This window comes from Uloborus diversus, chromosome 4 (assembly GCF_026930045.1).
Source record: "Uloborus diversus isolate 005 chromosome 4, Udiv.v.3.1, whole genome shotgun sequence".
Taxonomy (NCBI): domain Eukaryota; kingdom Metazoa; phylum Arthropoda; class Arachnida; order Araneae; family Uloboridae; genus Uloborus; species Uloborus diversus.
Window position 1 is genome coordinate 8,763,297 of NC_072734.1, and position 144,179 is coordinate 8,907,475.

The 144,179-nt window shown below is 34.8% G+C and overlaps 2 protein-coding genes and 1 non-coding gene across 3 annotated transcripts; all 3 read left to right on the forward strand.

The window, feature by feature from the left end:
* The first annotated feature begins 38,056 nt into the window (after window positions 1–38,056).
* Window positions 38,057–70,020, forward strand: LOC129221518 (dolichyl-diphosphooligosaccharide--protein glycosyltransferase subunit STT3A). Its single transcript, XM_054856010.1, has 15 exons — window positions 38,057–38,187; window positions 40,214–40,328; window positions 42,255–42,437; window positions 42,534–42,679; window positions 44,159–44,356; window positions 47,712–47,822; window positions 47,904–47,984; window positions 48,241–48,397; window positions 51,156–51,308; window positions 55,099–55,181; window positions 57,722–57,883; window positions 58,420–58,608; window positions 62,640–62,859; window positions 67,440–67,628; window positions 68,496–70,020. The coding sequence occupies exons 2-15, from the start codon at window positions 40,217–40,219 to the stop codon at window positions 68,639–68,641; spliced, it is 2,130 nt and encodes a 709-aa protein (XP_054711985.1). The 5' UTR covers window positions 38,057–38,187; window positions 40,214–40,216; the 3' UTR covers window positions 68,642–70,020.
* Window positions 70,021–84,533: 14,513 nt separating this feature from the next.
* Window positions 84,534–101,793, forward strand: LOC129221287 (ERI1 exoribonuclease 3-like). Its single transcript, XM_054855745.1, has 7 exons — window positions 84,534–84,846; window positions 85,710–85,826; window positions 88,093–88,152; window positions 94,903–94,994; window positions 99,828–99,900; window positions 100,430–100,526; window positions 101,635–101,793. Exons 1-7 carry the CDS (start codon window positions 84,595–84,597, stop codon window positions 101,715–101,717), a joined length of 774 nt encoding a protein of 257 aa, XP_054711720.1. The 5' UTR covers window positions 84,534–84,594; the 3' UTR covers window positions 101,718–101,793.
* A 15,882-nt stretch (window positions 101,794–117,675) lies between these two features.
* LOC129221681 (U6 spliceosomal RNA) lies at window positions 117,676–117,782 on the forward strand. Its single transcript, XR_008580549.1, has one exon. It is a non-coding gene; the product is annotated as a U6 spliceosomal RNA (small nuclear RNA).
* Window positions 117,783–144,179: the final 26,397 nt, after the last annotated feature.

Here is a 144,179-nt window from a genome sequence, read left to right on the forward strand (position 1 = left end):
TTTAAACGAAAACATTTCCACTTATTCATGTTATTTACATAATTATGAACTGCGTTAGTTACAGGGTAAGAAAAGTAGCACATAATACTTTGGTGCACAGGAAAATTAAATTAACTTATAGCTTGAATTATAAAAGTTAGTGTTTTCAAGTGAGGAGCTGAAAATAAAAAATATATTTCAACAAAAAAAAATGGTATGTAAATATTAGAAATTTTGGAATACATTATTACATGCAAGCAATTTCAAAATTTTCAGCTTTTCTAGGATAGAAATAAACCTGTAAAATAGGAAAGACTTACCCCGAAAATTCCGGGATTTTCCAAGCTCTAAGTCTAGGTGAAGCTTTTGATCAGTATTTTCCGAATGAGCAACAGAGAAAATATCAAAGCTGATTTACAGTGAATTTGTGCTCTTTGTCAGTACAAGAATACAAAACTTTTAATAGTAACAACATCCGATTCATTCGAGCAACAAAAACTTGAAATTAGTGCCATGAATGGAATTCTAGAGCAATTTAAAAGAGCATGTTGCCACAAACTGCGGCGTTGGTACTTTTATCATTTTGGCAACTACCTTTTTATATGTGTTCTCCACTTGTATGGCAACAAAAAATAAATTTAGTTTTACAGACTTGCTAAATTTGACGAGAGAACTCACACACAAAACTTACATCCATACACCGTAACATAGGTACCACTCATCTAGTTAAAATTTGAATTTTAAAAAATTTGATTTGTGACAACTCTTTTAAGATATTTTAACAAATAGTGAGTTAATTTTTGAAGTTACTTTTTGTAGATAACGTTAAACCAAAGTTTTGCTTTTATTGCAAGATAACTATATTTTCAGAATGTTAGCAGGCAAACTTACTATTGAAGAATACAAGGTGGTTCTGTGAAAAAAGTGGACATTCAAAAGGCTTGCATTTATTAAAGAAATTAAGAAACACTGCTCCAAAAGAATAGTAGAGGTAAGATTGGTAATACTATCATCTACTTTGAGAATTTTAACGATGTTTTGTTTCAAATCGAACATATACAATGTTCATTAATGCCCCTGTGTTTAGGTTCACCCTAAACATAGCATGTCAATGTCATTTTTTTTTTTAAAGTTTACTCTTAATTGACATGAACTTGTGTTTCTTTAAAAAAAAAAAAAAAGTGTTTGAAGTCAGGCTTTTTTAATTTTATATTTTTATTTCAAACTTACAAAAAGTAGAATTAACAATGAAATTATCTAATAAAAGAAATGGGAAAAAAAAGCATTACACTGCAGATATATATTCAAATTTAATGTTAACATATATTTGAATCACAAAGCTTCAAATTTAAAATAACTAATTTTGTGAAAATTGAAAAATAAAAAGTAAAATAAAAAATCATAATAATAATGCACACCTTGCTTGAGTATAGACATTATACTATCATATCAATGGAATTATCTGGACAAGATAAAAAAGTAAAAATATTTTTTTCTGCATATTATAATCATATTCAAGGTTAATTAAGCTTCATATTAAAATATTTTTGAATCAAATTGAAAAAATAATAATAATAATAATATATCTTGCAATGAGTATAAATGTTTACACATTACCATGAGTGTTGACATATACTATCAACAGTGGAATTATATGATAAAATGAAAAATTAAAATATCTTTTGTTGCAAATATATCATCAAATTCAATGTTAATAAATCTTCTCATTGAAAATATTTTAGGATCACATTGAAAATTAAAAGTAATAATAATGCACAAGTTACCATGAGTATAGATATATGCTATCAACACATTATCTGATAAAGTGAAAAGTAGAAATAACATTTTTTACAACAGATATGTAATATCAAAATCAATGTTTAAAAAGCTTCACATTAAAATTTTTTTTGGATCAAATTTTTTAAAAAATGTTCACACCTGGCCTATTGTACACAAATATATATATATATATATTCATACATTTCTAACAAAGAATTGTTTAATAAAAATTAATACAAAATAATAAACAAAATTTAGAATTATGTTTCCAAATGAATAAAAAGATAATTTTTTTTTTTTTCCACCATTGTAGAATTAAACAATTACACTTAAAGTCGCATTTTCATGCCACTAAGATTATTTTTTTTAAAACATCCTTTAAAAGACAAATTATGCATTTTTTAATGGCACTACTTTATACAGTGCAGCAGAATCATTCATTTCCTCAATACTTGGCTTAGAAGAAATTTTTTTGCAAAAAATACAATAAATACAGTACTTATCCTTATATTCCGCCGATTCTGCAGCTACTTTATTATTCGCAATAAACTGAGAATGGCCTACAACAAATGTACCATCTAGGGCCACAGGGGGTTTTACTTCAATAAGCCATTTAACCTTGCCCTCTTTTTTCAGCACGAAATCATAGGCTTGCAATTTCTCTCCATTTGCGTTTACCCAAACAATCTCCACCTGGTGAGACTGCAACATGAATGTTCCGTTTGACACATTCGATTGTGAATTTGGATGCTTATTTTTATAGTGGTCTTGAAGATAAGTGAACACAAACTTTTCACTTAGCCACTGTATAGAACCTTCCTTACTATTTGTCTTTTCAAAAAACTCGGATCCAATATTAATGCTCTCCGTAGAAGAATAATAACCATCAGGTATTTCCGGTTGTACTTGGTTTGTACCATCAATTTGTAGCTCACTGGGACCTGGACATCTGGGATCAGGTTCAATAATATCCTCGCGTACCATAGAACTGATTTTAGCTTTGTGGTGTTTCATACCTTTTGATTCATCCCCAAAAGAATTACGATTTCTTTCCCTTTTAACAGCATGTGGTTTCGGCAAATGCAACTCATTGGAAAAATTATCTACTGAATCATTTTCAAGCGAAGAGGGTTCCACAATAATATTTTCTTTTAACTTGTCATCTTTGAAATTGTTTTCTTCTCCCTCGTAAAAATGAAGCGGAGCAGTACTAATATTTTCTACAGAAGATGAACCATCGGATTTCATTTCTTCATTAAACAGTAGTCTTTTAAGCTCCTCTTTTAGTGCATCAAAAAAGTTACCTAAAATATGATTGATAAAACTTCCATCTGAAACAGAAGATTGGGCAATATATATTTCTTCTTTCTTCACCAACGTCTTGCCAGTTACGAAATTATTTCCCTCACACTTGGGAGGATTAAAATGACCAACACTGACCTTTTCAATTGAAGGTAATTCATCTAATTTTGCTTTATCACCCCCAGACAGCAAACTAGATTCATCAGAAGAAGATTGGACATTGCTACTTTCTGCTGAAGATAATACGTTTAATTCCCCTTCATTGCAAAATAGATGTTTCTTCAGCTCCTCTTTAAGTGAATAAATCTTCTGTGAAAATAATTCATCTAAAATACAGTCGATTGAATTTACATTTGAAAAAGAGTATTCAACAACATTCTTTTGTTTTTTCTTTACTAACATCTTGCCAACTTTGAAACTTTTCTCATTTCTTTTGGAACAATGAAACTGAGCTATATTGTCATTTCCAGTAAAGGTTAACACATTTGACTTTGCTTTTGCCCCTCTGTACAAATGTTTTGTATCCAATTTGATTTCGTGTGGTCTCTTTAAGTCGGGCTGATCTAAGTTGTGATCTAACAAACTTTCATCTGCAGAATCCATGTCAGTATCCTCACTAGGTGTTTCTTCAGATTCAAAACAATGAGGTTCGGTAATATTAGTGCTTTCAGCGTGAAATAGCGTACCTAAATTTCCTGTTGCTTCACCGGACAAAAGCTTTTTCAATTGTTCTTCTACAAAATAAAATTTTTCTGGTTCTATTTTTTCATTAGAAAGCCACTTTTGCTTAGAACCTGGCCTGTTAGGAGAACCCATATCAATGATGTCCCGTATATCTGCCTTAAGATTTAGTTTTTTCTTAAGGTAATCGTGAATTTTGGACCTTTTCTCAATCCACTCGTCAACAACATAAATTGTTAGATCCTCCATGTGAAGCGGTATGTTAATTAGATCACCAAAGGGATATTTCACATACATGTTCTGACATTGGTATAGTTTTATAGTGCATATTACATCATACAAACGTTTTAAAGTAGTGATTTCTTCTTCGTTCAGCACTTTTGATTCCTTAAACACAATGAAGACCAATCTTTCTAGGTAAAACTGCAGTAAAGTATTGTCGCACTTTTCGTTTTCTTTAACAATCTCTTCATTAAACTGTAAAACATTTACTCCACACAACTCTGCCAGCTCTAAAGTATCTTGATGCGTCATACCACAAATTCTTTTCAAGTAATGTGAATCTGAAAAGCAGCTTTTATCCTCTTCAGAAAAGTAATACAGATCTTTTGCAGGTGTTAATATATTATTGTTAGCTAATAAGCTAAGTTGGTTCGCTCTAATTTCATTTTTATCTTTTGTTCTTAACTGTTCTAACAACACAGTGAAAAATAAGAGGGTTTTATCTTTACCAAGTTTACTCCTTTCCCCCAGAGCTTTAAGTAAACGCTTGATGCATTCAAAATCAAGATCAGTTTTAAACCCAAGGAAACTTTCCAAGTCTTCTTGTGGTTTTCCATGTTTCAAAAGAAGTATAGAATTTGGGCTTATATCATATATGTTATCAAACCGCAAGGAATACAGTTCCGTTGATGGATACATTTCACCATTTCTTGCTAGTAAACACCGTGAATTGCTAAATTTTTGCTGCAGATAGTGTAATAACTGGTCTTCAGGCAGAGCCCTGGTATATGATGTTACTTTAGGCTTGTTTTTATTCCAATATTTATTTAATTGGGAGAAAAACCATTTCACATTTTCAGAGTGTGTTAAATGGTCACTGTACTTTTCATAAATGTTAGTAAATGTAAGGTTTTGAACGCCAAGACGTTTCAGAAGAAGTTTAACATCATCCGATTTATAACTCGATGAAACTAATTCATCGGAAGTAATGATGGATTTTAATCCAGGTATTTCTTTAGAATCTCCCAAGGCAATTGACCCAAAACAGGTATTGGCTGCTCTAAATGCACTACTTTCTGTTAAAATAGGCAATTTTCCCAAAGCCCTTCGTTCTTCTTCTTTAAGATAATGTTCAATACTAAACCACTCCTTACTAATATATTCAAGAATCTCATTGTGATTATTTAAAGTTATCTTATTTTTTATCTCACCATCTTGAATCCACTTGAGAATAGTTCTTCTCATTACATTTGCTGGATCTATTCTCTCAGAAACTCCAATTTTTTTCAGGAATGAATATACTTTCTCAGAAATGTTTTCCTTAGACACAAGTTCATTTTTTGCAATTGCTGTTTCCAAACCATTAACTTTTGGAATAGCAGAGTCAAAATAGCAAACTTTAGCTTTTTGAAATACTTGATCATAAGTTAAAACAGGCATATTGGCAAGTTGTAGTTTTTCATTATTAGTTAGATTGTATTCATATGCAGGATAGTGCAACGCAATAAACTCTATGATGGGTTTGTAGTTCTTTTTGGTTAAATTATAATTTATTTCACCATTGTTAATCCATACCAGGATACTCCTATGCAATACATCAATTGGTTGCATTTCTTTCCAAACCCCTACAGCAATAAAAAACTCTCTTAAGTTATTCATATCATAGCAAGAAGAAATTTTTTCATTGTTCGAGATAGCAGTCCACAATTCTTTAATGGAAGTTGCATCAGGAAGATAACATGAACTAGCTAGATTAAATGTATTAGCCTCTGTGAGGACTAATAAACTTCTCCTTAATTTACACATTTCTTGATTTGTTAACTGCTTAAAGCCTTTAACGAGATAGTTTATAATTCCGACATGATTCTTCATAGTTATTTTACGACCAAAGTCTCCAGAATCTATCCATTTTAATGTACTTTCTCGAATTACATCAATAGGTTTTGTTAATAGCTTAGCTCCTAAACGAAATAGCCAATCCATTATTAAATCAACATTTCGTACAGGCAAATATTCATTATCAATAGGATTTAGCATCAGGAAATCTGGTATAGGATTTTGAGTAGATGCTAGTAAAGCATCCTTAGGAGACACCAGATACCCATCTTTTGTTGGCAGAAAAGGTACTTTGTTCAACTTATATTGGAGTGCAGTATTACAACTTGATTTTTCATAAAGATAATGGATAAATCTTCTATAAGAACGCACATTTAACTTAGGATAATATTCATGCGGAAATTTTCTAAATAATTCATCATAGGTAAAATGATTTACTTCAGAAGAAGACAAGCAGTTTTGTTGTTTCACATCATAACTAATTAGATAGGGACATATTTGATAATCATAAATACCCTCAAATTTCTGTTTGAAAAATTCTGTCTCATCAGTCCAGGCCTCGCCTAATTTGAGTAAACGTGATCCTTCATTTGGTGGTAACCAACAAATTTTTAATTTTGCTTCCTTGAACCCTTCGGAAAAGGCCCTACAAAAGTTCTTGTAAAGATGGTTGATTTCACGAACAAAAATCATAGCCACATAGTTCTTTAAATAGTTCACCTCCCCTAAATCTTTAAGCAAACTGAACTGCAGAGAGCCTATTTGATAGATCAAAAACTCATTCCATTCATTTTCATGTAATTGAGTTCTATCCAAATTCAGTATAAAAAGACTATTAATATGATATGGTAGCCTTAAGTGCAATTGCGTGTGTAATGTGCTGTAGCAAAGGCCTGTAATCACTGAAATTTCTTGAAGGGTTGCATTACTTTTCAAAGCAAAAGTAAATTGAACTTCTGTGGCTCTTTTAATTTTATCAGGATAAATAAATCGACTCGCTCCCTGTATTTTGCTTTGCACCTCAGGAAGGACAGATCGTTTATAACTTTTCAAAAGCCAAGTACTTTCTACATAATGATTTTTATAGAAAGTAATTTTGTTAAATGCTCCAAATCCCTCCACTCTTTTCTCTAGAAAATAATTTTCAAGATTCAAATGTAGAGTTAACTCGCTGATACGATACAGATATAAAAGAAGCTGAGGTTGGTCAACAATCTCGCGAAGTTGTTTCTCGAGTTGACTTGCATTATTAACTTTCAAGATAAAGTTAACAGGTTGATCGTAGGAGTGTTTTTCTTTCAGAGGCAATTCATCATAGCTACACCATATGGGAACAATTTGCCATGGTACGCTGTCACAGTTGGGCCAGTATGTTTTATCAAAACGAAATGAATACCCGTTGGAATAAATATAGATGCAATCAGATACATTAAATAAAGTCTTAAAGCCAAGTCCTTTGTAACCAGTTTTTCTCAAATCCGTTGCTTTCACTTCTTCAATCTGTGAAGCATAGTCACAAATTCTTTCAACATCATTATAGTCAAATCCCTTACCATTATGATGAACTATAAGGTAATTATCTTGCAAAATAAACTTTACCTCAATTGATTTGGGTTGGTCATCAAAAGCATCATCCGCGTTTTGTAGAATCTCCAATACAAACTTATTTTGACCACTCAAGGCAGTTTGAATAACGGTATCCGAAAGATTGGTGAATGAACGAAGTACACGGGAAGGCGTAGTATATTCCTTAAAAATAGAAGCTATATGCTCCTTAGGTGATTTAGTTCTTTCAACAGAATAAGCCATATTATATTTTCCTTCAAACTTGTTTAGCACAGATTAAAGAAGTCCAGCGTTACTGCTAAAAATGAAGATAACTAGTCGTTACTTTCGTTTTATTTTAGCATAAACACGTTTAATTTAAATCGTGCCGATAAATTACTTGAAGTTTTTCACGAAAATACATATTTAAGAAGCAAGGATTTGGAGTCAAAAATGGAAAAGCACAACACACATCTTCATATCCTGCTTTTTGATAGCAAACTGCGAAAGGCGGGATTTTCCCGGCAGAAAACTATTGACGCAGCATAAGCAAATCGAAACTCAAACTAAAACTAAAACCTGTAGCGTGTAGCGTCCGAAACGGTTTCGTGGCGTCCTCTAGTGCAGGGATTCTCAACCACTCGGGGGCGCGAAGTACAGTCGATCCTCCATATATCGAACTTCCACATATCGAAATTTTCTATAAATCGAAATTTCAGCAAATTTCTGTGTTCATTACATAGAAAAATTGTTCCTATATATCGAAAAAATCTCTATATATCGAATTTTTTTTGGAGACATTCGTAGATTCAGGGGTGCCCACAAGGGGGGATTTTGGCGCAAGTTGCGCCATCAAAATTTTTGGGGGGGATTTTTAAAATTGCTTTTTATTTATTTATTTTTTGATTTATTTTTAATTTAAATTAGTATTTATTTTATTTTTATTATTTTTTATTTCATTTATTTAGATTGTGTGTCATTGGCGTAGCACATTAATTTTCCAATAAAATAATAATTAAAAATAATCAAATACATAAATAAATGAAAAATATTTAAAAGAATAAATAAATAAAAAATATTAAAAAGAATAAATAAATAAAAAATATTAAAAAGAAAAAAAATAATAAAAATTATTTTTAAAAAACAAGTAAATAAAATAAAAAAAGAGCTAAAAACGAAAAGGGGGGAGAGAGTTAAGAAAAATGGGGGGGGGTTGCGCCATTGAATTTGGGGGGGATGGGCACCCCTGCGTAGATTTTTTTTCCACTTCAGACTGTTTGTCTCATGAAAAATGAAAATTAAGGGAGAAAATTATGTCCACTAAATGTTGCTACGAAACTCATAAGGAATCTGGGGTTGAGGGCTGTGTAGATAGGTCGTTGCTCTGTTCTGGAGCTCTTAAATTCCCTCAATTTTATTTCAAATCTAAGTTGTAACCAATAACACTGTAAAATCAGTTTCAAGTTATCCCTTTTGATTTCATCCAACTTTTGATTTGATCCCAGTTGATTATCATTCCTAGTTTTTTAGCTTCAGTAAAAATCATTCAAGTGAAGTAGATTGATTTTTTACTCTTTTCTCTCGATTACACTGTCAAAACGAAACCCCTCTATAATGTTGCGAATCAAGTTAATTGCAGAAGAATGAAGATGTATGATGGCGCAAAAATATAATTTCTGTTAAATTTTTAATCATTAACTTTCATTTAATCCGGTCAGTGGCGGATCCACAGGGGGGGGGGGGCGATTGGGGCGATCGCCCCCCCCCCCCCCCCCCAACAGACTTCGTGGTTTTTTTTTTTTTTTTACTATTAGGTTTCATACCAAAATAAATCGTTTTTGTTTGAACACTTTCTGAAGAATAATCTATTTTTTTTTCAAATTCAAAATTTATACACTAAATTTTTTTCATTTATGCTCAAAATTTAAATGATAAATGTTAAAAATTGAAAGCGTATTTTCTTCTCAGCGTTTGTTTTATATCGTTCGAAGGTGTAATCATTCCTGCATATTTATAACTGGTGCCATACATACGTTTTATTTTTGCTCCAGGGGGGGGGGTATTACATATTCCCTTAATTTGCGGTTTTTTAGTTGATTGATATGAAAATACGGTTTTTTTTTCTCCTTTATCTATTTGATAAATTTAATTATTTTATATATAAATGTGAGTTGATGAAGTCAGTAGCATTGCTACGGTGGGCGGATGGGTTTGCCCCAGGTGGCACCCGAAATTGATCTTCAATTTTTTTGAAAAATTTAAATGCTTCAATTCTAAAAAAAATTCCCCAACATTTCAATTTATATTAAAAATTATTTTGCAGGGCGGGGCTAAGCCGGGTGACACCCCCTAGAGTGTGACACTAAAATGAATATGAGAAATTTCGATGTTTTAATTCTGAATTTTATTTCCAACATGAAAAAAAAATATTTTTTTTCTATCAAACATATTGGTCTCACTAGAAGGGCATTTGAGGCGGCTGGTACTCATATGGAGTGGGGCGGGGGGGGGGGCGGAGACACCCAAAACGCATGTAAGAGTTCCGGAAAAATGTAAATACCAACAGAAATTCGCATATGTTTTATAATCTCTTAAATGCATTGGTATCAATACGAGGGAAACGTTTATTTCGGATGATATCCCTCTCGGGGGGGAACACAATTTCGTTTTGTTTATGAATATTGTATGAACTTCGTTTCTTTCATCGAACATTGAATAAGGTTTTTTTTCGCCTTCGGTTGATGGGGAGGGGTGAGGGGTGATAGCCCAGATTACCACCCCGGTTGACATCCAAGTTTGCTACGCCACTGATTAAGTGTAATTTAACAATGCTGTAACAGAATATGGTTTTTTAACAGATCAATTTTTTTTTAATTGTTAAAAGATCTTTTCTGTCTCTTGTATTTCGCATTTCCTAGTAAAATCTTATTCAAACAAAAGTAAACTACACTTAAAACGTTTTATTTTGATCCTAAATTTATTTTAATACTGGTTAAATAGTGGAAAATTATGTTTTGTATAACGAAAATTAACCGCTTTATTTGCTTCTGGTTCTATCATAAAAGCAATTTTTGTTACAAGATTTGTTTCGATATATCTTTATTTAAACTTTTGTTTCGCGTTTTTTACTGCCGCTATTTGTAGTTATAGTGAACTTTGGTAGTTGCTTGTTTTCATTTTTTCTGCAATCATTAGACATTATTTTTATTCAAAAATGTATTACCGAGGAGATTCATAGAAATGCCTCATAAATCCATGTCATATCGATCTCTGAAAATCCCACGTTACATTAGAATGGTATTTTTTTTCATTCCATAATAGGATGAGAGAAAATATATAAAAAATGGCGATATAAGGGAATGTATTTCCTTTATTTGTAAGACTCAATTTAAAAGCTCATGAATGATCTTCGCAACGAAATAGCTTTTGTGCGTCCGATACTTTTGAGCGCATGTGAGAACGGATGGGATGGAATCATAGGCGGCTCGTGGGGGCAACTGCCCCTCCTTTTCAAAAACAAAGGGGCACTGCCCCTCCGTTTTTCTAACTTCAAAGTTATAGATCGACTGGAAAATGCTGGTGCTGATCGATTCACGTGTTTAAGGAAAGAAGAATTGACTTAATAAGGGTACTTTAAATGTTTGTCACGTTTTTTGATGAAGATTAAATTGGAGCTTTGAATCGAAAGAAGGAAGTCTACTGTTGATATTTGTCTCGAGATTTCAGGTCGTGTCCCTAGGTTTTTTTTTGAGACGATCATTTAACCAACAACAAAAATACCATAGCCCAATTTTATAAAATTTAAAATAAAATAATAAATAAATAAATAAGGGCGCTGCCCACATCCCCCCTCCCGTGACTTCTCTGACCCCCCCCCCCCAAATTTTTCGTGGACCAATCGCCCATGGATAAAATCGCCCCCCCCCCAAAACAGGCCTCTGGATCCGCCACTGAATCCGGTGCTCGTATAAATTAGAAATTGGGTTTTATACACGAAAATTAGCTTTGATTTTAGTGATTTAGGAGATTTGAACGATAAAATAAGATCGTTTCTATATATCAAAATTTCTATATATCGAATTTTTTCCGGAAATTTGCTACTTCGATATATGGAGGTCCGACTGTATTTATTTGACCGTAGCGTAGCAACTTGGCCCGATTAAAGTTTTTGAAGACACTAGGCACAAAATTTATTTGGTGCCTACACCCCTCCCCCCGCCCCACCCTGAGCTTATTTTGCAAAAGCTTTAAAATATCCTGATAGTTGAATATTAACATATCTGTACGAAATTTGGTAGTACCTTATTATATTACAAAAAATAGAAGTGACATAGTATTGCGATAACTAAACATGATAATAGAAGATGTCGTCAAACTTTGCCCGTTTTAAAAAGCTATTAATATCAAAATTATTTATGGTATAACTTCAAAAAGTTTGGTAAATATAGAACAAACTCGTAGTGGTTCTGGGATTCGCGAAAAAAAATTAAATTTTTACAGGGAATTTTTTTTTTTTTTTTTTTCATCTTGCTATAGGGCGATATGAAATGAGTCCAAAATTAAAAATTTACTTACAGATTTGATGCCCTCCAAATGTTGGTGCCCTGGGCAGAGCCGTGTCCAAGGGGAGGGTTTTAGGGGTTAAACCCCTCCCATTGAAAAACAACAACAACAACAATGAATTATTAAATGATTTTTCAAAATGTATTTTAAGTTTTAATTAGTTTTTAAGTTAATGCAATGATACAGTGTTCACCCTCTGCAATATTTCCCCATCTTTAAAAATTAACACTTTCCTTGTAGGATTCCCAAGCACCTTGATTGCTAAATGTTTGAAAAAAGAAATGGCTGAAGAATCCGGCAATGCCGAGCATGCAGGGGATACTTATTTAAAAGGAGTATTAGACAATGATATAGCCAAAAAAAAAAAAAAAAAACAGAGGAACAGGGGAAATGGTTACTTTGCTTATTACCATTGGGTTTTTTCATGGCCAAAATAGGAAAGTTTATTGAGTTTCGGAAAAGAATGTATCCCCTAATCCCTTCCCTTGGATACGTCTTTGGTGTTGGGTGAATTTGTCGTTTCATGTATTATAAGTATGCTTTCATTAAATGCCTGTTTTAATACTTTCATTAAATTCCTGTTTAATAATATTTGATGAAAAAGAAAAGAAAGTAACCAGCATTTGGTGGCATAAAATTGACAATCTAAGTTATAAAGGGAAAAATTTTAAACCCCTCCCTTTTTGAAATCCTGGACACGGGCCTGGCCCTGGGCCTGTGCCCCCCATGTGCCCATGCCTTAATCTGGCCCTGGATAGCAACGATTTGACTGAAAATCCTGGAATTTTTTTTCACTCTTCTCTGTGTGTTTGTGCTCTGTACCAGCAAAGCTATCCCACTTATGGACACGAAACTTGGTATCGGGCCATATACCACGAAAAAGTCAACCCTTTCTCCGCGTCACCGGTTCATATATTTCATTAAAAAGCAATAATTTTAAAGAGTAATGACGAAATTTTTTGCTTCGTTGCTTTCACTTCTTCAAGCTGTGGGGAGGGGGGGGGGGCAGCGTAAACACCCCACGGAGGTTTTCTTTATGCAAATCCAGTTTACGTCGGATTTTTGCAAAAATTTTGCCGACAGGTCCTTTGATGCTCAAGAATTTACTTAGTGTAGTTTTCGTTCGCAATGGTGGCCCTCGTTCGCAATGGGTGACCCCGTTCGCAATGGTGGTTCGCTATGGGTCCCTCCCACAAGGGATTTCTTTATACAAATCCATAGTTTTCGTCGGATCTTTGCCAAATTTTGCACAGTGGTTCTTTTTGATGGTCAGGAATTGTCATAGGGGTTTTCGCCTACTTATGAGGAGAGGGGGAAGGGTGCGAATACACCCCACGAGGGGTTTTCCTTATGCAAATCCAGTTTTCGTCGGATTTTTTTCCAAAAGTGGCGCAGCGGTCCTTTGATGCTCAGGAATTCATATAAGTTTTTTTTCCCATCAAAATGGGGTGCACGGGGATCACCTTGGGGGGTTTCGCCAGAAAATCCAGAGCGATTACGAAAAAATCCAATGATGTCTAAATTTAAATTTTCAGTCATAAAATTGCGCTTTCTACAAATTGACGGGAAATGTTTGTGCTATTTTTTTTCCTTCTTTTTTAAACCTGATTGTTGAACATGTGTCACTAGACGAAACTTTTACTTTCGAAGTAGACCATGCAACGTCGGGTAATGCAGCTAGTGACATATAAATTAAAGGTATATTTCATAGTTCTGTGGGCTTAATGGGTGTATGGTGTGATAGTTTCCAAAATTTGCATTCTTTAAAGATTTATTATTAATATTTTACTTAATGTTACTCAACTAAGTAAAAAGTCTTAAAGCAAGAGCTATTAAATGACTAAAAATAAACTATTTAAGACTTCAATAAGAAATACAGTTCAAAGTACATTCAAATTATTGAGACTGCTCAAATTGAAAGATTTAAACAAAATATTGAATTGAACATTTAAAACTTTTTCGTAGCGAAGCATTTTTGTCATGCATTGAGCTAAACCATTTGCACGTCCGCACTCCCCCCCCCCACCTCCTCCAGGAAAGTTTTGAATTAGAGAAGTAATTGTATTTATTAAATTTGGAAATGTTTTTTTGTTGTTTTTCGATATAATATACTCTGAACTATAACCTTCGCACCCCTTTCCCCCAAGAATGTATCGATATATCGAAAATCTCGATATTTGGATAGCGATATATCGCGGTATTAAAATTCTGATATCGCCCAGTCCTAATACTCTGAAGAAAAAAAGAAATTAAATTACACAACTTTTTCACAATTACACAAAATAAAACCTAATTGTCTTGCCAGTCCTGTTGCAATAGGAAGTGTAGAATGGCTCGTCACTGTGGTAATTTGCTGAACGGACAAATTATTGGCCTTGTCTCCATCGGGCAAAAGCGCTCGAAAAATAGCCGACTGTGTGAAATTTCTTCTTATATTCACGGTCAGTATATTGCTAAAAAAAGCTCTGCACTTAGTGTTACAGTTGTTGTGTTATAGTGTGTTATACAGAACTGGTTTTTGTGAGCTGTAATGAATATCTTAATATATAATAAAATAATAGTTTAAAAAACTAAAAAAACACGCTTTCGTATCAAAATGAACTAAAAAATGAAAAATAATGTTTGGATGATAGTAGTTGACCAATCACTTAATTTTAATGTAATACAAAAAAGCATGGGGTGCTGTCTATTTACATTTTTGTTTGGACAACAAATGGAAGAAATTCATGACATCTGATAAGAAGCCCCCCACGCTTTTTCGTATTACATAAAAATTAAGTGATTGGTCAACTACTATCATCCAAACATTATTTTTCATTTTTTAGTTCATTTTGATACGAAAGCGTGTTTTTTTAGTTTTTTAAACTATTATTTTATTTTTCTGTTTTTTAGTCTTATGTTGGAGAATTATCAGGCGACGAAATTATTTATCGAGTGCGAGGGAATATCTTAAAGTTAAGACAAGGGCACCCTGATGGGAAGCTACTGTGAGTCATCGATGTATGTTTGTGGAAATCATATTTATATTACTTTGAAAATTTGAGATGCATTTGAATAAAAGTTTTGTTCAACAATGGTCTGATCAGCAAGGAATTTCCAATTGAAGGCTCACCTAAATTTTGGCATGAAATTAGTTAAAAACAATTATATTTCATGTTCTAATTACCTTGTAACATTGGAACAAATTTTGTCTGATGCAGAAAAATTAAAGGTTTTTGTAGATATTTTTAAATAATTTTTGCGAGCATTTATTAATGTATCTTTTTAGATTTTTCCTTTTTCACATTGTTGGATTATTGATTAAAATTGGAGGAAACTAACAATTAAAAGAGTTAATTAATTAATTTGATTATAGAATATTGCATTGTCATCGGATCTGAGGTCGCGTGTCAAATTTCAAAAGAATCCGATCGCAGGAAGTGGGCGAAATTTGAGCTGCAAGATTCCGTTACAAGATACATACATACAGGTGAAGCTAATAAAAGCGTGTTAAAAATCTTCTGTGCGGACGTTTGTCACAATAAGGCTTTTAAACGGCTGGACCGATTATGATCAAATTTTTGTGTGTAATTAAATTGTGGAAAGCATGGTTTCGAAGCGCGATGGATCGAATCGGAACCTTTTTTGTTAATTAATAAATTAATTTAAACATTGGATGGTTATATCTCCCAAATGATTAATATTTATTTTAACCTATTGTTGAGCGAGAATTGAAATAAATATTTAACCTGTTGCCAAAGGACAATAAGAAAGCCAGTTCTGCTTTTTGGAATGAAATTTCCTACTGTGATATGTCAATTGAGAATAGATAAAACGTAGAGAGAGAATGAAGCTTTCCATTTCTTAAAAGCAACGATTTTAGGTCCCGTGATATATTTTAAAGTAAAGTACTGGATGGTTCACGCAAAACGTGTGTTCTGTCGTCGTAGTTGAGCCATGTGAACGGATCGGTGCTTTAGGTTTTCGTAACGAAATGATCAGAAAGTACCGTACCTAGCAACATTTCTCGGCTCAAATCCATCTGAGTTTCGGCATCAACGGTAAGAACACATTAAGGGTTATCAAACTAATCAGTACATTATTAAAGGAAAAGATGATGGAATTTAAATACGAAACAAATTTTATTTCCGTCCAGATAAATTACAACAGGGTAGTTCTGTACACAAAAGATCAGTGAAGTGTAAGATCTTTATTTTTGATGGAAAGAACAGAACAAATTAGGCAATATATATGAAGTTTTAAAAGTTTTCGTTAAAAAGATCGGACCGCTTATCAGTCGGAGTTGGCTTCGCTCACTGATCGGCTGGATTACAGTAACGTGGTGGCTTGGCGACTTTGGCTATAAACAATACAGCTGCGTGATCATTTGTTTACATTTTAAAGCGATTGTTATTGTAATTTATTGTATTACTAGCAAAAATACCCGGCGTTGCCTGGGTCATCTGTTTCATCAGAGAAAAGTTCTTTAAGAGGATCAACTGGTTCGTCTATTGAAGGAAGGGCTACTTTTCCTCCCGAACAACATACCTATAGCTTCCTCACTCCATTTAAGAGCACCGCAAAATCTGCATTCTTTATTCATCGCTTCTATTTTTATAAGCTTGTGGTTTTCGTAATCAAGAGTCTCGTCGTACTCAAATGCAGCTTTATCGAATGCGCCCCACGTGTTTCTCGTGAATATTAGACGTCGCTGTAGTGCCCTTTCGGCAACAGCGCGTCTGCGAGATTCAGCTGCTTCAACGGTTTCTGTAGCTCTTTGAGACGTCCTGTAAATCGCCTGCTGAAGACGCCGAGCTTGCGATTGTTCGGGTGTCTCAGAAGCCCGTAAGGATGCCAGATGTTCAGCACGCTGTCGACGCCGATCTTGAGACTGCTCTGGTGTCTCATCAGCCCGTTGGGATGCCAGATATTCAGCATGCTGTCGACGCCGATCTTGGGACTGCTCTGGTGTCTCAGAAGCCCGTAGGAATGCCAGATGCTCAGCACGCTGTCGATGCCGATCTTGGGACTGCTCTGGTGTTTCAGCAGCCCGTTGGGATGCCAGATATTCAGCATGCTGTCGACGCCGATCTTGGGACTGCTCCGGTGTCTCAGAAGCCCGTAGGGATGCCAGATGCTCAGCATGCTGTCGACGCCGATCTTGGGAGTGCTCTGGTGTTTCAGCAGCCCGTTGAGAAGCCAAATATACAGCATGCTGTCTACACCGAGCTTGAGACTCTTTCAGTGTCTCAGCAGCTCTGTGAGCTTCTTGACGCTCCGCTTGTTCAAGTCTTCGTAGCTCGGCTTCTGGATTCGTCTCGATAATCCTAGCTACTTTCATAGCCCGAGCTTTATTAGAGCTTTGCGAAAGATTAGAGTTACGCTTTCGCGGCATAATTCTCAGCGCTTTTATAATTAAAAACTGCAATACCTGCCTATTTAATTAAAATTACAGCTGCATACTAATAGGACAAAAATAAAACGGTCTTATTCTCCTGAGAAGTGTTACGTTGTATCTGGCTATTAAAAATCAATTTTAAATTTGGAGTTTGCCAATCCAATTATAATTTGGCCATCTCGTGGTAAAACGTTCATTTATAATTTGACTTGAGAAAAGCCTTGAACAATCAGACAAAAACAAAATTTTTTTTTTTTTTTTTTTATTTCCAATGGCTGGCAGGAAGAAAAGGTTACAAAGAACAAAATAGCAAAAACAAACACAATACACAGAACAAGGAAAAATACAGAAACAATAGGGTGAAATATTTAGCTGCCGATACGCTCTCTTGCTTCCCAATAACGGTCACACAGGCTACGTCTGGAAAGCTGGGTGCAAGTGTGCAGGTGACGAATGTCCATTTCTTCGTTTGAATTGCAAAGGGGACAATTGGGACTCTTCACAATCCTTAAGCGGTAAAGATGTTTTGGTAAACAGTCATGACCAGTTAAAAGTCGAAACAAAGCCACTGACTCTGCTCTTGGTGCTGAAGGGACAAAATCACGGTTTATAAACCAAGCTTTGTGGTTGCTTCTAGCTTTTAGGTCTTGCCAAAAAAAAACTCTTGATTTTTTCCTCATATATAACTTTATTGCATTGAATGAGACTGGCTCATTTGGTAGTTGAATAATAGCAGACCCCCTCTTGGCCAGAGCATCAGCAAGCTCATTTCCTCTAATCCCACAGTGTGCAGGGATCCACTGCAACACCACTTTTATATTCTGCTGCACCAGATCGTTAATGAAACTGCGACATTCAGAAATTTCCTGCGATTTGCAGCTCTTTATCGATGCTATCGCCTCAATAGCCGCTTGAGAATCCGATAAGACAACGCATCCCTTAAGTTTAAAATCACGGTATTTCAACTGATCTAGAGCCAGGTGTATAGCTTTTACCTCTCCATCGAATGCAGAGGCATATTTTCCAACAGGAATAGAAAAAGAAAAGTGCTCACTGTAGACGCCTGCACCTGCATTTATATGGTCTGCTACTCTTGACCCATCGGTATATATATGTATCCATTCACTTTCGGGGTATTTGGTGTAAATCGTCTCCAGAGCAATGGCCCTAAGAACTACTTGGTCAGTCTCACTCTTTAAAACAGGCTGTATCAAATTTAAATCATAATTCACTGGTTCGTATTCGCATGGGTTTGTTGACAAAAACAAAAATGGTATACGCAATTCGGAACTCCAGCGCTCGAATACGCTACCTTGCGGTGATTTACAAAACTGCAAATGAAGCGTTCCACGTGTGTCTGTTGACGTAAACACAGGCAGTTTATTCTGAGTATTTATTAACGCAATCGATGTGTCTTAGTTTGCTTTCAGCTACAGAAATTAATTCGTCACTTAGTAGTATTCTCGAGCTTCTCAAAATAATGTTAGTTTTCATTATTTCCTTAATAATTGGTAAAAGCGAAAATACTGGATTAACAAACTTGGATAACGTTATACAAGGTAAAAAATTTTATTGTTTTGTATGAATTTGTAAGAATATGAGGGTTTTTTTAATCTTAAATTAATTAAACTTACCATATTTTACACCAACATTTAGTTGGAATAGACAGTATGCAAAATATTTTCTTGAATATATTATCGTAGAACAAAATGAATAACCGAGAAAGAATTTACTTTATTCCTTTTATTCTCAGCTGAAAGGTTTCGCCAAATTTGTTTAGGGTTATAATTTTGGTATTGTGCGAGCAAAGTAGCCTTGGCGAGATATCGCGTTTTTAGTTAAACCATTTTCAATTTTTATCATGAGTGGAATAAAATGGTAGTAAGATTACAGAATTCGATAAGTAAAAAGAAATAATTGTCAATCAACTGAAAAGAAAACTACCACCATATATCCGTGAGAATTTTGTTGATGATTTGCATAACATGACACAATTAAATCGTAACTCAGAAATTAGAAAAATCGAAACAGAAAATTTTTAAATTAACCGATTCGGGAATTCAAGAGAAATAACTCAGCTACAAATGGAAAACAAGTGCTAGCCAAAGCAAAGCAAAGAAGTATCATCTTCTTTCGATAATAATTTGTAATGTCATATTGAATTTTCTAGCATTAATTGTTGTTCTTGTCAGGCCACAATTATTATTTAGTTTTATCAAGAATTGATAAATATCGAATTCAACATCATGGAAATAGCTGCTTAGAACTACGAACTACGTAGTTTGCATTAATCTTTGACGTTTAGTAATGCTTCTTGAATTCTCATTTCTTTCTACGTGGGCCAGAATATCCACAAGACTTTGAAAATTAATTTAAAAAGAATAAAGCGAAAAAATCATACGTACGAACAAAAATCACAACACTTTTAGCATTTTCTTCGTTACCATGTGCGTTTGTTTTAGTTTTCAATTCCGCCATTAGACAGTGACTTCAGTGCCCCCTATAGTTCGTTGGAGTTGCGAATAAGCTATAGAATGGGAGTTGAGATGATACACTAAACACTGAATTGGATTGATGAAAGCCTTCGAACACGGAACTAAAAAGCTTATAACTGGTTTTTTATCATCTTTTCTTTGCTAATAATAATGCTGAATGTCTGGATCTCTGTTCAGATATCTGTCCGGATATCTGTCGGGCTGTTTGTGACGCGCATAGCGCCTAGACCGTTAGCTCGATTTTCATGAAATTCGGCAAAAAGTTAGTTTTTAGCATGGGGGTGTGAACTTTGAAGCGATTTTTCGAAAATTCGATTTTGTTCTTTTTTCTATTCCAATTTTAAGAACATTTTCGTAGAAATCGTCCCAAAATAGGGTCAACAATGATGCTACCCGAAATGTTTCCAATAAACAGTAAAAATTTGGCAATTGTTTGAAATTGTGTGCAAAGACAAAGTAATGGAAGTTTTTGCGCTGATTATGAATTTGCGAATTAGTTGGCGAATTATTTTACGTGTTAACAAATTTAAAAAAAGAAATATTAAAGAAATGGCGACATTTGGTTACATGGTGAAAACCGAGAAACACAGTATTGCGTAATCTTTAGCTTCAAAATCAGCGACAGTTGAAAAAAATGCCAAATGCCTTAGCTATTGAAATGATTCCACAAAAAACGTTTGGCTAGATTCCAGCTGATTGATTAAATACCCAGTCAATACAAATAAATAAATAAATAAAACATTAATTGCCTCAAAGTTGCATTAAAATGGAAAAAAAAATCAGCCAAATCCTTGTGTTATTTGCCAATCTTGTGCAAAAATCTTACTTCAAGATTTGACTTGAGAAAAGCCTTGAACAGTCACGAAAAGCAAAAATAGTCAACAATACAATAGTCGCTATCGACAGGGAGTTGAGATGATACACTAAATATTGTATTGAGTTAAGGAAAGCCATCGAACATGGAACTAAAAAGCTCATAACTCGTTTTTTATTCTACTTAGAAATTTCGAACAGGTGCCATCTTCAGTAGAAAAATCAGAGCTTTCGATGGACATATAATATTAATATGTGCAAGTATTTTTTCATCCCCATATTAGAGAATTTATACGAAAATTGTGTTTTATTGCCCCCCTAAGCGGGTTTTGCCCCTCCATAATGGGACGAAAACTACCCTATGTGTTATTCTGATGCATAAGCTATATTATTGTAAAGTTTCATCAAAATCCATTCAGTAGTTTTTGCGTGAAAGAGTAACAAACATCCATACATACATCCATACATCCATACATCCAAACAGACAAACTTTCGATTATATAATAGTAGTAAGATTGGTTTATTTGGCGAAATATTTCAAATTGCAAAGAATTTTTTTTGTTTTTAATGAGTTTTTAGTCATTTTAGTTGAAGAATATGTTTATTTTACATCGGGAGGGAGGATTCGCTTATTCAAAAAATTGTTTTTACCTTTATCATTTTTTCAAACAATATCCTTTCGATTGTTTTGTTCTTTTTCATATGGCGGACGTTGCAGAGGGATTTCCCGTTTGTTCTAGATGGGTAGTTAGTTTTTTACACTTAATATCTGAGGACGCTTTTTATCTTTGAGTATGGCTGAAGGAACAAACCATCAAGTACGGGAGAAAAAATAGTTAATAAAACAACTGCTCAGTGGGCATTAGATAAATAAAGTTGTAATAAATACTATACGCATTCCGACACCAAGCAGCTTAAAACATTTTCTTTTTACTTATTTTTCCAACAAAACGGTTCAAACACTTGATAGTTTATTGATTTTTTTTTTAACTTTTCAATTTACAAAGTTTGAACAGAACAACGTCTGACGAGTCCTCTAGTCTTAATATATAAAAATCTTCTGTGCGGACCGGACGTTTGTCACCATAAGTCTTTTAAACGGCTGGACCGATTTTGACCAAATTTTTTGTGTGTAATTAAGTTGTGACAAGCATGGTTTCGAACGCGATGGATCGAATCGGAAACGTTTTTGTTAATTAATTAATTAATTTAAACATTGGACGGTTAAGTCTCCTAAATGATTAATATTTATTTTAATCAATTGTTGAGCGAGAGCTGAAATAAATATTTAACCTGTTGCCAAATTACAATAAGAAAGCCAGCTCTGCTTTTTGTAGTGAAATTTCTTTCCAACTGTGATATGTCAATTGAGAATAGATAAAACGTAGAGAGAGAGTGAAGCCTTCATTTCTTGAAAGCAACTATTTTAGGTCCAGTGATATATTTCAAAGTAAAGAACTGGAAGAAATCGGGTTTCTTTCACTACGTTTAGCTTATTTATTTTCGATTAAAAAAAAATTGAGAAAACTTCTTAAAGTTCTTCTTTGTTACTCTTCATTACAACCCTTTAAATCCCTCTCTTTCTCTTTTATCTTTTCTTCTGTTTGAAAAATATTTCTGCGGCCCATGTATTTTTCTCGACTTTGCTGTGATTTTCCATATAACATTTTTAATGAAAAAATAAGTAATATAAATGTGTCAGAGGCCTTTGCTATCAAATTTACTTATACATTCGTTTTTCTAAAATGTGACTTACAATCGGTTTCTACAATGTAGCAAATATTTGAAGTAACTTAAAATTACAAAGCGGAAATCACACTAAATGAAAATGGAATTGACTTTGATTTTAATTTGTTTCTAAATATTGCACATTACACTTAACAAAAAGTAAGCAAAATAAACATAAAATGATGGCAATAAGCGACCCGCTTGCGTGTCGCGACAAGGATTATATGGGTCATTCTCCAAAAAGTGTAACTTTTAAATCACACCCACTTTACAGTAAAAGCTTACATTCCCCATAAATGTTTCCATTTAAATCTGTCAACATTTTTTGAAAAAAAAAAATTTTTTTTTAAATATTTTTTTAATTTTGTTTTTTTTTTTATTTTTTATTTTTTTTTTTTTGAGCAATCACGATTGCTTATTGTTCTCATTTGACCGTCTTTGATGTTCCGTGCCTTTTTCAACCACCACCGCCACCTGCAGGCGCGGCTGCGTCCTCCAGTAGCCGCTCCTGGTCGGTGGCGTCCATGTCCTCGACACACGCACGCTCATACACATACGCACTCACGCACATACACACACACACGCCAACGTGCATACACACAGGTCTACGCACACACAAAAGCCTACACATACACAACTTATAAACACGTCTCCGTTCAACAGGATGGTAGACTTGGAGGGATAAGAGCCGTGTCTAGAAAAAAGTGAGTAGAGTAGTAACCAATGAGTAGGGTCCTGTCGCAATTCGTGATTGCGAAAAACATAATTTGAATTGAAAATTTAAGAATTCAAATTAATTTTTTATTTTTATTTATTTATTTTTTTTTTTTTTTTTGCTTCACAACATGTGATTTCTCACCTCCGTGGCATGTCCCAAACCTGGTGTAGCTCATATTGATGCTTAATAATTTGTTTAAATAAAACAATGAACTTATTTTTTATAACTTTTTCCTCACAAATGTCTCAAATACTAAATGCTCAAGTCTATTTAACTTTTTTTTCTATTGTGATTTAATTCGCTTTAGTTTTTGATCACAGTTTTCAGTAACTTTTACTTCATTCGGAACTGCTACGTCAGCGTTGGAGTAAACGTTTCGCGTTAACACAAAAATGTACTAATCGGTGTCTTAAATTGAAATTGTAGGTAAAAATCTTACCGTTTGCCGATTCTTTTTGGGAGCTTGCATCTTTAATTGCTTAGAGAGTTATTGAAATTGACTAAAGAAAAGGCACAATACTATCTAAACGAAAAACTCGCTATATTAAAAAAAAATATTTACAACTTAGAATAACAAATTTATGAATCGGACTCCATAACAGATCATTCTTCCGTGTTCCATCAATTCTATTTATTTTATTTCTCGCTCGCGTTGATCGTCTGCTACGATCAAAGCCCGCTGTTGCTAGGATATTCGCAACTCCAACGAACTATAGGGGGCACTGCAGTCACTGTCTAATGGCGGACGAAAAAACTAAAACAAACGCATGTGGTAACGAAGAAAATGCTAAAAGTGTTGTTATTTTTTTTCGTATGTATGATTTTTTCGCTTTATTCTTTTTAAATTAATTTTCAAAGTCTTGTGGATATTCTGGCCCACGTAGAAAGAAATGAGAATTCAAGAAGCATTACTAAACGTCAAAGATTAATGCAAACTACGTAGTTCGTAGTTCTAAGCAGCTATTTCCACGATGTTGAATTCGATATTTATCAATTCTTGATAAAACTAAATAATAATTGTGGCCTGACAAGAATAACAATTAATGCTAGAAAATTCAATATGACATTACAAATTATTATCGAAAGAAGATGATACTTTTTTGCCTTGCTTGGCTAGCATTTATTGTTTTGCATTTGTAGCTGAGTTATTTCTCTCGAATTCCCGAATCGGTTAATTTAAAAATTTTCTGTTTCGATTTTTCTAATTTCTGAGTTATGATTTAATTATGTCATGTTATGCAAATCATCAACAAAATTCTCACGGATATATGGTGGTAGTTTTCTTTTCAGTTGATTGACCATTATTTCTTTTTACTTATCGAATTCTGTAATCTTACTACGATTTTATTCCACTCATGATAAAAATAAAAAATGGTTTAACTAAAAACGCGAAATCTCGCCAAGGCTACTTTGCTCGCACAATGCTAAAACTATAACCCTAAACAAATTTGACGAAACCTTTCAGCTGAGAATAAAAGGAATAAAGTAAATTCTTTCTCGGTTAAACATTTTTCATTTTGTTCTACGACAATATATTCAAGAAAATATTTTGCATACTGTCCATTCCAACTAAATGCTGCTGTAAAATATGGTTAGTTTAATTAATTTAAGATTTAAAAAAACCCATATTCTTACAAATTCATACAAAACAATAAAAATTTTTACCTTGTATAACGTTATCCAAGTTTGTTAATCCAGAATTTTCGCTTTCACCATTTCTCAATCAGTTCATATTTTAGAAGGAAATAATGAAAACTAACATTATTCTGAGAAGCTCGAGAATACTACTAAGAGACGAATTGGGTGATTCCTGGAATCGCCCACTTATTCACCAAATGGCGATAGTGCGCCAAATTTTTTTGAATTCTGCCGTCTGAGGCGTGTGATTGGTTGAAATCGCGCCAACTCGTCACACGCCAGCGTGAAGAGTTGGCGATTTTTGGAAATTGCGCCAAGCAGGGGGTGATTCCAGACTCGCACTGGACGAATTAATTTCTGTAGCTGAAAGCAAACTAAGACACATCGATTGCGTTAATAAATACTCAGAACAAACTGCCTGTGTTTACGTCAGCAGACATACGTGGAACGCAACGTGGCAATGTTTTAGTTTTCCCGGCAGTTTTATAAATCACCGCAAGGTAGCGTATTCGAGCGCTGGAGTTGCGAATTGAGAATAGATAAAATGTAGAGAGAGAGTGAAGCTTTCATTTCTTGAAAGCAACTATTTTAGGTCCAGTGATATATTTCAAAGTAAAGTACTGGAAGAAATCGGATTTCTTTCACTACGTTTAGCTTATTTATTTTCGATTAAAAAAAAATTGAGAAAACTTCTTAAAGTTTTTCTTTTACAAAAACAGTTAAAAGTTATGTTTTTCGATAGTAGTATTTTAGATTTTCATTCTTACAGTATTTTAATTTATTGAAATACAATAAATCTCTAGTTAAAGTTTTGTTTTACTTCCGTTTTTACCTTTGAGCTTTTAACTACTGGTGTAATGTTGTTACTCTTCATTACAACCCTTTAAATCCCTCTCTTTCTCTTTTATCTTTTCTTCTGTTTGAAAAATATTTCTGCGGCCCATGTATTTTTCTCGACTTTGCTGTGATTTTCCCTATAACATTTTTAATGAAAAAATAAGTAATATAAATGTGTCAGAGGCCTTCGCTATCAAATTTACTTATACATTCGTTTTTCTAAAATGTGACTTACAATCGGTTTCTACAATGTAGCAAATATTTGAAGTAACTTAAAATTACAAAGCGGAAATCACACTAAATGAAAATGGAATTGACTTTGATTTTAATTTGTTTCTAAATATTGCACATTACACTTAACAAAAAGTAAGCAAAGTAAACATAAAATGATGGCAATAAGCGACCCGCTTGCGTGTCGCGACAAGGATTATATGGGTCATTCTCCAAAAAGTGTAACTTTTAAATCACACCCACTTTACAGTAAAAGCTTACATTCCCCATAAATGTTTCCATTTAAATCTGTCAACATTTTATGAAAAAAAAAATTTTTTTTTTTTTTAATTTTTTTTTTATTTTATTTTTTATTTATTATTATTATTATTATTTTTTTTTTTTTTTGCTTCACAACATGTGAATTCTCATCTCCGTGGCATGTCCCAAACCTGGTGTAGCTCATAATTATGCTTAATAATTTGTTTAAATAAAACAATGAACTTATTTTTTATAACTTTTTCCTCACAAATGTCTCAAATACTAAATGCTCAAGTGTATTTAACTTTTTTTCTATTGTGATTTAATTCGCTTTAGTAGGATAATGAATTCTGTTACACAAAAAATTCTCACCTCCGTTACCTAAACTCAAAATGCCATTCCTCATTAACACGTGGCAGTAATGACATCGATTTTTATTTTCCATGATACAAGGTTCCCCCCCCCCTCCCCTTGTTTATTTTCAGCCATAGTTGAAGTTGTGAGATTTTTGTCGAAAAACAAGAAGATAGATTTTGCTTTAGAAATTTAGTGTGGTTATTCTGACTTCTCACCTCCGTGAACTTAAATTTCAGGAATTTAAATTAATGTAGAAAAAGAAGTGAACATGTTTTCATATGCTTAACATGTGCAGATTGTGTCAACGAAGAAAAAAAAAAATTCCCTGAAAAATGTATCTATTAGACCTATATTAATGGCAAATTCATCACCTCCGTGACATACCTTATCAATGTCATTATTTCTGAGGTGAAAATAAATGATGGAGGGGAAATACATTAATAATAGGCATTCTACTAAAATTATAAATTGCCAGTATATCCTGAAATTTACTAAATACTATTTTTAACATGTATTTGAAACTACTAATTAAGCCGTATTTTAATTAAGAGAGCTTAATATTATATTCCCACTAATCATTAAAATAGCTGATTGTATGCACAATTAACAAAATTACTACTTTGATATTAAAATGCCTCACTTTTTAAATATTAAAAATTACACTTAACAAAAAGTCAGCAAAATAAACTTTAAATGATGGCAAGTGACTCGCTTGCGGGTCGCGACAAGGATTATATAATTTTACGTGATCACGGGACGCGGGAGCGTCCCGCCCCGCCAAGGAAACCAAACGTCAGCAGCCAACAGAAGCAAATCCACCGCCAAAGACGAAAGAAAATAAAAGCGATCAAGATTACACGACAGAACAAGTTGGGGTTTTTTGGGTTTTTCACCCCTTTCTACAATGTACCTTTCTGTATCTCAGCACCATGAAGACCCCCGGAGTTGATTTTTGGTACACTTAATCTCTAGTGGCCCCTGACGCCATAAACCAAAATACAATCCCCTGGACCATCAGGGGGAGGAAGTATTAAAGTTATAAAATCGCTGTTCAAAAAAGTTTTCGCTTTCTTTGACAGGGCTACAGCCCAGACGAAAAAAGGAATCAAGCTGAAATTTCGCACACACATTCCTTGTGCCCTACTGATGTGCCTTTTGTGCCATTTGACCCCTCTTCCCTTCCCCCCTCGTTTTTACCCCCCAAATTGTACCTTCCTGGGATTCTATCACAGCCCCCGGGGGGCTACGGTAATGATTTTTTGTATACATATTTTTGGGGGGCCATTGAGTTTATATACAAAAATTCAACCTCCAGGGACATCAAGGGCCGGAGTAATTGAAGTTTGAAAATCACTAATTTTCCCTAAATTCTTATGTACTTACTCTCAGCTCATAGGGTTTGTTTATCTCGGACTGCAATTGCAAGGTTAGAACAGATCTAACAGTTATTCCAAAGTTGGCTTAGGAAATGAAATTCAATCAAGACTAAAACATATCCAACAGTCGCAACTAAACGTTAAATCGCGGATATCACAAATTTGCCACAGCGACTGCTCATGCGCGCAGACTTAGCTCATTGGGCTTTCTGTTTTCAGATTCTATGTTTGTTTATATTTAAGCAGAGAAACAATTAATGAATGAGATTAGAATGCTGTCCCCCCCCCCCTAAAGTTTTGCCGATACGAAATGTCCTTCCCCCTGTTTTTCAGTTTTGATATATTTATGGAGGGAAGAAATTTTAAATGTCGGCGCGAAACTGGGGTTAAACCATTACAATATTTTACGTGACAAATTATATGAAACTGTACGCATATGAATACGGCACATATAACTTTTTAATTGAAAGCGAAAATAGCACTATTTTATTGGTTTGCTTATTTTCTAAATTAATGGATTTTTCACAATCAACACATAATGAATTGAAAATATATGAAATACGTGTGTGGATATCCGTGCTTTGCAGTAATTTGTTAGCTGAAAAATTTTTTGCAATTAATTTAAGCAAGACTTTTAATGAGCTTAGTCCGCGCGCAACATGCGCATTCGCTATGGCAAATTTGGGATATCCACGATTTGACATCGATTAAAGTTGTATAGATCGTCTGACACATTCAAATTTGAAATATTTAACGGCTTAGTTTTTTTTTTTTTTTTTTTGCTTGGTAATAACATGCGTTATTTCGTTTTTTAAATGAACTTTTAAACAAAACTAGGTATTAAACAAGACAAAGACTTCTATCAAGGAAAAGATAAATCACCAAACAATTAAAATTATCCCATAAAACGTAAAATAATCCACGATTTAAGAAAAAATGTAATTAAATAAAAAGTGAAAAGCTAGATTAAAATATCCCTCAAGCTGTAAAACATTTAAAGAAACTTTCATGAAAATGTTGAATAATCTGTCAAATAAGGAAACTGTAATAGAATTTATTGCGAAGTTGTAAAATACTCGAAAACAATATAATTTAAAATATAGTATTTTATTATCCAAGAAGTTTTCTTTGCAACAGAGAGGATACAAGGACTGCAATGAAATTTAAACCGCCCAATTCTCGCAAAATGAACATAGAATCTTAATAGTCAGAAAATAACTTGACGTAAAATTAGGCTAGCCATTATTGTTCCTTAAAAACACAAAACAGCGTTGTTTCAATTGAAAATTTTCTGACTTGAAGTTCTCAATTCTAAAAATACGGACAAAGGAATAATATCAATGCAAAAAGATGTGATATCTCATCAAAAACAACCCTGTTGTAAAAATTTCCCCGCCAAGAAAACCTTTTACTTTTCCGCACAAAAAAGAAAACCTGCATCCTAAACCCAAAAACCCTCAGCCATAAAAAGTTATGATATCTAGTTTGCCCGCTAAGTATCTGCCAAACTATCATCCTCCCTCTTCTCCTTTTTCATCACAGCTACTTCCATTAGAACCTCCTCCCACCTTCAACTCCTCAGAAATATGGATAGATCTTTTAAATTGTTTATCTTGTTTGGCGGGAAGCTTTTCAAAGTGAAGTGGTTGCTTGGTGAGCAAAAAGCTTCTTGCTCACCAAGCTCCCCTCCCCCCCCCCCCCCAGAAAAGGACAGTCGCTATTCTCTTCATTTTCGCTTCTGAACTATTCAAAAAAGAAAGAAAACATGATTTTTTTCTTTTAAGATTTTGGAAGGTTTATTGTTCCTATGTATAAAGTCCTCCCAAGACTGGGGGACATTGCCCCCCTTCGCCCCCCATAAATCCGCCCATGTATGATAGTTAGAATTCGTCGAATAGGGATGTGCTTATGTTATATTGACATCGTTGTTGTTTCGTACCATTGGACATAGTAACTGAAGAAATTTGGGTGAGTTATTTGTTTTCAATTTGTATGTCAATTAGTATGGATGCTGAAAAGATAAAAAATAAGCGTAAAGCGCCTAAATGCAGTGCCACTAAGTTCGTTAAAAGTTTAGACGTCACTTTAGAAAATGAAACTAATGTTCGTAATTTAGAAGTATTACACAATCAATTAATTGATAAAATTGACTGTCTTAAAGTGGCTGATAATGAGCTTCTTAATGTTATCGAAGCAAAAGATATCGAAAAAGAAGTACAACAATGTGAAGATTTCATGGAAAATTTAATTTTTTATAAATGTCAAATTGCTCAAAGAATAGCAGCTCTAACACCTCTGGATGTCTCTCGTACTATTAACCCCGCTAATTTATCCAATTCAACATTGGAAACTAGTGATCTAGTACATCAAGAAGCTAGGTCGTCGATTAAATTGCCAAAACTAACTGTTAATAAATTATACGGTGACCGCAGATATTGGCTAGAATTCATTAGTCAGTTTGAAAATGCAATCGATAAAAATAGCGGCTTATCTAAAATTGAGAAGCTTATTTACCTTAAGAATTTAGTAGGTGGTGCTGCAGCTAAAGCAATTTCCTGATTCGCATTAACAGAAAGTAATTATGATGCAGCCTTGGAAATTTTAAAATCTAGATTCGGACAAAAGAATTTGCTCATCAATGCGCGTTTAGGATCGCTTTTGAACATGACTCCCATAAAAAATATAAGTGATACGAACAGTTTGAGAAAATTATACGATAGAGCTGAAACTGAAATCAAGAATTTAGAAAGCTTGGGAATAAATTTAGAATCGTGCGGTAATCTCTTAACACCGATAATTTAGAAAGTATTGCCCTCTGAATTAACTCTTGAATTTAGTAGAAAGAATAAAAGTGATAATTGGGATTTGAAAGCTCTTCTCGAGTTCTTAGGTGAAGAAATACTAAGTCGCGAAAGAGCTCAATCTTTTCATTCTCCCATAAAAGAAAAACAAAATTCGGCCCATCCGCTCCAAGAACACAATCGAGGCGCTTCCGGGTCAAAATCTTTGACCAGAGATACTTTTCGAAAACAGAAAAGTTATAATTCTTCAGCGGCTGAGCTCTTGACTTTTTGCAATATGGAAGGAAAAATCACGACTATCCATTTCATTTTGCTGAGTTAGTTAATAGAGTGTCAACTAGAGATTCCTTAATAAAAAGAAAGCAATATCAAACTACACTTTTGAAACATTTTTGGATTAAATGGAAAGAACAATATCTACTTAATTTGAAAACAGTTCACCATTTCAAATCGCCTAACATTCGCAAAGAAGTAAAGATGAATGATGTAGTGCTCGTCGAAGGAACTTCAAAATCTAAACTACTATGGGACTTGGGAATAGTTCAAGAAACTTTTCAAGGTAGAGATGGACATATCAGAGCTTGTGTCGTCAAAACCAAAAAGGGACTTTTCCGAAAACCAGTGCAGCTGATATATCCCCTTGAACTTTGTGAATGAATTGGTTTCACATATCCTTTTCATGATTAATCAATCGGAAAGTTTATTGAAAATAATTTGATGTAAACTCTTTTTTTTCCTTCAAATTTTTGAAGTATTTGTAATGTTGGTTTTTAATTAACTTCTTAAAATAATTTGCTTTTAAGTATTTCATTTCATCAATTAAAAAAAAAAAACTCCTGTTTAGAGTAAAATTTTGTTAACTTAAGTTTGAAATTGTAAAATTGTTTGAACATAAAATTCAAAAATAGGAATTATATTTTGTATAAGTTTGTACCCATACAGTTATGGTATTTTAATCTTTATATTTAGCGACCAATAGTTGTTGCATTTGTTATTGTTTACTGAAGAGAAGAATTTCCTTATGTATTTGCCTTTGTTATAGTTCTTTTTATAGGTTCTATTGATAAACTCTTAGAGTTCATGGTGGGGAGCTGTGGAAAATCTCCATAAAATCCTAAAGTATACCTGTGCGCAAGAGGGCGCTTTTCGATATGAAAATTTCCCACCTGTCGGCTCAATTTAGTTAGATGTCTTTCTGTTCATGTATCGTGGATTCGTGGCATTCGATAGCTTGATTTTTGTTGATGTCGGTCTTCTCGTGGCAGTTCGAATAGCAAGGGTAATTTGGAAGCCCTTTCGTGTGCAGAATCCAAATAAAGTTAATTTATGTTTTTAGACAGTTGCCTTAGCATTTTCTTTAGCCTCATACTATTAAAAATCAATTACAAGTATTTTATTTGCTATTAAATAGAAGCTGGCAACAGATAAAAATTTTAAATCATTGCGTTTTATTTCCTTGTCGGCCAGCAATGAATTCGGTTATCAATCGCGTTATTAAAATCTGCTTTTAAAAAACGTTATAATTCGAATTCTATGAAACATGGAAGTTCCAAACGCATTCTATCAGACGCGGAAAAAAAATCTCTTTATTTTGGTATTAAATTTTAAAATGTTTATCTATGTTTTCAATGCAAAAATCGCGAAAAACCCTTTAGAGGTTTTTTAATTAATATCTTCGTTAATTAATGTCATTCAAAGATGCAACCTAGCTAAGAACACTCTCGATCAACGCTCCTTTCGATTTTTTTTTTTTTTTTCAAATTCCATCCGTTTAGGCGCTAGAGTGCCACAGACAGACACACAGATACACAAACACGTCAAACTTATAACCCCCTTCCTTTGTGTGTCGGGGGTTAATTAAAGCGTTGCAAAGATTCTATTATGACTAGAATGTCGGCCGTCAAGGTATGACGGGTGAAAAATTGCTTGCCTTCTTTTGCATTTCAACGAAGCAATTGCTCGTTTGGTGATATTTTGATGGTTGAAATTTTAACCTTAACTCCAGATGATTAACCCTGACCTCCAGTTGATAGCGTTCATAGTTGACCGCGTTTTCGTTTCTTCATTCCCCTGAAATGACACAGTCTTTATCAGTAAAACAGTTAAGTGACTGGATCGAGTTAGCCTTGTCACAACAAAGCCTTTCACTACACGTTAAACATTACCAAAACATATTTTCAAATTATCATGCCCTGGCGCGAGTTTCATTGTTGAAACACGCGGGTTGCTCGATCATCGGCTATTATTTATGTGAGGATAAGAAAATTTAAAAAGTGAAACTCTACTTGGCGCCCTATTTCAGGCAAAGCCGTGTGCGAGGGAAGGGCAGAAACTAGTGCGAGTGTGTGCGTACAGGGAGGGAGAGGGGTGAGCTCGTCGCCCCCTTAATTTTCTCAAGCGCATAAATTATAACAAAACCCTCAATAATTCAAAGGCCTAGGGAGCTGACCGAAACCGTTCATTTATGGTAGTTCTGGACTTAGACCGTTAAGAGATAGACGAGCCATTCCATTCAGTCGCTATTGTATGCGTTGATGCAGGAGCAGGAGTAAGGGCGACAAGTTTTATGACCCGGGGAGAAGATCAAACAGTTTCGCCGCTCTCTACCACGTGATTCGGTCATTTGGATTTCAGCGTTTTCTTCCCATGTCTCTATTCTAGTAGGAGAGAGTCCAACTGAATAGCATGCCGTATTGCTGTGCACACAATTGCAATGAAAAAGCAAGAAAAGACGGACTATCGTTTCACAGGTAGTGGAAATTGAGAAGTATTTCGATAAAAAATAGCGTCTAACTTAGCAAAGAAAAAAAGAACGAAAGAAAAAGATATATATAAATGGATGTATGTTTGCGTGTGGGTAGGTGTTTGTTCTTTATACAAATACAAAATTTGCGTGGGAGTTTTACCAAATTTGGCGCACAGGTTTTACTTTTAAATGCATTTTGGGTATCACCTCCCAAAAGAGCGTCCCCCCACGCAAACGCTTCCCCCGTAGTGATGTCAGTGCATTTTAGACATGAAATATGATTTTAAACATATCTGAATTTCAGTATTAACATTTTTCAGTGACTCTTAATGGCATTTCGTGTATAAATATCCACCCCTCCCCCAGAAGGGTATCAAGGGGGGGGAGGGCGGTTCAAACAATTGTTTTATAAAAACCTTTTTTTCCCCTGTCCTATAAAACAAAATTAACACTTTTTTCATCTCACTAACCACTTTTACACGCAATAAAACAATTTACGCTATGAATGCACTTCTCTATAAAATCAGCCAATCTCTAATTTGTAAACTGCATGGGAAATTGCATTTCGAATTTCGTAAATATACCTTTTTTAATTCCGAACCCAAAATATTAAAAATATGTTTAGAGTAGCTAAAATTTTCGCGATTAACGAGCGATCCATATTTTTTGAAAGAAAAGAAAAAAAAAAAAAACTTTGCTGAATAAGGAAAATACAAACAAGATTCAAACACAAAGTTAGAGGGAGGAAATTGCAAATTTTTTTTAGCCTTTCCTTAATTTATTTTTGAAAATTTTCTTCCTGTTTTAGCGATGTTTTTTGATTAGATTAAGCCTTTATTTATTTCATTAATTTTCCTTTAAAAAAAACTTTTGCGGGGACACACAGTGGAGTGTTTCGCATAACTGCGTAAATTCTCGTAGGGATTTGAGTAGCGTTGATTTTAATTTTTTATCTTCGGCCAGAAATGTTTTGGAACATTTTTTTTCTGTGACCCGCAAGCGCATAGTTTACTGATTAATGGATTTTTTTTCTATTTTATTTCTACTGTAAATTGTTGAGTTACGCCGATTTAAAAATGGTTCTAAAAGTTCGCTCATTGAAAAATAGAGTTACTAATTCACCCACGTTTTCGAAAGAGGGTAAATTGCAGAGGAGTTCTATACGATGACTGAAATTGCTTTTATTTCCCCTCGCTCTCTCTCTTTTTCCGTTTGTAATGCAAGATAGCTTTTTTACTATTAACTTACTATTTCATGCTTTCAAGAAATGAATAAAATATTAATTTTGTGAAAATGATGGTAAAAGTTTCAAATGGTAATGTATTTCAAACTATTTTTAGCCTATCTTCCCCGCAAAAGTTTTTTTTAAAGGAAAATTAATGAAATAAATAAAGGCCTAATCTAATCAAAAAACATCGCTAAAACAGGAAGAAAATTTTCAAAAATAAATTAAGGAAAGGCTAAAAAAAATTTGCAATTTCCTCCCTCTAACTTTGTGTTTGAATCTTGTTTGTATTTTCCTTATTCAGCAAAGTTTTTTTTTTTTTTCTTTTCTTTCAAAAAATATGGATCGCTCGTTAATCGCGAAAATTTTAGCTACTCTAAACATATTTTTAATATTTTGGGTTCGGAATTAAAAAAGGTATATTTACGAAATTCGAAATGCAATTTCCCATGCAGTTTACAAATTAGAGATTGGCTGATTTTATAGAGAAGTGCATTCATAGCGTAAATTGTTTTATTGCGTGTAAAAGTGGTTAGTGAGATGAAAAAAGTGTTAATTTTGTTTTATAGGACAGGGGAAAAAAGGTTTTTATAAAACAATTGTTTGAACCGCCCTCCCCCCCCCCTTGATACCCTTCTGGGGGAGGGGTGGATATTTATACACGAAATGCCATTAAGAGTCACTGAAAAATGTAAATACTGAAATTCAGATATGTTTAAAATCATATTTCATGTCTAAAATGCACTGACATCACTACGGGGGAAGCGTTTGCGTGGGGGGATGCTCTTTTGGGAGGTGATACCCAAAATGCATTTAAAAGTAAAACCTGTGCGCCAAATTTGGTAAAACTCCCACGCAAATTTTGTATTTGTATAAAGAACAAACACCTACCCACAGGCAAACATACATCCATTTATATATATCTTTTTCTTTCGTTCTTTTTTTTTTTGCTAAGTTAGACGCTATTTTTTATCGAAATACTTCTCAATTTCCACTACCTGTGAAACGATAGTCCGTCTTTTCTTGTTTTTTCATTGCAATTGTGTGCACAGCAATACGGCATGCTATTCAGTTGGACTCTCTCCTACTAGAATAGAGACATGGGAAGAAAACGCTGAAATCCAAATGACCGAATCACGTGGTAGAGAGCGGCGAAACTGTTTGATCTTCTCCCCGGGTCATAAAACTTGTCGCCCTTACTCCTGCATCAACGCATACAATAGCGACTGAATGGAATGGCTCGTCTATCTCTTAATGGTCTAAGTTATATCCGGCTCTGAGTGAGGAGAAGGTCGTGGACCCTCCCCATGCCCGTCATTTGGGCTATCAGGGGGTGTCAATTTAGCTTCCGCCCCGCCCCGGGGGTTTTAGAAACAATAAAGTTAGGCATACTTATACGTATTTTGTTACTCGCCGTTTCCCTATGAAATAATGTATTGACCCCCCCCCCTCCTCCTGCTGGAAAATTTTCAAAAATGACGGGTCTGGCTTTTTCCTCGCAATTGTTCGAAATTGAAACTTTAAATATGCAGTTGTAGATTGTCTTCGACGCATTTTAGGGAGAGAGGGCAGCGGGAAGTTCTCTACTAAATATTTCGAAATTATAGTTCGAAATGTGCAGTTACAGATTATTTTAGGTGATGGGGAGGAGGCTCTTTCTTGACACTTTTCGAAATTGAAGCTTGAAAAACGTAATTTTAGGTTACTCTCGATGATGTTTAAGGAGTCGGACTTGATGTGACCGGAGGGTCCCTGGTTTCATCCTAGCCGATCGAAGATTAACTTTCTTCATAAAAAGGATGACTGGGATACTTTAAATATGCTCCTGGTCACAAAGTCCTCCAAGTAAAACGACGATACCTCTGAAGGTGCTAAGCCAGGAGTTATTCGTCTTCCGGTTTAGTTCTAAATTATCGAACTGTCCATAGATTGTGCTGCCATCTATCATGTTTTTTAAGGCAAATCGAACCTCCACCTAATTAGTTTCCCGATTAAACGGAAGCAGTACCTCTCTGCCTTAAATCGAGTAGCCTCGTCACTCGGGCACGGGTTTCCGAGTGTCATTAGTAACAACAATAGAGAAAAGACAAATTTCGTGGACTCTAGTTGGAAAATGCTTGAAATTGAAGCCAAAATTTAAGACTGTCTTTGGTTTTGTTCGGGAGAGAGGGAAAGACATCCTCCCCGGAAAATATTTTAAAGTTGTCGCTTTAAAAAGTTATAAACGACCTTTAGTATTGTTTGGGAGAGGAGTTTTCTCCTATTTTAAATTGTTTTTAGATAATATATTGTATTTTATTTGAAAAATAATTGAAAATATTTTTGCCCCATTGAGAGTTGAAATTATGTCCCCTTTCCGAAAAAGATGGATCACTCAGGGCGGAAAGCTGTCCTTCACCTTTCCCAAGATCTTACAATCCGAAATTACACTAGTAATTTCATTTTGCTGAAAGCGTACAAAAGCTTAGCTCATACTGAAACGGTATTTAAAATACCTCAAATTTATATCACATGGAAGCTGTCAATTCTCAGTATCTTTAAAATCCACCCACGCTGGAGCGAACTTTGAACCTGCGACTTTGGGTATAAGAGTCCAACGCCCGACCTATATCACACTATTGTCCGCACAAATGGGAATATGGGAGCTATTGAAGTTAAAACGATATAAAAATGAAAAAAATGGGAACCTTTGAGTTTTAGGAAAAAGGGGAGAATTTCCCAACCCCGCCTAGACACTGCTAGACACCCCTAAATCACTCTGGCACTTATACGAATCTGCTTTCATCTTTGAAGAACACCCTGAAAAAAACGTTCACTCTGATATTCAGACACACACGCACGCAAAATGATGGAAAACTCATGAACTGCTCATCCATTCGAAAATTGAGAGAAATTTGACTGCACAGCCAGGGCCTGATTAAGATATCAAGGGACCCTAGGCCAAATACTTTTTTGGGGCCCCCTGTATTCAACCTTTATATCTTTACCCATTGGCTGAAACAATTTTAACCATTGACTAAAGTTAATTTCAGCCATTTAGGGGCCCCTAAATATAAGGGGCCCTAGGCCTGGGCCTAGTTGGCCTATTCAGTAATCAGGCCCTGTGCACAGCCGTTTTCAGATTTCAAATCGGATCGTTTGCTCATTCGCTACGCGCTTTTCCTCCCTTTTTTTATACATAACAAAATTTTTAATGTCTGTATTTTATTATGTAGTGAGGGTTTGTACCACACAGGCAAGCACGACCGCACGGCTGCGAAGTCGTTATTACTCCAACTTTCCGTTTGCTCTTCATCTGCTCCGAAAAAAAAAAAGCCACGAGGCAGTTTTTGATTGGTTAGGCAGGTTAAAAGTTCTTGCCTTACTATTTCACCAAAGTGCTGATTTTGCTATTAATTTAGCATTTGCTTGATGCTCAAAAAGTTTTGATGGCTCTTAATTACAGATAAAAAAGCATTAAACTGAGATTTTAATGTTAAAAAATTTGAAGCTTTAATAATAAAATATTTAAAAATTCTTTTTTTCAGTGGCATCAGCCGGCAGTTGGACAGCAGACGATTTGTAAACAGTTCACGTGGAAACTATGCTATAAATACTTAAAAAATTGGTTCAACAAATCGAACAACGCAATATTCATGCTTTTTTTGCTTTTATTATGAATATATATTGATTGGACTTCAAGTGTTTCATTAGAATTGGTGTGTATATGTTCTAAATGTAAAAGTATGAATGTGGACCATTATTCGTTTATCAGTCATTTTGCATTTAAATATTGTATTTTGTCATCTAATTTGAGAACTAAATCATAATCTAATTATCTTTTATCATGTTCTATCGTGTTCTTACTTTAGTTCTTAAAGTTTCTTGGGTTAAGTTTTATCTTACTACTATTATATATGCGAAAGTTTGTCTGTTTGGATGTATGGATGTATGGATGTTTGTTACTCTTTCACGCAAAAACTACTGAACGGATTTTGATGAAACTTTACAATAATATAGCTTATGCATCAGAATAACACATAGGGTAGTTTTCGTCCCGTTATGGGGGGCAAAACCCCCTTAGGGGGGCAATAAAACACAATTTTCGTATAAATTCTCTAATATAGGGATGAAAAAATGCTTGCACATATTTACATTATATGTCCATCGAAAGCTCTGATTTTTCTGCTGAAGATGGCACCTATTCGAAATTTTTAAGTAGAATAAAAAACGAGTTATGAGCTTTTTAGTTCCATGTTCGAAGGCTTTCCTAAACTCAATACAGTATTTAGTGTATCATCTCAACTCCCTGTCGATAGCGACAATTGTTGTATTGTTGACTATCTTTGCTTTTCGTGACTGTTCAAGGCTTTTCTCAAGTCAAATTTTGAAGTAAGATTTTTGCACATTATTAGCAAATAATATATGATTTGGCTGATCATTTTCCATTTAAACGGAACTTTAATGTAATTAATGATTTTTATTATTATTTATGCTGATTGAACACTTACTCATTATTCATTCAACCAGCAGATCGCCAAAATTTTTGCAGAAAGATTTCCGTAGCTGATGCATTTGGCAGTTTTTTCAAACGTCGCTGTTTTTGAAGCCGAAGACTACGTCATAATGTTTCTCAGCTTTCACCATGTAAACAAAATATCGCCAATCAAAGAATCTTTAAAAAACTTTCTTTACTGTGTTAAAAAATCCAGCAGCTAAATTAGGCAAATCCATAAACAGCACAAAAACTTCTATTAATTTTCCTTTTTGCACAATTCCAAACAATCGCCAAATTTTACTACTTATTTTGGAAACATTTCGAATGAAACTCTTTAGCACCATTTTATGGTGACCAAAAGTATCTCAGCAACTGGCGATAATATCTTTGTAACGAAAATTAATATCATATCGTTTTACAAAGTAAGGAAAGAAGGAGGGAGCATCATCGAAGGTATCCCAAAACGATTCCCGCAAATTCAGTAAAATCGCACCAAGGACCCACAGTGATTGAAATTTCCCAAAATAATTAAAGCAAGTATAAGGGGATTACGCGCAACTTCAATAGCAATACAGAAAAGGTTTTAGACTCCATGTAAAAAAAAAAAAAAATATCAACAGATTAATCTTTTTAAACATGAGAAGAATAATTTCATGTTTTGGAAATTTGTATATGCTTAAATATAGTGCTTTCGTTTCAAAATCAATACTATTTTGTTCTTTATACTTATTGCTATTTTACATTTATGGGTAAGGTAGAAACTCGATTTTTAATCACGTCAAAAAGATGTGCTTTAAATTCTTTCACTTAAACCAGAAAACAAAAGCAAGTAACGATTTTTTCTATAATTATTACTGACCCAGGCAACACCGGGTATTTTTGCTAGTTTACGATATTTTGTCATTAAAGGTTTAATTGTAAATTTTTAAACAGCCGACTGAAATTAGTTTTGTTGAGTTATGCATTTTGTTATTGCATTTATTTCTAAGAAGTCGTGACATTTAGATCCTTTTGGCCGTTTGAGATGGAAATTAACTGCAAAAGCAATAAAGGTATTAATAATATTTATGAAAATATGGGGTTTTTCGTGTTGAGAATTTTTTAGTGGCAGAAATTTTTAAGAGGTGGAGTTTCTTGAACAGAGATTTCTGGTCTTTTTATCCTGTTGTTTTGCAGTAGGGTTGATGATGATGTAGTGTGATACAGTAGGGTGATATTAATAATCCTTTTTCATCTTCTTAACATAGAAAATGTCGACTGCTAGCTTTATGTACAAACGTTCTGGCTGGTTTGTCAGGATGTCCCCTGAAAAGCAAGATACCTTGCTGAAGATGCTTATTCTATCAATGGCTGCTGTGCTGTGTGAGTATTTTTTTTTATAAACGCATTAGGTAGATAATATAGATGCTCATACATTTGCAGCTGTGCATATACATTTGCTGTACATAGGTGGTGGATATTTCGATAATTGGGAATCTGGCACGGTCGTCTCATTTTTGGCATAAATAATTTTATTTTGGTAACCCTGCTGATTTATAGTAACCCTTTGTGAATAGATGTTTCCGATCTCTTTGTTTTGATTTGCAAAGAAAAATATCTCTCGCGCAGGGCGCTTGTGCCAAAAATTGATGCCAATGAAGACAGATCAGCAGATTCCCAATTATCGAAATATCCCCCATAGGTGAATCGCCTGATAATTCTTAATATCACTATTAAACATTGACTACCTTCAAAATAGGTGGATAAATTAAGGAAACAGTTCACCTTTTGCTCTCAATGATACATAATTGAAAGTAAAAGGCATTGTCTTAATAAAAATTTTGTCTATTCACTATGTATTGTTTTTCATATCTGCAGATAGTTTTAAGTTTTGTGCGCAGATACTTTATATAGTATAACCAGGATTTAACGATTGTCAAGGGACTGGAAAAAGTTATCGTTAAATCGAAGAACGTAGACATTCAATGCAGTCAAATCCAGACCAGTGAAATGTATCATCAAATTGGGGAAATCGTAAAATCAGGTATAATTCAATCGAAGTTACACTGCATTTTTATCTTACTATAATGTTATGTAATAATTATTTTTTTCGTGCTAAACAGTTTGACAAAGTTTTGTAGAAGTAAGCTAAAAGCAAGCAATACAAAGGAATTTCCAAAATACTGCACTGATAGTAAATAAATAGTATTTATAAGTAAATAGTAAGATGAAAGTCACAAAAATGCAAGGACGGATACAAGGGAGGGGTGATGGGGCCCCTCCTTAATCTAAGGTGTAGAAACTCTCCCTTGGCATATTTTCGATACTGAAGTTCCAAAACCGCAATTTTGGACGATCTTCAATAATGTTACGAAAAAGAGGGATCTTTCTTGGAATTTTTCAGAATTGAAACGCAATTATAGCACTTATCTCTTAACACTTTAGCGATAGGTACCGGAACTTTGTTCAGGAAGTTTTTCGAAGTTCCAAAAACTCAATTTAAGATGATCTTAAATGTATTTTGTGGGCTCTCCCTTGGAAAAAATTTTCAGTTGAAGTCCAAAAAAAAAAGCTAAAATAGGACACCGTTGATGACATTGAGGTAAGGGATGTTTTTCAGTACACCCCTCCGAATTTTTTTAGAAATAGAAGTTGTAAAAATATTTTTTTTTAAATACCTAATTTGAAACAATCTTCAATGATGTTAGGGGGCAGAGGTTTGGAAATTCATGAAAGGGTTAAGTATCTGAAATCAATCGTTCCCTCCTTGAATAATTTCGGGATCTGTCCTTGCAAAAATGTATCTCAATTAATATGTTACAGAAACGTGAGAACCATGATGTTTTACGTTTTTGGTGCATTATGTAGCAATTGGCTGAATTTGACATATTTTGGTGTTCCCTCCCCCTTTTCCTCTTCCATTTGTTAGAAATTTTAAAATTCAAGGTTTGTCATCACTCTAAATTTTAAATCTTTTCAAGCACTTGGAAAATGAAATTTATTTTTTCCAAGTATTTTTCATTTTTTAGGAGCGAATCATGCAATTTTTTCGGAATTTGAAGGACACCAACAAAACAGGGGCCTTTAGCTTGTTTATCTTACAAGTAAATCTGGCCCTGTCCGCCACACGTACAAATCTTTTTTATTTTTTACGAACATGTTTTTAATTTTTATTGTTTTCAATCTGTGCTCAGTGTTTTCTTTTAAAATGTTGTTGATGTAGTTATCTTATTAAGGTGATTTTTAAAATTTTGTTCAAACACTTTTATTTGTAAAGAAAAGTTAATATTTTTAAAATTTCTTCTTTAGCTTTCTCCACCCGCTTGTTTTCTGTTTTGAGATTTGAAAGTGTTATTCATGAATTTGATCCTTACTTCAACTATCGTACAACAAAATTTCTGTCAGAAAATGGATTTTACAACTTTCACAACTGGTTTGATGACAGAGCTTGGTATCCTTTGGGAAGAATTATTGGTGGCACAATCTATCCGGGTACGTAACATTAAAATTTTGAAATCAATGTATGGACATTTGTGCCCTATTCAGTGGCAATCAATTTGTTTCACATCTTGCGGGTTTATTTTTTAGGTTTGATGATAACATCTGCAACTATATATCATGTTTTGCAATTTCTTCATGTCACCATTGACATTCGTAATGTCTGTGTGTTTCTGGCTCCACTGTTTTCCAGCCTCACAACTATTATCACGTACTTGTTGACAAAAGAACTTAAGGTAAAAAAAAATGAATTTGAATTTTGTCATCTTGAATTCAAATTATGTTTTTCGCAATCAGGAGTGTGTGTGTATATGTAGGCGTGTGTGTTTGTGTAGATGTGTGTGGGGGGTATGTGTATGTGTGTGTAGGCATATGTGTTTGTGTGTGTGCAGGCATATGTGTTTGTGTGTGTGCAGGCATGAATGTGTGGGTAGTTGTGTGTGTGTAGGTGTATGTATGTGTGTGTAGGTGTATGTATGCGTGTGTAGGTGTATATATGTATATGTGTGTACGTGCGTGTATGTATGCGTGTAAGTGTAGGATATTGACGCAACCTGGAGACTGTTTTCGCTAGAGGAGCAGCATCGTGAGGAGCCGGTCAACGGTGGTGCTGGCAGAGGGTGCTGGTGGGAAAATAAAATAATAGGAACGCCAAAAACAGTCAAATGAGAACAATAAGCAATCGTGATTGCTCAAAAATATTTTCAAAAGCCGTTTTGCATTTTTTTTACACAACAGTCAGAAAAGTTTAGCTTTTTCATACTTTTTAAAAAATTATTTATTATTTATTTTAATGAAAGTTGGAGATTTTGAAAAATTTCTATTATTTGTATAATATCATGTCAATTGAAAAAAAAAAATTCCTCTTAAAAATTAAGAAATTAAAATAACACACTTAAATTTTCGATGGTAAACAAACGAGGAATGAAAAACTTCAGTGACAATACTTGTTTACAAAGTTTCTTGGCAATGGCATCGCAGAAGAAAAACAGAATGAACGGATAAAATGTCACACTTTCTAGCTACTTGCTTGGGGAATTAGAGATTGACAACTGTCTGTGAGCTGCTTTGACTGGCACATTCTATTCAAATGAATATAAGACTCCCTGCTGCACCACTTGTAAAAATTTAAAATATTTAACAATTTACAGAAATTATGACGAAAAAAAGGTTGCATATGCATGGGTTTAGCAAACTAATCTGAATTTAAAGGAAATTGACGAATTTCACCCACAATTCGGACACCAGCCTGAGGACTACTTCTTTTACTTGGTCTCGGCGGATTTCTCCATTCCCAAGAAAGGTTGCAGCCAAGTCAGAGCCGGATTTGGAAGTGTTTAGGCCCCGGGGCAACGAAGGAGTGGAGGCCCCTAATCAGGGTTCAAAAAGATCATCATATTTTCGAAAATATCCGATACTTTCATATATATCTGATATTTTCAACTCGTGAAAGTTAGGATATTTTGTAAAAATTTTATTGTGGGGGCCCATTTGTTATGGAGGCCCCGGGGCAGTAGCCCCGCCGGCTCATCCCTAAATCCGGCCCTGGGCCAAGTATAGTAGACCCTTTTATGCATGTTGATAGTCATTTATTTTTGGTGAAATATTTTAAGTAGTCTATCATTTCTCTCTTTCGTAATTCAGTTACTGTTTCATTGCCTTTAAAAATGTATAATTTTAATGTTATGAGTTTTTAAAAACAATTTTTTAAAAAGGATGCAGGTGCTGGGCTTGTTGCTGCTTCTATGATAGCCGTTGTGCCTGGATATATATCTCGTTCCGTTGCTGGTTCTTATGATAATGAAGGCATTGCCATCTTTTGTATGCTTCTGACTTACTACATGTGGATCAAATCTATAAAGACAGGATCAATTCACTGGGCATCTATGTGCGGTGTTGCTTATTTTTACATGGTAAATGTTATTTGAAATATTTCCGTCTTTTTTGCTCATTACAAGATGCAAAATTATTATAGAATGACTAATATGCATTTATGTATGTTAAAAAACTTTTTTTTCTTCTTTTTGCTAGTTGAGAGACAATTTTAGACTTTTTTGTTAATTTCCTTTTTGAATTCTTCTCAAGCAGCTTTTTGTTAGCTTTGTAAAAGGCTCTAGAACAGCGGTTCCCAACCCATGGGCCGCGGCCCACTAGTGGGCCGCAAACAGCGTGTTACTGGGCTCTGGACACTGGTCCAGAATATGAAACATCAAAATAAATCTTAGGCTCTTAATTTCTGTTTTTTTTACTTTCTTTTACAAAAAAGGAAGTATTGTATTCGCGAAAAAATTTTCACCCAAAAATCAACCTTAAATTCCATTTTGTTCACCCCCAAGTGAATGTTGAGTTTTTTTTTCAACCCGACCACACGTGGATATGTGCCTAGGAATATACAGACACCTGAAATATCCATTTTGACGATTCCCGAGTTAATTACAACGAGTTTTCTCGTGACGTCTGTATGTACGTATGCCGCATAACTCAAGAACGGAATGTCCTAGAAAGTTGAAATTTGGTATGTAGACTCCAGTGGGGTTTAGTTGTGCACCTTCCTTTTTGGTTGCGTTCGGATGCTTCAAAGGGGGTCTTTTGCTCCTTTTTGGGGGGAAATCATTGTTAATTTCGATGTAAACTCAAGTGGTGTTATAATTTGACGGACACTTGGCGATATATCGGCAGTCTTTTGGTTGCCAAGTTTTGTCACCAACTTGGCGACAAATTTGGGGATTTTTTTTTTAAAAATCTGGTTTTGATTTGGCCACTGGTGGTGATATTTAGAGAGTAAACAATTAAATCACATTAAAATTGCCAGTAATGGGAAAATGACATTAAATTGGAGTAAAAGGAAGTCATGTGATGCACACATCAGCTCGTTTTTTTGCTAAAATTCACTTATTAGATGTACTGTCACTCACTCAAGAGCTCAAGATTTTTCATATTTCTTAGGAACTTTCCCCAATAGTTAATAAGAAGAATTCTAATGAATCAAAAACTATTTTAAAGAAAATTGCCAAAGAAACCAGTGCATATTAGCTTCAAATTAAAAATGCTCCTCTGTTGAACCGACATGACTAACCAGTGAATTCAGACACTTGAGGGACTTTTCGAGAGCCTACCTATTTAAATGATGTTTTCATTGCAGTTTTTTTTTTTTTTAATATAGAAATGCATTGAATGTTGCGAGTTATTTGAGACTAAAACTATCCAGTTTCAATCCAGATATCAACTCTCTCGCATAGGAAAAACAGTGTCGAAATCTCATGCAGCTTTAAGTTTGACTTTTACACTAAAGGACGGTTATACGAGGGGGGATCCTCAAAAAAACCAGACTAATGATGCGATGCCAATCCTAGTTGTAGTAGAGTGTTCTCCAGCTAGAAGGCTCAAGTAGAGACCTTCACAAACCAGCTGTACAAGTGGCGTCAGTTTAGTTGATAACGTCGGATTGTACTGTTGGTTTTCTCAGGTGTTGTTGCTTTCCGCCTGCAAACTCATTATGGCAGCTTTGAAAAAACAAACTAAGCTTGAAATTTTGCTTTCTGCTTGAAAAGTCGGCAACGGAATAACTTACCAAATGCTTCAACAAGCTTTCAACAACGATGCTATGAGCACAAGTGTACACATGTACACAAGTTTACGAGTGGTTTGAGCGCTTTAAACGTGGTAGCACGAATGTTGAAGATCATGCTTGCTCTGAGCACCCTTCAACATCTCAAAATGATGAAAACGTTGAAAAAATCAGCCAAAATATCAACCAGTCATCGTTTTACGACTGACGAAACTTTAGAAGAAACAAGAGTGTGTTGGATCTCGCGTGGGCAATCAGAAGAATGGTTCCTTCACCATGTTAACTCTCCCGTACACACAGTCTTCACTATTAATTGCTACTTGGCCTCTCAGGGGTGGCTAGTCATTCAACGACCCCCGTATTCGCCAGACCTAGCCCCCTGTGATCTTTTTCTGCCTCCGAGGATGAAAAAAATCTGAAAGTGAAGTGTTTTGATGATGTAGAGGCTATAAAAATTGTTTCGCAATGGGCACTGGACATGGTCAAAGTTAAAGAGTTCCAGGGGAGCTTCTAACTGTGGAAAGAAAAAATAACATGTGTATTGCATCTAAGGGGGAACACTTTAAAGGAGACTAAAGAAATTTTGTGAATAAACTAATAAATAAATATTTTAGAACAAAAATCCGGTTATTTTTGGGTCCCCCTTCGTATGAGCAAATACCGCCCCCCCCCCCCCCGCCCCCCAAAATTAAATTTTTACAAATAATATATAGTATTTATTGGGTCTCAATGATGTTTTCTAGAAAACTGGTGGGCTGCACAACGAAAAAGGTTGGGAACCGCTGCTCTAGAAATCAAAGCTGCATTGAAAATACAGTTCGACCTAATTTACTGCATAGCTGACAAACTCCTAATAAATTGAACATCTCCCCTCCCAAACTCCCTAATAAATTAAACATCTCCCAAATTTTCATTGATGCAACAAAATTCCCTCAAAAAGGGATTTTTCAGTGATTAGAAGTTTTGGTAAATATCCCTACAGTAAAACAATTGCAAAACTAAATACTTTAATACACGAGTATAAAAACGCAGCGGGGAAGTAGTCAAGGCATGAATTACGGCATTAAATTTTTTTAAAAAGAATATTTAGGGCAAGCATCAGAAAAATGCAGACTTTTTTTTTTGCAAAATTTGCAGATCAGATCCATATATAGCTGATCCCGCAAGTATGACCTTTAAAATTATCTGGTTTTGCATGGAAATCTAAGTTATTTTTCTTTCAGATTTTCTCTTTCATTAAATAATTTGAAAGATCCGTTTTGGTTGGTCTGGTGTTTTTTAAAGAGTGTTAACAGAACCAAATTTTGTCTGGCCAGACTCCTGGATGAGTTTATGAAATATGACATGTTGCATCGCATATTATTCAAGTTTTAGGGAGTAGTTTTATTTTCAAAGGGCAGAAAGCCCAAATGATATGGTTGGAAACTGGCTCAGATAAGGGGGTCAACTCCCCAGAACCTTTGGTTTCACGGCACATATTGTCAATCCTAATATGGTAGTTAATTTCCAAATTGAAGTGATTATGACCAAAACCCCCACAGGGTAAATTCTGGTTGTAATGGTGTTTGAAAAAGAAAAAAAGCTTAAAATTTTTTCATCATTGAAACACAATACAGAACAGAAAGACTTGTAAATGTATATTTCTCTTTATGCAAAACAAGTTCATAATCTAAACTAATATTTTTCTTAATTTGTTACAGGTGTCGTCTTGGGGAGGTTACGTGTTTCTAATTAATTTAATTCCTCTTCACGTCCTGGCATTGATGATCACTGGCCGATTTTCACATCGAGTTTATGTTGCTTACAGTACAGTAAGTGTTCTTTTCTCATTAATTTGAAATGTATAATTTAGTTCCTTGGAGATGTATTTAATTTTAGTGATTTGTTTTCAGTTGTATTGCCTTGGAACTTTGTTATCTATGCAAATTTCTTTTGTTGGATTTCAACCTGTTCAATCAAGTGAGCATATGGCGGTAAGTAGATTGAATAATTTTCTATGCAAAATTGATGCTTTTTTTTTTCTCTCACATAGGGGGATACTTTTTGTGGGGATATTTCTCCAGCCAACCCCCTCCTTTTTTTTAAGTTATTATTATTATCATTTTTTTATCTACTTTTTTTTTCCATCTTTGATCTTGCTGGAAAATTGAAAAGTTGGAATTTTTTAATCTTTGATTTTTTTTTCAAATCTAGTGTTACTTTTGAATAAATTAATTTGTTTTCTTTCAGGCTCTTGGAGTATTTGGCCTTTGCCAGATCCATGCTTTTGTCGATTATTTACGATCTCGCTTGTCCTACGAATATTTTGAGGTGCTTTTCCAAGCCGTTGTTTCTTTCTGTGCCGTTGTAGCTCTTTCTGTTGGGGCTGTTTTAACTATCACTGGCAGTATCCTTTCAATTTAAATGTTCATTTTGCAAAAAGATTTCTATCTAGATTGATTGCTTTATGCATAAAATACTTGAATTTTAAACACTATCCTCATCTCAGTGTAGCAAATAAAAATATTTTTTGGTTTAAAATCAAGGCAATGAGAAGCAAAAAGATGTAAGGTTGTGTTCAGTGAGCAACTGTAGCTCATCGATTAAAATGATGATGTCACCTCCAATGTTTTAGCATTAGCTGATGTCACTAGCTGCCACGTGATCAATCGACCGGTCGTTACACGTTGAGCGTCGAACGTAAGCTAAGTTAATATTTTCAAGTTAAGTCTGAGTAAAATGCATTAAGGTTCTAGGCAGGCTTTCATTGAAAAGTTGTTCTAAATCATGCTGTATAACACAGAAAATACCAGGGCTGCTAGTACTATCTCTTGCTCCAAGACAGAGGAGAGGTTCACCTACCATTTGTACTGATAATTTCGCCACTTACATCCCTTTGCTTCTCACTGCCTCAATTGAGCCTTTGCCACATTACAGACAATATATTTAACAATTAATGTGGTATCTTATACGATGCTGGTGCTACTGGTATTTTTTATTGAACAAAATTTTAAATTTTGGATGAATATGTGATGAATATTTTGCCTGTTAAATAGTTACTTTGCTTCTAAAATTTATTCATGTTTTAGAATTTTATACTTGTACCTCTAAGAAGGTAAGGATAAATTCTTAAAATTAAAGGCAAATAGCAGTCTGTTTAAAAAAGAAAGCTTATGCATGCAGGCATAACAATACTTAAAAAACAATATTTAAAAAAAATAATTTAACTTTATTTTATTTTAAAGTTATTTGTCCTCCTAGATGCATTATTTCAGGTGTAACATTTCATTACAGAAAAAAACAATTTTTATGGATGTCTGATTAACTTTTAACAAAACCAGGGGTGTGCACAGAATTTTTGGGGCCCATCACAGTGACATTTACGCCCCTCCATGTTATTTAGCCCTACATCCCTACACATATTTCACCCCTTATTTCAAAAATCCCGAAGTATTTAAAATAAATTTCTAGTAAATCTGGAAATGAAGAAAATTAACTGCTTCAATATAAAAATAAATTTCTAGTAAATCTGGAAATGAATGAAAATTGCTACTTCAATATATTTCAATAGGGTTGTTGGCACTTTTAATGGCTTTTCGGTAGAGGTTGTAATGAGCACGAGGGCCATTAATCTTCACTGGAGAATAATAAATAGATTAGGGCTGGCCTAACTTGACCCAGGTCTATTGCTGGTTGTCATTTTTGTATTTAAATTTCCCCATGACTTGATATTAGTTTTAGATTGGTGCTGCTTATATTATGTAACTTAGATTTGCTTATGGATACTTTTTGAAAAGGTGGAAAAGATGCTTCAAATTTCAGTTAACAAAATATTCTATCTTATGTAAGTTAACTGTACAAAAGTTAAAGCAATGATTTCACCTCTTGGGCTCATGACTATTATGTGTTGCTTTTTAAACTAGGACCTTAATTCATTCCCGTTCATTCCGACCCTTCATTCAAGCCGTGGCTTCTTTTTTAAAACTTTGTTTTGCCGTTTCTTAACTAATCTGTGCAATATATATTTTTTAATTTTAATTTCTGCTTTCTTTAGTTATAGTACAGTAACCCCCCATTATATCGCACTTTTCAGGGGGCAAAGGAAAAGCGTGATATATCCAAAAGGGTGATGTAACCGAGGTTATTCAAAATAGTTATCCATTCAACACATACAATTGAGCATTCACTCTTTCTGACATGATTTTCAAATGGTTTCGATATAGGTCACGAATTGACTATCACACGTATTAAAACTTATACAAGATTTAAATTTAAGTAAATTTTCAGCGTCAATATGAAATGGCGAATAAAGATGATCTACATTAGCTACAACGTGATAAGAGTGAGCTTTCCAATACCCTGTTATTCCCAGTAGACTTTCTAATCCCTTCGATGTGCAGTAGAAATTATGTAAAAAGTGAAAGTAACTAGATTGTTTAGAGAACTCTTTCGCCTGTCCAGAGCATCCTTCCTTTCTGTGATGCAAATCCTGATTTGTGCAACCAAGCACAAATCTTTTCTGTGCTAACAGGTTGTCAGAGAGGGCATAGGTTCTCTTCTACTCGGACCAGTATAACACTTGCCTGCTGTTTCTCACACATTGTAAACCCAAGGGGGAAAGTTTCAGTTCTTCTGCATTGCTACTTTAAACAATTTTAATTATTTTTTGAAACATTGCTTTTTAAACTTAATTTTGAATGAAGTGAGTAACATGGATTTTTCTAAAAAAACAACCTGGAGAACCTGGAAAAGTCGGGGAATTTTTTTTTAACCACAAGTGTATGAACCCTGCAGAAGTTTGAGCTTCAAATATGTAAGTCATCTAGGTGTACTTGATAAATTGGAATTATTAGTGATCTTTTGATTTAAATAGATGAAACATAATAAAATGAAAGTATTAGGCTGCATTGTCAAAATATTACTTCATGCACTTCTGAATGATCTCCCTATTGATAACTGCAAAAAAAAAAAAAAAAAAAAAAAAAAAAAAAACTATTATAAACACTTGCTTTGCTTTGCTGATATATTAAGATATGTTTCTTACTCTTGGGGGATATTCTTGTTACTTTCAAGTGTTAAACAAAACTTTTATGTTAAAAAATGTAGTTTACAGGATTACAAAATACATTTGATCCAACAAATCATTCCTTAATGGTGCTACTTAGAAATTTCACCTTGGACTGGTCGGTTTTACTCTTTATTGGATCCTTCTTATGCCAAAAACAACATACCTATCATTGCATCTGTCTCAGAACATCAGCCCACATCCTGGTCAAGTTTCTATTTTGATTTGCAGTTTCTTGTGTTTATGTTTCCAGGTAGGTACATTCATATATAGAGTGGGGATGGGGTCATACTCCTCTCTCCTTTATATTCATTGGGGGGGGGAGGTCTGGAATGGGGGCATACTCCCCTCGCTTTTATATTCATTCTCATGTTAGTTAACCCCTTCAGTCGGAATTATGAAATATTGGACCAAAAATGTTGATATTTAGTACACAGTGTACTATGGTAAAGGGTATCTTATAGACAAAATTTTGAGGCTGTAGGAGAAAAATTAAAAGAGTTACGACACGTCAAATATTCCGGACTTATATTTTTGAAATCAATATTTCATGTACAAATACGATAAAATACCAAACAAACTTTATTATAAAATGTTCTACAAACAATTATAAAACATAATATGAGCGTTTGAAATGATTAATTAAAGGTTATATATTTTTTAAAAAATCAGGAAAAAAAACCTTGCTTTTCATATAAAAGTCCATGGTTGGAAAAATGAGCCACTCTCTATCTCTCAATCCTTATATGTCAGTGTTGTCAATCCCAAAACAAAAAATTATTTCACAGATTATAATAAGTAGAATGTAAAGACTCAACTATAAAAAAAATCAACTAATTAAATCAATTATTAAATGATTAGCAGCTGTTTAAAGTGTATGTCTGGTATACCGGACACCAGGTCTGAAAGGGTTAAAGGTTTCATTATGCCTTGAAGTCTTGAGAGTCATAAACATCGGTATGAACATTATCCATGTTGTAACACAGTTGAATTGTACACCATGTTCTCTCAGATGTTTTGTGGAGATATGATGGGGCGAAGGTGTGGTCCACAGCTGCTCATCATTCCTGTGCCCTGTGATATTGAAAGTTTTTTGCTTGAGTAAAATAAGTCAACATGTATTACTGCAAATAAAAGCATTAAAAAGAGTTTAAAACAACTCAGAATGCAGCTTTTTCAAATCTTGCTTAAAGAGAAGAGTGGTTCACAAAGTCCGAACTAACAGTCAAGTGAATGAGAAATACAAGACCAAAAGCATCAATAATTTTTTCCAGTTCCGACCACTGGTGGTTTATTTACTTTTTTGGGTCTTGCATTTCTCGTTCACTTCACCGTTAGTTCAGACTTCGTGAAACATTCTTTCTTTTTAAGCACTGATAAAGAGGCTTGTGTTTGATAGCCTCAAAACAGCTGTTTTCATAGTTGTTTTTAAGTGTCTTTAATGCTTTTTTTTTGTACTATTATGCACATTAGCTTATTTTACTCATTTCTTTTTATGAAGATTTTCCTCTGCCTTCTTACAGTTTCTTACTTGTTGCTTTTTGAAACTCCAGAGAGCATTGCCTGGTGTCTTTAGAGCGGGACTTCTTGGAGGCCGGGCAAAGGGAACTGGTGAAAATTGTTTGGTTAAAGCCTTCATTAAATATGTATTTCGGCAGCCGATATTTAAAAAAAAAAATTTAGTACTGTCTGTCCTCGGTTGCTGTGGAATTGGCAAATGTCCAGCTAAGACAGTTGATCTGAATGAGGGGGAAAGGTGAAAATTTAATGTGCATGTTTTGATTGAGTCAACGTGATTGCTTAATTTAGGGGCTAACACATCCGCAAAAGCTGTTACTCTTGCAAACTAAAAGATGCGTCCCTTACCTGTAAATCAGTTGTTACAATTTCCATCGCATCGGTGGGCAGACTGTACCTTTAGTTTCTGCTTGGGTGGTTTTCCTTGTTACGACTCTCGGCAACAGATTTTAAATGTTCCCGGTATATTCCAATCAATGGCAGCTGAATTTCTGCCTAAGTATGTGTATGGTTTTCTTAAGTGTTGTTAAGTTGTCTTTGGGAAGAGCAGTATCCATTTAATTCGATGGGAGTATCAAGTTTGTCGCCTAGGAACATACGGAACACCATTTTCAGAGAAGTGGAAGTTGTAGTGACTTTCTGTGACATCATCGCCGCATCTTAGAACTGGATTGCCCGTAAAAGGACTTGGATGCCTGGAACCGTTCTCTATTCCCAGGCTGTGGTGCTATCTTGACCCATAAGGAACATAACCAGTGTTATGTGGCGACTTCCTATTTGTATCATTCTCTGTGTCATTTAGTATATGTTAGTTCACAATAGTTACATTCCTGCTCATATATTTCTAGTCATTTTAAAAAATGAGGTATTTTGTCAAAACTTATGCCTTATATGTGTCTCCAATTGACGCTATATGTGTTTTTGGTTAGCTTAAACATAGTTTATTTACTGTTGAAATTTTTAAAGTTAAACTTGAACTTTTATTCTGCCTACAAAAATCTCCACGACCCATATGCAAGAACATAACGCAGAATTCAACCATGTGACGACATGGTGTTCATACCAATGTTTATGACTCTTGAAACTGCAAAGGGTTTATAACATTCAAACATAACTAACATAATGTTTTAAAATAAAGTGGGTGAGTACTCCCACCCAAACCACTCAGTACAATTAATTTAAATGCTATTGTCTTTTTAATTAAATGGCAGCAATAGTATTCATTGTTGTTGTTTCTAATGCTCTGGATGTCTGACGTAGTCAGATGAGATCCAGCAAATCATTGACCTTTTGAAATCAAGGACAAGAAGAGGGAGGCATATAAGTCTTCTTTGGTAAAACCCAAACAGTCCAGGATGTGTTCGGATGAGATCTGCTCACTTGGAAGCCACAAAAGTTTTCTGCCCTCAAAAAATGAGACTATTCGTATGTCCACGTGCCAACCTAGAAATTGCCAATTTAGACATTCTTTCACAGTTGAGATTAAAAGAACAGCCTGGTATCCTAGCGGCATACCAGTGGAAGGGAGGGATATTCTAGTCCTTTGATAGGTGATGATTAATATTGGACTGGTGCTCTGAGTAGGTAAGGGCGGAGGAGGACTGAGTTGAGAGACTACAGTCCTCCTTGTCTAAGCGATCTGCTTGCTCGGCAGTAGTATTCAATAAAGGTGCAGTCAACTTTTGTCTACTCGAAGCCTTGTAGCTCGAATATCCCTTTAACTCGGAGCTTTCACTTAATCCCAAAATAATTTAGTGGTTTCAATACAAAGTTGTTTCTATATCTCAAATGTGCTCCTTTTAGTTCAAAGTTTTTACGAAAGTTTAGTTTTCGTTTTATGTCTAAAAATGCAGCCAAAATGAGAATCTCCCCCCCCCCCCCCATCTTTTAGCACATTACTTTGCTTATCAGCTTGTGTGAGAAAGATCATTTATTTTTAATTGTGCTCCTTAATGCACGTAGTGTTGCAAAATTGCACACGAGCTATTTTATTGTGGCTGATGACCTAAAATTTCATTGCTGGCTAATCTTTGAGAGGCCTAAAATTTTGTTAAAAATTGCAACGAGTTAGCCTTTATTTTCTGAATGCCTCAAAGAATCATGCTTTGATAACAGAAACTACCTACTAGAGAAACAATAGTTAACATTGCTTTAAGAGCTGTCTGAGAAATAAATGCAGATTTCAGTTGTTTTTCAGTACATTTTATAGGTTTCTCATGTAGAACTTTCATTTGTAAATGTAATCAATTGCTTGATGTTTTGTGCATTTTTTTTTTTTTTTTTGAAAATTCAATTAAAGAATTTAAATTGTTCTTTTGTTATGTCCATGATGTCAAATAGCTACTGTGAAAAGTTTTTCCTAGGAGTAGTTTTGTAGCATATTTAAACCATACAAGTAGTAATCACCATGGTTTTATTTCTTCATCCTTATGAAGTTTTATTAAGAAATGCCATTTTGATCACTGTTTGATGCCTTTATGATTTGTCTTCAGTTTTTTGACACTTAAATTTTTTGTAAATTTCAGTTGGACTTTACTATTGCTTTTCAAAGCTTACAGATGCCAATATTTTCATAATTTTGTATGGAGTTACCAGCATTTATTTCGCCGTAAGTATGACTTGAAATTATTCGTAACTGACCAAATGTTTTTTGATTTCTTTATGGAGTTATTTCTTCCTGATAGGTTGTTGTTCTTCAAAATTCTGAACCTTTTAGTTTATACTCCACTACATAGTACAGTGTTAAAAAAAAAGTCAGTCATAATTCAGATATATATATGGATAAAAATATATGTAGCAGCCATTTTAAATTGTGAAATTCTTGTAAACATGGCCCGATATTCAATATTAATATCAAATGCAAGAGCCAAATTCAGATTTGCTGATGTAGAATGTTAACTTTGAAACCAAAATTCTTTATTGATTTTATTAGCAAGAATATTAAGAATATAGTTGTGCTATTGGAATATTTTACCAGGAGAAAAACATTTGCTTAGTATATGAATATATGACTTTATATTCATATACTAAGCAAACATTTTTGTCTGCAGAACATATAGGGCATTGGGCCGTGGTGGCCTGATCAGAAAGGCATTGGACTTGGCACTGGAGGGTCCCTGGTTCGTTCCTAGCCGGTTGACAATCCACTGTCTTCGTTAAGGGTGACTGGGGGGCGTTAAATATGCTCGTGGTCACAAAAGTCCTCCAAGTGAAACAATACCTCTGGGGGTACTAGGCCAGAAGTTATTAGGCTTCTGGTCTGGTTCTAAATTATCGAACTGATGGTGCTGCCATCTATTGTGTTGTCCGAGCCAAATCAGACTTCCACCTAGAAACAGACGCTCGATTAAACCGGAAGCCATACCGCTCGGCCTTAAAATCAAGTAGCATTGCTACTCAGACTCTGGGTTTCCAAGTGGCATAAGTAACATTAACAACATATAGTTCATTGAGTTGTGAAACACACTTTTGTGATTTGTGAAGGGGGAAAAGAAATACGTAGAACATTTGTCAGTGTAGTTTTTTCCTTTCTAAATGTATCTTGATCTCTCCTCCGCACCCTCCCCCTTTTTTAAAAATCCTCGACTCATTGGAAAACTCAATGCAAATCATTTATCGTTTTGCATATCTTGCTAAAAAAGTTTCATTTCAAAAATGCAACTTCAATACAGTAAGACCTGGATATAGGGTCACCCGCTTATTAGGTCACCTCGCATATAAGGTCACTTTTCTTAAGTCCCGGCTCACTGAATAGAAATTCTATGTCATGTATTATTGGATATATGGTCAGGTCATAATACATTAATCGCTTATAAGGTCACTTTTGTCAGATTTCTTTGAATGATTTCAGTGCCTAACAGATTCACTTCCAGGAATTCACCGCGATATACAATCCTTAAAAAGTGAAAAATCGTTTTTCCTATTAACATAGCATGTAGTCCACAGAATGCAGTAGCAAGTGAACATTACGACAATGATACTAAAATAGGGAGCAGTAATGCGGGCACTCAGTGTGTACATATTGCACTCTTTTCCCAGTCACGAGAAGCTGAAGAAATTTTCAGAAAATAATTAGAAACCATTGTGTTTAAATTAAAGAAAAAACACATTAGTCCTGTATTAATGACAATTTTAAGTAAGGAAGTTGCACATCAGTTATTTGCTTGGGGATATTTGAATGCAGCTTTACTCTAAATGAAAGTTTTAAAAAATCATTTCAAAATTTCTTATTGATTCCAAAAATTTAAATAAGTTCAAATCAACTACAATAACCTAATTAATTGATAATTAATTAGGTTAATATTAAATTTTGAAGTGATTTAATGAATTAAATGTTTATTTATCAATGAATATATATGAATCGGTTATAAGGTCAACCCACTTATAAGGTCAGTTTTGTGAAGTTCCGAGGGGTGACCTTATATCGAGGTCCGACTAGTTTGTAGTAGCATACTTTATTTATGGAAATTTGAAAAAAAAAAAACGAATAAGCTGTTAAATTAAGGAAAAGTTAGTTACACCCTCTCCCAAATTTAAAGGCAATAACCAGTTGGGTATCTGGAGTTTAACATCTGCTTTAAACCATGAAATCTTACGGTCCCTTTTCTTTTACACTACTTCTCATTGTTATGTATGTTTGTATGTGATACAAAATTTATTGTGACTTCTTTGTTCAACGTCTTCTTTTTTTGAACAATCACGATTGCTTATTGTTCTCACTTCACCGTCCTTGGCATTTGGTTCCTTTTTCAGCTTGGACCAAGGGCCTCTGCAGCACCACCGGCCTCTGGTCCTAAATACTGTCCCCCGGAATCCGCTGCTCCTGGTCAGTGGTGTCCATGTCCTACAAGCACGCACGCTCATACACATGCACACTCACTCATACAAACCCACACACATGCCTACAACGTCCATACACACAGGTCTACGCACACACACAAGCATACAGATGCACGCACGCTCGCCTTCACACACCAATATACACACGTAACCGCCCAGGAGGAGGGGCAGGTTTGGGGGGACAGGAGCCGTTTCTAGAAACAATAACTCCAGTGAGTAGGGTCGTGTCGCAACTCATGATTGCGAAAAACATAATTTGAATTCAAAATTTCAGAATTCAAATTAATATATATATATTTTTTATTATAGGGTGTTATGGTACGATTGATGCTTGTATTAGCACCTGTAATGTGCATTCTGTCTGGCATTGGTGTATCATCCATTTTAACAACATACTGCAAGCAACTTGATTCAACTCAACATGACAAAAAAGCCAAAAGATTTGACAGCAACTATTTCAAGAAAAATGAAGTAAGTATCAGTAACAGTGATCTGTTGCTCGTGTAGATAAATTGAAAACTTTCATATTAGCAAAAATATTCTAAACTACCTAGGGATTTAAATTTTTTACTCTTAAAATTTCATCACTTCTTGATTAATTTACTTGTTAATGCCCTGCCACGTAAAGCAGTTCAGTTAGCTTTCTTACTGGTCCTGGGCTTCCAGTTCAGATGTTTTTGATGTATTTTGCTTTAATGTCAATATTACCTGTGGTTGTGTTTCTTAACATTTTATTGTTACTGAACTTCAGCATTTTTAATTTTTTTGCCTTTTTAATCTTTAAATACATTTTGTTTTCTGCTGCAAATTTATTAAAAGACGCTACATTGCCACAATGTACATCAGCCTAGAAATTGGAATGCAAAAGCTGTTTTTGCCTGGAATGTTTATTTTGATTTTTAGAGTTACTCTTTCCTTCCTTATTGTTAAACATAGAATATTTTAGATTAAAGAAGTAATGCCATTTGGCTGTGTAACTTTCCTATTTTTATCCATTTATTTTGCAGGTTGCATGTTCATTTATCCTCGTGATGTCCTTTTTTCTGACCGCTTACATGATCCACTGTACATGGGTCACATCAGAAGCTTATTCCTCGCCTTCTATTGTGTTATCAGCTCGAAGTCACGATGGATCTAGAATCATTTTTGATGATTTCCGAGAAGCTTATTACTGGTTGAGACATAATACTCCCGAAGTAAGTTTCAAAAATAAATAAAATGATTAGACACTTTCTCATTTTGTTATATATATGTAGCTGCACAGCGATGCCCATGCTAAAAATTTAATAGAAGTCCGTTGAATTTAAAAAATTGACGTCCCCTCCCCCTCTGATGTGAAATGATCATTTTTCTTTGTATAAAATGCGTACACACCTTTTCAAAAAAAACTTTTAAAGTTTCTTTGGAATTTAAAGCTTTTCATCAAATCATTAAATTATATTTACAGTTGCTTTAAAACTCGATTTAGTGAGTAAAGCAGTTTTTAAAAATATTTCGCCAAATAAACCAAAAAAGACATCAAATAATATCTTTCAAATATAAAAAAAATTCCGCTACTCTATTGTTTATCACCAAACTCGCCCAGAACCACGCTATCATAATCCATCCGTCTAACGATTAGAAAAAAAAATCCCGTGGAACATTCAAAATTCATTCTCAGAAAAAAAGAAGAAAATATCGTACATTTCACTCGGATAAAAACAAATCAAAAGTTTCTTTTCTTTCAAAACAAATCACCAAAACACTGAATTACATTTACGGTTGCTTTAAAACAATAATCCTAGACTGAACTGCTCAGCGCCTAACGTGCCATGCGACCACGCTATCGGAACCCAGCATTTTTGCGAGTGAAGCGGATGTTTTTTCTTTGGCAATAATAAATGTTTTGCCAAACAAACAAAAAAGTATAAAATCACATTAACAGTAGCTTTCAAATCTTTATATATTAAGAGCTGCGTTTGTAGTTAATTGTTCTCATAAGAACAGATTTATAGAATTAGAATATCAATCAAAAATTGATGCTTATGAACTTTTAAAAACCATTAATTATTCTAAATTCTTATGTTTCAAATTTCTTGAAAAAAATTCTTAAAGCATATTTATGAGTACTGAAATATTTTTTCACTGATTATGTAATAAAATATTGTGTATTTAGCAGACTCAATTAGATCATGTTTATAACCAGACAGTATTTCTTTGTACCTGAATGGCAAAAAATTGTGCAGCACATGCATAATCATTGTACAGTGAAACCTCAATAAGTAGTCGACCGGTTAAGTGGTTACTCCGTTTAAGTGGTCGTTTTTCTTTGGTCCCGACAAGGTCTCATTCACAGTAAAGTAAAATGACCATCCTTTACTGGTCACCAAATTTAATGTTACCCGCTCAACTAGTCACTCAAAAGTTGTTTTATAAAATTCCTTTTCCTTATCGGATCTTAGAAAATAGTGTCGGACTCAGTTGAAAGGCTGTTTGATATTCATTTTCCCTTAAAATCTCGATATTTCGGTTCTGGTCATTCAAAGCATACTTCTTGCTGTGACCCTGCCAAGTGCCGAGAATATGAATCTAACTCCTTCCAGCAAGATAGACAAAATCTAATACCTAGAGAAAGTAAGTCAGTGTTTAACATCCATCCACAAGGAACAACAAACACTTAATTTAAAGCTTGATGTGTTAGAAGAGATAGTTCTTTTCCGTAAGCAACAACTTCATCAATCAACATTGAAGGATTGTATTGATGTACTGTAACTGCATAAAAATAAGTTGTTGTTATTAAGTAATGTATAAGTAAGCTAAAGTAGCTAAAACAAAGTAGCTATCATTAGTATTTTTCCACCTTTTTAAAATTTCTACTCATTTATAAACATTTATTACATAAGCTATTGTTTTTCTCACAGAATTCTACTGCTATTCATGAATATTTGTAAGACTTTTTTTTTTCTTATTTCCCACTCCATATAAGTAGTCACTCCGCATAAGTGGTCAAAAATTTTTCGTCCCTTGAGTGACGACTCAACGAGGTTTTACTGTAATTCACTTGTGAATAGTCAAAACTAATTTGTTATCTTCACTTTAACGTGTCTGTCTCCTTACTTTTCAGCTAGTAATAGATAAAAATATGTTCGACTCTTGTGACTTATAATTGGAAGCCTCACTTGCCAAATTGACTCACTCCATAAAACAAAAAGTAGCGAATGAAGAAGATGGTGTTACCTAAGGTTTGCCAGACGTCCCGGGTTTCAGACAAAATCTTGGTGTCCCGGCCGGTTTACTTCATATCCCGGAAAAAGACATTTGATTACAGATGATCAAAAAAAAGTCTAAAAATAATTAATTGGGAAAGATTATCTAGGATTATTACTTTGTCATTGCAACACTGACTTAAAAAATAATTGTCAATTTTTATGACAAGATTAAAACCAAAGACTTTCTAAAAAAAACCCTGCCAATAAAAAGTATATAAAAATATTGTTCATTTTTTTTGTTCCTCATTCAAAGGGTTTCTTCTTCTTTACTAATAATAAAGATGAAAGTCTCTCTGTCTGTCAGGATCTCTCTCTGTCCGGATCTCTGTCTGTCAGGATCTCTGTGACGCGCATAGCGCCTAGACCGTTCGGCCGATTTTCATGAAATTCGGCACAATTAGTTTGTAGAATGGTGGTGTGCACCTCGAAGCGATTTTTCGAAAATTCGATTTGGTTCTTTTTCTATTACAATTTTAAGAACAAAAATATAAGATGGACGAGTAAATTACAAAATTATCATAACGTGGAACTGTAACATTTTCACTAGCCAATTGGCAAGAAAATTCACCATACATTATTTATAAATATACAAGAGAACTAAAAAACCTTTCAATTTTTCTATTACGGGCAAAACTGTGCGGGTACCACTAGTGCAAAATAACTTGTAGGTATTAACATGTAAGAAGTAAAAATTTTAAATTTATCTGCTTGTGTCATTTCTTGTTACCCTTTTTTTAAGGTTCATAATTACTAGCCATTTACTCATAACATTGAGAATGAACTGCCCTGTAAAAAAACTAGCCAGGTGTGCATACTCTTTCGAATATTCGAGACGCGAGGGAGGGGGGGCATTCCAGTGTCCCTTATGAGTATTTCAGAAATCTGGCAAGCCTAGTGTTACCCACAGGAGTAAATAGGCTCTCTTGTTACATTTTCTGCGATCACATGGTCAGAAATGTACTGAACCGAAACTGTAACATAAATTCACGTGCTAAGCATCGATAAAGCACTATTAAAGCACAAAAGAGGAGTTTTTTAAAAAGTCGAGTTAATCGATCTGGCAATTGAGGCATCCTATTGTTAATAATTATATATTTTAAGATTTTTAACCTATCACTTCTCATCTATACATTAATGCATACAATTACCAATTAGCAGCTGTCAATAATTTCTCAGTTAAAATATTTTTATATGTCAAAAATGTCATTAGCATGTAAAAAAGTTAAAGAACTGTCTGTAACAGTAAGATGCTACAATCAGCAGTCATTATGATGCTGTTAGCATTAAAATATGATACATGAAATAAAGAAGGTAAAAGATTTGTTAAGTTTTACTTTTCAATAATTTGAAGCTTATATTCAAAAAAAAAAAAAAAAACACTTATACATTTGGACGTTCTGAAATAATTTTTTTTGTAACATTTGCTTGATGAAAAAAATGACTTTTTTGGTACTTTAACAATGTTCTGTATTTTTTGGCGGGGGGAGGGGGAGCCAAGTTTGGTGTAAATATGATACTTGCGATATGAGCGCAATCAATGTATAAAATGTTGCTAATGCAATAGTTCATTTATTTAATGACAAGTCACATATCTTCTTCTTTCTTTCTTTTTTTTTTTTTTTTTTTTGTACAGAACCTATCTATTAAACTGGTAGAGTGAGTAATATTTATGGTTCAAAAAAAAATTAGTTCATTTCAAAATAAAATATAGGCTTTTTTTTCACTTAAAATGAATTTAACACAAATTGAAATTCAATTTCCATTGAGATAGATGAAAACTTGATTTGTAAATCTTTGAAATGTTGCAATTCTTGGATATTTTTAGTGAATTTCTTTACAATTCAATTATGATTTCATAATATTGCTATTGTTTATTCCTCCTTATTTTATTACTGTCATTATTTTTACAATGCATTTGAAAATAGTTTTGTCATTATAAATGACGCATTTTTCATTTCACTATTCCATTTATCATTTAGGATGCCAAAGTTATGTCCTGGTGGGATTATGGCTATCAAATTACTGCTATGGCTAATAGGACAATACTAGTGGACAACAACACCTGGAACAACACTCACATTTCTCGTGTCGGTCAAGCCATGGCATCATCCGAAGAAAAAGCTTATGAAATTATGAAAGAATTGGATGTGAATTATGTGTTGGTTATTTTTGGTGGACTTACAGGTTATTCTTCAGATGGTATGTGTTCATTTATCATTAATAAATGTCAGTAAAGTAATTTGCTTCATCATACATACTCATCAGTTTTACTTCCTTTTACAAAAAAAGGAAGTATTGTATTTGTGAAAAAATTTTAACCCAAAAATCAGCCTTAATTTCCATTTTGCTCACCCCCGAATGAATGTTGAGTTTTTTTTTTTTTTTTCCAACCCGACCACACGTGGATGTGTGCCTAGGAACGTACAGACACCCGAAATATCCATTTTGACGATCTTCAAGTTAATTACGACGAATTTTCTCGTGACGTCTGTATATACGTATGTGTGTACGTATGTCGCATAACTCAAGCGGAATGTCCTAGAAAGTTGAAATTTGGTACGTAGACTCCTAGTGTTTTGAAATGCAGTCAGAACTCCATATATCAAAGTAGCAACTTGCTGAAAAAAATTTGTTGTTTAGAAATTGTGATAAATAGAAGCAAGCTTAATTTTATCAGGTATTACTCCTAAAACATTAAAGCTAAAGCAATTTTTTTATACTAAACTCCATTTCTAATTCATTTGTAAATCACATATGAAAGTAAATAATTAAAAAATAATTTGAAGGGGAAAAAAAAAACGGCTATTACTTTTGAAGAAACAGTAATCCATACAGTGATTGCAATGATCATGGTTGCATTCTTTAAAAAGAAAAAAAGAACTATGGAAGTCTTGCTGCGATGCCAGTTTTGTGAAAAGTTCATCAGGAACATTTTTTGTGAGCTAAAGTCCACAACATATTGTTTCAAATGCCTCTAGTATTTTATTTTTTGTTGGCGTAGTAATGTTTAGAGCTTCACTGAAGTTGGCAGGTTTAGGAATGAAAAACAGCTATCAGAAAAAAGGACGTAAATAATTGATTTTAGAGAACAAGCTACAACACTGTATTGAAAAAAACTTGGTTATTTGTTTCAAAATTCATAAATATCTCCATTTGTTTTCTACCCTTTAACCTCAATTGACTTTGAGATTCGTAGTGACTACCACTTAGTTTTCTTTAATTTTGTGAGGCAAACGGTCTAAAGTCGAATCAATTTTCCCACTATATATGAATTTTTTTTCGATGTGTAGATTTCTTTGTTACATGGAAACAGTTTTTCTATGTAATAAACATGGAGATTTGCTTAAATTTCGATATACAGAAAATTTTGATAAATGGAACTTCAATGTATGGAGGCCCCACTATATTAAGAAACGGTTGACCGTTTTTTACCATACTATAGTGCCTAGAAAGAGTAGTGTGCCGATCGGCGGGGAAAAAGTGAGGTCAGATCTGAGGAAAATCCAGGTGGCGCTGCACTCGAGTAGTACGTTATGCTCCTCAATCAGACTCGTTTTACATCAGCGATTGCATGCTGATTTCGCAGTTTAAAAGCCCCGTTTTTCGGATTAAACTTATTTTTGCGCATAAGACAAATTCTGTAATAAGTGCTAATTGTTACATGGGTGTTCGTTTATTTTTTGAAGCATATAAAATTTCCTTATTACTAATTATAAAACTACCTTACTTCAATGAAAATAGTCGACTATAAGGGCCCATTCATTAAATACGTAAGGGTCCCGAGGGGGAGGGGGGTTGGAAAAGCCTCTACGTACCCTTACTTGGGGGGAGGGTTAAAACTCATTCTTACATAATATTTTCCAAGTCGATATTTCACATTAGAAATTGCGCGGTCAAGTGATTTGGCAGAGATTATGTTCCATTTGCGTCTGGAAGGTACGAAACGTGTTAGGATAAGATGTTTTTTTATTTGTTTTACAAAGAATTTATAGTGTAAAATATAATAAAGGAGTCGCATTGCGTACGGCATGTTTTATTTGTAATTAATATTACATCAAAAAAAAAAAAGTCGAAAAAACATTCAGTTTAGATTCTTTTCAGTAACTATTTCTTTACGCAAAAGGTTTAATTTAATAATGTGAATTTAATAACGATTCCAGTGATGTAACGATTCAAGATTTGTTATTTTATCATTTTGAAAAACAAAATGGAATCTTACATAAAAATGGGGGGGGGGGGAATTCTTACGTACCCTTACATGGGGGAGGGGGGGTCAAAAATTGCCAAAATCATCCTTACGTAATTAATGAATGGCCCTTAAGTATTCAATAACAGCGCGTCTCTTATTTCTCTACTAATAATAAAAATGAGTCTCTCTGTCTGGATTTTTGTCTGGATTTCTGTCCGGAATTCTGTCTGGATCCCTGTGATGCGCACAGCGCCTATACCGTTCGGCCGATTTTCATGAAATTTAGTACAAAGTTAGTTTGTAGCATGGGGGTGTGCACCTCGAAGCGATTTATCGAAAATTCGATTTTGTTCTTTTTTTATTTTTAAATTTTAAAAACAAAGTTAAGAAGTTAACTGTAAGTTTCGAAAGTTTCGCCTTATTCTTAATTTCCTTAACTTTTAATTTGTTTGATAAATCCATTGATTTTTTCTTCAGACGGTAAGTTACTTGATGCATGTTTTTAATTTTTCCGCAACCATACTTCTTTGTAAATTTGCTATATTTCTTTTGTTTTTCAGAGCTCTCTGTGTCAACAAATATTTACGTTTCTTTTTACAAAAATTACAACTTAATTTTTCACTCAATACAAAACCTTGACATTTACAGTGTCTTAAAGATGAACCATCAGCAAAATATTCAGTTCGTTTCATTACAGGCAACACAAATTTGAATTCCTCTGATGTACCCATCCCATTGCACACGATTCTAGCATCAACGTCAATAAAAAGTTTTCTGACATCCGACACTGATTTAAGAACAGGATAATCTACTTTTACACCTTTGACTAAAATAGTAGCATTGATTTGTAAATTTTCTTCTACTTCAATAATGATCTTTTTATCGTCAATATTATTTTCCACATAATTTTCATTATATACAAAAACTACAATATTTGGAGATTTTTTAAATTTCATACAAACCCAATATTCGTTAGGCAAATTAATATGAACAATTTCATCTATAATAGATTTATGCGTGGTTATTTCAGTTTCATCTGCGGAAAGATCAAGTTTTATTTTTTTCAAACAGGGAACATTTTTCTTAACTGCATAATTCCTGATGGACCTTTGCTTTGGTATTTTTTTAGTAAAGTATGTTGGCAGATTTGGGAAAATTGTCGGAATTGCCTCATCTTTCAAAAAAGGTCTTCCTCGGGGAATTAAAACTTCCTCACCATTTATAATATGCTTATAATGCGTTTCAATAAAATGTTTTTCGAAATGCAGAGCACAAATTGAGCAATATTTATCAAAAACTTTATCTAACCTGGGAATTAACGAGTTCCACTTCTTTAGTTTTTCTTCATCTGCTGGAGCTTTAAAAAGCGAAACTTTTTCTTTGCATGTTTTGTATCCACTTTTGCACCCTGGTACGAAACAAGATGAAACTTTACTTCTTCTAATATTAAACTTTGATGCCTCCATTAAAAGCCTTAAACGCTGTTTCATGAAATATTCACGAAATAAAGGTAAAAAAGAGAAATGCGGAACTAAATTGTAACAAAATCCCGCGTCTACTAATGTAAACACCGCGAAATTGAACGTACACCTCGACCGCACTGCCCTCTAGCGGTTTTCATACATTTTGTCTTCAAGAATCGAAGGGGAAAAAAGCGCCGATCGGCACACTATTCTTTCTAGGCACTATATACCATACTGACATTAAATTAGGGAAGTTGAGATTATGCTTTGATTAACCTTTCTATGGCTTTAAGAATCAGATTCAATTTTTATGATATGCATATCATTTAAACTTTTAATTTTAATTTTTTTTTTTTAATTTTAATTTTGCTAATACTGAAATCAGTGGTTTTGTTAGAAGTTTTAATGTACAACATTGCTTTCAAAAATATTGAGAGTTAAAAGTTTGTTCCTGTGCTTATTAATTTTGTAATTGCTAAATTATGTTTAAAATGTTGAAGATTATTTCAGTTGTTCATGTTATAGTTGACAGTGGCGGCGATTGTGGCTTTTAAGTCGGGGGGGGGGGGGGAGCAAAAAAAAACTAAAAGCCATGCGACTTTTAGTGACTGCAAAAAAAGAAAATAAGTACAACATTTTGTTAGGGCTGGTTTTGAGAATATTGAAGCACATAAGTGGAAATTAATGCAAGTCTAATAACTTTCCTCGAAGAAACACTTAGAGATGAATTAGACTTATATTATGTACCCAGAAGTATTTTGAGGCGTCTCAAACACTTGGTAATAATTTCGTTAAACAAGTACGGTTTGTTTAAGTAAAATAACTGATTTACTATTATCTAAACAACTAAAAGTATTGCTTGCGCTAAATAGCATTTTGTGAACAGATATAAAGTGAAACAAATAATTTTGGTCTAAAAATTTTGACCTTTTTTTTAAAAAATCTTTTCTAGTTTTGGTTCCTAATGGTTCCTAAATTAAAAAGTAAAGTAAATTGATAAACCATGGGGTTGATCAATTTATTTTACGTGGGGGGGAGAGTTCATTCCCCCTCCCTCTAATTGCCACCACCACTGATAGTTGATGTATTTAAATGTATATTAAGTACTATTCTTCAATTTCTTTTAGACATTAATAAATTTCTGTGGATGGTACGTATTGGTGGAAGCACAGAACGTGGAAAACACATTAAGGAAAATGACTACTATACTTCCTCAGGAGAATTTCGCATCGACAGAGAAGGATCTCCTATTCTTTTGAATTGTCTTATGTACAAAATGTGTTACTACAGATTTGGTTCTGTGTATACCGAAGCTGGTAAGTTTTATTCTATGACATTTCTAATGCATCATATGATTAATACTTTTCCTGCATTGTGATGAGATCTCGGAATAATTAAAACTCATTTCATTGGTTCTCAAATGCCAACTTTTGTACTTAATATTCTACCAGATATTAAAACATGTTTTGTCTGTGTCAAAAAACCACACATATATTTAATAATTCTAAGACCAAGGGAATTTTTTTATTTCCTGTTGGGAAAAGCTTTTATTCATTAAACTCTTTATATTGAAAAAGTAAGGTCAAAGAATTTCTGAAAGGAAGTCTATGGAGGGTCTTCATGCCTATCAAGTTCTTTCTACTGAAATTTTAATTTTAAAAAATCATGATTTAGATCAATGACTTAAAAAAAAAACAAGTGATTTAAATCACAATTTAAATTGGGTTGATTTAAATTGCTCAACCCTGGTAAAATAATGAGAATTTGGAAGAATTCATCTTGAACTGTGGTGTGCTTTCTCAACTAAGTACTAACAATAAAGATTCAAGTAATTGAAATATAGTTTTTACTTATCTGATGAAAAATTAAACAATCTGCATTATAGGTCATAAGGCTTCCAAATTAACAGGGTTCAAACAGATGTTTTAAAAATTAATAATTAATTTAAATGCTTATCTTAAAATTACAATTTCTTCACTTTTAACTACCAATTTTTGGAGTTCAAGGCATATTTCTCTTGCCTTTCAGTGTGAGTTGTTTTTACACAATTCTTCCAAATTATCTGAGAATTTGCATTTATGTCCAATTTCTTGTAACTATTATTATATTGCGAAAATTGTCAAATTGTTGCTCTTCATCACATTGTTTTTAATCATGAATTTTCATCTGTACTTTAAACACAGGAAAACCTCCTGGATATGATAGGGTCAGAAATGCCGAAATTGGAAATAAAGACTTTGAGCTGGATGTGCTAGAAGAAGCTTATACTACGGAACATTGGTTGGTTAGAATATATAAAGTTAAAGATTTGCCTAATAGAGGAGTTTAACTTTTACAACCATGTCTTTCTTTTTTATACTTAATATTTTTGTATGAATAACAAGTGTTCAAATTTTTGAGTTGAGTTTTTTCATGTTACATATGGGAGATTTCAGTGTCTGACACAATTTTATACACTTGGTTTATGTTGTCAAAAACGATGCAAAAACAATATGCATTTAAATTATCTGCTTAAAGTAAGAAATGCTAAAACATTTTTTAAAAAAATACCCCCCCCCCCTCTATTGTTTAATGTTTCTGCATTCACATTGTTTTTAAATTGAGAGAAAAAAAATTAATTTGGAAAAACGATATGACTGGATGAAATTTTCTTGATGAAAAATTTTCTGTTTAAAATGTGTCTTCTAATTAACTATGTAGAACCAATTAACAAAAAAAAAAAAAAAAAGAATTTGAAAAAAAAATTAATAAGGAACTAAAGTTGTTTAATTTAGTATTAAATTTATGAATTCCTTCCGTTCTTGCCTTGTAGTTTAAAGGGGATATCTAAGGTTTCATATCTGAATGAAATTTTTAGAGGTAAATTAAACATTAGTTGGTGTTATTTAAACATGGCTCCTTCCTTGTGAAATTAATTTTACATAGTACATATTAGGCAGTGAGAAGCAAAGGTATGTAAGTGGCAAAATTGAAAATTTGGAGATAACCAGTACACCAGTGGTAGGAGAACCTCCCCTCGTCTTGGGGCAAGAGATGGTACTAGCAGCCCTGGTAGTTGCTGCTATGCAGCATGATTTAAAAAAATATATATTCAATGAAATTCTACCTAGGAGCTAATCTTTTAACGCGTTTTACTCAAAACTTGAAAATGTCCACTTGCATCCCTTTGCTTCTCACTGCCTCATATGTACAAACTTCCAACATTCCAGAGTTGACTTTTAAAATGGATTGTTTAAGCTTCTTCATTTCTTTCCTTGATCTAATCTTAAGGAACTTGTGAGACAACTTGTGATCATACCGCTTCCTCCCTCATCTAGTGATTGTGATTTTTCAGAACAAATGCTGTTTATAATTGTAATGATTTTATGTCCTAATTGAAATGAACAAATATAATTTATTAACAAATATGGTTTGTCAATGTTTGCAGGTTTTTAATGTTGCACCCTGATATAAAAGTTGCTCATGAATAAAAATGTCCCTTGTAATTTCAGTTGTTTTTGGTGTTTTGAAAATTAAGTTTGATATATTATTTGCCAATGTCATTTTTAAGAATCGAACAATATTTTATTAATGTGCTTTCTACATTTACCACAAATGTATTTTATGATTTATTTAGTTATTTAATCAAACCAAGATGCATTTGAAGTACAATCACATTTTGAAAAGATGTCACATTTTTGGTAATAAAATGAACACTTGGATGGATAATTTTGTGTATTTATTTATTTTTTAATCACATTTACAACATCATCATTCTGGCAACATCAAATTACTGCAATATTTTCATGAAATATTTGGAGAAAATTGTTTTTGTTGTAATTGTTTCAATTAAGTACAGTACTGCTGGGGAAGGTAAACTGTAGTATCTTCAACAACAAGGTTTTCCGTTATATGAAGAATCCCATATTTTATTTCCCGCAAACACCTGTAAAACGTTGGAATTTGATTTTCTTTTCTTGCTTTATTTTCTGTGGAAACCAAATAAGTAAATATTCTACAAACATGTGCACGAATTTATACAATAATGCTAAAGTAAAATAAATGACAAAATACAAAAAAATAAAAACCCTGAAAAATTTGCTGGTGCTGCTGTTCACCTGCCCAGGGAATAAGAAATCAATACCTGTTTAAATAGATGTTTGATTCGTTTACATCATATTATTTGTAACAGGTGTCTTGCCTGAAATGACCTTTTTAGAGAAAATATGAAGCAAAAGGTTCCTTTCTGTAAGATTATCCTTTATTGGGTTATAATATTTGCCAACACTGCACGTGTATCTCTGAGCTCTTGCAAAAAAAAATTTATTTCATTTATGACAACCCAACTTTTTCGATATTGACTGAAAATGAGTTGGACAACAAAGTACGCCATCATTAGACAATGCTAGGCCAGAGTACAGCTAATGTTGCAAAGAAAGTTAACCGTTTGATTCTGGCTGGCCCAACCTCACCTGATATTGGCCAATCTTCGAATGTTTTGTTTGCGACATCGGCCTGTATTGTTACACTGCTAAGGGGAAGTTTTGGAGATGTCTCCAGAAAGCCTTAAATTCTTAAAAACACAATTTTAGGCTATTTTTGTTGACGTTAAGGAAATACAGAAAGTTTGGGACTGTCTCTGGAAATTTCTCGCAATTGCAGTCTGAAAAACATACAGGAGTGTACCCGAAGGGTTTGTACGCTTCGGGAAAACCTGGATTTGTCAGGGAAAATTTCCAAGGAAGGAAGATTTATAAATTTTACAACCCTCCTTCCCTTCTTCTCCTCTAACTTCTCCAAAGGTAGCCTAAAATTTTTTTTAAGATTTGAATTTCGAAATATTTTATATGGAAGATCTATGAAACCTTTTTTCTAACTAATGACCCCTTTCTTTAGCATCAGCACAATAGCTCAAAATTTTCCTTCTAGGAAATACTACAACGAGAAAACTTTCAAACCCTTCCTTCCCTTTGATAGCATAAAATTGATTTCAGTTTCGAAAAAAATTCCGGGAGGAATCTCCTTCCTTTCTTCCATTGTTACCAAACAGGGCCAAAAACTGAGTTTTTAACACTTCAATTTCGAAAATTTTTCGGAGAGTCGCTGAATCCCCTAAAGTCACCAATGAGAGTCTAAAATTGCGCCTTTAAAACCCTCGATTTTGAAAGTTTTTCCGCAGATCACAAAATTTCTTTCTTCTCCAATTTCCTCAAGCATCACCTAATTTGAACTAAAATTTCTGAGAGGATCCCCCAATTCCCTATCACTACAAAATTTAATCTCAACTTATCGTAAGTATTAAAAATAATTCGGTAGGCAGGGAACCTCCGCCTCTCCCCATTCCCCGTAATGTTACACAAAATTGTCCAAATTTGCGATTTTAGACGTCAGCTTTGAAGACTTCCGGGGACGGTGGATGGTTTATCCTACCTCTAAGCCCCCCCCCCCCCAAAAAAAAAATCATCTTTGTAAAAAAATGCTTTTTTAAACATCAATTTCGAAAAATTTCTAAAAAGAGCTCCACCTTCCCTGTACCTCTATTCCACTTCTGACATCCCAAAGGCATCTTTTTTTGGCTGTTTTTTTGCATGTAGTCTAAAATTATATTTTTAAAACTGATAAATTTTGGTGCATTTTCCCTTTTCGCCTAAGCTATAAATTGCGCACATAGGCGGCTCGTACGGGCGGGGAGAGGGAGGCTACCGCCTGTCCAATTCCATGTGAAGGGGCTTGCCCTCACACTTCTCAAAGTTGCACAATAATGATCGATAGAAAAATGAATTTTTTAATGGGTGGGTCGATTTGCTCCACGAAAATAAAAACTAAAAATTCTAACTAAATGGATTTTTCTCATGTTCGTTCACGATAATCGAACTTTGAATTGGAAGAGGGAAGTCTACGGTGGCCATCCATTCCGATTTCGGAAGCCATATTCCATTTTTTGAAGGTCATTCAATCAGTCATGGTAAAATCCCATATATCATCCAATTTTACAAAAACAAAAAAGAAAGAAAAATCAGCATCAGGGACGCCGTTCCCTAACCCCCACACTTTTTTTTGGCCCGCCAATTTTCTCGTACACCATCAACTGCATGTGATTGGGCATAAAGATTCTCAGATCCGGCCTTATCTCAGATCCGGCCTATCCTCTGTGTGTATGATAAGGATGCAACCTGGAGAATGGTGCTCACAAGAGGCAGCATCGGGAGGGGCCGGTCGACGGAGGTGCTGCAGAGGAAGGTGGAGGGAAAATTAAAAGGACGGACATCATTCAACAGTCAAATGAAAACAATAAGCAATTGTGATTGCTCATTTAAAAAAAAAATTGAATTTTGACATCTTGAATTTAAATTATATTTTTCGCAATCACGAGTTTGTGTATGTAGGCGTGTGTGTTTGTGTCTGTGTGCAGGCATCAGTGATGAGTGTGTGGATATGTGTGTATGTGCATGTATATGTGTATGTAAGCGTGAGTGTTTGTGTCTATGTGCAGGCATGAGTGTGTGGGTATGTGTAGGATATGAATGCAACCTGGAGACGTTTTTCCCTAGAGGAGCAGCATCGTGAGGCCGGTCGACGGTGGTGCTGCAGAGGGAGGTTGGGGGGGGGGATAAAATCATAGGACATCAAAACCGTCAAGTGAGAACAATAAGCAATCGTGATTGCTGAAAAAAAAAATACATCGGAAATTTTTCGAAATTGACTTTTTGAAACAGCAAATTTCGGCTTAGTTTGGTGTAACGATAGGGGTCGGAAAATCGGGATTCTTTCTCGAAACCTTTTTCCAAATTGATGCCAATTTTAGGCTATCTGTGGGAAGAAAGGGTTTTTAGACTCTTTCTGTGGAAATTTCTAAACTCTGTATTTTAAGCTATCTCATGACACGTTCGTTAGGGAAGGGGGGGAGGGGCTCCTCCCCGAAATCAGTTTTGAAGAAGTCTAGCTCTCGTAAACTTTCCAAGACTACAAAGCGCAAAAATACATTTCTTGGCCATGTTTGGTGATGCTATGAGAAGACTCGGGGCTCTACCCGGACATTTTTCCAACTCTGAGGTTTTAAAAAGCTAACTTCAGGCAATATTTTGTAATATTCGAGAAAGTTTTGGAAGATTCGGAGTTTTTTTCATTTTCTAACATATTTTGCAGCGTTTTGTTTTTTTTTTTTTTTTTTTTTTTTTTTTTTTTTAACGGTATGTTGGAATAGATTAACCGGTTCATTTATTTGATGACGTGGTGGAAAGAGTCCGATTTTAAGATACGCCCTTTGAAATTTTTATTCATTCTGTCAGTACCGAATTTACTTTGTCACAATTGTGGGGGGGCCCCAAAGGGAATTCATAAATGCACATGATAAAGGATTTATACATAATTCTGTGATGGATAAAGATGCCTCCAAAAATGCATTCCGTTGGGCCCTAAACCTGTAAATCAACCACTGCATACTTTTCAGAGGGCCTCCAACTAAACGTGGGCCTATGTCCTTACTTTAGTTAGTCGGCCGCTGCTAGTTAGCATCAAGGAGGATAGAAGAAATCTTTCTTCTATCCTTCTTGGTGAGCAGATTCAGCAATCAAGCCTTGTTGATCTTAGGGACTCTAGTTTTCATCTACCGGCAGCTCTGTTTGAACTAGATTCCCTATATGAAAACGCGAAATGGGAAGTTTGGGCGCCGAGCATTTTGGGCGCCGGGAACTTTGGGCGCCGAGCATATTCTGCCCAGTATTCCCGGGGCCTAAAATGCTCGGCGCCCAATGTTTCCGGCGTCCAAAATGCTCGGCGCCCAATATTCCCGGCGGCGAATTTTGAAACGCTCTCAATGCTTACGTTACGGTAGCTACCGGTTAGTTAACCACGTGACAGCTAATGATCACGTGCTCCAATCAACTGCTTAGAACGGTAACCGGTTGATCATAGAACGCTGCGGTTAGTAACCGGTCGACCGGTGAGGTTCGTCGAACGCAAGGAATGCTTGCGTTCGCCGAGCTCAACTGGTAGCTACCGGTTAATCGATCACGTGACATCTAATGATCACGCAGCGGTTAGCAACCGGTTACTCAGTGGTCGACCGGTTAGGATCGCCGAACAAAACTAATTACAGTACATTGGCGAAATGAGAAATAAAAAGGAGCCCGTTCTATGGACTTTATTCACGGTTTGGCAACGGTCCCATCAGCTGTCCGTCTGCGGGTATTTTGATCAACTATGCAAAAAAATCGTTTTACTTAAAGGTTACAGAACTTCATACGTATCATGAACATGCTTAAGGCTTATACAGACTTGTGACTGCAAGAAAAATGCCGAGAAAAGAGAAAAGTAAAACGAGAATTCGAGTTTTCACCATGTTTCTGATGAGGAACCAAAAAGGCTCTAACCCATGAAAATACTGTAACGGATTCGGTGCAACTTCCACTTTCTTGAAATGAAGACACAGTTCTTGATAAAAGCACAGGAAATTTATTTACACTATGTACAGGAAAGATCGTCAACAACTGCTAAATTATTCATCAGCAATTAAGCAATTATCACACAACACCGTAAACTCAACGTTTACACACGTATTTACTTCCAAATACGAAAACAACACAGCGAAATGCCTCGCAATAAACAGAGCAAAATGCTCTCCAGTTCGAAATATCAATCGAAACTCCCCTGTTTATCCATCGCTAACGGCTTATATAGACACCGAAAAGAAATTTCTCAAATATTCCACACGCTTCTATAAAGTAGTAGACCGTTATCAAATTTTATCAATGAACAAAAAGGAAATAGGGGTCGTATACATTAGCCATATGAAAAGGGGTTGTATATTCATTACGGGAAACTATTTACAGGTTACGTTACTACAATAATTACTATTTACAGGATTTGTAACATTGCCCCCTTCCCAAGGACTGCACGTCCCGGGCAGTACAATCCCCAGAAAGGGTGCCAAACTGCTATCACAAGTTCACAAATACACACATTAATTAATAACTAACAGATACAGAAAACACAATAATAACAAGAAATATTACTAAACAATAAAAGCAAAAAAAAATATCTACAACTTTTATGTTATCAACCATGGTTGTTTACGTAATACTCATGAACTATGGCCATAGTATGGGGCTAACCGATCATAATGTACAACCCCAGGTTTTGCATTGGGTGATTTTTGGATCCTCACTATGACGTCATTCAGTCGGTTAAGGACTTTGTAGGGTCCATCCCAATGCGACTGCAATTTGGGTGAAAGACCTTTCCGTCGGATGGGATTCCATAACCAAACCTTGTCGCCTTCGTTGAATTCATGTCCAGTAGACCTTGTGTCGTATCGGGTCTTCATCTTCTCCGCCGCGATGTTGATTCGCTCTCGTGCGAAGTTATGAACGTCTTCCAACCGGGCCTGGAGATCCTGGATGTACTCCTCAGGCGATGAAGGCGCATCCGGAGGACGACCGAAGACGAGATCACAAGGTAGCCGAAGCTCTCGTCCGAAGAGCATCTGAGATGGGGCATATCCGGTAGTTTCGTGGACAGCACTGCGGTAGGCCAGCAGGAACAAAGGTAGCTTCTTGTCCCAATCCTGTTGATTTCTGGATACCATAAGCGAGAGATTATTCAGGATTGTGCGGTTAAATCTCTCCACCATGCCGTCCGATTGTGGGTGTAGTGGTGTTGTCCTAGTTTTCTCAATTCCGAAAATTTGACATAGGTCCTGAAACACAGCAGAGATGAAATTCCTCCCTTGATCGGAATGAATCTGCAAAGGTGTTCCATATCTCGAGATCCAATGTTGAACTAGAGTCTCTGCTACGGTGGTAGCCTCTTGATCTGGAATGGGATATATGCTTCCGGCCATTTGGTGAAGTAGTCAATGGAAACAAGAATGTATTTGTTCCCATCAGCAGTTCTTGGTAGAGGACCCAGGATGTCGATCCCAATTCGTTCGAAAGGAGCTCCAACGTTGTACAGATGTAGCCTCCCTCTGCTTCTCTTCTTCGGTCCTTTACGAGCAGCACAGGCGTCACAAGAATGGCACCACTTCTCCACGTCATCCTTCACCTTGCTCCAAAAGAAGCGCTCCCGAACTTTATTGAGGATTTTCAAGACGCCAAAATGTCCTCCAGTCGCACTACTATGTATTTCTTTCAGAACATCTGAAATCCTTGATCGGGGAAGTAGTAACTGCCACCTAGATGTTTTGCCGTCGTCAGATTCCCATTTCCGGTGTAGCACGCCGTTCCGTAAATGGAGTGAGTTCCATAAAGCCCAGTATCTTTTTGTTGCAGGACTGAAGATGGAAACGTCCTGCCAGCTAGGGCGTCGACTGTCACTTTCCATGAACTCTAAAATTGGTTTTATGTCGGGGTCTTCAAGTTGATCTTTTCGAACTTGGTCATCACTCCATGGATCAGGTTCTGATGATGTTGGAGTCACTGTCACCTGATAGACGGTAGGGCTAGTCGTTCCATACTGTTTCTCGATTCGGGAACGATAGTGGCAGTTCTCAGGACAGGGTCTCCTTGATAAAGCGTCAGCATTACCGTGAGATAAACCTTTTCGATGCTTGATCTTCATGTCATATTCCTGGAGCCGCTGTATCCATCTGGCTATCTGGCCTTCCGGATTTTTGAAGTTCAAAAGTCAAGTTAATGAGGCATGATCTGTCCGAAGCAGAAATTTTCGGCCGTAGAGGTAATGATGGAAGTGTTCTACAGCTTTCACTATGGCCAGTAACTCCTTTCTGGTGACGCAGTAATTTCGCTCCGACTTTGATAAGCATTTGCTCCAGTAAGCGATGACATGTTCATTTCCGTCAACTTCTTGGGATAAAACAGCTCCGATGCCCTCGTTGCTCGCATCAGAGTCCAGGATGAAGGATTTTTCAGGCTGAGGATAGGCGAGGATAGGCGTTGATGTTAAAGCCTCCTTCAGTCGTAGAAATGCATCTTCGCATTCTTTGGACCATTCAAACTTTTGCTTGCTCTCCGTCAGCTTATGCAAAGGTCGTGCAATGTTGGAAAAACCCTTTACAAACTTCCTGTAGTACGTGCAGAGCCCCAGGAAACTTCGCAACTGATGGATGTTTTCGGGACGACTCCAACTCTTGACCTTAGCTACCTTTTCTGGATCGGTTTGTACACCTTCAGAAGAGATGATGTGACCAAGGTAGTTCACTTCCCGGAGGAACAAATTACATTTGGACGGGCTTAACTTCAGATTGGCTTCCTTAAGCTTCTGCAGCACCTTCCTAAGATTTGCCAGATGTTCTTCGAAACTGCGTCCCACGATGATGATATCGTCTAAGTAGACCAGACAGGATTCGTAGGAAAGTCCTCTTAACACTGTCTCCATAAGACGCTCGAACGTAGCTGGTGCATTGCAGAGGCCGAAGGGCATCGCTTTAACTGCCATAAGCCTTGTCCAGTTGTAAACGCTGTCTTCTCTCGGTCATCAGGGAGTATCTCAACCTGCCAGTAGCCGCTCTTCAAATCCAGGGTCGAAAACCACTTGAGTCCGGAAAGAGTGTCCAAGGTGTCGTCTATCCGTGGAAGAGGGTAACTGTCTTTCTTGGTGATTTCATTCAGCCGCCGGTAATCGACACAAAATCTGGTGGAGCCATCTTTCTTTCGGACCAAGTCGATGGGAGAGGCCCAAGGACTGGACGACGGTTTGATAACATCATTCTCCTTCATCTCTTTCAGGAGGGTTTCAACCTCTTCCTTAGCGAACGGTAGTCGTCTTGGATGCTGTTTAATAGGGGGCAATTCTCCAGTGTAAATCCTATGCTGCGTTAAATTCGTACGGCCAACATCCTCCGATGTAGAGGAAAACAGATGCTTGAAGTCGTCCACCAATTGTTCCGCAGCAGTTCTTTGATCTTTCGATAATGGCGCACTCCCAATTAACTTCGATGTCAAGGACTCAGAAGACACAGTCTGAGGGGAATTGATTCTTCTAATGATGCAGTTTACTGGAGTACAAGTTGCTAACACTTCACCTTTCCGAATATTCCTTGGCCTTTCACTCACGTTGGCGACTCTTACAGGAATTACATCCTTGGAAAGGTCCACAAGCGTAGATGCTACCAGCACTCCTTTTAGGTTATTGCTTAGGTTAGGGTATTCAATGAGTCCAAATCGAAAACTATTGCTTTCTTCAAGGGAGCCAGGTATTAATGATTCTGACCTTGAGGGAATCGATAAATCTGTTTGGGCTATTATTTGATGAGCGGATTTTACATCACTTTCTGCAGGGAAAACGGCTATGTCTTCTCTCATCGAGTGCAGCTCATTAGTCTTGAAGTCGAGAGTGAAGTCATATTTCTTCAAAAAGTCCAATCCGAGAATGGAGGGGTCCGTGATATTAGCGACGAATGCCGTATGATGGTAGGTGGCATTCCCAAACACTATTTCCAAGTCCACTTTACCGTCAATCTCGATCTTGTCACCTGTCACAGTCTGGAGACTAACGCGTGGCAATGTCCACAGCAGTTTCAATCCAAATTCACGAGCCACATCTGTCCTAATGATTGTCACATTGGCTCCAGTGTCGACAATCAGTCTGCAGGGGTTCCCATTTACATGTGCGTAAATGAAAAGTCCATCACTGCCACTACTAGAAGAGGAAATCTGCAGAGCTCTGGTGGTGGTGATTTCCTTCCCTCGCGTAGCTTGGCGAGCCGGACAACTCCTTCGCAGGTGTCCTTCACTACCGCATTTCCAGCACTTCTGCTCTTGTTTCTTTTGGGCTGTTATGCTGCTCAGATGTCTTGTCAAGTCACCGAGTTGTCTCTCAAGTTCAGCGAGGTGGGACGACCTGGAATCAGACTCATCAGCTTCCTGAGTCCGGATTAGATGGCGATCCACACGGGTTGCTTCTTGGGCGGCCTTGTATCTCATCGCATACACAACAGCAGAATTCAGGTCTTTGATATCCGCCATCCGTAGAGCTTTCTGGATTTCCGGATCTCGAACCCCGTCGATGTAGTAGTTGAGTGCCAGGTTGTCTCGAACATCCGCAGGACAGTCGCAAAAAGCAAGATGAGACAGTCTCTCGATGTCCGCCGCAAGCTCTTGCAGGGTTTCCCCAGTTTTCTGGAAACGGGACTTCAACTGGAGTCGGCTGAAATCTTTCTGGCACTTCTCACCGAAGCGAAGCTCCAACGCAGATGTGAGGGCGGCGAAATCCAGGCGCTGGCCGTCCGGAAGGGTCTGAAGAATGTCCGTTGCGTCACCTCTCAGGGATGCCTTGGTAGCAGAGTCCCATCCGTTCGCTTCCGCCACTATCATGAACTGAGTTTTGTAAACCTGCCACGAAGTTTTCCCATTAAATGTGGCAAGTTTAATCGACGGTCGAGCAACCGATGTGGGAGCGCCAAACTGTACAGAGCTGCTTTCCGCGGTCGCCAATCTCCTTTCCAGGTCTTTAAAGATGTCTTCTTTAAGTTGATGAAATTTTCTATCTTCTTCTTCCAGTTTATTTTCTACAGCATTGCATCGGCCTTCAACGTAACTTAATTTTTCTTCCAATTTCTCTTCGATTTTATTTTCCACTGCGATGAATCGGCCTTCAACTGCCTCAAACTTTCCTTCAATAGCATCAACTCGATGCTCTATCTCGTTAAATTTATTTTCCATCACAGTCTTTACCGAAGTAAGATCGTTTTTAATTTCCTCTTGGTTAGAAACTAGGTCATTCTTCAGCACCGTTAAATCACTTTTCAATTGGTTTTGATTAGCCGCCATATCATTTTTTAATTGTTCTTGATTAGCTGCCATATCATTTTTTAATTGTTCTTGATTAGCTGTAAAACTTGCAGTCAAATCACTTTTCACAGAGGTGATTGCGTCAAGAAGTTGTTTTAATTGTTCATCGATTGCGCGAGTAATCACCATAAAAACAAAGTCCAAATTTAAAGAGTCTTTATGAAAAAAAAAATGTCCAAAGTCCCTTACTCCAAGAAAGTCCAGAAGTAGCCCCACGTTGTCCGCCAAATTGTAACGGATTCGGTGCAACTTCCACTTTCTTGAAATGAAGACACAGTTCTTGATAAAAGCACAGGAAATTTATTTACACTATGTACAGGAAAGATCGTCAACAACTGCTAAATTATTCATCAGCAATTAAGCAATTATCACACAACACCGTAAACTCAACGTTTACACACGTATTTACTTCCAAATACGAAAACAACACAGCGAAATGCCTCGCAATAAACAGAGCAAAAATGCTCTCAGTTCGAAATATCAATCGAAACTCCCCTGTTTATCCATCGCTAACGGCTTATATAGACACCGAAAAGAAATTTCTCAAATATTCCACACGCTTCTGTAAAGTAGTAGACCGTTATCAAATTTTATCAATGAACAAAAAGGAAATAGGGGTCGTATACGTTAGCCATATGAAAAGGGGTTGTATATTCATTACGGGAAACTATTTACAGGTTACGTTACTACAATAATTACTATTTACAGGATTTGTAACAATACGATAATAAAGAGAGTATTTCGTATTAAATGAATCGTTCATCATTCTTTTACAACATTTCTTACTAAAAAACTTACAAAACCTCGCATTTTTTAATATAAAGAAGAGTTTATAAGCCGTATAAATACAAGTGTTATTATACGCTGTAGTACCGGATATTCGTCTACTACAGTTCCCACAATGCACTGCAGTGCCGGTTTGGACCCGCAGTGACATCACATGAATACTGTCCATTAAACAGCATGGTGACCTGGAGACATTAAAGCAACCCCGAGTAAAATGTAAACAGAGCCGCCCCTTTAAATTGTGAGGTAGAAATTGCAATGCAAAATATTTCTATTTAAAATTTTAGTTCGTTTTAATTTCACGATTTATTGTTTATTGTGTTGTGAAATATTTCCGTTTTCGTAGGGTTTCTTCTGAATCTTAATTTACGTCTGTATTGTTGTTATGTTTGGAACCCTTTCCCCCACTACCAATCACTTCTGAAGTGCTCCAAATTCAGAGTTAATTACAATACAATATGAATAGCAACCCCTTCTGCAAGTTTTCCGGATTTTTCGCATGCCATGAATGTAAGGGAAAAAAACGGAAACGAACAAGTTCAAAGGGTGCAAGAATGCACTAGCCAAGGGCACTCACTTTGGCTCCCCTCCCTCCCTCTAACTTAACTATCACAGGTGCTATGAATTCAAAGTCAGTTATACAATATTTGCTGTAAACGTCTTTGATAGGGAACATTTTGATATAATTAAGATTTTGGTGCAATCTGCAAATTGTTATCAATTATCAGTTCATTCAAGCGCAAAATTAACATGGCCAAAAAAAAAATTTTTTTTAGAGCTCTGAATACATTATTATCATTAGCATACAAATGAACTCACACTTATTAGACTATAATGATTTAGTACAGTTAAGGAGTGACACAAGCTCGGAGCATAAAACAATCGAAATGGAAAAGCTTACAGTTCCTGGGGCCAATGACTACTGATTGCGAGTAGTTGGTGGTAGCCAAACGTGTCATTTTAATTTTTTCTAGGAAATGTGGGGGGGGGGGAGTGTGCAAAGGTTGACACTGGTCGCTCAAATTCTCACGAGCCCCACAGAGCATAGGAGCAGTGACTCAACATCTTCCCACCCATCCTTTCCCCTTTTTATTTTTTTTTTATAAAACTAAAAACTGACACAGATGAAGGTGAAATTAAATTAAATGAAAAGGATTATATTCTTTCCTGAGATAAAATGTATTTCTTAGATCATTAAATGGTAGTATTTTTTACAGATTTTCTCACGACATTTTTATTGTTAAAAAACTTTATGAAATAACCAAAATCTTCAACATATTGTTCAGAGAAAACCAATAAATTAAAACATCAACAACATAAAAGAAGCACACTCAGATTGTATTTCAGTTACTATTCTCAAGAATATAAAAAAAATCAACAGTCAAAGAAACTCATTTTGAAACAGCATGAATTATCTACCATGTTAAAATCTGTTCTGCATCTCTTTCAATGTGAGTTTATTGCGAATGTTTACAGCAAGCAGAATTTTCCAAACATAACAACAATACAGACGTAAATTAAGATTCAGAAGAAACCCTACGAAAACGGAAAATATTTCACAACACATAAAACAGTAAATCGTGAAATTAAAACGAACTAAAACTTTAAACAGCAATATTTCGCATTGCAATTTCTACCTCACAATTTAAAGGGGCGGCTCTGTTTACATTTTACTCGGGGTTGCTTTAATGTATCCAGGTTACCATGCTGTTTAATTCGCAACTCCAACGAACTATAGGGGGCACTGAAGTCACTGTCTAATGGCGGACTTAAAAACCAAAACAAACGCACATGGTAACGAAGAAAATGCTAAAAGTGTTGTGATTTTTGTTCGTACGTATGATTTTTTCGCTTTATTCTTTTCAAATTAATTTTCAAAGTCTTGTGGATATTCTGGCCCACGTAGAAAGAAATGAGAATTCAAGAAGCATTACTAAACGTCAAAGATCAATGCAAACTACGTAGTTCGTAGTTCTAAGCAGCTATTTTCACGATGTTGAATTCTATATTTATCAATTCTTGATAAAACTAAATAATAATTGTGGCCTGACAAGAATAACAATTAATGCTAGAAAATTCAATATGACATTACAAATTGTTATCGAAAGAAGATGATACTTCTTTGCCTTGCTTGGCTAGCACTTATTGTTTTGCATTTGTTGGCTGAGTTATTTCTCTCGAATTCCCGAATCGGTTAATTTAAAAATTTTCTGTTTCGATTTTTCTAATTTCTGAGTTACGATTTAATTGTGTCATGTTATGCAAATCATCAACAAAATTCTCACGGATATATGGTGGTAGTTTTCTTTTCAGTTGATTGACCATTATTTCTTTTCACTTATCGAATTCTGTAATCTTACTACCATTTTATTCCACTCATGATAAAAATTAAAAATGGTTTAACTAAAAACGCGAAATCTCGCCAAGGCTACTTTGCTCGCACTATACTATAGAACTATAACCCTAAACAAATTTGGCGAAACCTTTCAGCTGAGAATAAAAGGAATAAAGTAAATTCTTTCTCGGTTATTCATTTTGTTCTACGATAATGTATTCAAGAAAATATTTTGCATACTGTCCATTCCAACTAAATGCTGCTGTAAAATATGGTAAGTTTAATTAATTTAAGGTTAAAAAAACCCCCATATTCTTACAAATTCATACAAAACAATAAAAAATTTTACCTTGTATAACGTTATCCAAGTTTGTTAATCCAGAATTTTCACTTTCACCAATTATTAAGGAAATAATGAAAACTAACATTATTTTGAGAAGCTCGAGAATACTACCAAGGGACGAATTAATTTCTGTAGCTGAAAGCAAACTAAGACACATCGATTGCGTTAATAAATACTCAGAACAAACTGCCTGTGTTTACGTCAACAGACACCGTGGAGCGCAACGTGGCAATGTTTTAGTTGCATTCGCAGTTTTATAAATCACCGCAAGGTAGCGTATTCGAGCGCTGGAGTTCCGAATAGAACGAGCGCGCTTGTTTTTATTTCTCATTTCGCCAATGTACTGTAATTGGTTTTGTTCGGCGATCCTAACCGGTCGACCACTGAGTAACCGGTTACTAACCGCTGCGTTCTATCATCAACCGGTTACCGTATTAATATGAAGCACGTGATCATTAGATGTCACGTGATCGATTAACCGGTAGCAACCAGTTGAGCTCCGCGAACGCAAGCGTTCCTGGCGTTCGACGAACCTCACCGGTAGACCGGTTACTAACCCCAGCGTTCTATGATAAACCGGTTACCATTCTAAGCAGTTGATTGGAGCACATGATCATTAGCTGTCACGTGGTTAACTAACCGGTAGCTACCGTAACGTAAGCATTGAGAGCGTTTCAAAATTCGCCGCCGGGAACATTGGGCGTCGAGCATTTTAGGCCTCGGGAATACTGGGCACAATATGCTCGGCGTCCAAAGTGCTTGCCGCCCAAAGTTCCTGGCGCCCAAAATGCTCGGCGCCCAAAGTTCCTGGCGCCCAAAATGCTCGGCGCCCAAAGTTCCCGGCGCCCAATATGCGGCGCCCTATAGTCGGCGCCCAATCTTCCTAGACCGATGAAAACGTATGCCTGCTTAGTTGCCAGTCCACCGGTTACTTTCTTCGAACATACGCTAATATTCCACATATGTGCCTTTTTCTGCTTGTAACCTTAACCGCGATTTTCTTCAACTAGAACTGTAACTGCTGTAAAAACGTAAACAAAACAATTACATTTAGTTGCGAAATTCAATAGAATAGAAAATAATCTAACATGAGTTATCCATTTAGATGTTTTCCTTCTTTGCGTGGTTGTTTGTTGAAAATGAACTATCCTAGAAAGCAGTCCTTAAGAAAGTGTTCGCGTGTCGTTGAATGTGCAGATGAAAATCAAGTACATTTTAATGTACCTCCATTTTTAAAATTACCGCCGAGACAGCCTGAAAGAAGAAAGCAAAATTACAACTATTTTCTTGTTTTAGATTTTGAAGCTACTTGCGACTCACCTGTAAATGTAATGCCGCAGGTTTGTAATTTTCTAATGATTACTGGTTGGGGAGAGTGGTGAAAATTTCACCCCCTTTTTTTTGTTAGAAATTATAACTTATTTGAATCAGTCGAACTAAATGATCTCACGTTGCATACCTAGAAGTCTTTAATTCCTCAAAATGAGATGTCTTTTTAAAAATTTAAAATCGAATAAATTATATTAAAGAAAAACGAAAAATAGATAGAATGATCGTTGATCAAGGATCTTTCATACAAAGAGTCTTGATTCCGGTCTCCTGGGAACTTAATTCCGGGGGGGGGATACAAGTGTCCTACTAAGTGTTTCAAATATTTAAAGCACTTGTTTGTGCTAGTTTGTCTTAAATTAGCGAAAATGTAAATTTTTTTTTATTCTGGAATGTTTTCTCAAAGAAGTTTATTTCCCTAAATATGAGTTAGGGGACCTAGGGTCCGTATAAAAAGTTAGATTTCATATTTTTTTCACTAATTTTAATATTTGCTTTGAACTTTTAAGGTCGTAACTTTGCATCTCTGCACGAAGATGAAGGCCTCTCATGTTAAACAGTGACATGCTGTATATGAATATTAGTTTTTTTTAAATCATTTTAATTCCACATAAAACAGATTATTTATGAGGTTTAGTTGAATGGTTAAAAATTTTATCAAAAGTTAAAGATAGATTATAGACATTTTATTCAATAAAAACCAATTTCTAAAGAAAAGTTGATTTTCCTTTGCAGAAATAGTTATGAATCAACTCCTATTTGACTAACATCCCCGACCTTAGCCAATTAATCTCACAGAAAATTTATTATCATAATTAGGCAAGTACTTTTTTGTGTGTCTTATGCTATCTAACCATTGCATTTGTATTTTCAGGAAATTATAGAATTCCCAGTCTTAAAAGTGAATAGTGAAACATTTGAAACTGAGTCAATATTTCATTCTTATGTTAGACCTGTTGCCAATCCAGAATTAACAGACTTCTGTAAACAGGTACTTTCTTTCTTAATTTATATTTAGCTAATTGTTGCTATTTGTGACAGGATTTTTATTTGATGAACAGTAGAGCAGCGGTTCCCAAGCTTTTTCCGCCACGGAACCCTTAAAATCAACAAATCACCGAACCCTCAAATGAAATTAAATGAAGAGAGTTTCATGATGTCCATTGCTTCACTTCCCACTCCAGAGTCCCCTGTGCCTATCACGAAGGTGGTTTTAAAGGAGCGTGAAGTCAGTTCTGTTTTTTGTGAGCTGACCAACACGGGGTCCTAAAACCCCCAAGGTATTCATTTGAAATGGAAACTGGGAAGGCTTGGTGACCAGTGACCACAACAGATTTAATCAGGGCCGGATTTAGGGGAGGGCAGGCGGGGCTGCCGCTCCGGGGCCTTCACAACAAAGGGGCTCCCACAGTAAAATTTTTACAAAATATCCTAACTTTCACGGGTCGAAAATATCAGATATATACATATATATCAAAATATTCAGATATATATCAATGTATCGGACATTTTCGAAAATATGATGATTTTTTCGAACCCTGATTAGGGGCCTCCACTCCTTTGTTGCCCCAGGGCCTCCACACTTCCAAATCCCGCCCTGGATTTAACATGAACTCTAGTCCAATTAGCTTACACTGTGGCTCTTCAACTGTTGTTGGTATCGAACACTTGATCATATTGCAATAAACCTGGTGCCATTTTTTTTTTTAAACTGAAGCTGTGTCAATGAAAAATCCCACCTTCAGTTTTAAATAAGGTCTGTGCATAAAAATTTAATTTTCATACAAAATTGTTGTAACAGTCTAGAACTATATCTGTCTTTGCAAGAAACTATATTAATATGAAGACTGAAATTGATTCATTAAATTACTGACAATGGCTGTAAACTCTGCCTTTTTGAGAAAAGTTGAATATGCATAACATGAACAGAATCCAATTTAGAACTGAATTTGTTTTTCGTGTACACATAGGCTGCTGGAAAACTTTTGCATTGATAAGTTGATATGTGCCGAAGCTGTTTTATGATACAAAGTTTTGAGCTTTCTTAGATAATAACTAGTATTTCTTTTCAACACCACCAACCCAAAATTCATTGAGTGAAACAAATCAAATAAGATTTTTAAAGTAGATGATTTCTAAAGTTCAATTGATAATTCATATTCTGGCTTGAACATTGTCATTTTGTAAATAGACAGGGGAAAAAGAAACTTTTTTTTTTTTTGATATGATGTATTTATTTTAATGAGCTTATTAACTTTAATTATTTTTTCATTTTGAAATCTGTTAAAGAATTTTTTTAATGGAGAAAAGTGTATTAGTTGCTTTGTTTAAAAAGTGCTGCTATTTTATTTTTTTATTTATTTATTTTTCCTCATCTTTTTTTTTTTTTAGATGACTGAGGAATATTTTATTCCTAGAAATCAGCTTAAGATATTAAAAAAATATGTTTGAAACAATTTGCGATTTTAGCTATTTTTGAGAATATTGATCAGGTACTAGAAAGTAGTATGGGTATACGAGAAAGTAGGCTCGTTTAGTTCTTTAAAAAAATATTTAAAAAAAATTCTTTTCCAGCCATTAATGAATAAGTTATCAAAAATGTCAAATTTTAATATCTCTAATCTGTACTGAAATAGTTTTCCATGCGGGAAATATTCTGCTAAACCACAGGAGAAATTTCTGAGCCCCCCCTAAAATCTTGCATATGGGCCCCCATGCCCCTCTAACCAAAAATGAGAAAAGTATCCCACAAACCCCCTTTCTAAAAATTTCAATGGCCCAGTCTGCGCCATGACCCCCTCCCCTCCTGCGTTTTCTAAAGTTGGACCAATATCCCATGTTCTTCGTCTGCAGCTGTCATATTTTTTTTATGACAAAAAATAAAGAAACTACAAATAATTATAAACTAAGGCAATTTACTTTAAGAGAAGAGTTTAATTTATTACTCCATTCTTCATAAAAACCATAAAAATAAAGTTGCTAGTTTAAAAAAAGTTTAAAAAAATTACTCAGCACTGAAAAAATTGCAATAAAATTTGTTTCAAAAGTAAAGTGTTCAATGTAACTGTACCTTGTGATTTTTTAGAGGATTTATAAACCTATAGTTGTTATTTGCTGGTTATAAATTAAAATAAAAAATATTCAAATTATTGAGACCAGTCCTATGTATCAATTAATTTTGATATTCTCTTATTATGTATCTATTTCAAACCATATTTCTTTATTCTGAAATTTAAAATTATATTCTTCTCTTACAGTTAACGGGCATTACTCAAGATATTGTTGATGATCATCCAGTATTTGAAGATGTGTTTGAGGTTAGTATTGTTTCACATTTTTTTCATGTTCTGAAATTACTGTTTAAATTAAGTTAAAGAAGAAAGGACAACTTAGTATTTGCTTTCCTTAATTTATTTCCTTTTTTTAAGAAAAAATAAATAGTCAATATTAATTTATTCAAAATATTAAGTAATTTTTTTATTTTAATTTTGATCTTTTGATTATTTTCCATATTTTCACTATTCATCATTTTGATAGATAATGTTGCAAAACTTCCGTTAGAGTATGCCCCTCCTTGCCTTTTATGTGTGGACCTAGGATAAGATCATTACTTTTTATGTTGTGTAATTCTATTAATGTTTCTATTTCTTTAAAAATATCTCTGATTATTGTAAATATTATGAACATTAATGTGACATTATTACCATTGATTTAGTTTGTACATTTTTTTTACAATTTCTCCTTTAATATTTCCTATGCAATTCATGTGCATACATTTCTATAACTGGTAGACCCAGAGCCTGTTGTTGAGCATCTCTTTCATATTTATTGTAATGCTGGAATTAAACGAGCTGATGTGTGCATCACATGACTTCCCTTTACTCCAATTTAATATCATTTCCCCATTACTGGCAATTTTAATGTGATTCAATAGTTTACTCTCTAAATATCACCAACAGTGGCCAAATTGAAACAGATTTTAAAAAATAACAAAAAAAAAAATTGCCAAGTTGGCGACCAAAAGACTGGCGATATATTGCCAAGTGCCCGCCAAATAATAACACCACTTGAGTTTACATTGAAATTAACAATGATTTCCCCCCAAAAAGAGGCAAAAGACTCCTTTAGAAACACCCGAATGCAGCCAAAAGGGGAGGTGCACAACTAGACCCCACTAAAAGTCTACGTGCCAAATTTCAACTTTCTAAGACTTACCGTTCTTGATTTATGCAACATACATATGCACATACGTACATACAGACCTCACGGGAAAACTTGTTGTAATTAACTCTGGAATCGTCAAAATGGATATTTTGCGTGTCTATACGTTCTTAGGCACTTGTCCACGTGTGGTCGAGTCGAAAAAAAACTCAATATTCATTCGGGGGGTGAGTAAAATGGAAATTAAGGTCGATTTTTGAGTGAAAATTTTTTTTTGCGAGTACAATACTTCCTTTTTTGTGAAAAGGAAGCAAAAAACAAGAAAGTAGAAAAGCACTTCAATAAGTAGTAGAGGAAAAAAAAACATTTTTTCTAACACCCCCTACTCTACTAATGTAACTTTTTCTGAAGACAATCCTTTGAAAGAGTGTTTTATTACATTGTTATTTGTGTTAACAGGGAAAGCTGATAGATTATATATGAAATCCTTATTTGATATTGTTGGTGAAGTTGTGCACTGATAGACCACATCTGTAATCTTAAATCACATATTTTAGGTTGTAAACATTTTTTAATCATACATTAAATAAAGGGTGGGGTTAGAAATAATTACTCATTTGTAGTATTTTGCTTCCAAAATTTTATTTTGGCATTCAGGTTTTGCAAAACACAACATGCACGAAATTTAAGGCTGAAAATTTGGATCATTACTTTCTTCTATATCTAATATATAGAAGAAAGTATTGGATTCGTGCAAATTTTCGAATTTCTAATTTTGACGGATTCGAACGTTTTGAGGTGTGCTGAATCCATTTCGACCATTTTTGGAAAATGTCTGTCTGTGTGTGTGTGTGTGTGTGTATGTATGTATGTGTGTGTGTGTATGTATGTGTGTCACGTCTGTGTGTGGCCAGTTTTTTGTGGCCGCTCTACAACAAAAACTACCGCATGAAATCGAACGAAATTTAGTACACATATGTGCCCCTATGTGAACTTGTGCCCATTAGTTTTTGGCGCGAATTCCTCCAAGGGGGTGGAGCAATGGGACGTTTTTCGAGTTACGCGTGCTTGCTATTCCTCAGGAAGTTACTGGCGGAATCAAACAAAATTTGGTCCATATGCTGGTATTAACAGGAACAGGTGCTGATTCAATTTTGGTGTCAATAACTCAAACGGGGGTTGAGCTGTAGAACGTTTTTTGTCGTCAATTGTGACTGCTGTATCTCAAGAAATAATGAACGGAATGAAAGAAAAATTTATCGGCAAGTAGCCCTTAGTGGGTATAAGAACTGATTTTATTTTTGTGTCAACAGCTAAAAGGGGGGTAGCGCAATCACCCGTTCTTTTTTTCCATTTTGAGTGCCCTATCTCAAGAAGTAATGCTACGATCTGGTTGAAATTTGGAATATATGTGAATCCATATGTAAACAGGCTTTGGTTCAATTTTGGCGCCAATCATGCCAAGAGGTGCTGATTTATTTTTATTATCATTATTTTTTTAGCGAATAAAAATAGCTTTATTAATGCAACAATAAGAAAGATAAATCGTAATAGATTGTCGTCTGCGTATTTCTCGTGATTTTAATTGTATGGAAATGATCGGAAATATTATCTCAATGATTTAAAATTTTTAACTGTTGCCATCTTATGTTTGTTAACAAATAAAATATTTGTAATTAATTCAAGCAAGGCTTTTAAAATAACTTTCAACTTTCGCTCTTTGCTTTGCTTTTGCAATAATTCAGACATTGGGATGGTCGTCAAGTTTTTGCATGTGTAATTTTGTTTTTGTTAGGGATATTGCTTCCTTGTCAAGCATGGGGAGGGATCAGAAAAAGGAAAAATATAGAAGAAAGTTTCGTGATGGCCACAACATACTAGTTTTTAGTCTTTTTTTTCCCCTGCTTCTTATGGTCCCTGATTGATGTGAAAGAATGTAAAAATCACTTTTGTTCAGTTTTTTTGCTTTATATTGTATATTTGAATATAGATAATCTTGCAATATCCTTCATGTGTACTACTTCTACATTTATTGAAATTTTTATAACTGCTTATAGATTTCTTTGATTAAAATAATACTCAATCCTTCAAATAATATTCCTATGTATTCATTTTTGAAAGTAGCTCTCAGATTTTACCATTTTTGATGCACAGAAAACTTAATCCATACATGATACTCTTTCCTAACTTTAAACTTATTTCTAAAATTCATTTGGGTATCCACATTTCTCAATGGATACTGACAGGGACTTTCCCTATTTGGTATGATCCCGCCTCTATTTTTTCGCTTTGGACAAACTTAATATTAATGCTTCTTGTTGCAATCTTAATTGTAAAGGTCTGGTACAGATCATGTTTACAACAATGTAAGTTATCTTCAAAGAGCAGTCCATGCTGCTTTTCCTTATTGAGCAATCATGATTGCTTATTGTTCTAGCTTGACTGTTTTGATGTCCTATGATTTTATTTTTCCCCCGCTTGCCTCTGCAGCACCACCGTCGGCCGGCCGCCTCACGATGCTGCTGCTCTAGCGAAAATTGTCTCTAGGTTGCGTCATTATCCTACACTTACACGCATACATACACACACATACACGCACACTAACAAACACATACACACACCTACACACACATACACGCACACTAACAAACACATACACAACTACCCACACATAAACATACCCCTCCACACAAAAACACACACGCTTACACACACATACACATACCCCCACACACAAACAAACATACCCCCTCACACACACACAAACACGCACACCTACATACACACACGCACTCATGATTGCGAAAAACATAATTTGAATTTAAGATGTCAAAGTTCAAATTATTATTATTCTTATTTTTTTTTTCAGTTATTGCACCTGCATTGGCCTTTATTTTTGGAACTGCCTTTTTCTCCTTAGTCACTAAAGAAGAAAATTAAAATAAACTTCCAACTTATATATTTAGTCTTTTCCCTCAAAATAAAAATACATCACAACCCTTTTGTCATGACTAACTGGGGTCAAAGGCAATCCAGGTATAGTATGAGAATTAACAAAACAAATCCTTAAATAAGCAGAATTATTATTTACTGGAAAGTCGCGCGTCAAGGTATGATAAGTGAAAATTTGCTTCTACATTTGAACGAAGCCATTGCCTGTTTGGTGATATTTCGACAGTTGAAATTTTAATTCTAACTCCAGTAGATGAACCCTAAACTCCAGTAGATAGTGTTCATAGTTGACCGCTTTTTCGTTTCTTCATTCCCCTGAAACGACACAGTTTTACCTGTAAAACAGTTAAGTTACCAGATCCAGTTCAGCCTTGTCGCAATAAAGCCTTTCCCTGCATTTTAAGCATTACCAAGACACATTATCAGATTATCATACTGTGGCGCGAGTTTCATTGTTGAAACATGTGGATTACTCAATCATCGGCTATTATTTATATGAGGATTGTGCAAAAAATATTTTTGAAACAATACGACATAGAGCTTTAAGCAAATACCGCTTTGAAACTCAATATAAAAACTTGTAGGAAACTGGGTTAGGTAGCAATTTCAAAATTTGATCCAGCTTGAAAAAATATTAAAGACCTGGCGGAATGCAACCTACTCTTAATTATTTTCAGGGAGGCCTCTGCATTAAGGAAAATAAGGTTTAAATACATTCGAGTCCTGACGTACGCGAGGGATGCGTTCGAAGACTCCTCGCGCAAGTCGAAATTTCGCGTTGTGGAAAAATGTATGCATAAACATTTTTTAGAAACATACCAAATTTTGTAGACATTTGTAAGCACCTCTGAAACTGCTTTAGAGCATTCCTCAACTATACATTACAGTTTCTTACATAAAGAACTCAACTTTTACTGTATTTAAAAGATAAAAAAGCTGTTTTATTCAAATAAAATAGTTAAAATGCACAAAAAGAATGATTGATAAAATAAAACAACGCGGTACGTACAGTATTTAGTAATAATAAAATGCTGCACTATAATAGTACTGTACAGTAGATACAGTAATAATATTTATGAGTTAAAAAATGAAGATTTATGCTGCATGATCAGATTGTTATATTTTTTTAAATACATTTTAAAATACGGTTGCTTCACCTTTTCTTTTATAATGTTTCCATTTATGGCAACAAGCTTCTCTGCCCAATCTCTTTAATCCACAATGCAAGAGCAGCTTCCATTTTCATATATTTTACTCAGACTCTGCAAGCTTTAACATTGAAGTTCTGAACTTATACGGATATCATTTTGTTTTGACTTTCAACTGTACGCATGGAAGATTCACTCATACTTATTGCGTTGCTACCCTCAACTTTGGTAGTTGTCCAAGCATATCAAGAATCTTAATCTTTTTATTGTCAGAAATTTTATTCCCCCCCCCCCCCATCTTCATAAACTTTAGATGCAACAGCTCACTAAGATGCCATTATATTTCATCAACTTTAATGTTTAGAATGAAAAAATAAAAAAGAAAGATGCTGAAGGGTTTTGGAATGCACTAACAATGTGGTGCCTAGACTAATTTGGTGTGGGAACTTTCGATGGTCAATGTGATGCTAATGGGATGTAATAACATTCACAAAATATATATTTAGTTGTCAATAACGAAGCCCATACTTCCTTCTAAAGAAATTCGTGCTGTGGATGAGGACTTCGCTCACGTCAGCTCTAAAATTCGTTACTCGTGGAAAATTCGCGTTATAGCCATTTCGCGTAAGTTGAATCGCGTTGTAGCAGGAGTCGACTGTAAACTTAATTTTTTTAGCACAAGCAGTAACTTTTAGCTTATGCATTCATTGTTTAGATATCATTAAATCAATTGTTTCACTTAAACAACCCATACTTGTCTAATGAAATTATTACCAAGTGTTTGTGATATCTCAAAATACTTCGGGGTAAATAATGGGAGTCTAATTCATGTCTCAGTGTTTCTTTGGGGAAAGTTATTGTGTGTAAAAGTCATCAAAATCTTGACTTTGACATGAACATGAGTTAAGATGTTAGATTTACATCAACTTCCATTTATCTGCTCTCAAAACCAGCCCTAACAAAATTTTGTGTTTTTTTTTTCCTCTCTCTCTCTTTCTCTTTTGAGCAATCACAATTGCTTATTGCTTTCATTTGACTGTTTTGATGTCCTGTGATTTTATCCCCCCCCCCCTGCCTCCCTCTGCAGCATCACCATGGACCGGCTCCTCACGATGCTGCTCCTATAGCGAAAACCGTCTCCAGGTTGCATCAATATCCTACTCTTACATGCATACATACACAACTACACACATACACCTACACACAAACACACATACACAAACACATACACACACACACGCATACATACAGACACCTACATATAACACACACAAACACATACACACACGCATACATACAGACACCTACACATACACACCACATACACACAACTACCCACACATTCATGCCTGCTCAGACACAAACACATATGCCTACACACACATACACATACCCATCCCCCACGCACACAAACACTCATACACACTACTACCCACACACTCATGCCTGCACACAGACACAAACACACATGCCTACACACATACACATGCCTACACACATACACATACCCCCACACACAAACACACATGCCTACATACACACACACACACTCATGATTGCGAAAAACATAATTTGAATTCAAGGTGACAAAATTCAAATTAATTTTTCTTTCTTTTTTTTTCATTTTTTGTTGCCGCTAAAAGTGCCGTTGACTTTCAGTTGTCTTTTTTTCTTCTTTCTTGCCCCCGCCCTCACCCCACTTATAATCCCCAATCGCTGCCACTGAACTTATCAATGATTTCAAAGCTGGTATTTATCGTGCTTAGTTTTCTACAAAATTTAATAAATACTTTATTTTTCTTCTAGAGATTCCAGAGATGGATGCAAAAAGAAAACTTACTCAAGAAAAATGTTACATTTGCTTTGGCCACTTGTGGGGACTGGGATTTAAAGTATATGTATGTGACTTTTTTTTTAGAATTGTTAAATTTAGTCTTGATTATGTGAAAAAATGTTCTTTTTTTTAATAGAAAAATTTCTTGACAGAAACTTAATCTTGTAATACTCTTATACTATAATTTGTAATCTCTGGTGTTTAAGTACATTCATTTTTAAAAACAATCTATTTACTGATAAATATGAATCGCTCTTATTTATATTTTACTAGCTGCTTCGCCCGGCTTTGCACGGTCTGCCTATAAAATAAATGTTATGTCAAGTGACGCATGTTCGAACAATTGGGCTTCAATAAGGGAGAAAAAAAATACTGTAAAATTTCCGTCCAAAATAACCATTCTGAAAGAAAAAAAAACGGCAAATCAAAAGTTCCTGACTAAATTAAATGCAACTTTCCTGGTTATTTTCTGCTGACAGTACCAAAAAAAAAAAAAAGAAAGAAGATAAATTGCCAAATACTAATCAAAAGGGGAAATTTTTATCTCAAACAAAAACAAAATTGTATTTAGTTACAGTCAAGAAATAAAAGTGTCAACCTTCTGAATCGTTTTATTCACACTAATTTAAAATGAGATGGCGCAAATGATAATTTTCCGATATGAAAATCTGTTCTTTTAGGCTCAATAGTGCTTTTAAATTTTTTCTCAGTGATTTTACAGCTTTGTTTTTTTTGGAAATTCGAAGGAATTAATTCAATTTCAGGGATATTTCACTAGGACTTTCGAATGGCACAAAATGTGAACTGATCGGATAATTATTTCGCGTAGAAGGAGCCATTTAATGCCATTTTCGGGCCCTAAAATTAAAATTTGAACGGTTCGGTTCCTTTTTGGCGTTTGAACCCCCCCCCCCCCCCCCCCCCCGCTTCCTTCTCCGGTGCCCAAGTGCCTCCTTGCCCAATTTGGCCCAGATCCGATGTAAACTGTGGATTTGTATAAGGAGCATACACACACACATATATATTCATTGTTTTATTCATATAGTTTCTCATCTATAAGAAGCTAAATGTAAACATGTTTTTTGCCACCTTCAGCTAATAGCCTCTTATGAAAATATTAAAGTATAGGAATTTTAACTTACATTCAGGGTCGGATTTAGGGGAGGGCAGGCGGAGTGCCCTGGGGCCTCCACAACAAAGCCCCCCCCCCCCCACAGTAAAATTTTTACAAAATATCCTAACTTTCACGGGTCAACAAATTTTAGATTTTTTTCTCCCAGACTTTTTTTTTTTTTTGTATTTCTAAAAAGAATGCTTGCACAAAAATAATATTATTATCGATATATCAGAAATCCCTGATTGCAAGTATCTATTTACTATCAATTTTTTAATTGATTGAGCAATTCAGTGGCAATATGTATTTTTTTTAATTCATTTAATTTGTAATTTGTATTTATGAGTAAAAGAGAAATAAAGTAAGTAAAAAATTTAAAAAATCCGAAAAATGGTTAACTTTGCAGGTCATCCTTACAACTTCTCACTTCTTGAGCTCAAAAATTTAAAAATTATTTGACAAAATGACTTGAATGGAAGTTTTTTGACGAAAATATCTATTGAACACGTTGATTTTCTCCCGCTCCCCCCCCCCCTTTTTTTTCATTTTTTAATAATAACGAAGAATTCTGAATTAATCATTAAAAATCTGTTATAATTTTCTATTGGTAGATTGCATGCCGGCGCTCTTTTTTTTTTTTTACCAATGAAAGGATTTAACCCTTTAAGTTGGTGAAACTCCTATAATATATCAGACTATCGGATATTTTCAAAAATATGATGATCTTTTCGGACTCTGATTAGGGGCCTCCACTCCTTCGTTGCCCCGGGACCTCCACACTTCCAAAATCCGGCCCTGTTTACATTGCTCCCTCACCATTGTACATTTTCGAAAGTAATAAATGATAAGCTTCAATTCACTGCATCACACATATTTTACACTTTTGCTGACACATGAACAGAGTCTAACAAAAATTGTAAAGTCTTATCAGCCAGGGAAATTTTTTAAGTTGCCAGCCAAATAATTTCCGACAGTTAATCAGAAAATTTAGTGTGATATGGCTTAAGAACCAGTTGCCAAGGTATTTTTTCAGTTGCCCAGATGACTTGGTTCCTTGGATTTGTCAGATCCTGAACATGAAAAATGTTTTTCATATGTCTATTAAAACCCTTTTTTTCATTGCTAATTAATGTGAGTTAATAGATGCATGGTCATTGCTCATCCCACAATTTTTGGCTGTTTAGTAGTTTGAATGCAAGTTCTGCTTTAAAATTATTCATGCTTGAAGTGTTTGATGCTTATATATGATTCATGTGCCCAAAGATATTGTGACAGATCCGGTGCGACTTCCAACTTTCTTGAAAAGACGACACAGTTCTTGATTAAAAACACAGGAAATTTATTTACATTATGTACAGGAAAGATCGTCAACAACTGCAAAATTAATCATCAGCAATTAAGTAAATATCACACAACACCGTAAACTCAACGGTTACACACGTATTTACTTCCAAATACGAAAAACAACACAGCGAAATGCCTCGCAATAAACAGAGCTAATACACTCTCAGTACAAATTCTCAATCGAAACTAACTTTTTATCCAGCGTAACGGCTTTTATACACACCGAAAAGAGAGCTCTCAAATATTCCGCAAGATTCCAAATGCTTTTCGAAAATCGTAGTAGACCATTATTTTATTTCTCTTCCTTCGCAAATTTTATCAATGAAAAATAGGGGATCGTGTACTTCAGCCGAATGTATAGGGGCTGTATATTCATACGGGAAACTATTTACATGTTACGTTACTACAATATTTACTATTTACAGAATTTGTAACAATATTTTTAAGGGCCCAAAAAACTTATTTCATACTGTCGGCCCCACTTAATCGAATATCGTCGGTTCCAAAAAATATTATTCGATTAAGCGGGGAAATATTTCTTGCCTTTCTAAATTGACAACGTTTGTCTTAAAACGTAATAGTACTAAATCAATAGCTATATAAAGTAAGTAATTAATATTATTGGTAAAAAGTGTTTTGAAATAACTTGAATAAACTTCGAAATAGTTTAATGATCAGTATACACGTATATTACAAGCACATATGAAAAATTATAAAAAGTAACTCACTACTAGAGTTATGAAATCCTTATTTTGGCACTTTTTTTGAGCACATTATTTTTTGAAAAATAATTTTGTTCAAGGTTATTTTGGGAACACTTTTCTGACTCCCTTTTATCCTTCCTCTTCTACCATATTTTACATTTAATATTTGTCGTTTTACTATCTTCTAAAATGTGTATATTTCTTCGTATTATTTAATTTAATTTTCAACTGCGCTATCTTTTTTTTTTTTTGTAATGGCAAAGAAAAAAAGAAATTTTATAGACTAGTGGAATTATTTTGATGGAATGGAATTGTTTTTCTCGCTTGTTGTCGGCAAAAATATTAGTCTATATTTTTATGTTATTTATTGTTCTTACTTAATTTATTTGTACTTTATTCAAAATTTTTCTCCGCAAAAATATTTGCGATAGCTGATTGATATTATACGATTATATGGGGAAATTATTCAATTAAGCGGGGATTGTTAAAATTATGTCTATGGGAAGTATTCGGTTCCGGGAGATTTTATTCGTTTAAGCGGGGTATTCGTTTATCCGTTACCCGATTAATCGGTGCCGACAGTACATTGAAAATTGGAAATATGCTTCAAAAATGTAGACAAGTGCATTTTCAAGCCTTTGATTCTAAATAAAAATTTAGTATCCTGTAAAATGGGGGAAAAGCAATTTGAATTTTGAATACATTACATTTGAATGTTTTTATTTATTTATTTAAATTCAAACTGTCTTCTAATGTCAAATTCACCATTCTAAAGGTCAAAATAGTGCACATTTTTTCTTTTCCATCCATCTTCCATTGCAATCTTAAAAAGTTTTATGAAAGTGCTCAAAATTGTTTCTTTATTTTTTTGTATATTTCACTACTCCAAAAATTAATTTCATTCATCTAAATAATGTCTGGGACTGAGTTTCCGAAACTGTGGTCTGCGGACCCCCAGGGGTCCGCGAGTCCATGCCAGGGGGTCCGTGGTGCTATTGAGCTAAAATGTTAAATATAATAGAGATTGAAAGACGAGTAACGATATTTTATTTCAAAAAGAAAACACATTTATGAGGAATAAAAAAGTTCTTGCTTAAGTACATAAAGGACGCATCAGCCCACCCCCTCGAAACTTTTGGAAGTAAGCATACCACATATTAATTAATTTTGTGTACATGACGAAGTTCATATTGTTACAAAACTATACTAAGTAAAATGCAAACATTGAGACATTTTTATGCGTGGGATATTATTATATTTAGACTAAAACTTTTGCTCCAAAATTTTCAAGACTCATGTTGTAGAAAATTGATGATAATATTTTTATTTCTAATTGAATTTCAAATAGAATTTTACTTCCATAACTCAAAATAATAATGTAAGAGATGAAAACCAGACAAGAGCTCTGAGAAATAATACACTGAACAATGAGTTCATCAATTTAAAGGGAAGAAAGCATAAATGTAGATTAGGAGGGAAAAAAAGATTTAACTGTGTCATTTTTTTTTTTTTTTTTTTTGCATGCGCTGGTTGGGGTAAAGCTCGTGAAATTCATAATTTTTCTGGAGGGTTTCCGTATAAGTCTGAAGCTTGGGAACCTCTGGTCTAGGAGTATTTTCACGCTTTCAGAAAAACTTGTCAGTTTTATAAACCGATAAAATGTGCTACTTGCTACTTCATTTTTTACCCAACAAGTTTTAAGCTGCTCAAATATTTCAATGTTTATCTGTTTAAGGTTTCCAATGCAGTGCAAAGGACTCAGAATACCGGTGCCTGACTATATGAAAAAGTGGATAAATGTTAAAATTGTGAGTAATAGTAGTCATTTGTACTGAATGGAATTAAACAGTTTTCATTAGAATTTCGTATTCATAAAATTGCATAATTCTATTATTACCTTGTCAATTCTTAATGTATTCTTAAATTTTTTCTATTAGAATTATTAGTCATACAGGATTTTTGAAAAACAAGAGTTAAACAATTTTAGGACTTTCTTTGTGAATAATTAAAAATAATAAAGGGAAGAGGCTGTCTAAATTATACTGTATCTGTTATGTTTATATATATAAAAAAAAAAAAAAAAAAAATTGCTTGCATTTTTACTTCAGTTGTTTAATCTGTAGAAGTTTCTTTTTTTTTCATAATTTCAAGATCGTTGAGTATACTGATAGATATAAAAATGTTTTATGTGAAGAGAATTGTCACTGCATGAAAGCACGTAACAAATCTTTTTAAATTTTTGTATATTTTTAGCTTATGTTCTGTTAATATTTGTCTTTTACTTTGTTATGAGAATAAATAAAATGTAATTAAAAATGCAAGTTTTGTTGATTTTAGAGTTTTGCTGAAGTATCCAGTGTTTATCCTCGAAATATGATCACAATGATGAAATATTGTCAGCTGCAACATGAGGGAAAATTACATTCTGGACTAGGTATAACATTCGTTTTCAATATTTAACAAAATTATCATAATATTTCTGTTTCTCATATATTTTTACTTATCTTTCTCACTCTGTGAAAAGGGCTGCAACAATTTGAGTTCATTAATTTTGTGAGTAAATATATAAAAGATGCTTGTTAAAAATTTTACTGATACTATCATTTTTGTACATCATTTGGTTAGTGATAAAGCATCAAAGGGTAAAATTCCACTCACAGAAAATACCCCTGCAAGAAATATTGTGAAAACAGGATTTTCGATTCATTTTTTCCTGGCATTTAAAATTTTTAGGAAGCTATTTTTAATGTCTTTTTTTATCTGACTGGGGAGGGAGGGGGGAGGGGTCGCCGTATTATTTGGGTGTGACCTTGCTCTTGGGAAGGAGAGGATGTTAGTGGTACATATCAGAAACTTTCTCTTAATGCGCAATACATTTACATTACAACCAAAATGAGTGCTTATATGAATTTATATTAATAATATTTAATTACAATATGTTGAGGAAAAATAGCATGACATGTGACAAGGAGATAGGGAAAGTAAAGTGTGATACTTTGTAAACCAGCAGGAGGGGTCAAATTGTTGAAAAAAAGTGCAACATTATTTATGTCCACCCCCCCATCTGAGTAAATATACGAGTAATAAAAAAAACATATCTTTACATATGCTGATTTAATTTTGATTAAAAAGGGGACAAGATTACCAACTTAGAATTTTTATTAAGACATTAAAAAATTAAACAATAATAATATCAAATATGCATGGTGTTTAAATTTTTAAATTAATATCTATATGAACATAGAATTTTAAAAACCAAAGCCCATGAATTTGAGCCAGATTATTTGCAGATTCGGATCAACTAGGGCTAGATAAATGCGGTTGTACTGTATTGCAAAAGTCTTCATTCTGAATGATTATGCCCAGTGAAATAGTACTAGAGTAGTACTGTTACTTTATGCAAATTTTGAACGTAATTTAGTGTGACTAATTATTATGATTAGTACCTTTAACAGTCAATTTATGTAATTTTTAAATTACATAGGTGCTTTTGTGATTTTTATTTGAGTTCCTTCCGTGATGATATCCATCTTTTCTTGCAGATGACACAAAAAATATAGCAAGGGTTTTGAAAGATTTAGCTGACAGAGGAATTCTTCTTGAGTGCAATGGTCAAACATACTGACTTTAAAATTGTTTTTATGAATAAATTGTTCAAATACTCTTTGTACAGCTTGTGTAAAATAAATTTTATTTATTCGAAGAAGAGTGCATGGTGTAATTTATCCTGATTTAAAAATTGAATGGTTATTTTTTACACAAACACAAGTGATGGCAAAAGTACAACATACCACTATGGAATGAATCACTAATGTAGTTTACTAAGGTGGATGAACTAACTATTTAAAATAATAAATAATGATTGATTTACAGGACTACAGGCATTTTTCTGCTTTTATGTCTATAGATAATTATCCATGCAAGTGGAGCTCTACTTGAAAAATACAGAGACACAAAAAATTGCAGAAATTTTACGGTTGCAGAAAATGAATGCATTGTATGTTTGATCCTATTTATCCTACACAGTGTGTCAAAAGACTGAGTGCTGAACCGAATCCACTGAACCATACTTGTAAATTTGTGTATTTTTTTCTTTTCCTTATTACTAAAGAATTTTCCCAATAATACTTAATTTCTTTAATTACTGGGAATGTCACAGCTTATGTACATGGTAAGATCCAAAAGTAATGAGCCTCACGTTATACTGACGCATGCACACCCTACAGCTGGCTCCGCTTAACAGCAATGGTGGTGGGGGTTGTTGGCTTTACAGTGCAATGCAGGTCAGTTGCCTCCCAGCTTTTGGAGCGGTACCCTCAGCTTTAACAGTAACCCCTTTATGGTGGTTCGTGACACGGCGATATGGAAAGTTCATCAGAGCAACGCAAAGCTATCAAATTTTGCTTACAGTTTCTTTCTCAAACGTTCCCAATGCTTCAGCTGGCATTTGAGACTGAGTGTCTGTCCTATTCGCAAGTATTTGTTATTGTTCCTGGCGTTACGAAAGGCCTCGTAATGCCAGGAAGTGGTGACTGACGAACCCTAGTCTGTACACGCCCATCCTCGACCTGTACTGACGTAAATAGGACATCAAAACAGTCAAATGAAAGCAATAAGCAACCGTGATTGCTCAAAAAGAAAAGCAAGAAAGGGAGGCTAAATCTATGCATTATCCCCCAGTGGTTAAGAGGTCAAAGGTACTTGCTCCCGCAGCTATCTGTATCTCAGTTTTCTGTTTTATTTTGAAGCTTTTTAATCTTCATTTTATTCATAATTTTTTAATTCAGCATTCTATTTTCAAGCATTTTTCCCCCCGATTCATAGTTAGTGTTACTATTAATCTAATGCCGTTCTACTTTGCAGACTACTTTAGGGTTTTTTAATCTCCGTCCCAGGCAACTGAAAAAAAATTGTGCTTCCAGACATTACATTTACATTAATTTTACAGTAAGAAACTAAATATTATTACTGTAGTCTCTCCCCCTCCCCCACCCAAATACAGCACTGCATCTATAACATAAACAACTTACTAAGAAAGCACAGGACACAAAATCAAAAATAGGAAATATGGGTATTAAATTTAAGTCAAAAGACTATACAATGCAGTTTTCCTTTAAACTTTCAACAAAGCAGTTCTTCAATTTTTCATAATTAGTTCCTCGGCAAAGTTCATTAGTAAAATCACACACAGCATTTAGAACAAGAAATTCTGCGATGCAAGAAAAACTTACTGAGGGTGTGCCTGACTCATGTGGCATAAACAATTGTCACATTGTATGATTAAAAACTTGATACTAAACATACTTATATGGTGTGATCCAAAATTAATGAGAATTTGTTTAAAAAGACAGATTTACTGAGCTAATCGATACAACTGCCTAATAGTCTTAAAAATAGGCACCTCCTGACACAATGTACATCTGTAGGCGGCATTTCTATGAATCAAAGGCATCCCTGAAGTCCTGTTTCCTGGTATCTGCAAGGGCTGCCTTGACATGTGCTTAGATGTCCTCGATAGAGTCGAAACATTTCATTTTCAGCGCTGATTTTAATAGTGGAAACAAGAAAAAGTCAGGAGGCCACAAGCCCGGAATATAGGAAGGCTAGGACAACAAGGGAGCGTCGACTCGGACCTTCTTTAGTCAGAACTCCCGGCACAAGTTTCGCACAGACTTTTTGCATGTGCAACTTCTCCGTAACAATGTGTTCCACCGTTGTTTCTGATAATTCCAGGGGTGTTGCTACTTGGTAGAGACTTAAACACCAGTCTGTGTTTAAAAAGTCACACTTGTTACACTATGATTTTATTCCCCCCCCCCCCTCCCTCTGCAGCACCACCGTCGACCGGCCCCTACCGATGCTGCTCCTACGAAAGCCGTCTCCAGGTTGCATCCATATCCTACACACATGCGCATATATAGGGTCTGGTGGGGTAAAGTGGTCATAAAATCGTAGGTTTTCAACTTAGGAGGATAATAAAGACAATAAATTCTTTAAACACTTCAACTTTTTTTGTTGTTATTTTACATTGCATTATTAAAGAACACGGTACATTGCATTTCAGGAAAATAATATTGAATTTAAGTAGTTTTATAACATTTTCATTTCCCTTTGTATTTATGATCACTTTCCCCCATGGGATGGGGGAAGGTGGTCATAGCATGGGGTAAAGTGGTCATAGTTTAAAAAAACTGCAAAACCGTTACAAATAACACTAATTTTTGTATATTTCGGTTATTTTTATAGTTACAAGTATATGTACGAGTATATACGAGTATACACAAGTCTACTATGCGTGTTGTGTAGACATGAGTAAACATGTTCATATATGAATAGATACATGTATACATCAGATGCATGCACATGCCTACTCAAGTATATACGTGTATACACGTATCTTTACAAAAAGTTTCTATAAAAGCATATAATATATCGAGTTGCTAAAATGTGTTTCTAGTACAGGGAATCAATGAGCACTTACTAGCTAAGCATTAAGTTATAATATGAGCATTAAATTCATGTAAGATGACATGTAGTTCACGTGTAAAAATTGCACGGTCTCAACACTGTACAGGCATCTCATACAAGATGCACCATCATAACAAAGATTACACAATTTTAAAATATTTAACCCATATGAAGAGATTACTTCTTTAGTTAAGGCAAACCATTATTCTTCATCAGTTTTTTCTGTTCTGAAAATGCAGGCAAATGATTTTCTAAGTTATCTAAATTAAATTTACCCATTTTTTATTATTTACAGTGAAAAATTTGGGGGTGCAACTGCCCCCTCTTGACCCCCCATATTTGCCGCCCCTGTATATAGATGAGGATACAATTCCTAATAAAGCAATAAATTTCATGCTTGCTCCAGAGGAGACTTGATTCAAAATGTTCATTATGATTACTATTAATATTGCTGTTGTGAGGCAACGAATTTTGGTTACAATGGGTTTTATATTCAATCCTTTAACGGGGAAATTACGTGTGTTTTCCATCATAACTTTTTTAAACTAAGTTTTTTTAGAAATAAATTATAGCCTATGTTGCTCCCTGAGAATGTAACTATCTGTGGTGAAAAAAATGGTTAAATTCCATCAAGTAGTTTTGAAGTTTACCCCGGACATACATATATACAGAAGTAGTCATTGATGTATATAGATTATTATTGAGAATATTTTTTCTGTTTCAGGTCACATAATTTTAACACTATTTTTTTAAGATTGATAATTGTGTCTGCTATAGATTTCATTTGTTTCCGTGTAACACATGGTCAAACAGTTTTTTTTTTTTTTTTTCAATTTGCTCATACTACATGTACATATGTTACCACCAATCAAATTATGAAACTCTGGCATTCTATGGAAGGCCTAAGCTTTGTCTACAATGCCGGTCATTTTTAGGCAAAGTATACAAAAAATGTCCTGAATAAGGTGTTATATAAATCAGGTTTTTTTTTATTATTCGAGTTAACATTAATCACTGCATGGCATTCCTAACGTTTCTTGCAAAAAAAAAAAGAGTTTGTAACAGAAAAAAATATTAAAACCCCTTTCCTGTTTGGTACTATATTTGGACGGGATTTTTTTCCGATACATTATGCGTTTTAATTCAGTTTACTTCCTTTCTGCTTCATGTAATTAATGTTTATCATATGGAAAGAAAATAATTAGTCGATAATTTTCAGCGTGGTGAAAAAATTCAGAGAAGGAAATTAGTTGAAATCAATTTAGCCAACGGCATCCGATTCAGAGGTATCGATTGGAAATAAGCGTTGGAAAAAAAATCAATGCCGCTTTGCTTAAATGAAAAATTTAATCTTAAAACAAATAAGAAATTTCAAGACTGATTAAAACTAACTATGCAGTCCCGGAAAAGAAGTTAATTGAAAACAATAATTTCGACCAGAAAAAGAAGGGAGACTAACGATAAGAAACTAAGGTAAGAAAATTATTTTGGGCAAAGCCGTCGTCTGTGGTCCGCTTGCTTTCTTTTTTATTTACGTTTACAAATGGGCGTTTTTTTTTTTTTCCTCATCCATCTTATGGTGTCTATTGTACTATTAAAGTTATTGCCTTTTTTAAAAGAAAGTTTTTCCCCCCTCTCATTTCCAAACAAAGGGTTTTGTTTCATTTCCGTTGTCAGGCGGGCTTCTTTGATAATATTATTGCTTTACTCCATACTAATAAAAGAAATTAAAGTTTTTTTTTTTTTTTGAGCAATCACGAATTGCTTATTATCCTCATTTGACCAAAGTTGATATTGCTCTGATTTTTCAGATTATACCATGATGACGGTTGTTTTTAAAATTTGAGAGCGAAATTTTCGTCTTAGTTACAAATCGTCTGCAGTTTGATTTCATTTTTTTTTAGGGCTGAACTCAAGCAGATTTTACATTAAAAAAGGGTTTTTGTGTAAAAATTACGTTTTTTCTGGAAAAAACACCCAAGTACATGAACTTTAACAACAAAATTTCATCCAATCGCAAAACTTCCAGATTACTAATTAAGATTGATAAGAAATAAAAATACATTTCGTTAGTCGCTGTAGATAATCTTTATGATAAGTGTATGGTGGATTTCAGCCATAAAATCTTTTTCTTTATTACCGCTTCCTAATCACCATTTTTTTTTTAAATGGATATGCCTTGTTTTTCCTTGTTCCAGAAAATCTCCAGTTATAATATGACGGGTGTAAATGTCTTGACCATTCCCATTTCATTCAATTTGAGAGAAACAAGAAACCTAAAGAGTAGTGTTCTATCGTTATTGATGATCGCAAAAAAAAAAAAAAAAAACATAATTTGAATTCAAGACGTCAAAATTCAAATTATTTGCATCTTTTTCCTTTCTCTTTTGATGTAAACAAATAGATATTTTCCCTCATTAAAGTCGGCTTGAAACATAAAATGCGTTATATTTTTTCGAATTTTAATGTTTGAAACAATTTTTCGGAACACATTTTTTAAGATTAACCTCATTTTTCCATTCTATTTTTTCTGTGCTGCTGCATGGCAGTTAAGTTTTTTTTCGATCATTCATTGTTATTCATTTCTATTGATTTTATTCTTACTGATTCCTATTTTATTCTTTTGTATTCCAATGAATCTGAATTCGAGCACGATTTAGAAAAAATTTTAGTATTGGAACAAACAACGAGGGTTAACTTACTTTCTTGTAAATAGTAATGAACTACGTTTTAACGCTTAAAATTAGCAGATTACTGCATACACGTGTTTCGGAGCTATAGGGAACAGTGGCGGATCACCGCATAGGCGCATGAGGCGATAGCTGGGGGCCTCGGAGCCGACAAGTGTCACATCCTCAAAATCATGGTTTTCCATGGTAAATACTCAAAACTCATGGACATTGATAGATAATCATGGATTTTAGGCGCGGGATGATTGCTTCCAATAGAGCTAGGGCCTCTTGAGTCTTAAGGGACCCCAGGCTTCAGGTGCCTTTGTTTAGATTTTCCCAGGAGTTTGGATTTTCCTCATTCTTCCCAGAGTTTTAGTTCAAGATTGTATGTTTTTAAATACTCCTACTTAAAACTATCTAGTACTTTCCGATAAAATGCACAAATAGTCTTGCTAGAATAATTTTTACCGTTCCAAGTAGTTTTTTGGCCGAGTACTCCGTACATTCGGCCACTTCCTACTCGGCTGAGTAAAGAGTCTGCATCTTGTTAAAAAAAAAAAAAAAAAAAAAAAAAAAAAAAAACACTATTGATCATGAAGATATTTACTTTAATTGAAATACACAAGGACAGGCCCTGATCTGTGTACCCGCAGATCCCGCAGTGCGGGGGACCCACGTCCGTAAGGGGCCCAACGGCCCAAGAAATTGAAGGAAAAATTAAAAAAAAAAAAAAAACCTAGCACTAAGGCTTATTAACGTTACAAATATACACTGCTGACCTCTGGGGAGGGGCCCTACAGATTTTGATGCGGGAGGGGGGGGGGGGCCAAAATTTATAGATCCGGGCCTGGCCAAGGACGTGTCTAGAGAGGGTTAGATCCTCCCCTCCGCCAAAAAAAGATAACAAGTCGTCATTTATCGCAGTATTATATCAGTCTTCAAAATATCCCAGTCGTAATTTGTGCGATTATGCCCGAGTCGGTGTTTTTAAGGCAAGGAGGACATGGGATCATGTAACTCGACCTCTGCGAATGGTCACTTTTCTTGACGAACAATTATATTGCCCTTCCTTATCTAGAAGGAGAAGAGAGCCGAAGGGAGCAGACAGATCTGTGGGGGGTCCAAGTCGAATCCATCGGCACAATGGCACAGCTGTGTTTTATTTCTTTACTTTTTGCAAATTTTCCCGCTTTCCCACCAACAACCAACCCGTAACAAGATAGTTTTATGACGTATTTAGTTAAATCAGTAATTTGGAAAAGGCGGGATTTTTTTTTTTTTTTTGAGGAAGAACGGAGAACGTTCGCCGCTGTTGTGATTCACTCGTGCTCGTGAACGAGCTTTTGCTCTGTCTTCAATCAACGACAAGATCATTCTTTTTGAGATAAGTTTAATAATATGTTTTAATAACTTTAATTTTCAGAATAATGCTGCTATCATGGTGTTAAATGATGATATGGTGTTTTGAATATAATAGGTTTAATGGTACAAAGGTTTAGCTTTTGAAAAAAAAAAATATACTGTTCATTCTTCTGTATTTTATATTTTCATTACGGAGAAAAGGAACATCTGTCAATTCATTGCAAAAACGCTTTATAAAATTACTATAAAAATTTTAAATGCCTCTGCTGCGAAAGTAGTTGATTTTGAGTGTTCTCCTTCTTTCACTGGTGCCATTAGTTTGTAATATATTTTCGAATTTATATTTCATAACGATTGATTTACTCATTAAAGGCAAACGTTTTATATATAAACTGTAGTTGGGGCAAACCTAACCTGACAGCGTCGTAATGCTATAATTAAGAATTAGATCTGCGTAGCTTTCACAATGCTGCCAGGTTAATTTTTCCCAACTATAGAAGTGTTCCAGTTTATTTTCAGGAGTGTACATATGCCATATTCTGCACAGGTAAAGAGCGTGTTTTAATGCTTCGAAAAAAAAATAATGGTAATGATTTAAAAAAAAAAAAAAAAGAAAAAGAAAAACATAGGTTTTAAGGTTTACTTGAAACCTTCTGCAGAATAAGGATTTTCGAATTTTGAATTTCAGAAGAAAATAAATACTTCCAGAAAAATACTGTTAAAAAGTCAGGATGCTCAAAAATTCTGATGTTTCTTTCATATTTTCTTCATTCTGTAAACGTACTACGAAAGAAATTCAACATCCAACTGAAGTCAAAAAATAAGTAAAAAAATACAGGAACAAAAATAAAAAGGCTTCATTGATGACTTATTAAATGACCCTCGAAAAATTACTGGCATTAATGTTACAAAATATGGTCTTAAGAATCGCCTTTTTAAGACTTAAATTTCAGGAAATATTCGAGCAAGGGTCCCCGAACTAACCTTCCTTTAATATTATAAAAAAATCAAGTTTTTTTAACTACACTTAGAAAAAACTTAAGTGGAATAGCCCCTGAGTAAAAAAAATTGCTGAAGCTTTTAGGGCCATAATTTTTGAACAAATTTTCACAGAAGAGATTCAGCAAATTTTTCTTGAAAAATTGTTTATCATGTAAAGTTTGTCTACAATTGCGTTTTTGAAACTTCAATTTCGAAAATTGGGAAGGGGGAGGAGAGAGAAATTGATTTCGATCTATTTTTTAAAAAGATTGATCGGGGGCACTCCCTGGTCTCCATTCCTTACCCTAACGTGAATAAATATGGCCTATAATAGCATTTGTAAGGCTTCAATTTCTACTACTTTCCGCTGAGACACCTGCACCTTTTTGTCCCCAAACATCAGCAAAGAAAGTCTAAAATTATGTTTTTAAAACTTCAAGTTTTAAAAACATAGTTATCAAGTTTCAAAATTTTTCCGGGGGAGAACCCCCGGACCCCCTTTTACTTATCAGATCACAGGTTTCCTTTTTTTTTCTTTTTGTTAAGTGCACCGCCCTTCTAAGACTTTTTTCCAGCTGCGCCACTGAATTACACTTGCGTTCGAAAAACGGGTAAAACTGGGATTTTGCTAAATGCCAGAAATTGGAGCTCGGTGGAAATCTCCCCTTGCTCCGACTTAATTACGAAAAATTACTTTTTTTTTTGTCCGAAATGTCCCTTTTAAATGAGAATGTAACTGCGCACCCCACCTCCTCCAAAACTTGTTTTTTTTTTAATTCAAAAAATATGATTTTCTGCATTGTTAATATTAATAAACTATATCGTTTTTGTTGTGTCAATAGAGGGCCTCCGGATCAGGCTGCGCCAGGGGCCTCACAATCCCATGATCCGCCACTGATAGGGAACTCCTTTTTCGATGCAAAGTGGTAAGCTTTTGGATGTAAGAAACATGTGTATGCAGTAACCTGCTAATTTTTGGCGTTAAAACGTTGTTCATTACTATTTACTTCACTGCTTAAAGGTGTTTATTTATTTTTTACTTCCTGGTATCACTTAAGTTAAAACTTGAGTAACGAATCTGGATGATCCAGTCTGTACTAAATATTTATTTTATCGAAATGGGATTTTTTTTTACTTCCTTTTACAAAAAAGGAAGTATTGTATTCGCGAAAAAATTTTCACCCAAAAATCGGCCTTAATTTCCATTTTACTCACCCCCGAATGAATGTTGAGTTTTTTTTTTCAATCCGAACATACGCGGATATGTGCCTAGGAACGTACAGACACCAGAAATATCCATTTTAACGATCCCCGAGTTGATTACAGCGAGTTTTCTCGTGACGTCTGTATGTACGTATGTATGTGGGTATGTGTGTTATGTATGTCGCATAACTCAAGAACGGAATGTCCTGGAAAGTTGAAATTTGGTACGTAGACTCCTAGTGGGGTCTAGTTGTGCATCTTCCCTTTTGGTTGCATTCGGATGTTTCTAAGGGGGTCTTTTGCCCCTTTTTGGAGGGAAGTTATTTTCAATTTCGATGTAAACTCAAGTGGTGTTATAATTTGTCGGACACTTGGCGATATATCGCCAGTCTTTAGGTCGCCAAGTTTTGTCGCCAACTTGGCAACAAATTTGGCGATTTTTTAAAATTTTAAATTGGATTTCAATTTGGCCACTGTTGGTGATATTTAGAGAGTAAACTATTGAATCATATTAAAACTGCCAATAATGAGAAAATGACATTAAATAGGAGTAAAAGGTAAGTCATGTGATGCACACAGCAGCTCGTTTTTTCCTTGATTTTTAAAAGCAAGGATTTTATTTTCATCAAAAGCTTTTCAATTTTTATTACATCACGAAGATTGTAGAGTGCTCAGTAGTGTTCGTAGTAAATTGCACTGTTTCATGCCTCTTTTTTGCACTGTAACAAACTATGCTCGTACGGTGTGGGTAATTTTTAGGGCAAGGTGAAAAAGAGAAAGTTCAACACAAAGGGAAGTTGAAAACCGTAAGGCGAATTTTCCGTAGAACTTCATATTTAACCGTTGTGGCTAGATTTCTTTCGACAAAGTCTGAAACTATTTCCTGCATCGATTTGCTACGCACTAGGAAATTCATTTAAGCTTCTTTCCACCCGCAAGCCCCCTTTACATTGTATTTTTTATTCATTTTGCTCTTTCCTTTTAGTTTATTGTTTTTGCAATTTCAAATATCTGACGGAGGGGGGGGGGTATATTAACTTCTTTGCGTTTTACCGCACTACTCTCTACTTTTACTAGACTTCATACTCATGCATATAGGTATGCAAGGGGGGTACACAAGGGGGGATTATGGCACAAGTTGCGACATCAAAATTTTTCGGTTTTTTTAAATTTAATTTTATTTATTTACACAAATTTATTTATTGATAAATTTTAAATTTAAATTATTTACTTTATTTTATTTTATTTTATTCTGTCTATACTTTATTTCATTTATTTATTTAGTTTGTGTATGTGTGCGTGTGTATGTTATTGGAGTAGCGCAGAACGTTTCTAATAAAAAAAATAGTAACAATTTTTTAAAAAAAAGCTTTTTAACAAAAAAATTGAACCGCCGAAAAATCTGAAAAGCAAAAAATAATAAACCATTTTAATTAAACCTTAATAACTAAGTTCTTAAACTGATGTAAGTATACCTAAGTATATATTTTTGTAATAATTTAGAGTTTTTAATTAACCTTAATAACTCAGTTCTTAAATTAATGTAAGTATACCTAAGTAGTTTTGAGTCGGTGCCAAACAAGCAAATTAATTATTTTTGAAAAGCGTGAGGCGCAGCGGTGGCGTATGGCGACACGTCCCTTCGCCGGAAAATGCCGAGCGTTCACGAAGTTAAATCCGAACGTCGTCGAGTGGTCTCGAAGAAGCACGTGTCGAGTATTTGGCTGCTATTGAGCTTTTGCCTCATATACAACAGTCAAAATGTTTATATCATTGTTCATCATACTGAAGAAGGATTTCTCATCTTGTTAAAAGATCAAATAAATGGTTTTGTGGGTCATAGTATTATTCAGCGTAAGTACGGCATAATAACTGTAGCCGTTAATTGCATACATGATCCTGAAGATTTTTCTCACTGGTTGTTTGCCTCTCTCGTGCAAGGTCCCAAAGGTTTCAAAGCTCCAACGAGAGGTACTTTTTGTTGTATACGATCTACTAGTATTCATGATTTAATGATGGCGTGTGGAGGGAGCATTTTTTGAAACATTTATGTTTATCGCCGGACATTTCACATTACATTGCTAATTTTATTTGGTTATTTCTTTAAATTTAGGTAATTTAGGGATCTTTGTTTATTTATTGTTTGGCACCGACTCAAAACTACTTAGGTATACTTACATTAATTTAAGAACTGAGTTATTAAGGTTTAATTAAAATGGTTTATTATTTTTTGCTTTTCAGTTTTTTCGGCGGTTCAATTTTTTTGTTAAAAAGTTTTTATTTTATAATTTTTTGTGGCTATAATCTGTATGCTTATATTTTTGATTACTTTTAAAATAGCTACCTACCTTACTTTAGCTATTAACATATATATATATATATATATATATAATCTTATTTTAACAATTATCTGTTGTGTTACATAAATAATTTTAAAAAAGCAGGCTTTATATACTAACATAGGTAGGCCTACAAAAAATGCTGCTCGGATGAGGAAAAGATGTTTAGAAGAATTTATTAATGAGAAAGAAAAAAGGTTGGAAGCAAACAGAAAGAGAATTACATTAACACGTTCACAGGAGAGTTTAGGTCAGCGCGAGGAAAGACTGTCCAAAATGAGAAGCTGCAATAACGATAGGTTATTGCAAGAAAGTGATAAGCAGCGCGCTCGTCGTTTAGATATGATAAGAGAGCGACTTTCAAATGAGAGTGAAGAGCAACGCGCTCATCGTTTAGATCTGATAAGTGAGCGACTTTCAAATGAGAGTGAAGAGCAACGCGCTCATCGTTTAGATCTGATAAGAGAGCGAGTTTCAAATGAAATTGAGGACGAACGTATGCTGCGTTTGGATGCTGCTCGTAACCGTTCAGCAATGGTGGTACTTCACGAATCTTCCGAGGAGAGAACTAATCGTCTGAGCGCCATGCGACAAGCAGCTCGCGAGCGAAGAAACCAGTGTAACGCAGAAAACTTTAAGAAATCAATTAATGTTTATGCTGACTTGTCGTGTTCAATATGCAAAAAAAAATTTGTATCCTCAGCAACGTAGGAAATTGCAAACCAAAAATTTAGGCTCTATTTTGCCTAACGAACTGGTAGCTTTAGGTAATATAATTACTTGTTCACGATGCTCAAACAATATTAAAAAACATAAAACTCCACCCCAGGCCTATTGGAACAAAATGTCGGTAGCTGCAATACCTACAGAAATTGATGAGTTATCGGAAATTGAGAAACGTTTTATTTGCAGAGTAGTGCCATTTCTTAAAATAATAAAAATTCAAAATCGCTTGAGCCAAGACTGGTGCAAAGGGCAGGCAATCCTTTTTGCTCAGGATGTGGTCGAGCTGGCGGAACAACTTCCGCTTGAACCTAATGAAACTGGAATAGTGCTCGTAGTAGAAAGTCGTGAAAATTTAGAACATTCTAGGGAGTTTCAAATTGATATAGATAAACTTCAAGTGGCATTGCAGTGGCTCCTAAAGAATAATGCACTGTATAAAGATGTTCGTGTGCATTTTCCTACTGTGATCGATATTTCTACGATAACACAAATTGCTGACGAATTTGCATTTTGTCATCTATTGTACGTTAGCTTTGTTGTACAAACTAACTTATTTGGTTTCCGCTGAAAACAATATATAACTCCAACATTTTCTTATTGTTAGTACTACTGAATCCAACACACATTTCTTCAAATATCTCGAAAACTCATTTCTGCAGATACTGCCGCTTACCTGCCCACGGCAGTACACACGAGAGACATACAGGTCTGAAGCTCATTCATTGTGAGCTTTTTTTTTTGTAATACCCAACTCAGAATCAAAAAATCTTGGAGTAAACAACTAATCACCCCCTCTCCCCCCCCTTAGGGTAGGAATTTTCCCCTCAAATTTATAGGGGAATTACTTCAGGCTATACCCTTTCTAATAAAAAAAGAATATTCAAAATCGGACTATTCTGTAAAAAGTTATGTGTGGTCATACATTAAAAAAAAATATATATATATATATACGTGTCGACTTGAGAACCTCCTCCGTTTTTTCGTCGGTTAAAAATAGTATGTCACCATCACTAAACTTCGCCCTATTTTTTCATACAAACCCTGAATATAAAAAATGTTTGACGACTAGCACTGAAAACTAACCCTTATCACAAGTACCAGAGATTGAGAGGTCTACACTGCCGTGTGCAGGTAAAGGGCTATAACTGCAATTTTATCTTTTTTTTTTTTTTGCATTTTGTCATCATTGTTTGTACGATAGTTTTGTTGTACAAATTAACTTATTTGGTTTCCGCTAAAAAAAATATAATTCCAACATTTCCCAGTTGATAGTACTGAATCCAGCGCACAATTCTTCAAATATCTCGAAAACTCATTTCTGCAGATACTGTCGTTTACCTGCTAAAGAGAGTACACACGAGAGACGTACAAGTCTGCATCTCATTTATCGTGAGGTTTTTTTTTTTTTTTGTTATACCCAATTCAGCATCAAAAAATCTTAGAGTGAACTACTAATCGCCCCCCTTTCCCCACCCTTAGGGAAGGATTTTTTCCCTCAAATTTATATAGGAACAACTTCAGGCTATACCCTTTCCAATAAAAAAAAGAATATTCTAAATCGGACTATTCTGTAAAAAGTTATGTGTGGTCATATATAAAAAAATCTGTGAGTGAACAACAAATCTCCCTCTTTTCCCACCCTTAGGGTAGGAATTTTTTCTCCAAATTTATATGAGACCAACTTCAGGGTATAACCTTTCCAATAAAAAAAGAATTATCAAAATCGGACTATTTTGTAAAAAGTTATGTGTGGTCATACATTAAAAATCTGTGAGTGAACAACAAATCAACCCCCTTTTCCTACCCTTAGGGTAGGAATTTTTTTTAAAAATTTTTATGGGACCACCTTCGGGGTATACCCTTTCCAATAAAAAAAGAATTATCAAAATCAGACTGTTCTGTAAAAAGTTATGCGTGGTCATACATTAAAAAAAAAATATATACGTGTCGAATTGAGAACCTCCTCCGTTTTTTCGTCGGTTAATAAATAAAATATATTTTTAAAAAATAAAATTAAAAAAGAGCCAAAAAAATAAAAAAAGGAAAGAGGATTAAGATTTTTTTTTTGGGGGGGGGGGAGATTTGCGGCATTGAACTTGGGGGGGGGATGGGCATCCTTGTTGATATGTAAATAATTAGCAGGCTTTATGACATTGTGTAATTAACTGAAGGAATATTGATATTCAAATTGTTCTTATCAATATTCTGAGGTGAGATTTTAATCTAGTCACCAAAGCACGATTTTTAAGTTCCATCCACTCAAATTCCCGATTTCGAATTTCTAGCAGGAGTCGAGGCGACTCGTTGTGGAGTTCTCTAACATTCACTTCCTTCATCTTCTCCCTGAACTTTCTGCGCAGAAACTCTGGTTTAAATATTACGTCATGGGGACGTATATTTCTTTGACATGTTGAAATTTCACTCTCATTTAAAAATATGAATTTACTAGTGGTACCCGCACGGCTTTGCCCGTAATAGAAAAATTAAAAGATCTTTTAATTAAAAGGCCTGTATATTTACAAATAATGTATGGTGAATTTTCTCCCCAATTGGCTAGTACCCATGTTACGGTTCCACGTTATGATAATTTCGTAATTTACTCGTCCATCTTACGATTGTTTTGTTCTTAAAATTAGAATAGAAAAAGAACCACATCGAATTTTCGAAAAATCGCTTCGAGGTGCGCACCCCCATGCTACAAACTAACTTTGTGCCAAATTTCATGAAAATCGGCCGAAGGATCTAGGCGCTATGCGCGTCACAGAGATCCTGGCAGACAGACAGAGAGACTTTCAGCTTTATTATTAGTAAAAGGATATCATGGTTGCTCAATGCTCAGTCCTTTAATTATACCTTACGCAAGAACTGCGTTATACAGAGATCCAGACATCCTACAGACAAACCTCCGGACATCCAGACAGAGAGACTTTCAGCTTTATTATTAGTAAAGATAAAGAAGAAGACTTTTTTCTAACACGTATTCTCGCACCTGTTTCTTTCTTTCTTTATTTGTTTTTTTTTTTTTTTTTTTCAAATCTAGAGTAAATGATTTTAATTACGGGAAGCATGTTTTGCAAAACTGAATTCAACCATAGAATTCTTAAATACACTGAAATGTGGTTTGAAATGACATGTTTGCCACTGCAGTGGTGGTAGGTCGTTTCCCCTGCACATACACTGCGTTGGCAGAGTAAACACTTCTACAGCGCGATTCGACTTACGCGAAATGGCTATAACGCAAGTTTTTCACGTGTTATGAGTTTTAGAGCTAACGCGAATTCCTTGGCCACAGCATGAAAATTTTTTGATACAATAATTTCGACAAAAAGCAGAAGATCCCCCCCCCCCGATTCATCGTTCTTTCTTTATCAATCTCTTCTTCAGACGAGGTTCCCGATGCGCATGCGTTGTCAGGGGAGGACTGATAATCTGATGGCACAGCATAAATCATTTTTAAATTATAACTTTAATTACCGTATTTTATGTACAGTACTATTATACAGCTGCATTTAATTATTACTACATACTGTAAGTACCGTACTGTTTTATTTTTTGCTTCTCTCTCCCATTGATCATTTATTTTGCGCATCGTAACAATATTTTATGTATAATAATAAAGTTTTTTAAAAAAAATACTGTAAATATTTCTTTCTGTACGTAATTAATGGTTTAAAACAGTTTGAGAGGTGTTAACAAATGCTTAAAATAATTAGTTATGTTCATAAAAAAAATTCGCATAGATATCCTTGTCCACAACGCGAAATTTCGACTTATGTGAGTGGCCTAGGAACACATCCCTCGCGTAAGTCGAGATTCTCTGTATATTTTTACGCTACTCGCTTCGGCAGTACCTATACTAAAATTGGAACGATACAGAGAAGATTAGCATGACCCCAACGCAAGGACGACACGCAAAATCACGAAGCGTTCCACTTTTTTTTTGAGCAATCACGATCGCTTATTGCTTTCATTTGACTGTTTTGATGTGCTATGATTTTATGTTCCCACCAGCACCCTCTGCAGCAGCACCGTCGACCGGCTCCTCACGATGCTGCTCCTCTAGCGAAAACCGTCTCCACGTTGCGTCAATATCCTACACTTACACGCATACATACACGCACATACAAACATACACACACAAACACATACACACACATATATACACCTACATACACATACACAAACACGCACTCAAACACATACAATCACACGCATACATACAGACACCTACACATACGCACACGCCTACACACAACTACACACCCACTCATGCCTGCACACAGACACAAACACATATGCCTACATGCACATACGCAGCCCCCCCCCCCCACACACAAATACTCATACACACTAATACGCACACACTCATACCTGCACGCAGACACAAACACACATGCCTACACACATACACATATCCCTCTACACACAAACACACATACCCCACACACACACATAAACACACACGCCTACATACACACACATACACTTGTGATTGCAAAAAACATAATTTGAATTCAAGATGTCAAAATTCAAATTAATTTTTCTTTTTTTTTTAAACTTTCCGAGGGTTTTTATCTGGGAAAGTCATGACACAAGTACTTTACTGCTGTACATTTATACCTAAAAAAGACGATAAAAACTTTCAATATCATATACAACATGAAATCAGTTATTCCTGACGATAATTAGCAGCTAACAAATCTTGGATTTTCAACTAATAAAGAGGTATTTGATTGTTGCTTTTTTTTTTCTTTTTTTTGTTTTGAGCAATTACGAAATGCTATTTAAGCTCACTTGACTGAGGTTGATGTTGCGCTGATTTTTCAGATTTACGTGATAACGAAAATAAGTTTAGCTTGTTGTTTTAATATTTATTAAAGGGACAAATTTTCGTCGCCATGGTTACAAATTTTCTACGTTCATTCAAGGCTCGTGCTGATTTTACAAACTTTATAATAAGTTTACGGAGGCAAATTGGTCATTAATAGCCATGACATCTTTATTATCGCATCTTAACTACCATTTCTTTTTTAATGGATCTGCCTAGTATTACCTATTCTAGAAAATCACCAGTCATAGCATGACGGGTGCAAATTTCTTGTCCATTTCCATTCCATTTGTAGAAACAAGAAACCCAACGAGTAGGGTCCTATCGCAATTCGTGATTGCGAAGCAGGCCCGACGAGAGGCCATGTCAGCCTAGTCGGAAACTAGAACTGACTTGAGGCCTGCTTTAGCTCTCAGCGGCTCTGTTGCGAAAAACATGATTTGAATTCAAGATGTCAAAATTCAAATAGATGCTGGATGTCTTAGCTTACTGTTGATATGTAACAGTAAAAATGCAAATTATTGAGCAATCACGATTGCTTATTGTTCTCACTTGACTGTTTTTGGCCTATGATTTCATTTTCCCACCAGCACCCTCCGCAGCATCACCGTCGACCGGCTCCTCACGATGCTGCTCCTATAGCGAAAGCCGCCTCCAGGTTTCGTCCATATCCTACACACACGCGCATACATACACGCATCTACACACATATACATATATACAATTACACACACATACATACAGCTACACACACACACATGCACCTACATACATACACAGACACATACACACAACTACCCACATACTCATGCCTGCACACAGACACAAACACATATCCCTACACACACATACACATACCCCCCTCCCCCCACACACCCTACACACAAACACACAACTACCCACACACTCATGCCTGCACACAGACACAAACACACATGTCTACACACATACACATACCCCCTACACACAAACACACATACCCCCCACACATAAACACACACGCCTACATATACACACATACTCGTGATTGCTAAAATCATAATTTGAATTCAAGATGACAAAATTCAATTTTTTTTTTATTTTTTTTATTGCTCCTTTACATGATTTAGAAATTGAGTCATAGAACGGAGAGAAAAAAACGCAATGAACTGGTACAACTAAAACTTCTCGGATATCTAGGAGCAAAGGGCAAGGAAAATCTCCTAAAGAATTCATTTTCGTGCAACTTCAAAGACTCACGTCATCGTAATTTTAATTTTCCGCAGATTTTCTCACTGCCCCTCCTTTGCTCTTTCAAACCGCAACACGAAAAATAAACTGCAAATTAGCGGGAAGATGTTTCTGTTGCTAACAACGAATGAGCTGTTCTAGCAACGAGTCACATTTTGTGGTTTGTATCTTTTTACATTTTAAACCCCCGTGGAAGACATTATTTTCACCCACTGCGAGTTTAGGAAACAACAGCTTTGTTTAGCGTTTATACTATTTTTACTTTCTTTTACAAAATAGGAAGTATTGTATTCACGAAAATATTTTCACTCAAAAATCGGCCTTAATTTCCTTTTTGCTCACCCCCAAATGAATGTTGAGGTATTTTTTCAACCCGACCACACGTGGATATGTGCCTAGGAACGTACAGACACCCGAAATATCCATTTTGACGATCCCGAGTTAATTACAACGAGTTTTCTCGTGACGTCTGTATGTACTTATGTATGTGCGTATGTGTGTATGTATGTCGCATAACTCAAGAACGGAATGTCCTAGAAAGTTGAAATTTGGTACGTAGACTTCTAGTGGGGTCTAGTTGTGCACCTTCTTTTTACTTCCTTTTACAAAAAAGGAAGTATTGTATTCGCGAAAAAATTTTCACTCAAAAATCGCCCTTAATTTCCATTTTGCTCACCCCCAAATGAATGTTGAGTTTTTTTTTCGATTCGACCACATGCGGAAAAGTGCCTAAGAATGTATAGACACGCGAAATATCCATTTTGACCATCACCGAGGTAATTACAACGACTTTTCTCGTGACGTCTGTATGTATGTGCGTATGTGTGTATGTGCGTATGTGCGTATGTGCGTATGTATCTCGCATAACTCAAAAATGGTATGTCCTAGAAAGTTGAAATTTGGTACATAGACTCGTAGTGGGGTCTAGTTGTGCACCTCCCCTTTTGGGGGGGTTGCTTTCGGATGTTCCTAAGGGGGTCTTTTGCACCTTTTTGGGGGGAAATCATTGTTAATATCAATGCAAACTTAAGTGGTGTTACAATTTGGCGGACACTTGGCGATATATCGCCAGTCTTTTGGTCGCCAAGTTTTGTCGCCAACTTGGTGACAAATTTGGCGATTTGTTAAAATTTATTTTTTTTTTTTTTTAATCTGGTTTCAATTTGACCACTATTGGTGATATTTAGAGAGTTAACAATTGAATCATATTAAAACTGCCAATAATGAGAAAATGACATTAAATTGGAGTAAAAGGAAGTCATGTGATGCACACATCAGTTCGTTACGTTTTAAAACCCCGTGGAAGACATTATTTTCACCCACTGCGACTTTAGAAACAACAGTTTTGTTTAGCGTTCATACTATTTTTTATGTTTTAATTTATGTTTTGAATAGTTCTTAGAATACTTGAGCAGTGCCTGTACGGAAAATATTGTTATTAACAAATCAGTGGTTAACAGCAAGAGAAGATTAAGGATTTATTGGCGCTAGGCGACATTTTTATTTTCCACTTTGACGAAAATGGAAAAATTTTGTTTTCATCGCCGCCATGTTTGTTCTTCATTTTACATCCTGAGTTTTATTGTTTTTTAATTTCATGATACATTTATTTGGCGAATCATTTTACATTTAATTGAACTTTTAACGTTTTCAAACGTAACTGATTGATTATTTTGCAGTTTAATGCTATTAAATAACTTATTTTATTCTTTAGACGGATCATTTTACATTTTAATGACTTAATTTATTACTTTGGCAGATTATTTTTATGTAATAAAACCCGATAAATCCTGAAACAGAAATATTTTAAACTTGTTCCAAAAACAAGATTTTAGAATTTTAGATGACGTTAGGGAGTGGCGAAGAAAGCTCCCGTAGAAAATTTGTGGACACTGAAGCCTAAAAACTAAATTTTAGATGATCTTTAGGATCGTTGAAGGAGGTGGGGATTATGGACTTTGTTGGTCTGAGAGGGCTTTCAGCCCCCCAGACTATCCCGAACTTCTACTTTTATCTATTAACGAAGAGGGTTGTTTTGTAGCCTCGAATCTGTTTTATGAGTTTTAAATTAATTTTTAAACTTTTTTGTACTTGTGTTAACGCTATCTATATTTGCTTCCCATATTCTGGTGCAAAATTTTCACGAACTCCATTGTTTGTTATTGATCAATTCTTCGGCAGGAAATGCTTTGTGCAACTCAAATTAACACAGTTCAACCAATGATCTCCAATGAATTATCTCGCCAGGGAGAATTTGAGACTGACGTAGTTGAAAAAAATTCTCCATCTTTAAGGACAGTCATAAGAACAACAACTGTTCGCAGCATGAAGACAGATGCTCTTTATCTAGTGACATATAGAACTGAAACGGTGATTCAATTTTATGTCCGGGTTCAAGCGTATCATCGAAAGATAATTAGATCAGTTTTTTTATTTCTTTTTGTCGCGAAGATTAGCTGTGCTTCGAATAACGTCTTTCAAACGAGCTGATGTGTGCCTCACATGACTTCCTTTTACTCCATTTTAATGTCATTTTCCCATTATTGGCAATTTTAATGTGATTCAATAGTTTAATCTCTAAATATTAAAAACGATGGCCAAATTAAAACCAGATAAAAAAAAATCGCCAAATTTTCCGCCAAGTTGGCGACAAAACTTGGCGACCAAAAGACTGGCGATATATCGCCAAGTGTCCGCCAAATTGTAACACCACTTAAGTTTGCATTGATATTAACAATGATTTCCCCCCAAAAAGGTGCAAAAGACCCCCTTAGGAACATCCGAAAGCAACCAAAAGGGGAGGTGCACAACTAGACCCCACTACGAGTCTATGTACCAAATTTCAACTTTCTAGGACATACCATTTTTGAGTTATGCGAGATACATACGCACATACGCACATACACACATACGCACATACATACAGACGTCACGAGAAAAGTCGTTGTAATTACCTCGGTGATGGTCAAAATGGATATTTCGCGTGTCTATACATTCTTAGGCACTTTTCCGCATGTGGTCGAATCGAAAAAAAAACTCAACATTCATTTGGGGGTGAGCAAAATGGAAATTAAGGGCGATTTTTGAGTGAAAATTTTTTCGCGAATACAATACTTCCTTTTTTGTAAAAGGAAGTAAAAAGATGATTAATCCGGAAGTTACCCTCACTGGAATCCTTATTTACAGGGAAGTAATGCTCAAACATTTCAGCTAACGCCCCTAAATGTTGGTTTATTATGCTGGATATGAGCTTTTGATTAATATTAGTAGACATCAAGAGTTCTCTGAAAAGTGTACAGTCGACTCCCGCTACAACACGATTCGACTTACGCGATTTTTTTCATCTGTAAATAATTTTAGATCCAAAGCGAATTCCTCGCCGGAATTTTCAGAAGGGATTCGCGGCGTGAAAGTATCGGTTTTGTTATTGGGTACTAAAAATATTTTTTGCACGAAAAGACCTTCATCCCTTTAGCATCACTGGCAGCAGAAATCCCCACACCGTACTAGACTGAACAAAGCTTTAGTTGAATAAAAATGACAACAACGTGTATAAAATACAAATAAAGTAGTATAAAAGAGTTAAAAACTCAGCAGACAGCTGTTTTGGGGCTGTCACATGCAAGCCCCTTCATCAGTGCAAAAAAGAAGAATTAAAAGTGCACACAATGTGAACCGAACGATAAACGAACAAAAAATTCTTTGATTTCTTGATCAATTTTTTTTTGTTCATTCATTCATTAATCGTTCGGTTCACATTGTGTGGACTTTTGATTCTTCTTTTTTGCACTGATGAAGGGGCTTGCATGTGACAGCCCCGAAACAGCTGTTTGCTAAGTTTTTAACTCTTTTATACTACTTTATTTGTACTTTATACACGTTGTTGTCATTTTTATTCATTCCATAGTACAAAGTTTTCGACTGCTTTTTTACAAGCTTTAGTTGTGTATACAAATAACAACTCCCCGCGTTTACCATATTTTTTTTAATTCTAAATGCGAAAGTTGATGAAATATAATTATACCTCAGAGCAGTGTTCCATCTAAAGCATGTGAGGAAATTTTCTGTCACTTGCAGAAAAGCTAAAGATTCTTGATATGCTTGAACAACTAAAAAAGGCATTGAAGGGAACACAATTAGGTGTGAGGGAACTACTAAATCTACTGCATAGTATTTGTACATACCGTACTAGTTTGTTTTATGTTTCTCTTTCCCGATGATCACTGATTTCGTGCATCGTAACAGTATTTTATGTTGATTAAAACAGTTTCATTATAAAAATACAAATCCAAATTCAGTTCTTCATCTGAGAAACGGTAATGTATAATTAAGGAACGGTTTAAAACAGTTTGAAGTGGTGTTAACAAGTGTAATTAGGTATGTTTAAAAAATATTACATATACTCATTTCCACAACGCGAAATTTCGACTTACGCGAGGAGTCTTGGAATGCATCTCTCGCGTAAGTCGGGATTCGACTGTATAAGTATTTTTTATACCCTTCTCTCGTGATGAACTTTTTCAACGACAGCTTCTTTTGAACACCGCCATGTTACTGACGATTAAAACTTTTGTTCAAGACCTCTGGAGATAAATATTTTGTTTATTGGGACTTGGGACAGAGAAGGATGTGAACCACATGAGAAAGCTACGGCCATTCCTCATCCAGGGGTGCCCACCCACTAAGGGCAAAAGCACCCCCCCTCAATATCGCGGAGATCCCCCCAAAGAGCAAAAGCACCCCCCTCAATATCGCGGAGATCCCCCCAAAGAGCAAAAGCCCCCCCCCCCCGAATGAGAAAAATACCCATTAAAACACCCCCCTTTAACCCCTTCAGACCTGGTGTCCGGTATACTGGACAACCACTTTAAACAGCTGCTAATCATTTAATAATTGTTTTAATTAGTTGATTTTTTTTGTAGTTGACTCTTTACATTCTGCTTATTATAATCTGTGAAATAATTTTTCGTTTTGGGATCGACAACACTGACATATAAGGATTGAGAGATAGAGAGTGGCTCATTTTTCCAACCATGGATTTTCATCTGAAAAGCGAGGGTATTTTTCCTGATTTTTTTAAAAAAATATATAATCTTTAATTAATCGTTTCAAAAGCTTATAATATGTTTTATAATTGTTTGTAGACCATTTTATAATGAAGTTTGTTCGGTATTTTATCGTTTTTGTATATGAAATATTGATTTCAAAAATATAAGTTTGGAATATTGGACGTGCCATAACTCTTTTAATTTTTCTCCTACAAACTCAAAATTTTGTCTATAAGATACTTTTGGTTACTACGTGCTTTGAAAGAGTTTACCTTAAATAAAATCAATGTTGTTTTAGCACAAACATTACAAAATTGCTGTAGACGCATATTTTTACACCACCTAGGAACAGTTTTTTCGGTGCAGAAAATACAATACATGTAAGTCTTGAGCTTCCGACACTAAACACTACATTCCAGAATCGGCCGCTACTACTCAGAGTTGAACCGGCTGCATGGAGCCCTGGTGGCAGCTGTGCTTTTTGATCCATACCAGGAACCGAGAAACCCATGATCCAGCACCCCGAGAAGTATTGATTTGAGATGGAAACTTTGAGGAATTCGTGACTACGATATATTTAACGTTCACCAGTCACTATTAGAGGACATGGAGCATTTTCGACTGGCTAGAAACGATCTCGTGTTCCTCCGGTTATGGAGTTCGACGCCTTATCGATCGGGCCGCCACTTGATTCCAACGAATATGTTTTGCTGTGCACAGAAATTATCAAAAATTGGTTTCTCTTTTCCTGGTTTGGCACAGTTTCGTTTCGTTTTTTTTTTTCTTTTTGACGACTAATATTCTTCCTTTCAAATTAAATTTTAACGTAAAAATAAGACGTTCAACACTTTGAAATTATTCACATAAACCACTTAATCATAATTGAGTATTTATCTTATCTCTATATGCTATAATACAAGCTTATCTATCTTATCCTATAATACAAGCTTAGCTTATCTGTATGCTAATAATACAAGCTGAAGAGAGTTTGTTTGTTTGAACGCACTATTCTCAGGAACTACTGGTTCGAATTGAAAAATTATTTTTGTGTTGAATAGTCTATTTATTGAGGAAGATTGTAGACTATATAACATCACGCTATGACTAATAGGAGTGCAGAAGCAATAAAAAATTTTATGAAAACGAGAAAATTTATGTTATACAAAATGCTTGGAACGCAAAGTATGCGTAGCCACGGTGGCTCGACCTGAAAATGCGACTGGACGTTAAATCCCGATTATCACAAATTTGGCATTTCAACTGCGCTTGCGCGCGGACTTGGGGGTTTTGGGTTTTCTATTTTAAGATTTCGTATTGTTTGTTTATATTTAGGCTGAGCTACGGTCCCAACAAGTTAATGAATACGATTAGAATATTTTCACAGCGATTTCGTGATATTTTATGTGAAACTACGGATATGAATAACCGATAATCTTTATAATGTTAAGAGAAAAATGTCACTTTTTTTAATTGGTTTGGAAAAATTTATTTAACATAAACGTAAAAAACGTTGTGTACTTCAAAAATTATTGGAATATGAGTACAGATATCAGTCTTTTGCGGATATTTTACATTAGGCGTAAACAGCTTAGTATTACACATTTTTATTTATGTGATGGTTCGGCTTTGTACAAGAAGTGATGCTGCAATTCTAGTACGGTCTTCAGAGGTTAAAAATTTGGTAGAAAAATCAGACACCGAATCCATTATTAATTAAAACTCAAAACTCAATCTTTACCGAGGCCTAAAAACTAAATCAGAGAAAATTTTGTGATTTCTAATTTTTATCTGTTGCTATCTCATATTTATTAACAAATTTAAAATGTTTGAAATTAATTTTAGCAAGGTTTTTGAAATCAGTTAAGTTCGCGCAAGCGCAGTTGAAATGGCAAATTTGTGATAACCGGGATTTAACGTCGAGTGAAAATGGGGGCTTCGCGATCCATTGGGCGTAGGTTCCAGTCAGCCATGAGGCAAGTCTCGAGGGTGCTTTTCTGAGAAAATCCTAAATATCGTATCATCATGGGCGCCCATATGCAAAATTGTAAGGGGGGGGGGGGGGTTCAGATATTTTAACCATGGTTAGCAGGATATTTCCCCATGGAAGCAGATTTCAGGACAGATTAGAGCCATTAAAATTTGACATTTTTAATTACTTATTCATTAATGCCTGGAGAACAAATGTTTTTACATTTTTGCAAAGAAAAAAGTACTAAAAGCAAGGAAGTTCTACTTTCTAAAGGGGGGCTTGAGCCCCCTTGCCCCCCTATATGGGAGCCCTTGCGTATCATTTACTTATTTTTCTTATTAATTAACTAATAACACAAGCTGAAGAATTTGTTTGTTTGAACGCGCTAATGTCAGGAACTACTGGTTCGAATTGAAAAATTCTTTTTGTGTTGAATAGTCCATTCACTGAGCAAAGCTATAGGCTATATAACATCACGCTATGACTAATAGAAGTGCAGCAGCAATAAAAAAATGTTATGAAAACGGGAAAATTTATATCTATACTAATATTATAAGAGTTTGTTTTAACCATGGGCACCCATATGTAAAATTTTAAGAGCGGGGGGGTTGGGGTTCAGATATTTTCCCCGTGGTTTCGCAGGATATTTTCCCCGAAATATCCTGTGGAGAACGGATAGAGATAGGACGGATCAAGAGAATAGAGAAATTAGATCAGAAAATAGATCGGATCTCAGAATATAGAATAGATTCTATAGAAACGGATCTCAGAACAAATTAAAGTTATTAAAGTTTGACATTTTGGACAAATTATTCATTAATGGCTGGAGAAAAAATGTTTTTGCATTTTTGCTAAGAAAAAAGTACTAAAAACAAGGAAGTTCTTATTTCTAAGGTGGGGGCTTGAACCCCTACTTGCCCCCCTATTTGGGCGCCCTTGGTCCTTGGTTTGAACGCGCTAATCTCAGGAACTACTGGTTCGAATTGAAAAATTCTTTTTGTGTTGAATGGTCCATTTATTCAGAAAGGCTGTAGGCTATTTTTTTAAAATCAGATTGACCGAAATATTTGTAATTGCAAAATAAATGTTTAAAGAACTGTTTAGTTCAATGATTTCCTAATAGATGGCGGCTCAAGCTTAGTTCTAGGAATTCCTAATAGATGGCGGGATAAGTTAACTCTTCGAGAGGGCGCTGACCGACAGTGTTGATAGCTGCGAGGAACCATGTCCATTAGGGTGGATCGAAAAAAATGAAATTTCGAATCTTAATTTGTAATACCCACAAAAAGCTGTGCATGTGTGAGGACAATACACATGTAAAATATTATCAAGTTTGAACAACTCCTTGAGGGTCCTACCAAGGCTTGAGTTTCTCCAAAAATAGGAAAAAAGGTCAATTTTCCAAAATTTTTATTAAAATAATAAGGTTCAAAATTTTTGTTTTAATACCATTAAAATGTTTCCATTTAACACGCTTTTCATATATCTTCAAAATTATTTATTCTTTCCAGTATTAGGTTGGCACACAAGTTCGTAAAATTTCGTGAAATTTCCAAAAACTGACTTCTTTCAAGCCTTTTTGCACATTGCAATATTTTTTTTTTTAAGTCCATTCTTTTTTTTGCAATGACTGTGCAGAATGCAGTTTTAAATGGAAATGAAATTATACTTTATTATATTAACAGCCCAGCACTTACGGCAAGGAGCGTAATTGCTTCAAACTGGACCAGTGGTAAATTGTCGCACCTGTCTAGCAATTTACCTATTGGTGCTGCAAAAATTCACATTGACCAGCAGTTTCACCATCAAGTAATGTGAACAGGTAACACAAAGGCTGCTCGTATGCAGTTTGCAGATAACCATGGGACAGGATGTCCAATTTTATTCTCTATGGCCGCAATTGCACCGTTCTTTTTTCTGGTTTTCGTGGCCGTGCCATCACAGCCAAAAGCTAAAATATCCTTAAAGCTTAAACAAATTTTCAGTTCAAAAATCACATTGCTGTCGCGACATATTTTCCCGTTCCAGAAGTTGGTGTTACATGACCCAAATAAAGAGAATTGGATTTTTCAATCATGGATTCCTCCCTCATGGTTCTTCTATGGTATCTGTCTCCAACCATTTCTTTTTGTCATAGTTTTGTCTTTACGGCTATCGAAAAAAGTACTTTTCAAACCCTTTCATCTCTAGTTTGCAGGTTTTGAACAGAAGCACGTACTTCGTCTGTGACACCTGTGACACTTTTCTCGCTGTCTTCAAATTTTATTCCTATCAACGACTTTAGAGCGATCATTATTTGACACAGTATTAAAATCCTGTAATGTTTCTGAAGCAACATCGCACATCTGTCAGAAATGCCGTACTGGCAGCACACTCTTGATAGCGTTGGCAGAGAAAGCCTCATTTGTTCCACTTTTGAAGTGACATCAACACCAAAAAATGTTGATGGCTCTGTTGGCGGGAGTATGGCCGTTGCAAATTTTTCTTCTTCTGGAATTGAAACAAAACATTGCTGTTCCTCATCAGTGTGATTACATCATCTCGTTACGTAAGTGAAAATCTGAAAAAAATATTGATCCTGTCATTCAACGAAATGCCTATTTTTGCCACCCGGAAAATATTTCCTTAGCAGTGATCACTGATGAACGAAGTACATCAGAGAATTGGCTTTGCGAAGATTTTGAAGGCCAGACAAGTGGCTTCTGTTCATGAAGAAATAAGAGAATTCTATAATTCAAGGATTAACTTTGATGCATTAGACTACTCTGATGTTATCAACCGGCAAGAATGTGCAATAACATAACTGCCACCCCTTCTCCTATTTTAGCTGTCATATCTAATGAAAGTCTTCAACAATACATTGAAAACACCAACACCAATTTTGCGTTCGTTATTGTTTTTTTAGTTAGTACAACTGAATCATTTTGATAGTTTACTTCTAATGTAAAATGAATAATAAATTTATACTTAATACATGTGGCTCGGCAGATGGAAAAGGTAGAATGGAACTCGAAATGCAGTCATCTGTTTTTAGTAGATGCTGGGCTGTTAATGTAATCAAGTTTAACTTCACTTCCGTTTAAAACTGCATTCTGTATAGGCGTTGTAAAAAAAGAAAACAGGTCTTTAAAAGAAGAAATATTGCAATGTGCAAAAAAGCTTTAAAAAAGTCAGTTTTTGGTTAATATCGCGAAACTTAACGGCTTATGTGCGAACTTAATGGTGCAAAGACTGTAAATAATTGTGAAGATACATGAAAAGAGTGTTCAAAGGAAGCATTTTATCCGTATTATAACAAAAATTTTAAACACTAGTATTTTCATAAAAATTTTGGAAAATTGTCCTTTTTTTCTGTTTTTGGAGAAATTCAAGCCTTGGTAGGACCCTCAAAGAGTTGTTCAAACTTGATAATATTTTACAGGTGTGTTGTACTTACACGTGCACAGCTTTTGGCAGGTATTCCAAATTAAGATTCAAAATTTCGTTTTTTTCGATCCACCCTAATGCCCATGCTATGCTGTTATGATCAGCTAACAGATGGTTGAATGTGTTTTTTTTTCTTCCAATTTTTAGATACATAATTTGATTTTGTAGAGTTTTTGTATTGGGTTTTGTTTTCCTTATAGTTGAAGATATTTACTTTTCTAAGTAAATAATTTGACTTGTCGTATTATTCAATTGTGATTGCTCTTTATAAAGTTTTTCTCATAGCATTGTTTATTTGGCGAAATACTTTAAATTGCAGAGGGGGGGGGGAAACCGCTTCACTCGTTAAAGGGCAGGGTTACGGTAGCGTGGTTGCTTGGTGCGTTAAGCGATGAACTATGCAGTTAAAGGATTATTTTGAGTTTTAAAACTACAATCAATATTTTTATGTATTTTGGCAAATATTTTTAAATTCCAGAGAGATTTTAATAGTTCTTTTGAAAAGGGGTTTACACATTTTAGTTGAAGAAAAATGATCATTTCACATTAGAACTGAGCGAAGGGGGAGGAGGGCGTGGTTTTTTTTTTTTTTTTTTTTCAATGGACTTTAACTCAGTGATTCCCAACCTGGGGGCGATCGCCCCTAAAGGGGCGATCGAACTCTTCTAGGGGGCGATAAATTTCTGGGGGGCGATAGGGGGGCGACCGGTTTTCGGATACCTGGTAATGGGAAATTCTTGACCTTTCAGAAACCATATTTATTAAAACAAATCGGTACAGAATTCAGAAATATCTTTCAGAATACCTATGTTGTGTCATTCCGAACCAAGCATATGGCATGCCAAATCAAAGAAAGTCGCTCCAAGAAAATAAGGCATGTATGATTTACAGCTCAATCAAATCTGTTCGGATAAAAAAAAAATATATTTTATTTTATTGCCTTTTTCACGAGGAAGAAAAAAAATCTTGTAAGCACTGTATGACTGTTGGCGCCAGCATATATTCAACGCCTGAAAAGTGGATGGATATGTGTAGGAATGGATTTTTGCATTTACTTGTCATTCAGAATCTTGTAGTCAGCGCATAAACTTCCTTACGTAGTTTCTATTGTTTGGTTTAATTTAGTGAATTTCTGTTTAATTGTGCATGTTTCGTAGTGTGTAAGCTCGATATGAATTCGAAAAAGAAGTCCGGCAGTATTCAGCGGAGTATTTAACATTTGGTTTTGTCACGTGACAAACCGCAAAATGTGCAGTTTCCGCATTGTCTTTTGTGCGATAAAACATTTTCTAGCAATGAAGCGATGAAGCCCTCGCGAATGAAAGAGCATTTGTCAAGAGTACATGGTGACAAAGTAAATAAGCCTCTTAGTTATTTTCAAGACCTCAAAACAAAAGCGGATAAATGACCAAAGGTGGGTGAATTACATAGAAGACAAGCAACAGATTTTGACAAAGGGCTTCTTGCTTCTTACGAAGTGTCTCTTTTGATAGCAAAATGTGGTAAGCCTCATACCATTGGTGAATCTCCTCGGCTGCCAAAAAAATAGTTGAAATTTTGCTTGATGACTGCTCCAGTAAAAAGATAAGTCAATCTCTCCTCCTGAGTAACAACACAGTTTCCAGGAGAAAAGATGAAATGGCTGCTGACGTTGAGTGCAAACTCATAAATGTTTTGAAACAAAGTAAATTTGCACTACAGATTGATGAATCAACTGTGACAGATAACAGAACTATTTTATTAGCTTACGTGAGATTTATTAATGAGCTGAAAGAGATTACTGAGGAAATGTTGTTCGCCAGAACTTTGATTACTGATACAAAGGGATCGTCCATTTTTAAAGTGGTGAAGGGTTATTTTGAAGAAAAAGAAATTCCACTGACAAATGTAAGTGCTTGCGCAGCAGATGGTGCCCCTGCCAAAGCGGGTCGTCATATTGGGTTTTTTGCACACCTTAAAAAAGAAGTGCCAGAAGTGATTATCATCCATTGTGTTATTCATCGTCAATACTAGGCTGCAAAAAAATTGAGTGGTGTTTTATATGAAACCTTACAATTAGTCATTATTGGTATTAACAAGATCAAAATTAATTCTCTGAATGATCGCCTGTTTCAAGAGTTTTGCCATGAAAGCGATGAAAAATTCGAACGCTTGCTTTTACATACGTCTGTGAGATGGCTTTCCAAAGGAAACTGTTTGCGCCGTTTCTTTGACATAGGCGGATTTAGGACTGAGTTCCTGGGGGGGCAGGATTTTTTTTTAGTAACATTTTTATTGCCCCCCCCCACTCCCATGTTTTTGTCTGTTTCCTGTGATGCATAAGTTCATGCTTTACTTTTTTGTGTGTCGTTTTCATTAATGTGTGTTTTCATTCTGTCCTTTTTGAATTGACCTTATGAGAGGGAGCTGGTATCAAGAGAGTGACGCAGGGCTCCATTTTAAGTGGGAAATAGAATATCTCCAATTTTTGGAGGCTGGGGGTTTCTCCCCCGGAGGAAATTGTGTAAAATGGCTATAAAATTTTGCATTTTGAAGCCTTATAAAGGTTAATTGGATAGACATAGAAATTGATAACTAGATTATACAGTTGTACAGTATTATTCAAACTTTGTAAGAAACAGCCATTTTAAGTTTGAAAGAAAAAATGAACTAGATTTCTCATTACAACCTTTTTTTAATTATAAGTAGTGCAGAAAACGAAAAGGAATAGAAAAAGTGTAGGGTCAGGTGGGGTAAAATGGATAGTGGGGTAAAATGGGTAGTCAAAATATATGGTTTAGAAAGTCAGTTTTTTAAAATTAAATTTGCATTTTTTTGAGTTGGTTATTATACTTGGCTGTTCTGAATTCTATATCACAAAATATATTTTTTCAATAGATTATTTTTTAGTGAGTGGTAACATTTTAAATTGAAGTCGATAAATTCAAGCCGCATGGGTATATATGGTTAGGCTTATCATTCCAGCAAGTTGTTTTATAAGGTACAGCATATTTTCCTTTAAATGAATATTAATTCATTTGTGGTTGATTCAAAATCATTGAAACATAAAAATATGCACAATGCTATGATTTTATAAAATAAATTTTACTCCATCATAATAAATAAAATAAGCCACAGGTATACTTATTCTAGTGTTTATGTGCCACTTGCGCATAAAATAACAATTTCCTCAGAACATGCTGGGCCAGCCTGCTGCTCGTCACATTTTTATTTGATTGCAATCAGATTCTATCAATTTCTCTAATGTACTCTAATGTACCTTTAATTTTTCGGAACACATCCTCGTTTCAATCAGAAAAGTATGCGTCACAAAGCACAATTTTGTCACCTTATAAAGATTTGAAAAGTGCAATATTGTCAGCAATTTTAACAAGTGCTTCAGATTTGACAACTACCTGCATGATTTATTTAAAACAACTTAAACAGGTGCTGGCAAATACAGGAAATAAATGACAAAGATGTTTTAGAAAGGCTAAGAGTTGAAAGTGAAAAACGTAAGGAATTTAAAAACAGGAAAATAAAAAATAGATGAAAAAGAAATTCTCCATTCAGAGGAAGTATCTGGAATAGAAACTGCTGAAAATATGCTTATGAAACAAAGTTTAACCACAGGTGCAAAGGTATAAGTATTATACTTTGAGGAAACAAGCAAGAAAGAATTTATTGGCAAATATATGGCTGTTGAGGAAAATTTTATGAGGTGAAATACTTTTAAAAAATCCGAGATGGGGGATTTTTTTTTCCTGATATAGACAACATGGATTTTATTGAAAAACATCAAATAGTAAAAAATTTTAATGTGCCACAAATTAACAATAGGCCATTACTTTTTTAAAAGAAAGACAAGTATGGATATCATACTTTCAAAGAAACCTTATAAATAGTTTGTCAAATTTACTCTTTGCACTATTTTTTTAAAATTAAATAGTTAAATTTTGATAACTGACTCTTATGCCTTTACTATCACACTGCATTGAACAAATAGTATGCTTTTTCATCACTTCTTAGACGTTAATACCCATTTTACCCCATAAGCTACTCATTTTCACCTGCGTGGGGTAAAATGGGTATACAAAACATATAGTCATAAACACTTCTCTCAAAAATAAATTTGTATCAAATTATGTGTGAAAATCATTTAATTCTACTCTCAACATATGTAATGTATACATAAAACAAAAAAAAAATTACAAATGAAATATTTTGACAAAAATACTTGAGTGAAAATCCAAAAGTAGGCTATTTTATACCCATTTTACCCCACCGGACCCCTTTTTTTTCCTGGCTAAACAGATTAACAATATGCAGTAGCAGTAATTATTTAACGCACTTCATTTGTACTTTCCAGTCTGTGATATTTTAGTACTTGATTGTAAATTTTTACGGTCCTGTTCTAAGTTTGTGAGAAATAGCTTTTTTAAATTTAAAAGAAAAAAGAAACCATAGATTTCTCATGAAAACAACTTTTCTTCAATTGTAAATGGGGCAGAAAACGAAAAGAAATAGAAGTAGTGTGTATTTTTTTCAGTGCTAAACAAATAGACAATATGCAGAAGAAGTAAGTTAAATGCAATCAATACAAAAGAATTTCCAAAATACTGCATTCGGGATTGAATAAATAGCAAGATATGAAACATGTGAGTCACAAAAATTTATTTCAAATAATATGTTACAAACGTGAGAACCATGATTTTTACATTTTTAATACAAGAAGTGGCAAGGAGCTGAATTAGACATATTTTGGCATTCCTCCCCCTCTACCATTTGTTAAATTTTAAAATTTAAGGTTTAGCCACACGTTTCCAAATATTCAAGGTTTTCAAGCACTTAAATATGAAATTAGTTTTTTCAAGCCATTTCCATTTTTTAAGGAACGAATCATGAATTTTTTTTTAGGAGTTAGGGACCCACTTCAAAGCAGGGGCCCTAAACAATAGCTTGTTTATCTTACAGGGAAATTCGGCCCTGTTTGTAATTCTTTTATGCCTGCAAATTTTTGCTTGATTTTTTGTAATTTTTACGAAAATTCGTCAGTTTTTACAGTTAAAGGATTTTTACGACTATTTCTCAAAAGGTCAATTAATCTATTCCAGTGACAGCTGTACTATATTTTTTTAATGTTCGTTCTCTTTTTTCCCCTTTCTTTTCTCCCATCAGAAAAGGACATTCGCTTTTCTCTTCATTTTCATTGCACTATTCAAAAAAGAAAAAGTCATGATTTTTTTGTTTTAAGATTCCGGAAGATGTGTTGTTACTGTATAAAGTTCTCCCAAAACTGGGGGAATTGCCCCCTATGCCCCCCCTCCTATAAATCCACCCATGCCCTTCTGAACTATTTAAAAAAAATTATAATTTTTTTAAAAAATTTTGGAAGATGTGTTATTACTACATAAAGTCCTCCCAAATCTGGGGGGGCATTGCCCCCCTCTGCCCCCCCCATAAATCCGCCCATGTTCTTTGAATTATTCGACTCTGTAACTGAGTTTCTCGACTTGCATGATCCTTCTTTAAGTGAGAATTTGAAACAGCGCAAATTGGAACTTGCGTATCTCAGATATTTTTGAAAAAATGAACGAAGTCAACATTAAGCTTCAAGGAAACAAGATGAGCCTCATCAAGGCCAAAAGCATAATTTCAGCATTCATTGCCAAATTCGAAATCCACAAGGCAAATATTGGCCCTAAAGAACTTATCCTGTTTCCGACTCTAAAAAAATGTTTAATCGTGGATGATGAACTTCCTAAAGAAAATTTTTTAATTTTTATTGATCACCTTGATCAGTTAAAAAAGAGCATGGAATCAAGGTTTGCAGATTTGATCATCTTACAAATTCCTGACTGGATTTTAGACCCACTTAGTTTTGAAGATGTGGATGAACTGGAAAACTCTTTGCTGACAGAGTTTATGGATTTGAAATTTGATTGTGAATCAAAAATTACTTTCACGCAATACGGTTACGAACTTGCTTGGGTGAAGCTTATGGGTAGTTATCCACAACTTTGGAAAAAAGTTGGAACAGCTCCTCATCTCATTCCCCTCAACACATTTAGTTGAAAGAGGATTTAGCTCTGTTGTGCGAAGTAAAGAAATAGATTGGACATCTGCCTCAAAGGGGACCTCAGATTAAATCTCACTAATATAAAGGCAGACATCAAAGCTTTAACGGAGTTCCATCAAGCACAAGGCAGCCATTAAAAAGGTAAAGGTTAAAAGAACAAATCTTAACAGTTAAAATTTAATTTTTTCCGGATTTCAATTTTTAAAAAAAGCATGTTACTGAAAAATGTAGTATTTTTATTTTTGCTAAGTATGTAAATGACGTTGGTTAATTAAAGCACTTCAAATTACGTTTTTTCTTTTTTTTTTGGGGGGGGGGGAAGGGGTTAAAAATAAAAAATTCAGTTTCAAAGCTAATTATTGCTTTATCATGCACTTTTTGAAGCTTCAAACTAAAATTAGGCGCTCAGTAATCTTCACTAAAATCAGCGTCATCTAATTTGCGTTTTTAAGGGAAGAACGGGGGGGGGGAGGGCGATAGTTGTAATTTAACTTCGGAAAGGGGCGATGGGCCAAAAAAGGTTGGGAACCACTGCTTTAACTTCTTAGCACGGGCATCTCCGTGTGGGTACTGCTAGTCTTCAATAAAACTCGTAAAGTAGTAGCGGTGCATCTAAATCTATTTTCTATTGTGCTACAAGAAATGCAGACAATATAAAATATGCTTACTGAACAGTATGCGCAAAAGCTTGTTTTCTCCTCTTGAAAAAGAAAATCCAGGTTAACGCTTTCTCACAAAGAAAGTGAATTAAACTTTTTCTAAATTTTTATTATGAAGTAACAAAGTACAATCACCGTTTGTTTATCTTTTTAAAGAAAACGAACAGACAATTACATTATAAATTTTGGAGCAATGCGTACATTAGTAGTCAAGCAAAAATAGAACGAACTGAAAAGGTGCGAGCGGATGAAATACATTATTCCTCTATTTTAAGAATATTTATTTCTTCGTCTCTGACATTAACTGCAATTACTCTAAATTTCCCCCACTCTTAATTAAATTTCAAAAGCGTTGCCAAGTTTATGAAAGAAATATTCTTTCCAAAATGATTACTCTACAAACGATCTCCAAACCGTGACGCATTACGGGGAATATGAGGTCCTTGCACTAAAATAGCAATTAATTTTTCGATATATATGAAAGGAGTTTTTGGTCTTAAGAATTATTTATTTTTTATTGTCGAACTGTCTGCAACCGTCACGGTTCATTAGTTCTAAACAGGGTGGAGGTCGAGAACTACTAAATGTTGTTGCATCATATAAATCATTATTAAATTGTGGCGTTTAATCCTACATTCATGTCCTTAAACTTCACGAATTTTCTATTCGATTTCATTAAATGATTAAATTCTTGTTCTATTTTCTTTTTGCATCGAACAGTTACAAATTATTTACTTATGATTAAAAATTCAATGAATTTTTACCATTTGTAAAATGGAATGCTCTGTGAGTAATGCGTGAAAAACATTTACTTCAAGAAGGTTATAAAAATTATATCAGGTTTAAATAATTAACTGACACACAATCAACTTAATATAACATTACGATTTAGCAACCAAATGTGTTTTTCTTTGATAGCATTGAATTGCGATTTAATAAAATGTAACAACAATGAAAATAAGTATCGCTTTCGCATTTGATTACGAAAGTAAGTATGCAGCAGATTCGCAATTCCAGAGCTCGAATACGCCTCCTTGCGGCGATTAACAATACTAAAGAAAAGGGTAAAAACATTCCGTTCCTCGTGTTTTCTTTGGAGAAAATTACAGGCTTCAGACAGTTTGTAATGTAATGTAATTTCAGAAGAATGGAAAAGGAAGCTTCCCACAAACACGATGAAAAATTACTGTCATTCACTAAGCGTCTAAGCAGTTATAAGTTGCGGCAATTTGTTTGTTTTACCTTTTTCATCCGCCATTTGACAGTGGCTGCAGCGCCCCCTATAGTTTATTGGAGTTGCGAATTTAGAAATTTCGTATGCAGCAGGCAATATCCTGCTTGATGTAAAACAATGAAACTGCACACTGAGAAATACTAAAAAGCAGAAATTTCAAGACTGTATACAAGTTTTACAAATCTACAAAAAATTCTCCAAGGGAAAAAATAACTACCTACTTTTTACAAAATCTATTTTATAGTTATTGCAAAGTAAATTTCCATGACCATTATTTAACTGCTCCACATTTTCTGTCCATTAAATATTTTTCTATATTTTCATTTATGTAAAAATTGAATAGCAACACAGGGATTTTCATAATTATTTTTCACACTCATTCTGCACCGTAAGTATCACGCGAAAACAAACTTCGTGTTCAAAATACAACGGATCACTACTACTCCATGGTTTCTGTTCTGTAGGTGGATTTCCATGTTTTAATTCATGCAAAAACTGAATGGTAATACAAGCGTTTTCATAACTGTTTTTGCCCACTAATTTTGCACCATAAATATCATGTGTACAAACTTCGAAACTTCGTGTGTACAATTCAACGAATCACTACCCCATGATTTTGTTACATAGATATTTTTCAGTTTTAATTTATACGTGACAATGGGGTTGTTTCCTTCAGTCAAAAGTAGTACTTTTAGGCACTGAAATTGATAGAATAAGCAAAAAAAAAAAGTAATTTGAATTTTTGGCATCTTGAATTCAAATTATGTTTTTCGCAATCACGAGCGTGTGTGTTTGTGTAGGCGCATGTGTGTGGGTGCGTGGGTGCGTAAGTGTATGTATGCATGTGTGTGAGTGAGTGTTGTGTACGTGCGTGTGCGTGTAGGTGTTCGTGTGTGTGTGTAGACGTTCGTGTGTGTGTCTGTGTAGGCGTTCGTGTGTGTGTGTGTGTAGGCGTTCGTGTGTGTGTGTGTAGGCGTTCATGTGTGTGTGTAGGCGTTCGTGTGTGTGTGTGTAGGCGTTCGTGTGTGTGTGTAGGCGTTGGTGTGTGTGTGTGTAGGCGTTCGTGTGTGTGTGTGTGTAGGCGTTCGTGTGTGTGGGACATGGGCGCCACCGCCCAGCAAAAGTAGATTTCGGGTGACAGTGCTCAGGACCAGCCGCGCCGCCGCACAGTGGGGCAGCCTAATGTTAATTTTGGACATTGGGCGGAAAATTAAACCATTTAGTTTTGCATTTTTACTGTTGTATTGATAAACTAAGAACATATTCCCACTAATCTTACTAGTTTTTAACATTATTACCCGAAGATAATACCTTGAAGTCGAAGAATTAACTAGCCTCTTTCGTTAGAAGACAATTTAGTAAACAGTAGATAACTTGTTTAAGAACTGTTCAAATTTAATAGTGTGATGTGCTGGGCTTTATGTACTCCTAATAAATAAGAAAAACACCCAAAAACGTTTCTTAGAAAATACGAAAATTTTGGAGATAATTTTCAAAGTATTTTGAATGTATTTTTGAATTACGAAAATCGCTAACAAACGCTAACAAAACTATTATATCCCAAGCATTGTAGAGAGTTTCAGCTTTCATAATCCGGTTTCAGTTTTTGCCTAAACCTGCCTATTCAAAAGATATTGAAAATTAAAGATAAGTAAATATTTTACTACGAGGACGACGAAACAATTACGAAATGAACGTTGCACGAAACGTATTATTTACGTTGGTTTTTTCACTTTAATCAAGTAAACATGTTTACAGTTTTCAGTTTGTTAACTTTTTATTGAAAATTACTTCAATTAAATACTTCGAGGAATCAGTTTCATTGTGTCATTTGTCGACTGTGGGACAAAATCATATGAGATGCTTAGAAGCATGGTTTCGTTTGCTTATTTCGGGGACTACATAAATTGGTACTATTTTGAGTTATAAGTGACAGCAGACGAAAAAGACACAATAATCTCCCAAAAATACTTCTCATAAATTGTATGTACACAATAAGAAACACATCACAAAATGAGTAAAAATGAAAACCAGGAGCAGGCACATTTTGAAAAGATCAAAATAGTATACATGTACATCAAGAAAAGTGTTTTTCTTTAAAAAGCAAACGTTTGTCCTTAATAAACATCTAATTTCTTTTATTACATTCTATATTAGGAGAGCTTACAGCAAGCTATTTACTTTTTAGAGCATTAAAAGTTATTTACTTTTGATTTTAGTCCAGCAAGTTGTCTAACAAACAAAAGTAAACACTTTTTAATTTAAATATCCATTTAATACTTCACCAGATTTATCCAAAATAAATTCTGAAGGAATTATCATGCCTAAAAATTTCATCTTTTATTCTGTATCATCGTCAGAATCCCCGAGTTCAGCTATCCAATATCCGAAAGTAATCAGTGACGCTTCGGATTTTTTTTCGTGTATGCCGAGTTGTAAAAAGTCATTAAAAAATAATTTAAAATATCGTCTGTTATTAAAAAGCCATAAACGAAAAAAATAGAACATTGTGATAAAAAATGAATTTAACTTTAATTTTTAATCTATCAACAATAAAAGAATTTTGTGAAAACCTCTCTAAACCTAATCATATTCCTGGTTACAATGAAAAAATGTTAGCCATGTATGCAACTGCTAAACTTACGAGGTTTCAATATGATGCTCTCAGAAAAAATGCAAAAGATTTGAACAGGAACATTTATCCGAGTTATAAAAAAATTCAAATTACTAAAAAAGAGTGCTATCCTGATAATGTAAAAGTTAGAGATTCCGGAGTTAACGTAGGTTTACAAAATTTATTAGATCTTACTTCTTCCCGATTCATAAAATTGTTATCTGATAAAATTGAAAAAAGCTCCCCTAGGAACCTCACTATGATATTAAAATGGGGATGTGACGGTGCTTCCAACCAGTTGCAGTACAAACAATCTTCTAGCACTGAAATAGATGACTCAACGGTATTTATTATTAGTGTAGTCCCCCTTAAAATTATCAAGAAAGATGAAGATATGGTGGTTTGGATCAATGAAAAGCCTTCTTCAACTAGATTTTGTCGACCAATAAGTTTCGAATTTGCAAAGGAAACGAAAGAAACCGCGACAAATTTCGTAGAAGTGCAATCGCAAATAGATACCCTTCAGCCATACATACTCGTAGATCAAGATCATGTTATTACCATAAATTATGAATTGCATTTAACTATGGTGGATGGCAAAATTTGCAACTATTTAACGGAAACTACTTCCTCGATGCGTTGTTATATTTGCGACGCGTTACCTAAAGAAATGAATAATTTAAGTGTGGTGAACAAAAAAGAAATTAAAGAAGACCATTTTCGTTTTGATTTATCACCTCTGCATTGTTGGATACGTTGTTTTGAATGCCTCATACACATTGCTTATAGGCTTGACTTCAAGGAGTGGAGTCTGAAGTCACCTGTCCACAAAGAATTCTTACAACAAAGAAAGGCAAGAATACAAAGCGACTTTAAATCTAAGCTGGGGTTGATGGTAGATTATGTAAAACAAGGCCATGGAACATCCAACGACGGAAATACGTCACGAAAGTTCTTTGCGAATGGAGAATTATCAGCTTCCATAACCGGAATAAATCTTGACATGATAAAACGATTTTCAACGATTTTGCAAGTTATTTCATCTGGATTCACGATTAAATTAAAAAAAATTTGAAACATATACGAAAGAGACAGCTCAGATGTATGTGAATTTATATGGTTGGTATTTTATGCCCGTTACAGTGCATAAATTACTTATACACGGACCCGAAATAGCTAAGTATGCTATAGTACCAATCGGTCAACTCTCCCAAGACGCTCAAGAGGCAAACCATGAGTATTTTCGATCGTATAGGGAATTCCATTCAAGGAAAACGTCCGGAATAGATAACAATCAAGACGTTTTTAATAATTTATTAATCAATTCTGATCCTTTCATCTCAAATTTGCGTCCAAAGATTTGCAGTTTGCACCACAAAATGTCACAACAAGTGAAGAATTTGCTTGAAGATGATGGAATGGAAATTGGCTAAAATACTGTTACATATTTCTTTAAAAATTGTTTTTAAATGTTAACTAAATATTTTATTTTGCACTAATGACTTAGTATTTGATTATCTTTACATTTTGAATAACAAAATATTATCACATTTTTAAGTAGAAATTGGTTTTACTGAAATGTCCAAGCTCTCCGTACACTTGCCCCACTGTGCGCCGCCGGTGGTGCTGCAGGCCTGGTCCAAGCTGAAAAAGGCACGGACGCCAAAAACGGTCAAGTGAGAACAATAAGCAATCGTGATTGCTCAATAACATGGACCTAGAAAATACTTTCATTTTTCCAACAGTTATTTTTTAATTAATTTTTTAAAATGTCTGATTTTTCAAACAAGGCGTGGTCTTGATGACGTCACAAATGATGCACTTTGCCGCATCTTTCTACTACATTTCCACGTTATGATAATCAAGAAGCGAATTAAATATTGCGCTCTACGCTTGCTATCAACCGTATCGTTGCCAATACATGTGAGGAAAGATGCGAATTAAATATTTTGCGCTGTGTATGGCAACACTAAATGGCATTTCATCATTTGTGATGTCATCGGCAGAAGCGAAACAATGAAAGCGCATCGATTTAACTATGTTTTTAAAAATATTAAACCTAAATAAATTATTTAAAAAATGGTCAGATCCTATGTTTTTAAGCATGCTCTTTCAGAAAAAAATACTTTTAAAATTTTGGAAAAGACCCCATTGAATGGTAACACTGGGGTTTTCATAATTTTTTTTTTCACTTGTTTTGCAAAATAAATATCGTACGAAAACAAACTTCGTGTGTAAAATTCAAACGGATCACTTTTGCATACTCTGTGTTACTTGGTTATTTTTCTATTTTCTAATTTGTGCAAAAATGTGTGGCAACACACGCAATTTCATGACAACTTTTGTCCCCCTAAGGAGCTCTGCGTCAGAAATAGCTTCGAAAACACGGGTGAAGTGACTTATGTGTCCAAAAAGCTTACTATGTTGAAATTAGATTGTTGTTTCTGTATTATGTTTCACGCAAAATGTATATTTTCTGTATATGATACTTACAATTTCAGACAACATGTATGAATTCAACTTATTCTTGACCTCTGACAACTGTTTTGAGCAGTACAGCCCATACTCACATGTCTATCAATGAATTAATATTCTGTTTCACGAGAAGTGATAGCCGAGGTGAACAAAGCAACATGACACTTTGGCGATACCTTTGGCGATAACGTGTTCTTGGCGATACCGTGTGTGTACTGTTTGTACCCAAGAACGCGGAAACAGTGCTGTTTTGAAGGTAAATTTTTAAAGTTTTTTTTTTTTCTTTTTTCGCCTTTTGCGATTTCTATTTAAATTATAGTTTTTGAAGCTTTTTTTTTTTTTTTTTTGAAAGACTTTCTTTTTTGTGTGTTTTATAGTGTGCATGGAAGCTTTGACCGAAATGTAATGGAATATTTTTTTTAAAAATCGACCAACCAGTCTTGATTCAATGCGTATAAAGTTGCTCATTCAGCAAGTAAATAGTAAAGGGGTTGTTTCCTTCAGTCAAAAGTACTACTTTTAGTCGTTGAAATGTATAGAAAGAGCAAAAAAAATTACATAGACCCAGAAAATACTTTCATTTTCCCAAAAGTTTTTTTAAAATTAAATTTTTAAAATGTCCGATTTTTTAAACAAGGCGTGGTCTTGATGACGTCACAAATGATGCAATTTGGCGCATCTTTCTACCACTGTTTCACGTTATGATAATCAAGCAGCGAATTAAAATTGCGCTCTACGCTTGCTGTCAACCATATCGTTGCCAATACACGTGAGTAAATATACAAATTAAATATT

What these genes read in the sequence shown, in the direction of transcription:
- LOC129221518 (XM_054856010.1), top strand. Translation starts at nt 40,217, where the DNA reads ATGTCGACTGCTAGCTTTATGTACAAACGTTCTGGCTGGTTTGTCAGG. An exon ending in TCTTGTGTTTATGTTTCCAG is followed by an intron (nt 51,309 to 55,098) that starts GTAGGTACATTC and finishes TGTAAATTTCAG; the next exon opens with TTGGACTTTACTATTGCTTT. An exon ending in TACAGGTTATTCTTCAGATG is followed by an intron (nt 62,860 to 67,439) that starts GTATGTGTTCAT and finishes AATTTCTTTTAG; the next exon opens with ACATTAATAAATTTCTGTGG.
- LOC129221287 (XM_054855745.1), top strand. Translation starts at nt 84,595, where the DNA reads ATGAGTTATCCATTTAGATGTTTTCCTTCTTTGCGTGGTTGTTTGTTG. An exon ending in TAACAGACTTCTGTAAACAG is followed by an intron (nt 85,827 to 88,092) that starts GTACTTTCTTTC and finishes CTTCTCTTACAG; the next exon opens with TTAACGGGCATTACTCAAGA. An exon ending in AAAATTACATTCTGGACTAG is followed by an intron (nt 100,527 to 101,634) that starts GTATAACATTCG and finishes CTTTTCTTGCAG; the next exon opens with ATGACACAAAAAATATAGCA.